We start from the raw sequence: 144,179 nt of genomic DNA on the forward strand, positions 1-144,179 counted from the left end.
AGTCGAGATCTCAGAACTCTGAAAGAAAAGGCCACCTTCCTTTCATGCATTGTTGTACATGCATTGGTGACCCAGATGCTCCTTCACAAGGACAGTGCTATGACATGGTATGATGACAGCAGCCCAATTACTAAGTGTACACCAGCGCTGGGCAGGGTTTTCCCACACCCAGTGTAAAACTGGTGCAACTTCATTCAATGCAGTTGGGTGGGACACAAACGTGGGCATCCGTACCATTGTGTTGTCTACCTTCTGAGTTTGAGATTGCGGGGATTGTCTCCAATGCAGTGCCTGGGCGTGAGAGATGCACGTGATGCCCTGTGGGCCACCAGCCTGGCATGTCTGAGCAGGATTTGGTTTCACCTGTCTCCTTTGCCCCTCCGCCAAGAAAAGAAAAGAAAAAAATAACTACTCCCTTGTTTTTCACAGGATCTACATGTGTTCTTCACACAGGGATTGCCCCTATATGGAAACTAATAGGCCTTCAGAAAAGAAGTAAAATACACAGCACATCTTAAAGATCTAACAATGCCTTCATCATAGGATGAAAGCTCCCAGCGAAAGCCCAAGATGAAATCAATTTAATAGCTCCTTCTCTCCTTCCTGACTCCTGGAGTGCCAGTTACGTGCTGAGACAACCTTGTTCTGATGAAAGCAATTTTGCTTGCTGCTGTGATGCTAATTTTTTCATCTGGAGAGTGGCTCCTTATGGTGGGCCTGATTCAATTAAGGATTACAGGTTCTACATCTCCCTTTCCTGGCAGTGTGTGCTAAGCAAGTGCAAATGAATTACAGACCAATTGTTTTCTCCTGATCCCTAATGATCCTGGGTGCGTTAATGCACCAAGATCTATGGGCGAACTTAAAAAGAATGAAAAACACAGCCGTGCTCCGCTTTTGGCATCTGTACCCGGTTTTTATACATGCAAAATCGAGTTTCCTGTTCGTGGAAAACAACCAAACAAAACACAATGTCGTGAACACAGCGCAGAGAAGGGCATTCGCGCTGTTCCTTCTCAGCGACCTGCTTTTCCAGAGGGCACCCAAGGGTGCTTGGAAAGCTTCTGCTAACAAGGATGGCGGGCAATTAGCAGAACGCGCTGCGGCACCGGGGCATCCTCTGAGTGGCTTTCCTGGTGCTGCAGCTTCGTCTTCACACGGGTAAAACGCAGCGGCAGGGGCCGGGCGCTGGCCTCTCCCTGCTCATGTCCCTCTTGTCCCTTCTCCCCGTGCCCCCGACTCTGTCTTCGGTGCCTTATCACCATTTCTCATCAACCGGACTTTTGGCACATTCATATGTTTGGCAATTTTGCCTTTCCCCCCCTGCTTCTTGCCTCCCTCTCTGCTTTACTGGCTCATTTTTTAAAAAGTGCAATTTATCTGTTTCAGAGATGCCGGTTCTGGTAAAGCCACCAGGGACTCGGGCTCTGCCCTCCCTTACCCCCCGAACTTCATTATTTATGACACATCAGGATCTCCCGGGCTCTCCTCAAGTGACTGGGACCTTTACCCATAGTTATCAACCCCCGAGGGCTTGAAACTTCAGAGGGAAAGGTCTGAAAAGAGGCAGAGGAAAAGTATTTCTCTGCCTCGCGGCTTGTCTGATCTTGTTCTGGATGCCAGTGGCTTTTCCAGTTTTGTGTCCTCTGTTGGCTCAAGCGGAGCATGCCATTTCACAAGGATTTGCCATCGTATTGCTGATTCCTGGGGATCCTTCTGTCTCTCAGTTTCTCTCTTGGATGCTCAGTGCTTGGAGAGCCTCTCCCCATCACACCAGAGAGAATTCAGCCTGGAAGCCAGAGCACCGGCGCGTCTTTGGTGAGCACTTGGTCAGCATGGAGATCTGGGTGCTGAAGTTGGTGCCGTTGCTGCCTAAGGAAGGGTGGTGATACTTCATGTCCGAGCCCAGGAACCGCTCCAGATGCCACCTCCGCCACTTTCGCTTGAGCTCAGCTTGGACCTAGGCAGTGGAAAGATAAGCAAATCAGCAGAGGAGAGTGTTTTCCATTGCTCTGAGTTGATTGTGTGAGCAGCAATGGGGGAGGCACCTACCAAGGGGCCAAGAATTATTTTATAAAGGTCACTAAAACTCAACCTGGCCAGAACTTTTAACCACACTCCAGCCAGTAAACTACTAGAGCAGAAATCCCCAAGCTTCAGCAGAAAGGTGAGCACAGGGGATTGCTTCTCTGATAGAGCGAAGGTGCCAGACTAATTAACTTTAATGGCAACATATTTTACGCTTTGTGGTTGTAATTAAGATTTTTTTTATCACTGCTCTGTTTTTGTCCAAATACAAATAATTTAACGATGGCTTGTTTGTAAAGCTGTCAATACAGCTGTGATTTTTTTTTTTTTTGGATAGAAGCTCCTTGTTCCTGCTCAGGGAGTTCACAGACATCATCTGGTTTACACTGCGCAGATTCAAACCCTGAACAAATCTGGAAATCTGGCCACCGTCCCCGTCCCCTCCTGCGAACTTCCAGGGCAAATTTTTAGACAACGGTATGAATTAGATAAAACAGCTGTGTCCGTGGGTCTCCGGGATCAGCAAGCACAGGAACGGTACAAAACCAGGATGCAAACGCCATAACTGGAAACGTGGGAAAGGCAAGATCAACGCCTGTAAGGCGGAAACATTTTCACCTGGTGCTGGTCTGTGCATGACAAGTCACATCAATACATGTATTGGTTTTGGATTGTTAATAATAATAATAATAATAATGATAATAATTGTGTGGTTTTGCCCTGCTCCGCGCAGGCTTACTGGCAAAGGTCTCCGCTGGAGCCAGGCTATCTGCCCTGCGTGCCACCGCGTGATGTCCGCATGGCATCAGTCCCGGCTGAAAGCAGCATCAGAGCTGCAGGAGAGCAAATTGTGATTCTGGACACTCTTCCTCTCCCCAGGAAGCTGGAACACAAACCCAGATCACAGCTGCTTCTTGCTTGCCCGTGCTCAGTTTATCAAGCTGAAAGTGCTCCAGCTGACAGCAGCTCCAAGTTTTTAGCTGCTCGCACCTACTTGGTAGCCTTCGCGATGCGGGTTTAATCAGTCTCCGCTGAATTTCTTGCAGGCAGATGGAGCACGGTACAAAAATATCACTGCACTAACGAGCCTCCATCCTGGTAGTGGGCCTGATTCTGTGGAGGGTTCATTGAGACGCTAAGCATGAGTAGGGCTTAGAAGGCAGGCTTTATCCCTCCCTGCTGAAGGTGGTCTCTTCAGATCAGGGTTTATGCAAGGTCATATGGGAGTTCTCCTGATGCTGTACCATGAGTAAAGGACGGACTCAGCAGCGGTAATACTACAGTGCGCACAAAAGTCCTAATATGTTCATTAATTACGCTGGAAACTGTCAGGCAAATGACTGAGTTGTTTTTCTGGAGTGAGCGATTTTACTTGGAAGCTTTCCCCCAGCACAGTAACATCAGGAACGGGACACTTCTCAATCCACTCTCCACAAGGTTTGCCTTAGCTGCAAACATTAACCAAACAACATTGCTGATCTTACCTCCCCATTGAGAAAACAGTACAGGACAGCCACCACAAATCCCTAGGGAAAAGGAGAGAACAGGCTTTTAGCACCTCATAGCTGATGTTGCCCTAAATCACAACCCAGGCTCACTGCAGCCTTGGAGAAAGGGCACACTGCTGGGGGACTGCTAAGGTGCCCCTTAGAAACCACTTAATTGCATTTTCCCTATAAAAGGAGCACAGGAAGATTGGTTAAGGTACCTTACGGCAGGTGTATGGGTACAGGTTCAAAGACTGCTCCAGACTGGTGTTTAAAGCCATCAGCAGTCAGCTCAGCTCTAAGAGGGGCACTTGGCCATTCCAGCTGGGGCATTAAGAGGCAGCTGGATGGGTTACTAGACCCAAGTTTCCTGCTTGGTCTTGTCAGCTGAACCTGGGGAGATCTAAACATGCTCACTAGTACATCATCAAGGTCAGAATGATCTTAGACATGGCATAGAGCTAAACTGTTCCTTTTTGAGAATCTCAGCTTTCACTGAAAAAGATAAACCAAACTTATCTCTAGCCCTTATGGTGGCAAACACTAAAGACAAGGAGTGAGTGTAGATCCATTTGTCTCTCAAAGGAGAGATGCCAGATGTGAAGTGATGATGATGTAGGCAGGGACGTTAACTCATTCACCACTGAACAAAGCATGCCACTGCCACATGTATGGCACACGGTGACAGACAGACCCCCCTGGCAGGCTGTGAGAAGACAAAGTGGCTAGATCTGATTAATGGATGGAAGCAATGGGATGAAATACATAAATAAGCGCTTCTTTTCATGCAACGGCAGGGCCAAGGTTAACAACCCAACATGGGAACTGACTGAAGCGAAATGCGTGGGAGGGTGTAAGAAGCAAACTTCATCAGGGCTTCCTAAAGACTAATGTGGAGGACAGCCCCATTATCTGTCCTCATGAGGAACCTGCCTCCTCCCCCAATGAACTGGAATCCTGCTTGAGCAGGATCTATAGGAGGAACTTGTCTTATTAACAGAGGAGAAAGTTCATGCAAGTCATGAAAGTTCATGGTTGAAGACAGACTAGGCTCCTGTTAATGGCCAGAAAGACACTCCTCCCAAAGGCGATTTAGCTCATCTTACACCATGCCAATAATATATAAAATGAACTGAGGTGCTCATCTTTCTCCCTTAAGTACAAAAAAAAAAAAAAAAACAAACCAAAAAAACCCAGGGCAACTAACTTAGGTAAATTTTCTTTTCAGGTGCCTAAAATGAGGAGAGAGAATCTCCTTCTGGAATTCCAGGAGACAAAATACAAAATTATCTTCCACCCTGACCAAGATGGAGTGAGTAGCTTTTCCCTAAAGGTATAAGAGCAGTACTGGGCATGTCCAGGAAAAAACCCAGCTCACTCGTTTGCTTATTCCCTTGTCAAGCTTGTTACGCTTCTCCCTGCCGACGGACCTGGTGACTGACTGGTGGCCCAAAGGGTGGCTTACCTGGAACGACCCAACCACGAGCTCAAAGACCAGCTTAACTTCTGCTTTGAAATTGTCAGGGAAGAAAGCAAACATGATGTAGTGAATGCCAAAGAGAGGGATCAGCAGCAAGGTGGACTTCGCCAGCCTCCTGTCGGAAAGACAAACGTGAGTCAGAAGGGGAGAGGGAAGAGGAGCGAAAGGGTAAGCTGATGAGAAATCTGGCAGCTGAGCCCTGTGCAACCCCGAAACTTTAATTTGCTGCAGTACATATTTGCTGATTACCTGGATCATGAGGGTGTAGCCTGTATCATGCATGTTAAGTGCCTTTGTTTGCCCTTAGGAGATGCGATGTGGGCCGCTTACCCTGAGGTCCTGGGAACATCCAGCCTTTCAACAGCAGCCTCGTGTGAGGCAGCATCAGGAGGCTGCCTTCGCCCAGAGGGAAGATGTGTCTGGGGTACATGGAAAGGGAGGGAGTTGAGATAGTTCCTCACAGCCTAACCTCCCCGGGATCCTTCTGATGAGCTGGGCTGGGATGCCATAACATGTGGAGCCAGACCCTCAGTTGGGCACAGTCAGTTCACGCTGACCAAAGGACCGTGCTGGGAGCATTTCCACAGGCTTGCTTTCCTCCTCGTTAACAGCTCTTATATAAATATATACGTGCCTCCAGCTGAGGCAGAGCGATCAGCCCTAGATTACTTCCCTTGGCCTGCAGTCTGCAGATGGCTGGTGATTTCAGATGTGGTGACAACATAAAATGTGACATCTTTATTCCCAGTAACTTCAATGGAGGTATTTCTTTCTCCCCTCTCTCTTCTTCCCCTCCCACCGGAGATCTTTTTTCATCTCTACAAGCTAAATCATCATCTAGCACTGTCTTTGTTTGCTTGAGATTTCTGAAAATTACAGCTTCTGGGAGAGAAATGGTATGTTTAGCTCAGAATAATGACAGGCTATCGCACAATGAGTGTCTCCAAAGGAGGGGGATGAACAGTATTAGTGCTTAATGGCATCAGGCTGGGTAATCAGAGGCCTAATTAGGAAGAGATGATAATTTATTAAATGCAATCATTATTAAAATATAACTGATGGAAATAAAATGAAATCAAGGGCCTAAGGATGCTTATGGGGGTTTTGGCTCCCTTGGTCACCCACATCCTCCCAGGTGCCCCTCTCCCAGAGGCTTCTGGGGGAATTCAAGGCTGGGATGTTGGAAATGCTTGTTCTTCCATCTGCAAACTCTTCACCTCCAAAGTCTCATCAGGCTCAGTCCCCTCAGACCATCTTCATTTACTTGCCATCTGCAAAAGCCCACTGGGAAGGCTGATGTGCCAGCTTTGTGCAGATGATGCTCATCACTGTATCTCCCAACAGACCTTTCCAGCTTTCCCTGGGCCTGGCCCAAAGGCAGCTTGACATTAAGGCTGTGGTTGGAGGCGGTGGCTCCAAAGGGAATATCTGGTTGCTGAAACTGGCTGCAACTCATTCCAAGCAAAACAAGTGCCTTTAGGAAGCTGAGGAACACTCCAGGAATTTGCCTTTCCCAGCACACCTCTCACTAGCAGGAACATCCCTGCTCATAGTGAACAGATCCAAAATCTGAGTCCTCTTGGATGTCTTGCTCTGCCAGAGGACCGTCACTGTCATTGGTGACCATCAAGGTACCATGTTCCTCCCTGTCAGAAGCAGCTCTGCCCAGTGTGACCCACACTAGTACGACTTAATTCCCCCAGCTCCAGACATAGGAGAAAGCAACTCATTTTCTAGGCAGATCCCAGTTCAGTGAATATCAATACTGGCTTTGCAGAGATGTCTCCTCTCTCCTCTGTCTTTCAGGAACAGTCACCTTAGAGAATTTTGGTGCAATGTACCATATTCATAGAGACACTCTTTGCAACCTCCAATGGATTAGAAAATTTTATTTTACCCTTGCAGAAAACATCGAGACAACATCTTCTCAATTACAGCTTTTTTCCTCCTGGCTGGACTGTGGCAATGAACACGGCACAAATGCCAAACCTTAGGAGCCCCCTCCTCCAGTTTGTACAACACTCCAAACCAGTCTCTTGCTCCCAGCACTGATATTCCCTAGAATATTGAGTGATGTTTTAGATGGCTTCAAGATGGCCTTATGGTCTAGTCCTGTGCTATTTAAAAGACTTTCCCCCTGAACACCTCAATGAAGAAAATCGTCTCCCCAGTCATGGTTTCTCCCAGGAAGCCAAAGCCTGGCTGTGCAATAGGCAGAAGTCCTTGGGAGATTGTCCAAAGCTGGTTAAAGCTACCTGCTGGAAGCCGTGGCTTCCCAAAAAACTCACGACTTCCACTCCCAGCACAGGGTGCGCTTCTTAGAACTACCCTCTCTGACAGATACACATGGTGACAGGTAATTTAGGGAAAACACGTCTCCACTAGCCCGCATCGAACCTACTCCTCTCCTCGGGAGCAGATAAGAGTGAACCGACATTTTAGTCATCCTCCTCGAATGCATAACAGAAAAGTTACCCAGAAAACTTTGATGATCATATTGATCTATGAACATGTACAGAATAGAAAGAGATGAATTTTGCTCAAGATTCCTGTTGCAGAAAACAACTTCTATTTGCCTGAAATGTTGCTGTCCCATTCTCACACATGTCTCTGTCATTTCCAGAAAACTGTTTTGGGAGACTTGTTTTCACAGTTTCCAATACATTAAAGGCCAGTTCACTGTCTGTAGCATTAATGAGTGAGTCAGCAGCGCACCTGAACTTCCAGCCTGCAGCTAAAATGAAACCGGTTGGAACTGAACAATATCGTCAACTTGTCAACATGTTATTTCTTTTTTTTTTTTCTAAAATAAACAATATAAAATAAACAAGAGAAGGAGGGAGAAATGCAAATGAGAGATCCCTGATGCTGTTAGTTTAAAACACGCTTATCTCAGATTTGGCAGGAGGAACCCACACATATCATTAGCAGCAGTTTTTAGCTCAGATCTCTTGGGTCCTGTAGGCCAAACCCCTGAAGCTATCAGCAGCATTTCAGGTACTAAGGGAATGACATGTAAAAGGATCCAGGTACCTACAATTTGCAGATCACATGCCTAATGGCATTTATAAGAGGGTCGGGACCCCAGATGTCTCTACAGATAGCTGTCTAAACATTAAAAGCTTAGGACCCCCTTGGTGGGATCCAGCCTTCAAGTTGGGACCTTTAATATTCATTTCCATAGGAAAGTGTGGTGTCTCATGTCCCACTGCCGTCAGTGCAGTCAACGGAGACTTCCAGATGCCCCAGAGAGTCTGGCTGGTGGCCAGCTGCTACTGTAAAAGGGTACAAGTCCCCCATAGGTCCTGGGTCCTATATGCCAGGTTCAGGCAAACATCCTAAAGCATCTCATATGGCTTGGACATGTACAAGTGGGCAACTGATTCATGCCCTAATGGAATGGAGATGTTTTCCCAGGTGGAGAAGGAAAGTGAGGAACTGTAGGTGCAAAGATTATTTGTACTTCAGCAGCACCTCTTGTTTGGCAGGCCAGTGTGGGGAAGTCCGTGTTACTTACTGCCCCGCCGCGCTACGTTTGTTTACAAGGCAAAGAGAGCTTTCCTGGCAGCTCCCACTTCATTGGAAAATGTGAAGTAAAAAGCCCTGAACCCAAAGCTCCGCATGACCTCCGAGGTAATCTGGGCATAACCCTTCCAACGCGTGTTGGCAGCACTTCTACTGAGATGAATGGGAGCCAACTGCTCCAGGCTGCTGCTTAGTACTAGAACATATTTCAATATGCTGATTTAATCTATGTACCTGGCCAAAGCTGTTGCAATCCTGGGGGTACAAAGACACAATGCCCAATTGGAAATACATAAAGGGAGGTGATAGAAAGCACAGGGTCCGGTAATGTCGGTGGGTTAAGGTGACAGACAAAGAGGTAATTGGCTTTGGCTGCCGCAGGGAGAAGTTAACGTCAAATACTGGAATTTCCTTTCATAAATTTGAGAATCTCTCGAAGCAGATGAAATGCATAATTTACCATCACAAGAGAGAAAGACTCAGTGTCATGGCTGGTCAGTATTTAAGGACCATATTGATATTCTCTTCCATCTCGCAGAAAGATGAACTAAGCTCAGATTCTTTAGGGTACCCAAGTGCACAGCTCCCTCCAAAGACAAAGATTTATGAGCAGTGACCATGTTGACACTGGACTTTTTCCTTTTCAGTTCTTTTCTAGGAATCATTTAATAAATATCCAGGATAGTTCAAATCCTGAGCCAGGACAGTGGCAAAATTAAAAAAATAAGCTGGTTTGAACTTTTATTTTATTTGCATTGAAGCCAGAATAAATCCATGCAGGTAGATAGATTTCTCGCACTCTTAAAATACTGCGACTAAGGCTATTCCTGGCCACCAAGACAGATGCTGATCTCGCTTGCATGCTGTTTGTTATAAAAAGCACCATTAAGGTCAACCTTATATCCCTGGAATAAAAGCATTACATCAAGCAAAACTCCTGAGACAGTGCTACTTCTCAACAGTGAAGAGAAATGCATTGAATTAATCCAATCTAGTTTAGGGGTCTGCTTCAGGATAAGGAAAAATTGTCATCGATTCTACTGAATGTTCTAGATCTCTCCTTTGAAAAAGGGAGCTGAGGGTAACTAGTTCAGAAAAAACAACCCGCATACTGTGGACTCTTTGTCCACATGCGGACTGTTTCTTCTCCATCAGGGTCCCTCTGCCTTCAGAATCCAATAAATATTGAATATACAGAGAAAGAGCCAATTTTTTTTTCATGATCATTACTGTTGCTCTCAGTTCTTCATTGTCACTCGCAGGAAAAAGCCTTCAAAAGCTTTCAAACTGACATATGACATGCCCAGCCGTTTTAGCAAATGCCCCATTTCCTGATTGCTGATCAGCTTTAATCAATTAACAAATACTTGATTCTGATCAATGCCGACAGATGCAATACTTGTTTTGCATCCAAACCAAACAGGTTTCCCAAAACCCATACAACACGGTTGAAAAAGTTTAGGACTTACGAATATTGGCTGGTTTCATTGTGTCCAACGTCTGGGGAATGCAACTTCTGGACTAAGATACGGATGATGCAAATGAAGAGAATGAAGTTCACCTGTCGGGAGGGGAAGAAAGGAAACAGAGAGAGAAACAAAAAATTAGTATTTTTGTCCAGTGAAAAGAGCCGATGGTTAGAGGACGATTCCTTTCACTGCAATTGTTTTTTGTGTTTTTTTTTTTGGCCATGGAGCAAGCTGTTGTTAAAAAGCCATGAGCAGAGAACCCCACTCTGGGAGCACACAGTAAACCGACACAGGATGGCAGCCATCTTGGGCCTGACATCAGCCTGCTTGGGACTTTGTGTCATACATCCCAAGTATGATGATGTCAAACCCATAGAGCACAGCTATGCACGACGTCCTGCTGCGCGGGGGAGTGCCGACGACAGGGTGGGAAAAGAGCCTTGGGAGTTAGCGGAGCGATGGACGTCAAAGCCCTCGGGAGACGGTGACATGGGACCGGCTGCTGAGCGCGTCAAAGACTGAGGCGGTGAGCCAAGGAAACCGAAACAAAACACAAAGCAGTATCCACTTCAGCGGCCTCTACTTAATGCTATGGGGCATGTCTTCTCTGGAGAGAAGCCAGAGACCTTGTATAGCAAGGCATAGACCTCACCGACACAGTGGAAAACATTCTCTCCTACAAGGTTAGACCCCAGGAGTCTAGCTAAAACCTAGATTTTAGATGGTGATTTTCACTCAAAAAACCTCCAAGCGCTCCACCAACATAATCAACGTTAACCTTATTTAACAGCAAAGGCGTAGAGCTAGGAATCGCAGTTCCCTAATGTCACGTAGTAGATGGCATGAATTGAATGCAAATCTACTTGCTTTTAAGGTCCTATCCATTGAATCACTCTGCTATTCATTCAACATATACAATAGAAAAGTGATGACAGATTTCTGTGGACTTAGTTTCATTTTAATTTGGCACACGGTCTCTTTCTTTATCCTTTCATGGTTAACGAATGCACAAACCATTCTGATTTTCAGAGGCTTAAAGGCTGGAAGGGATTGTGTTAACCAGACAATCTGATTTCCTGCAAAAACAGACTGTAAAATTTCCTCCAGCAATTCCTACATTTATCTCAACAACAGGTGAACAAAGTAGATTGAAGCACATCTCTCATTTAGACACTCACTCTTTTTTCAAAGGCTATGAGTGACTGGAAATTAATTGTATTTCTGGGTTATGATGCATTGCTTAATCACTTTTTATCTATCCCATGCCATTTATCATAGTTTCTGTTCATATTTATTTGCTTATAAAAAAATGGTTTGCGTCTGACTTGGTGGCAAGTAAAATCTATCAGTTCAAAGCAGTATTATCTAGTTCAATTACTCTAATGAGCATTGATAGCACACAAGCTGCAGCACTGAAGGTAAGATTGGAGCAGTTAAATACTGACTGTGTTGGCTTATAGTGGTCAAGAGCAAACGTGGACGCAGGGCAGTGGTGAGTCAGGTGGAGTGTGACTTATAGGCTTAGAACAGCCTTAGCATTGCATGGTAGAAGATAAGGCTATCAAGCTTCTGGAGAAGTTGTTTAGTATATTTTTCACACTAGAGTATAATCAAAGGCACTTTATCTGCTTCCAGTGCTTAATATCTTATATATCTTATACATATTATCTAACTTATACAACTTATACATCTTACATATCTTATACATCTTGTATATCTTACATATAAGATGTATGTATTTCTTCCTTCCATTGAGATCTATGCCTTTTTTCCACGGATATGGAGAAAATGTTGCATTCCTCCCTGAAGACACCCGCTGTTCGTCAGACAGCGGTTATCACGACATTCCTTTGTGACAGATTTATATGACATATGCAGAAGAAAAACCAGAAGTTGCTGGGTAAATTTTGATTGGTAATGAGGAAATGATTTAGCAGCCAGAAGAAAGTACAGACTCATTAATCTGAGGAGAATAGGGTGTATTTCTGGACCAAAAGGTTATCTCAGGAAAAGGAAAATACTATTTATAGCTTTCTATGACAATATAAATATTGTGAGATGCGTCGTCTACATATTGTATTTCTTTTTGATGACGTGAACAGAGTAAAATGTAATTATCCAAATTGTTTCAGTTTGGAATCCCTGCATGACAAATGCCACGGAAAAGAACTCTTCTTGTAAAGGTCATAATGTACGTGGAATACGAAGAATGTATGCCTAAGAAAAGATTTCTGTTTAAAAGAGAGCGATTTGGTTTGATTTCTGTTGCGTTCCTTTTCTTCCCTTCCCACATACTTGCCTTCCTTTAAGAAAACTCAAAGCTAAATTTAACTCAAGTTCATTTGATTTTAAGTTTTGGCTTGATACCTGACAGAGGAAACACGTAATGTTCTACAAGAACGGAAGGACTCGGAGTTCCTCAGAAGTGTCATGGTTTCTGTGGTCAGAATGGATCATATCCAGAGAGGTAAAGAAGTCAAGCACTTCTGCTGATTTATTTGGAAATTAGCCAAGCTTCTTAAGAATTTACTTAAAAAACACATAGCTGGAATCCAACTTTGTACTGGATGCTATAACAAGAGGCAAATATCTGGGGGAATTCATCTAACCTCTTTTTATCTAGGTAGAAATTTATGGTAGGACTCATCCCATTTTACTTTATAATGTTGACATCTACAACTGAACAAGTCACCCTGGGCTCTGCATATGGTCAGCTCAGAGAAACAAAAGCATTCATAGCACGATTCATCTGATCTAATTTAGACATCCACTGATTTATTAGACAAGATGAGCCTTTCCTGGATCTCTAACCACGTTCCTCAACCTCCTTTGGCTATGTGCACCCATGGCTACTGCACTAGAGTGCCCAGGGTGACTAATTGAGATGGAGGTGGTCCAGGTTAAATCAGATGAGCTCCACTTTGGTTGCCTGGTCACTCAAACTCTTCCTAACTTCGATGCTTAAAGTTTTATGCTAAATGTTTATCTGGAGGGTGCGTTTCCTCATCCTAAGACAGATATTCAATATACACTGGGATTTTTTCTGTCAATGCATTTTCTACGGACAGTTACAGAATACTTCTCAACACCCCTTCAACCCCCACACTTAATATCAAAGATGGCTTTGCAGCCAGCAGAATGTGCTGATACTTTACCAAAATAGACACCAAAATAGGAGTTTTAATGATCCACCAGAATGGGGATTCCACTACTTCCTCCCAGCACCTAAAAAGAAACAAAACCAGATTTAAAACATCAAGCAAGGCAAGCAAGCAGCTATGTAACCTTCTCAGGTACTTGGTTTCCCTAAATGCTAAAAATAGCTATGCCAGGTTATGTGAAGAGGACTAAACCTGGTGTGCATGAACTTGGAAGGGCTAAAGACGTGCTTTGCAGAGCACTGGTAGGCACCAGTTGCCTCAGATATAATGGTGTGAGCTCGTTTCCTCTCGGTAATGGAATGGGCTGGAGGTTGTCACGTCAGGGTGAATGTGGGGGAGGAGGGCGATTTGCTTAATTTCTCCTGCACTGAGGTCTGCTACAAGGAAACGCTATCAAAATCACTCATGCATGAGGCCTCTCCAATGCTATCTCCCACCATGGAGATGTTAAGCACAGGGAAATTGGCACCATCAGGAAAAAAACAACATGCCCTTCTGAAAAAGATGACGGACAGCCTATGGTGGGATTAGTCCAACTAAATCTACCTAGCTGCACCTGAGCTAAGGATATAGCGAGACAAGCCCGTAGTGATTTATTGTGTCCCGAAGTCAGAATTGCCCGTAAACCACACTGCTCACCTAGGTCACAGGGAAATGGCAGAACAGGAATGAAGTGGAAATGACCAACACTGCTTGGGACTCAGGTATCTGCAGGCCTCACAACAGTCGGGTGACCGAAGGTGCATTTTTAGGAGAGCATTAATGAAAATTGGCCTTCATTCATGTTTGAAACAGATTAGTGAGCCCGTCATAGACAATTTGGCCTGGATTCGGCTCATCTAATTCAAAACGTTGACAGCGCAAGGAACGGCAGACGAAGAGAGGCGCTTTTAGGGCACAGTTCCCGAGACCTATTTTAGGCATCAACTTAAGGATGAGAAGAATTGCACTCCGTGGACTACACTGACTAAACCTCCACTAGCTATAAAAGGAGACGAGAGCAAATTGCTCCCATACAGATGCTTATACTTGGTCAGGTGCATGCTGCCCTTTCATTTAGGATTAAAGTGGCCCTAATTACGTCTAGCGCTCTTCATTTTTAAAATAAATTCAGGCAGTCTGAATGAAGGTCACTTTGATTTGGAGTTAGAATGTTTAAATAGAGGCTTAATGTTGTTTAACCAATCTTACATAATTAGGTTTTATTTAATCTGGATTAATGTCCTGTAATTTTTCTCTGTAGGTTATTTTAGTATGCAAAAAAAAAATAATCTGTTAGGTATTAGCATATCCTATAAATTCACACTCTGTTTTACTTGGCACAAAAACATAGAGCTTTAAAGCCTCCAGAAAATGCAAAGGAGTCTGTATTTTTATTAAGAATTGCTGGAGCTGAGTGGGAATATATAGTAAGAAAAATTGGTATCCAGCCTGGTTAAATCCTTTGGTCTCCATCTCATTGTAGAGGCTATTTATTAACAGAGTAAATAATGTGAGTTTTATGCAGACAGAGTAAAACCATAAAAGAAGTCAGTAGCCCTCAGGAAATGTGTTAGCATGACTATAAATCAAAAACGCGATGAGAAATCTGAGCTGCTTCTCTTACGGAAATAAGGACAAACCAGGACACATTTGGAGAGAGAGAATGCACGGGAGAAAATGGAGTTAACCACATGCTGTAAATGCGAGCAGCGAGGGCATGCACAGTGACTACATAATAAGCACCCGATTCTGTAACTCTCGGGAGCGTTTTCTCACAAAAGTTTTTCCAAATACTATAGTTCGACTGCTGGAGTAAAGGCGTGAAGGAGCATTGCAGGATCAGATCCGATTTACTTGCATATATCCTTGGATAGCTCTAATATCGGCCTCGTTTACTTAGCTGTATTCTGTCTGCTGCTTACATAAAGTACCAAAGGCAGCTGTTAAGTTAAAGAGGATGAAAAACAGAACCTAAAATCTGCCTGGGGGTGGGGGGGAAAGAGTTTTTAGAGTTTTCCTGCAGGAAGGCTAATGGGTGTGTTTATTAAGTATATCTGCTGCACCAGCATATTTAGGGTCAATTCTGCAGGATGCAAAGCTGTGAGTGCGGGGCAGCTCCTCAGATGGCATCTTTGTTATAGACAGGATCACAGGGCCAAACGTGACCATCAGGGCCTGTTTGCAAATTCTCTGCAAATATCCTGACCAAGGGGTTGGGAAACTCTGCTCTGCCCTGGTGAGGCCGCATCTGGAGCACTGCTCCCTGGGTCAAGAGGGACAGGGAACTGCTGGAGAGGGTCCAGCAAAGGGCTACGGAGATGATGAGGGGATTGGAGCATCTTTCTTATGAGGAAAGGCTGAGGGACCTGGGGCTTTTTAGTCTGGAGAAGAGAAGGCTGAGAGGGGATCTTATCAATGCTTATAAACCCTTAAAGGGAGGGTGCCGGGGGGATGGGAACAGTCTTTTTTCAGTGGTGCCCAGTGATAGGACAAGAGGGAACGGGTACAAACTTGACCAGAGGAAGTTCCATCTAAACATGAGGAGGAACTTCTCTCCCATAAGGGTGGCAGAGCACTGGCACAGCTGCCCAGAGAGGTGGGGGAGTCTCCCACTCTGGAGCCATTCCAAACCTGCCTGGACATGTCCTGTGCCACTGCTGTAGGTGTCCCTGCTCTGGTGGGGGGTGGGACTGGGGGAACTCCAGAGGGCCCTTCCAACCTTCACCAGTCTGGGATTCTGTGATTCTGTAAAACAAAGAGCATGAGTGACCGGCCTAAGCTGACGTAAACTGTGTGTCTTCAGGGAGACCGCAGAGCGTTTCCTGGTCTGTGGTGGAAGGGGAAAGCTTCTGCTCTGCTCTGACCGCCGTTGGGCAGGATGGCTGAGTTACTAAAACTGCAGGGCTTTCCTTGGCCTTCCTTGGAGATAAAGGAAGGAAGAATTATAAAGGAAAGAGAATTGAGTCCATAGGCTTACCCAAAATCGAAAAAGTAAATCCTGACAATAGTCCAAGCAGTGATGAACAAGGAGGGGGCACCTGACAAGAGAAGAGATGGTGTTACTGTCAGAAATCATTATCAATGCTTTTAGGGCTGTTCTCCCCCCCTCTCCATCCCTCCTGAGTGACTGAGGTGGTGCCTGCCCTCAAGAGTGGCTGAATGCTTCACGTTTGCAATGCTCCCATGCCAAATGAGCAACATGTTGCTGAAATTTCTCTCCCACTGGCCATGCAACATGAGTGTCCTGTAACTGCTCCCTGGAAGATTTATCCTCCCGTTGCAATGCCTCCCAAAAAAACCTACTGATGGTGAAATGCAAGGAATAGGAATCGCTTTAGAGAACTACAGCGTGGACACCTCTCACTACAGGTCTCTATAGCATCAATGGGGAGAAATACGCACTTCTAACACACAGGTCGTCTGAGCTACTTTAGATGTTTGCTTTAGAACAAGAAATACGCCCTTGGACTGCCTTGACTGTATTGCCTGGATCTCCACCGACTATAAAGGGAGCCTGGAGCGACAAGTTCACATGTAGATGTCTGTAGCTGGCCAGATTAACCTGCTTCTGCTCCTTACTCCATGATCTTCTGCCTGATTAAGGTGGTCTTGTTCCACCCTTGCGTTGCCTCTTTTCTCTACGCCTCGTGTCTTTGATTAGATTTAGATTGGAAATACTCCAGGAAGGACATGTCACTTTGTTCTGGGTTAGTCACAGTATTGCGTATTGTTTACTACCAGCGATTTCCGTGTGCAGTGGGAATATAAACTGTCAGGACTGTAATGAGGGTGTCCAAATTATTAATTCCTGCATGATCCATTTCAGATCCACCACTGACGCTCTTGGAAATGATGGATGACTGTAAGGCCAAAAGATCCTTCAAGCACCTGTCATTTTCTTGAATTGCCCTTCCTCACCCAAGCAACCACAGAATACATTGCCAGTGCAAGGGATCTCCTTTGATTTAAAATAATTAGCCTCACACTTTTTTTTTCTTTAAACTCTCCCAGGTCTACAGTGCTGAAAGAAAGGGTATCTATGCACAAGGCAGGTTTAAAGAAGGTCTGACCTGATTAACTGCATCTGAAACAAGGCCTGCTAACATCAGCTCTTCTTATGCTTATAGCACGGAGAATCATCTCTCTTCCACAGTGTGAACCCAAGCGTAACTCCTGTCACTTTCGATGGAAGTTACTCTACAGCTAACTGGGCTAATCCGGAGCCCTGGCATACACCTGTACACGACACTAATTTATCTTTTCTTTTCTTTTCTTTTCTTTTCTTTTCTTTTCTTTTCTTTTCTTTTCTTTTCTTTTCTTTTCTTTTCTTTTCTTTTCTTTTCTTTTCTTTTCTTTTCTTTTCTTTTCTTTTCTTTTCTTTTCTTTTCTTTTCTTTTCTTTTCTTTTCTTTTCTTTTCTTTTCTTTTCTTTTTTCTTTTCTTTTCTAGATTCTTCCCCAGTCTAATAATTTATCAGTTGCATGGAGAGCATGCATAGAAAGCCATTTTGCTTACTTATACATAAATCTTCAGCTAAAAGACTTAAAGGGGAAAAGAGATCTCTGATCCCTCTTTGGAGAAAGAAGTGAAGTTGATGTGGTAGGATTGATTTGCGTAAGTTAGCAACTCAGATCTGAGTCGCTTTGTGAAGAGTTTAATTCTGTCTTTGTTGGCATTTTCTCACTAAATTTTACTTTATTTTATTTTATTTTATTTTATTTTATTTTATTTTATTTTATTTTATTTATGTGTTTGAGATTAGATTCATATTAAAGCTGGAGAAGCCGCAAATGCAGTAAGCAGAAGGTTATCAGTATTAGCACACAGGCAACGGGACCCAGGATAGCTAGCTGGCCTCAATTCAATAAGACAAGGACAGAGTGATGGACTGCAGTATCTGGTTCAGTCCAGGAGTCTTGCTTTGCTGGGATCCATCCTTACAATTTAAGGTCAATTCATGATGTCAACTTTGGGATCCCAATCAGGATCAAAGGACTAAATGACTACAAAGGTGATGAGGAGTTTCAGACCCACAGTCCTTGAAGACACTGAGGTGCTCAACTATCAATGAACCTTCCACAAGCTAAGTTCTTAAATACCTTTGAAGATTTTGGCTAATGCTGTTAAACTCCTTGATCTTGCTCCTGCTTGCAGTAACAATTCTTGGCAGCAAGGTTACATGTGTACTACATCTCTGCCCTGTCTGAGGCCTCAGGTTTGAGCATTAAATTGCTGTTAAAAATGCCTGCCAGGATCACCTCTTGGCATTCAGTTTTCAGAAGACGCGTACCCCAGCCAATCAGGATGTACCACCAAAAGTACTTCCTCTCTGAAAAGAAGGAGATGACCAACAAGGTGTGAAGATACAACCCTTCCACCAGGAGCCAGAAGAAGTTGGCCATGACACAGTACTGGAAGAAAACCATCATGGCTTTGCAGCCTACCTGGAAGAGAAGAAACGAACAGTGGTGAAGTGCAGCATGTTTCCATAACAAACACACTGAATTACCAGTCAACTCTGCTCTGTGTGCAACTTTGGGATTGCTTTTTGCAGCACCTGAAGCCCTTATGGAATGAGCTCCATGGTAAAAAGCCAAAAGCCCTACCAAGCTTGCTTCGGGTCAACAGTCTCAGGATGTGTTAACCCCTGCATGGAGTGCAGCCTGCATCCTTGAGCTCAGGTCTGGAGGCCATTTGGTTGTATGTGTGAGCCTGGAGACGTACTCAAGCTTGGAAAACCTGCTGGGCAGTGACAGGCTGATACGCTGGACCATGATCCCTACCAGCATGGTGCTGCTTTCTGTGGGTTCTGGACGTACGTCTGTGGGAAGTTGACTTAGTGGCAGAGAGGATGCCAGAAGGTCCTGCCCTGATGTGCAGTCACCAGCCTCTCTGCTCTGCCAGGGAGGGCTTGTGGGGCTGAGCTGTGAAGAAAACCATGCACTGGTTCAGAAGAACCCTCCAAAAAGACGATACTTTGACCTGAGACCAACTCAGTGCCTGGTTTATGGTGCAGCCCACAAACCCTTGGTTCAGCATGACCTAAGTAATCTGCACCAGAGAGTAAATGAGAATGTGTGGGAATTTCTTACGCTATTTTTGGCACTGATGTCAGTGTCTTGATGAACAACACCCTGAATGACTTGGGCATCATGGTCACGGAATCATGGAATCACGGAGTTTCAGAGTTGGAAGGGACCTCTAGAGATCATCTAGTCCAACTCCCCTGCTAAAGCAGGATTGCCCAGAGCACGTTACTCAGGACTGCATCCAGGCGGGTCTTGAAAATCTCCAGAGAAGGGGATCCCACCACCTCCCTGGGCAGCCTGTGCCAGTGCTCTGTCACCCTCACCGTAAAGAAGTGTTTCCGTGTATTTGAACGGAACTTGCTATGTTCTAACTTGTGCCCATTGCCCCTCGTCCTGTCGCTGGGAACCATTGAAAAGAGCCTGGCTCCACCCTCCTTCAACCCACCCTTTAGATACTTGTACGCCATAATAAGGTCTCCCCTCAGCCTTCTCTTCCTCCCCCATCATTCTTTAGTGGTGGTTTTGGTAGTGTTAAGTTAATGGTTGGACTTGATGATCTTAAAGTCCCCTTCCAACCTAGACGATTCTATGATTCTCAGTGGGGCTGCCTGATAGAATTACCCGGCTCCTTGGACCCAAAGAAATGAAGTCTCTAACTTGAACAGACTGACTCCTCGGGATAAAAAAAATAATTAAAAAAAAATATCTGTGTGAATTAGCCCGTGAAAGCAAAGTCCATTTCTAATCACGCCATGGCCTGGTAGATACACAAAAACTAAAGGGGTGTGAGACAGGGATTTGAAGAAAGCCAATTCTACAAATAATTATGAATACTCAGTTAAGAAAAGAAGGACTGGGGTACACATTTTTAAAATAAAGGGTAAGGAGGAGAAGTGGGGTAAACACTAATGAGCACGGACAGATTTGATTGCACTGGAAGGGGAGAGATTTGAAAAGGGAAGGAGGATTGCTTTTCTTCAGGAAATGAATAATTAAACAGAGCAACTTGCTGTGTGAAGATTTCACTGCAGCACAGGTAATGGGAACAGTCAACTTGCAAAAAGAAAAAAAAAAAAAAAAAAAAGGGAAATTTCTCTCTGAGACTCAGGGGCCAAGCCCACTGCAAACCACCTGAAGGGGGAAATCAGCTGCCCCAAGAAGTACATCGGCGCTGGCCATTGCCCCAGCACGGGAAGCAGCAGGTCCAGCCATCGCTTTACAGGAGATCATCGGCACCATCATTACACACACCCACGCTATCTGAGCATCCTTGAGATGCTGACTCAGCAATAGCCTCGTTGCCTTCAGTGAGTCTGCTTAGGTAATACCCTGCAATTATTGGGGCAAAGGCACGAGAATCTGGGTGCCAGCACTCTTTGGGCTGTCGCTCTTCTCTGGTGCTCTGCACGAGCAATATGTTGAATTTAGAGCAATAACTGATTTGCACCAGTGAGGAGCTCACACTTCCCCCCCTGCTCCCCTTTCCTGCTGAAAACAGTTGCTATGAAACACACTGGTTAAAAAGAGAAGTGTGGAAAGCGCTTTCTCGATGCCACATGCTTTGGAGAGGGACTTGTCCCCACTGATCGCTCAAAATTAATTCAACCCTCCCCTAGCACCTGCCAGGATGTCACACTGGGGACCCTCACGGGCTCCTGCTGATCAATTTCTATGCATGTCACCTCCCTCCTGTGAGGCAGATGGCATCGGCAGAGGCTTGCCGCAGGGTGGGGATGGGGGAAGGCGGAGGCAGAGCAGGCAGTTAACTCCCAGGGAGGGAAGGTGACACGGAGCTGAGCTGACAATGGCTGGGGATGCGGCACCCGCCTCCCGATGGCACCCCTATACTCTTTGTTTCTCCCTGCTGTTGTGTGCATATGGCTGTGCAACATCGACGCACCTCATTTCTGTTGCCCAAAGCCCGAGTGTGGGCTTGGCGCGTCCGCAGCCAGTGGGGATTTGCTGGTGTGAACGTACTCAGCCCTGTTGGGGCTACTGAATTCTTCTAGGTTTCACTCTATCAGTATTTGGCCCTAATTCAGCAGCTCACAGGTGAGATACGAGGTTTAAGAGAGCATCTCGACCACATGCTTCTCAAGCATGGATTAGCTTTGGGCATGGAACGTCGGGGAATCCTTTCTGGATGGCTGCATTGAAGCTGTGGCAGAGGCATGAGGCTGGAGCACATCACAAGGAACTGCAATATTTTCATAGAAACATAAAATCATAGAATGGTTTAGGTTGGAAAGGACCTTGAAGATCATCGAGTTCCAACCCCCCTGCCATGGGCAGGGACACCTCCCACCAGACCAGGTTGCCCAAGGCCACGTCCAGCCTGGCCTTGAACACCTCCAGGGATGGGGCCTCAACAACCTCTCTGGGCAACCTGTTTCAGTGCCTTACCACCCTCAGAGTGAAAAGCTTCTTCCTAATGTTTAATCTGAACCTGCCCTCTTCCAGTTTAAAGCCATTCCCCCTCCTCCTATCACTACATGCCCCAGTAAAAAGTCCTTCCCCAGCTCTCCTGTAGGCCCCCTTTAGGTACTGGAAGGCCACAATAAGATCTCCCTGGAGCCTTCTCTTCTCCAGGCTGAACAGCCCCAACTCTTTCAGCCTCTCCTCATAGGAGAGGTGCTCCAGCCCTCGGATCATCCTCGTGGCTCTCCTCTGGACATGTTCGAGCAGGTCCATGTCCTTCTTATGTTGGGGACTCCAGAGCTGGATGCAGTACTCCAGGTAGGGTCTCATGAGAGTGGAGTAGAGGGACAGAATCACCTCCTTTGACCTGCTGGCCACACTTCTGATGTAGCCCAGGATACGGTTGGCTTTCTGAAGGCTTTATAGCACCAGGGAAGGCTGCTCACAAAAACTGAGCCTGATTTCTGCCTCATGGAGAGTATTGGGCAGGGATCCCCAGCCTGAATTTGCAGAGTGACTGCTGTCACAGAGAAGAAGCTGTGCTGAGCTCTGGCAGCAGAAGCACCAGGTCTGGGTCCATCACCCTTTCTCCCAGTAGCGGCAACTATTGCTTTTGTGGTAGTCTCTGGCCCCACCTCCTTCCCTAGCATGGTGGTGGCTTGTTATGGCCCTGAGGTGGGTCACGCACATGGGCAGTGGCTGGTTTTTGGCAACTTCTCTGAGGGATCTGTAGCAGATCGATTCTTTGCTCCATGCTGAGGAATATTAGGTTATTTGAGCAGTTGCTACCACCGCAGGCATTTTTTTGGTTTACCTGGAGAAAAGATATTTTTATGCATCGTTTTGAGCACACGGCAATAACGCATTGCAGCCAGGGATCCCCTGTGACACAGGGATGTCCCGCACTGGAACAGATTTGGATCCACTGTCCTGTCTTACAAATTCAATCATGGTATTTTCTCATTGCCTGGGCTTCTTGCTACTATTGCCCAAGCTGGGTAAGTTGAAACCAGACCAGATATTTCTGAGACAAGTGCAGTTTCACTGTTGACTGCAGTGTTGTTCCATTGACAGACATTCTTTGACAGCCAACTCAGTGACATGTTTGGAAAACAACCCTTCCTGGCTTTTGGGAGATCTTATTACATGCAGCACGTGGTAATGGGTCTCTACCTTTCTGATCGATTGGATTCAGCCTCAGAATGGCTGTAATAATGCTAGGAAACAAAATCCACATTTATATAAGTTGCTTTACCCTTTGGATGACAGACACTAAGCAGAGATGAGTTATTGCGTCTCACAGAAGACTTTTTTTCATAAAGAGCAGACCTCATGATGCGTCAGTGTTGAAAGACTAATACAGGCTATGTTTAGAAAAGACATTTTCAGCAGGAAAAGCGGCATTACAGCACTGCTTTTTTCTATTCTCTCCCTTTCCAGTCTCTCATTTCCAACACCCTATTTCCCTGTCTTTCTTCAGGGATCTTGCCCTGCTCGTGTTCACACGAGATGTTGCAATGAGATGGTCTTCCTTGGCTTTGGGGATGGCACAGCTACCCAAGCGGCTCCTCTCTGCTTCCCCTTTTGGGACTGCATTAGACATGGGTCCCTTGCTTTTCCCATGAAGGTCCCCTCCCTTTCCACACGCGCTGATGGCGACTAACCGCTGAGATGCATTCTGCCTCCAGCCAGTGAGGGATGGAAACCTATTTGACCCAAACAAAGGCTTTTGTGCTTCTCCTTAACTTTTTCATAGTCAATAAGAAAATTTAATCTTGATTATTGTAGAAGTTTACTTGAGGATGAGATGAGGCATGACTTAGACCTACTGTATGGGCCAACCCTCCCTTGCCTCAGTGTGCCCAACCATCTCTGCTGTAAGCAACCACATTTATGACTGTTTAATCTGAAAAGAAGACACTAAAAAGAATCAACTGCTTAAAAGTAGACCACTAGTGTCATTTTAGACACTGTCAGGTATTGTGTTGTGCTTCCAGATGTTGCTCCAGAAGGATGGGGATTTCCTGTGCAGACCATTTGGGATACTCGCAGGCATTTTAAGGTGTATGAGATGCCCATGGTCAGATGCCAGAAGTATGCCCTTTATGGAGAATCCTTGCTGAGCTAGCAAGACATGCAAAAAAATGTACATACTGCACTGTACTAATGTCCTGAAAGGCTGGTTTCCTCAAATGTAGACAAATATTTGAAATATTTTCTATTATTTTGTACTTTAGATGGATATTCACACCTGTATGAAGTGGATGCAAAATACTGTCTTGCTGCTTATGGAGCATTTAGCATTCCCTGGATATAGGTGTGAATACCTACCTTCTGGATGGGAACCAGGACTACGGCTCTCAAAGAAATGACTTCATTTCAAAATGAGGGGCCTTTATTGCCCTCTGAGACAGAGCTGCCCTGAGCATACATCTATTTATTGCCTAACAAGGCAAAACAGAAGGCAGAAGATACCACATTTGCTTTGAAAGAGAAGGGGACTTCTTGCAGCCATTTTAGGGCAAATATTTAATGAGCCATTGATACTTAGGAATGTATGCTGTCCTTTCAAATCAGGGCAACGAAGCTGGTGAAGGGTCTTGAGAATAAGTCTTATGAGGAGTGGCTGAGGGACTTGGGGTTGTTTAGTCTGAAGAAAAGGAGGCTGAGGGGAGACCTCATCGCTCTCTACAACTACCTGAAAGGAGGGTGTAGAGAGGTGGGCATTGGTCTCTTCTCACAAGTTATGACCAATAGGACAAGAGGAAGTGGCCTCAAGCTGCACCAGGGGAGGTTTAGGTTAGATATTAGGAAAAACTTCTACACTAAAAGGGCTATCACATACCAGAACAAGCTGCCCAGGGAAGTGGTTGAATTGCCATCCTTGGATGTATTTAAAAGCCATCTAGATATGGTGCTCAGGGACATGGTTTAGAAGTGGGCCTCTCTCTTTGAAGAGGGATAGAGGGGAGCATCTGTCAGTCCTGTCTGGGGTCCCTCAGGTCCCCAGTAGTGGATTTTGGCCTAAACCACAACATAGAGTTAGACAACGGTTGGACTTGATGATCCTAAAGGTCTTTTCCAGCCATAAAGATTCTATGATTCTATGATTCCATGAAAAAAGGAGATGAGTGAGTAGGGATGAAGCACATAGCTCGTTAGAAAGCTGGTGTGATGTTGAAAAGTGCTTAGTTGAGAAGCTGGGCAAAAATTTTAGGGTATCAATAGTGGGTCAAGAGCTTTATGGAATGGTGGGAAAAGCAACAGAGCTACTCACAGCACAGCATACATGTGCAACAGCTGCTGTGAAAAGCACAGGGCACTTTGGCAGATCATAGGAATAATGCGCTCAAGATGCGGCCAGACTTTCTGAGAAAGAGCCAAAGAGAAGGGACATACAGCTGGGAAAAACAAGACTGAGCAATGACCCTACCAGGCGTCTGCCCTGTGCCTAGTACCACTTTATACTTTCAAATAACATTAGTCCTGACAAAAACATCTTTCTCATAACACTGATGCAGTGACCAGCTGACCCATCTAGAAAAATGCAGTTCACATGCTGGAGGCAGTAATTAACTCAGAGCTGAATCTGTCATTGCGTTAAATACACATATGTCATACTCCTCAGTGATAATAACTCTGCTCGAGCTATCCCTGCTCATTAATAATTGCTAAGGATTGTCAGTCTTGACCGGCTGCTGAATTTCTCTTGCTCAATATAAGCAGCTTAGTTGGACAGGAGTTGGTCTGAGGTTTTGAGGGGGGTACACACACAATCAACACGTGTGCGTGCAGCAGCCCCCTGTGCATGCAACAAAACTCTACAAAAAAAGGTCAATCAACTCCACAGAAATGCTGCGGTGCCTCACAGAGCATCACTGCACCAACACAAGTCTCCCTTGTCTTCTTTACTGGGGATATGGTGTGTTAACAGCTTTAGGACTTGGGTCAAAGAAGGATTTAGATCAAAGAAGTATGAAAGGGCACTCGAGCGATTGATCATACTCCCTCCCAACCCACCACAGCTGGCCTGGGAATACATTGTGATGCAAACAGTCTGCTCGAGTCTCACCACCCCAATCATGGGAATCCCTATCAGGAGACCTGACCTGTCCCTCCCTGTGTAAGACCTCTCCTGTACATGGATGCAACCCCTGTACAGACCCCATGTTCCCCCCTCATACCCTTAAATCTGTGGATTCCTGCGGCATAGAAGACATATTTAAGTCATCTTAAAGATATATTTCAGACACCATATGTAACCCTGGGCACTGCTGCAGCTCCTGGCATTATTTATGAAATTGGGACAGCACCTTCAGCCCAGTCTCCGCTGCCTTAGGCGAAAGAGTGGGCTCAGATTCACTTCAATCAATCATCAAACCTGGAGGCCTCAAAATCCCCTTTAAGGCACTTTTTACCTGGGCTACCGCTACTGATGCAGGAGGAAGAGATTTAGACAGAGATTTCTGAAGGCCTCTTCATCAGAAGACAGATGAAAACTCATTTTCTCAGTGACAGATTTATCCAGCACTTTTCTTTTATGTTGCCCAGAAGACATGACCTATCTGAAGGGCTAGTTGCTGAGTGACTCATGCTGAATTTGCCCATAGCAACAGCTGCTCTTCTCCCCAGCCCGGTCAGTGAGGCTTCCTCGATCATATTTAAAAGCTTTTTATAGATCCCACTCATGATTCTGTTGCTGGGGCACACCTGGAGGACGGGGCATCATCGAGCAAGTACCGCCTGCCTTGGAGATGCTGAAGTTAGGGTCTTCAGGCACAGGGACTGGCCTAACCCTACTTATACATAACTACAGTGTCATTTTAGACACTCACTTCATAATCATAACTAAATTCAGAAGTCTCAATCTTGAGCTGATTCCCACCCCGCAGGCCTAAATCAGATTGAATCCCATCTCAGCCTTTCTTCTGTTGAGATGTCCACCTCAGCCAAGGTATGATGTAATCTGTAATGAGAATGCAATAACGAAATAATTGCTCTGCTTGCAAGAGTAGATGGTGTGATTAATTCCCTATCTCACTATATTGGCACCGGAATTCATCCAACTGACAAATTCCGGATCATTTTATAATATAAATATTCGATAGCACTGTTCATAGCTCTGCATTGTCCATTAACTTCTGTGCATGTTGCACGGAAATGTCAGGGTAGACTTAGTTTCCAAATATATTTTTGTTTTTCATGGGGTACTTCTTTCTGCTTCTAGCTTTACTTTTATGTTATAAGGTTGGTTACTGTCTGAGAGAAAAATAATTTGATGAGTGGAGTGGATATACTCTATTAGCTTAGATATTACAGCCTCTGTAAAGAAAGGAAGGGTGAGGATGTTCAATGGGCTTTGCCTAAGATGATGTTGCTCAAGCCAGTATTGTTTACTGGAAACAAAAAGAAAATTCCTCTTGCCCAATCAAGTGGGGATTTTTGTTCCTGCTCGAGTGTAGAGCAACCCTGTTTCACAAGTCCCCTTCACAGATAGATCAGAGGTGGCTTTTCAGTAGCAACTGTCGATCCTGGCTTGGACCTTTCCTGAGGAGGTGGCTAAGATAAAATATTGTATCTTTATAGCTCCAGGCTATTTCTTGTCTCATTCCTGAGCTCAAGGCTATCGGCTTTTATATATTATCCTTTCACTACTTAGTTGGCTTTGACAGAAGAGTGGAAAAGCGTGCCACGCTCCTGCAAGAGAAACTGCAGTAGAGAAGACATTTCCAGAAGTGGACTCGGCAGACTGAAGATGTGAATATCAATTTGTTATCTCAGCCTTCTGCTACTATGTCTAGCCTTCTGCAGAGACAATATGGCTACACAGGGTAACGCTTTGACCCTACAGAGGCCAATGGCAAAGCCCCTGATGACTTCAACAGGGCTTCATTCTGGAGGCTTAATTTGCAGAAATTCGGCATGATGTCAATGGAAATTGTTGACAGAAATAAAACAGCTTCTTACTGGGCGATTCTTTTCCTCCAAAAATGAGCCCTCAGGTCAAACCAATTTGCTGAGCCACAAAAAAAAAACAAAAAAAAAAAAAAAAAAGAAAAGGAAAAGAAAAGAAAAGAGAGAGAAAGTGTTAACTTGCCCTTAGCACACTCAACCTTTTGTGTAACAACATAAAAAACAAATTAAAAACAAACAAGATTGACTGGCAAAAAGCCATCACTTTTATTTCTTCCCTCATTTTAATTGCAGTAATAGTCTAGATTCAAACAGGTTAGCAATAAAAAAGACCCACAAGGTTCTACTGTGAAAGGGAATCAAGGTCTATTCAAACAAGAAATCCCTTCCTAAATCAGTTGGGCGCCTTTGACTCCTTCCTTCCTTCCCTATCGTGGAGTCTGACAAGCAAGTAATTTTAAATGATAAATTGCTACATTGGTGCATAGCTCTTCTATGATTCTTCAAATTTTCCTGGGAGATGCCTGGAAACTTTGGGTGTTGAGGATTTAACACTATCTACGCATAAAGAAATTTGACTAAGGAAGTTCTTAAAATGCCATCTTGATAGAAACAAAGTGGCTTCTGATGGAGGCACGTAGCCTTCACTTTGTGAGGGCCTAAGATGTCAAGTTCAAAGCCTTGGTTAAAGCAATTTCTCATCTATCAGGAAATATAAGAAAGAAAAAAAAAACATCTTTGAAGACCTTCATGGGAATAATAATTTTATGTTTTGATGATGGACCCTTCAGCTCCTGCTGCCCTTAGTGGCTTCAACTGTAAGTCAGTTCTGGCAGATGGATCAACGTAACTGAATTCAGAGTCACCATCTATCTCAGGCAGAGGGATAAGAGGCCTCAAACACACATTTTCCCTGTTAACATGCTGCTCTGCATCAATGGTGCCCCAGAAACATTATGCAAGAGTGCTCTTAAGCCTTGGCAATGGCAAATTAATTCAATTTATCTTAACCCGCTTTCCTCTAGGTCACAATGCATTACATTTTCATGCGCCCATCATTGCCTAAGAGCACACACTGGAATACTTACTCCATGTCAGCCGTCACTGGGCAATTTATTAAGCCATTATAACCTGGATTTGTGTCTGAGCTTGTTGATTTGTTACCACTTTCATAAAGCAGAAATGCTATTTCTAGCCCGATGAGCTGTGCTGTACAGTCATACATATGTGCGTGCACACACACACACACTACTTCTGCAAGCTAAGTCTGGCCTGCTAAGTCAAGACTGTGGAAGGATGGAGACATTGGGAAGAACATACTGGGCTCAATCTCCATGACCACATCTCCTGTGCCACCACTTCCACATGCATCAAGGCTGGACCACTACCGAACCAGGACAGAATCATAGAATTGTTTTGGTTGGAAGAGACCTTTAAGATCATGAAGTCCAATCACTAACCTAGCACTGCCAAGATACCACTAAACCATGTCCCTCAGCACCACGTCTACCCGTCTTTTAAATACCCCCAGGGATGGCGACTCCATCACTTCCCTGGGCAGCCTGTTCCAATGCTTGACAACCCTTTCAGTGAAGAAATTTTTCCTACTATCCAATCTAAACCTCCCCTGGCATAACTTGAGGCCATTTCCTCTTGTTCTATCGCCTGTTACTTGGGAGAAGAGATTGATCCCCCCCTTGCTACAACCTCCTTTCAGGTAGTTGTAGAGAGTGATAAGGTCTCCCCTCAGCCCCCTTTTCTTAGATAGAGAAAAGAGTGTTAATAAGAGTAATTAAGAGTATCAATAATAGACTATTATTTCTCTGGCTAGAGTATCATTTCTCTAGCAATAGCTCAACCCATATGGACCTCAAAGTCCCATGAGATACCCTTGGCCTTTCTTTGTGCTCTCACCTCTTTAATGCCAGCTGAAAGCCAGTTGAAAATGGCAAGGCATTTAAAAGTCTCTCTCCGCTAATATGGAAGTTACATAAGACCTCTATTTTATTTGCTTGCAACACAGCAAAGCATGGCAGGGTCAGATCCTGATCCTGCACTTGCCGAAACCTTGTGAGCTCTAGTAAAATAAATGGAGCTGTACCAGTTTACGTCAACAAAAAATGTGGTCCACATGACTGCACTTTATGCCTTGCCCACTTCCCACGCAGGCTTCCTCAAATACAACACTGTTGAGTTCAGTAGGAAGCTCTAATGTCTGCTTTTCCTCACATAAGAAGCAAGTTTAAGCCCCGTGACTGTGATCCTCAAGGCGATTTAAGCATTTTGCTTCTGCTGATTTTAACAAGAGTTACGTAACTGTCAGTCTTTGAGGGACTCGGCCGTTCTATTTTGTCTCTTTGAAATACTTGTTTGATTTTTGGGGGCAGTCTTGTGAGTATTTCTAAGACAGTGATTAGCTGTAGCTGGCCTAGTCTCTGCGTCAGATGACTCAGAGTAGAGTTTAGACGTAAAAATAGAATTATCTCGGTAAATGGGGTAACTGTCCCTATTTCGTGCTCATCAGTCGCAAAGTAATGGCACTTCTGAACCTCAGTAATAAGGCAAGTCAGCAACTAATGGAAGAAGGTGATCAGAGTTTTAATAATGCCCTTCTCTGCACATGTCACATTTTCTCTCGTTATTTGCAATCCTGCACTGCTTTTAGGTGCCAGCCCATGGCTAAGGCATGGCTGTGTTGCAACAACTTATGCAACAAAAGTTCCCGCTCCAGAGCTCTTCCACAGTCTAACTTTCTGATTTCACTCCTGGGTTATCTCCAGCAGCAGAGGAGAAGGCAAGGGGATAACTCATCCAAGCAAAACTGTGTCAAAGCATGTTAGAGCTTGGTCTCCATGGTGCAGACCCTCTCAAAGGCTGCCTGATATGAACAGTCCAATGAGCACAAAGGGCATAACCCAGAATCTGGTACTTTCTCCTTGGAGGCAGGGATCAGAGACTAGACTCTGCCTGGATCACTTTATCCATCCTATGTGGGCCTGGCCTGGAGGGAGCCCAGAAAGAGGTCCCATCAAGCTCTCCCTCTGTCACTTCCCGTCGATCTGTTGTGGGACTAGTTGGTGAATACACTGTTTCTCTTCTGTGTAGGGATGCCCATGTTGGCCAACTTATAGCTGAAATCCAGCCTCTTCCCACTGCTCCTCCCACCTTCTACTGCAAACCCCATCTCTCTAAAGCAGAATCCCAATCCTGTGGCACGTGCCTTCCTCACTTGCTAGCCTGGCATGCCTCCAGCACCACACATCAAGCCCCGAGTTTCATCCTCCACTGCCGTTCATTGCCTCCCTGTCTCAAAATGAAGATGTTTCACCTTTAGTTTCTCTGACACTCAAGGTTCCCTTCACTCTCCGTCACTGCACGTTCCTTTCTTCCCAAACAGAGCTGAAGCCCATGTTTCCTTCTTCTGCCACATCCTTTTAGCAGAGCTTCAGCTCCCAACACCACAACTTTTCTTCCTGATCTCTTTTATTCTTTACTCGCTACTGCCAGCCCTGTGGTTGAGTCCCTGTGAAGGGTATGGTGCAGCAACCAAGGCTTCAAGTGTGGCAGCCATAAATTGCTGTCTCACCGATACAGAAGGAAGTTACCGTTTGCCATCTGCTCCACAGCAACTACCTGTGTTCAGGCCCTCTCCCTATGACACGTGCGAGATGACTTAGTAGCCTACTTCTTAAATGTCAGTGAGGGCTTAGGTAGGCAGAGACCTCTTCTGTTCTAGAAGAGATGATGAGATAACATGTTCCTGGGTTGGATATCTCTGGACAATTTCAAAATCCGAACAAGAACATCAAAACAGTCTAGGTGGACGGTCAGTCCATCTCACATGTTCATGGCTGCTAGTGGCCACAGGCAGCTAACATCCCAAACCTCTTATTTATAGCTTCTCATTTCTTCACACAGCCTTCATTCACTGAGCTTGTTGCTGCACCCTTAATTTAGCTCCGGCACTGATTTTTGAAAGCACATTGGAGGCTTTTTTTATTTTTACTTTTTGGTAATATTTTCACCATTAGGGCCTCTGCTAATTAAGGAACGTAGCTGTAGTCTCTTTGTCTCTTCTCTCCCACCTCATCTCCGTTTTGTGGTCCTTTCTAGAAGTGTCTTAATACCTTTGGAGAAGAGAAATTTAAAGTGCTGGTGTGAGACTTGAAAGAGAATTAACATACAATGCCTCCATTCCTTCTCCCTGCTTTCTTTCTGATGCTTTTTCTTTGTATCATTTACAGGAGCTTTCTCTAAGGTGTCTGTATTTTTTTGTTCTGTTTTTATTTTTTTTTCCCCTTCCACTCTGTCATTTGTTTTGCTGTAAAACTTAAGATTGTAGCAGTGATCAGCAGATATGGAGGTATAAGCAGATATCATCAGACTCAACTCCTTGACTTAAAGTCAAGGGAAATATTAACATTTTCTTCAGACAGAGTTCTGCCAGGCTCTTCCCCCAGCCACAGTTCAGACGTCCGTCTGTGATGCTAAAAAAGAGTTCACCCTCCTCTGTGTAGGCGGGAATAGATGTCTCTCCCAGAGGATGTAGCACAACAAAAGGGCTGAGGGTCTCATATTTGTTTCATTTTCACACAAGTGCCTAAAAAGCCTTATACTCTTCCATCTCTCCACCAGCCGGCATACCGGGGCACCCTCACGTGAGGCAGAGAATAGGGATCTGAGTAGCCTCAGATGGTGGTGTGCTGGAGAAGAAAATGTGTCTGTCTTCAACTTCTACATTTAAAGTCCATGTAGGGGCCTGCAGCTGTTATCAATTTGGGCCTCAGCAAGCTCATGTGAAACCCCCAGTTTTTCACACTGAAAATATGAGATATGTATATATGTTCACAATTGCTAGAAGCCCCACCCTCCTTTGCAAAGAAGATTTTTTTGTTGGAATTTGATTGTCTTACTGGATTGCAAAAAGAAAGAGATAAATGATCTAGTTTCCCTTGGCTGAATCCTCCGCAAAGGCCAATTTGCAGAGCTCCAAAAAAGACAGGCTAAATTCAGTCTGTAGAACCTGATCTTTCTTTATATCAAACTGTCGGTTTCTTTGTCTTCAGCTGGGCTGGAAATGTAAGTGGTTCATCATTATGCTATCCAGGTATTACAGTAATGAAACTATATCAAAACCTATCTATAAACACACACACACACACACAAAAATCAAATGAAATGACAATTGAAATGTTCAGTTCCATTTTTCTACCAGGTTTTCTGTTTTGGCTACTGTGTTTCACCGGGTATTCTCCAGGGAGAGAAGGAAAGGGGAAGACAAAGCGTGGGAATGCCAAGACGGAAGGTCACCAGGCCTAAGAAAACTAATGTGAAAAACCAAAACTAGTAAGGAGGCCTCTTGAGTCTGGCAGTGAAAAAAACCCAGAAGAACGCAGGCAAATACAGGCTGGAAAGTGGCACAATATTTCATGCAGTGTGAGTAATTGTTGGATGCAACGAAGTCACACGTGGAGAGTTTTCTATCAGAAATGATCGACTACCGAGACAGAACGTGTTCTGAATGAATCGAAACGAATAGTTATTGGAGAAGTCAGAGTGGGTGATTCCGCAGACCCCTCCTAGGCTGATCATCTCTACATCTGAGCGCTTAAAGCCCAGGTTGACTAACACGCTTGAGTATACGACTATTTTTAGGCAATATAAGCCAACAGGATGATTCAGTTGCACATAATTACAGACACACTTTATGACTGAAGGCATGACAGAGAAAGTGGTTTTGATCTAGTAATGACTGTTGGTACCTTGGGCAATATGCTGTGTGTACACGTGGCCATCAGACTCCTCTGCTCTTTCTAACCCTCTAAAAAATTCAAGGTCCCTGCAGTGCTTTGTTTCCCACTGGAAAACAGGCTGAATTTTTCACCCAAGCAGCAAGGCTTTTGTTTCTCCCAGGAGGGGGTTTATCAAGAAAGAAGGACCAAGGAATTCCAGGAGGCTATGGGTACCACATATTCCTCTGTAAACATCACCCAGTGCGTGGTGCATGTTCCAGCTCACCCGATGGCTCGGTGATGCTCATCAGATGTATTTTGGCTGCGTTGGCCCTGAGATGCTCTCTGCATTTCTGCTTACTGCATTACTGCTAGCCACATTCTCAGGCTCTGTGGCCCACAGAAATCATAGAATCATAGGGTTGGAAGGGACCTCTGGAGATCATCTAGTCCAACCCCCCTGCCAGAGCAGGGCCACCTTAGAGCAGGTTGCACGGGAACACGTCCAGGAGGGTTTTGAATGTCTCCAGAGATGGAGACTCCACCACCTCTCTGGGCACCCTGTTCCAGTGCTCTGCCACCCTCAAGGTAAAGAAGTTCCTCCTCATGTTTTTCAGGGTGTTCATGTTGAACTCAATGGTAATCCAAAACTATTTGAGTTTAAAATGGCATAGAGGTAACACTGTAACTGAGGTTTCCCAAACTGGGCAAAATGAAGTAAAAATGCTTTTGGGGCAAAGCCTGTGAACAAGTTTTTTTTTTTTTTTTTTTCGATTACACCTACACATAGTGGAGATCCTACTTGATTGGAGCACTGACACATTTGTTGGTGGAGAACTTAAAATATTTTTATGTGTCTGGCACGTAAAACATAATTTTAAGTTTTCTTGCTGCAAGAGGTTATGCCAAATTCAGGAATTTGGTCCCTTCATCAGAAATGCTGGGGGAAGTCTCTTTTCATTTGTATTTTATAGCCTTGAATCTGTTCTGGAAGGGGGATGCCTTTATCCTTTTTTCCTTAAAGGAACCAAGAGCAGTACTTTGTCTTCTAATAAAAGACTGTTATTGCTTTGGTTTTGTCCTCTTCTAAAACAGCACAGTGGTGAGAGCATTCAGTAAATTGCACTGTTTGTTCAAATCTCTCTTCAGCCTGAATGAGCTCAAGGCCATATCTCGCCATCACACGCAAAACCTTCAGCAAATTGTGTATTAGGCCCTGAGTATACGAACTAATACCCACGTCTCCCAAGTCAAAACTTTATCCTGCAAGCTCAAAGCACAAACAAACCAATTATTTAATCTAACTCAGCCAACGTAACCCCACCAAACCCATATAAACCCAATGGATTTTATAACTATTTCTGCAAACAGATGAATATTAGAAGAGGCATTTTGACTGGATTTCACGTACGTATTTTTTCCCTAAAGGGGAAATGACCTAAAAGGTTGTCCAAAAATGTTGGGTCAGGACGGGTGCAGATTTTGCAAGGTGTACGCTCAGCCTAGTGTGGTGGAGACCGATTTGTTCCATGTACTTTTATAAGCCTTGTGTATCATTCAGCTATTCAGCCTGAGCTGGCGTGTAACATGAAAATCCTCTGACGGGGAGAGACTCACGCAATGGTGGTAGCCATGGGTCTGCCTGAAAGCACACTGGCTTCCTGGAGCTGCAGATTCTGCAGGACAAAGTCCTGTATTTATACACAGAAGTGTTTCTGGATGGATGGTTGAAGCAAACACTTCTCACACAGCTTTCTGCAGTCGTGCCTCAGTCACGACCCAGCGCAAACTCCCGCAGGGGTGAGAGGTTAGTTCAAACTCCATGGCTCGTTGGGTTCTTGGCTCCTCTGCCAATTAACACGGGCAGTTGTCTGCGGCAGCAGACGCCGGGCAATTGTTTATTCCAGTTTATATGTCATTCTAAGCATTCATGGACCTTCACAATAAAACCCTATTGCTAAAGAATACAGATCCCAGTGAACCACAGAAAAATCCCCACAGAGGGTCAACTGCAACGGGAACGCGCCGTGCTGCAGGCAGTTCTCCAGGAAAAGGTGGGAGCAGGCTGCTACTCGGTACCAACTGAGAGGTGCTCAGGCAGAAAGGTCATTATAACAGCAGGGACAGGACTCGGGGTAAGGCTACAGAAAATTCAGAAAGAAAGGAAGAAGTTGGGTGGATGGAGGAGAAAAGACAATCTTTTTCTGTTGCTGTATGACATAAAAAAACAGGTCCAGAAGGGATCTGCTGGAGTACTGTTCCCAGTCCCCTGCTATTACCAGCAACATTATGAATTTATTATGGAGGGTTTCTTTTTCTTTTTTTGGGTGACTTCTGATCACATCTCTTTTATTTTGGTGATTTCAATTTCCTGCCTAAATTTATTCATGACTGGTGTCCTCTTACGTCAATACAGCCTTTAGATAAGCAGCTCTTCTCCCTCCTTAATGTTTGCTCCAGCTGATAACACTGAATTTGAAAGCAAAAAAATATCCCAACTCCTGTATTCCCCTCATTTATCATCCCAGTGGGGAAAATGCACAGTTGCAGACAGCTAGCGTGGGATACAGATCCAGACAAAAAATAAACAATGACGTCTCCACAAAGATTTCCCGCCGAGACTCCTGCAGAGATCCGATCACCACTATCAGTGGAGACCAGAGAGCCATCCAAATGCAGGTGACTTCTTCAACGCGAGGTGAACAGCTCTCCAGACTCCAGTGAATATATTAATTACAGCTCGACTGAGTGTGGTTGCACCCGTAGCTCATGTATAGGCACTAACCCTGTAGATACCTACAGTTAGTTATGTGAATCTGGACCTGACTCCCACCCTCACTGAAGGGAAAGGCTTAATTGTATCATAGAATCATAGAATTGTCTAGGTTGGAAGAGACCCTTGGGATCATCGAGTCCAACCATCTACCCTACTCTACAAAGTTCTTCCCTACACCGTATCCCCCAACACCACATCTAAACGTCTCTATGTGAATCTCTAAACACAGGACTGCAAATCTCCTTTGACCATGACATCCAAGAAATTACCACAGGACTGGGAGATGGACACAGGACTGACAGGAGTCCCATCTTGTAGAGGCCCAGTTGTAGGTTTGACCTCAGAAGGGACCAGATGCCTATAAACTTTTGACCCTGCTAATTTACTTTATGCCTTTTGAATACAAATTAAACTGCAGCAAACATGTTCTTGTTTCCTTCAAAGGTGAAAAAAAAAGAGAAATCTTCCCAAAGTACCATCTCGCATGCATTTGCAAGGTAATTTTTGGTGCCTTAAGAGTCAGAAACAGAGTAAGGCGGAAACTTCAATGTGCATGGCTACTTACTGAACTCACAAAGCAGTGTTCAGATTCTCCGCTTTCAAATAGGATGACATCTTTTATGAAGACTGCGATGGCTCTCATTATGAAGGACATGAAGAGATGCATATGAATATAATTTCGAGTACAGTGTAGTTTTCTGTTGGAAAGACATGAAATAACATTTCTGAATAGCAAGGCTTCTCAAAAGCATTATTTATCTATTTACATGTTTCTTCTGCCAAGATACAGACTTACAATTAAACATTAGAAACCCTGAGACAGACTATGTTCTGATGTAAATCACTGCAAATCCACTTAAGCCTTTTTAAAGCCACAAAAGATGTGTCAATCCATACATCTGCAGCAGTGTTGCTGCCTTTCCAATTCTCAGAAAAAAGGGTCAAAATACAGAATGACAGAAAACAGGTCCATCGCACTGCTCTCCACTGGAAAAGAAATGTTTTTGACTGAGCAAACTGTGCTCACAATAAAGGTTTGTTTTTCTGCAGAATGTTTGTACTGCAATAAAGCTTTTCAAAGTGAAATGTTTCTTCAGGAAGAGAAATAAATTCTTAGCAGCTGCTGCCAAAATTAACACATATTACAGGCTTTCTGGAGCAACACAAACTACATTTTCACTTAAAAACGACTAGGTATTAATGATATTGAGAACACCACCAGAGTTTTTCTGTCCCTTGCCCACTAATATTTTGAAGGCCAATTTTGATGAAGTAGGTCTTTTTTTTTTTTTTTTTTTTTTTTTTTTTTTTTTTCACATCAGCCAAAGCGAAAGCCCTAATACTCTGGAAATGGGTATTTCGTACAGTCATCAGAACCACAACAGACCTCACTCAGCAACATGATCAAATTACCACCTCTTAATGAGTCACTGTGCATTGGCAGAGTTTATGCGCCTAATCTCTGACAGCGGCAAGACAGTGTGACCGAGTGGAGTCCTCTGTACTTGCAGGTGATGGCAAGTCAAATTACGCTGTTTCCCACAAATGAAGAGCGTGAACCCCGGCAGTTTCACCAGCTTGGCTGGCACCTTGCACCTTGTGGAGATGAGACAATTGACATTCACTCGTCCCTTGTGAGAGGAGTGGAGAGCACATGTGCGCTGAGAAGTGCAAAGATCTTGAAGGGTGAGTCCACTCTTGGTATAAGGGTGAGAGTTACCGTAGAACGTTTCCTACAGCTTTCTTTGGGGGTGATGTCTGGACCAGACTGTCATAAATTGGACAACCATATAACACGTTTCAGAGAAACCCCTGGAGAGTGGCAGGAGGAGATGGAATCACATCTAGAAGGTTCTTCCATTTCACAGAGGTCTGCTTTTTGCTGTTCTCCTTACACATAACATTACAATAGAAGACTACCTTTTATGCAGACTTCTTCACTGGAAGCACCAAAATTTAGATGCCTGAATCTATTATAAATAACAGAGTCTGAGGATTGATTAATTAATTTGCTGCAATCCAGGCATCTAATGCCATTTGATATGCTGTAGAGTATCTTTCTGCCTATCAATCCATAAGGGCCTGGGTCTCCTGAAGGTCCTGCATTATATCCGCTACCCGTGTGCACATCTCAGAGGCGCCAGCATGTTTAAAATGGCTCTGGGTGTCTATGTCTTGCCACAAAGCTATAGCGGGAAGCGCTTCTGAAATAGACTTTGGGAGGTAGTTTTGGGGTGTGATTCACCTGTCCTATTTACAACATCTACTTCAGTGGAAATGAGTCATTCTATAGTATCCATATACACCCCGCTGACTAGGTCTTTGTGGACTGTAACAAGATTAAGGGATAATGGCCTCTAATACAGAGATCGATCGCGTAACAACCTACGTTTAGTGAGATGAATCCCACCTAAACAAATGGATTGGGGTTATAACTCTTACACCAAGGCCACAAATCACACACCAGAAAACAATGGTACTGAAAGATGAAGGAACTTCCCTTCCTTTTCCAACTGAGTTTTGACAGAAGTCTTTTGCATCCATCTGTTACACTCATAGCCTACAACTTATACAGCCACTATGTCCTTTGAGTCACCCCCTTACCTATGGCTTTTTTTATGGTCTTACCTGAAGAGACATAGAATGATCATAGCAGCCGTGAGAGCAATGAGCGATAAGGTATGTCCAATGGTGTAGCCGGTCTTGACTGTGCCATAGAACGCAGTTTGCTAATGTGAAGGAAAGAAACAAAACAGGTCTTTCACAGAGCTGCCAACATGTGTTTCTAAATATACCATCACTGAGCTTTTACTGACTTTCTTGGTGAGACAAAGAAATCATCCTACTCCATCCACACATCAAAAGAAGCGTGGTGGCCAGCAGGTTGAGTGAGGTAATTTTCTCCCTTGACTTCACTCTGGTAAGATCCCACTTGCAGTACTGCGTCCAGCTCTGGAGCCCCCGACAGAAGAAGGATACGGACCTGCTGGAGCGGGTCCAAAGCAGGGCCATAAAGATGATCCGAGGGCTGGAGCACCTCTGCTATGAGGATAGGCTGAGACAGTTGGAGTTGTTCAGCCTGGAGAAGAGAAGGCTCTGGGGAGACCTTATAGCGGCCTTCCAGTACCTAAAGGGGTCCTATAGGAAAGATAGGGAAGGACTCTTATCAGGGAGTGTAGCGATAAGACGAGGGGTAATGTTTTTAAACTGAAAGAGGGGAGACTGACGTTAGCTATTAGGAAGAAATTCTTTACTGTGAGGGTGATGAGGCACTGGAACAGGTTGCCCAGAGAAGCTGTGGCTGCCTCATCCGTGGAGGTGTTCAAGGCCAGGTTGGACGGGGCTGTGAGCGACCTGGTCTGGTGGGAGGTGTCTCTTGCCCAGGGCAGGGGGGTTGGAACTTGATGATCTTTAAGGTCCCTGACAACTCTAACCATTCTATGATTCTATGATTCTCTTAAAAAAACTCCAACTCCTTCACCCTTTAAAATCAGTAGAGTACATGACTCAAATACCACTTGAGTGAATAAGAAGAATGTGTCCAGTTGCAGCAGAGTTTGGATCACTCCAAAACCAGGTTACATTTACACAAGGGAAAAGTTCATGCAGGAAAGAGTCTGATTTGACACTTGCAGAGACAGCTACATGGTTATAATCGTGTGGAACAAGAATGACTAATGTTCAGTTAAACAGCGCACTGACACATCAGCTCTGAGGTGGTGAGTATGATGAGCTTCATCTTATTAAGGAAGTTTGAGGACAGAACTGCTCTGGAAATTGGTTTGATTTTTGTGTAAGCTAGATATTGTGTTTCAGCAAGTAAAAACTTAAAATGTTCTCATCGATATCACAGCTATGTTAATTCAGAAATATATGTTAAGTCGGAAATTAGTTCATGGCTTTTCTCTTTGACAGCATACAGAGGCAATCTCTGAGCACGGGGCACCATGGGACTTAAATCCAGCAGGGAATCCTGGTCTAAATAAAACAGGGAAGTAAGGCAACAAAGCTCCAGCTCTCCTAGGGCTTTCCAGCAACATTCTAAATCAATATATTTTGATTTTCAGCTTAAAAAAAGGACATAAGATCAGTTGGTATTTGGAAATTTGTTTTATCAATGAAAAATACAAGTTTTTATGAGAATCTGACTCAGTTGGTGGAAAATCTTATTCTTCCAGCCCTTGATTGACCCTTCTCTGCCCTCCTTTCCATCAATTCTGACCAAAAAAAACCCCAAAAAATCAAAACCGCAAAGAGCAGTTTAGACAGAAAATCTAAAAACAACCTTGTTTGGGAAAAAGCTCTTTAATAACAGTGAGGGTTGACATTTTTATACGCTATTTTCATAGGTCTTGACAAGTACTAGGTACTTTACAGAACCTGTGAGTCTGAGATGAGTAGTAATCCTCTAGCATTTGCACAAGCCAGCTTGGAGAGGTGTTAAGACACAACTTTCAGAGAGTGCAAAGGTTACACTGGTCATATCTATATTGCTTCTTAGACCACAGATCTCAGAGATGGCTAAAAACATGGTGTCTTTGCAGCCTCCTTCAATGAATCCACATCGCTTTGGGTCAGTAACTTTGAATAACTCATAGCAAGGGTTTCAGGCCAATTTATCTACCTGATCTCGCCCATACGATGCCAGGAGGCTGCTATTATGGTGATGGGGTCACCCAGTATGGTATGGTCACACCTAAGCCTTGCTCATCTGCACTGCATGGAGGGACTTATACACTGCAGTAAGGAACAATGGACGTTCTACCTTTCTACCCCACTGTCTTGCAGATCCCACCCAAAAGTAACAAAATATAGTCTTGTTTCCAGTCTTGTTTGAGTTTGGGCTCCCAAAGGCAGCTGTGACTTTTCCAATACAAGCAGTCGACTTCCTTCATGCTGACTTTTTCTTTCTCTCATTATCTAGTCTCCTTCTTGATGACACCAAAGCAGAAATGTTCCAGGAAAGACCTGGCCAGCAGAAGGACGAAGCTTGTGGTAGGGGACCGAGTTTGAGAAAGAGAATGTCCCACACTATATTTAGGAGAGCAGAGAAATGAGGGAAAGGAAATTAAGAGATATCATAGAAGATATCAGTAGTGGGGTGGTGGATGGAAACTCTCCAGTGTGAATACAGCTATAGACCTTTTGCTCCTTAGAGTTTTTCACAGGAGGAAGTCCTGCACAGAAAGATCTTGGTGTTATTCAACAAGCAATTCCCTGCCTTTATATTTTAGGATGACCAGTCCTTCTTGTGCACAGAGATGGCTCTGCGTTCAGCTTTAATGTAGCATGTGGGGTCATCTCTGTTCTGGAAACAGCACATAATGACTTCTCACTCTTCATTTACACTTGCTAATGACAACCGTTTCCTATTTTACAGATATCAAAGCAGAGAATTTGACCCAAGATCATAAATGGAATTGGAATTTCACTCAGGGCTCGGTTTACTAAAATATTCTTATTAGAAAAAACAGAGATTTAAACAAGTGAAGGAAATGCATGCCAGGATGCCTGGGTTCTCGCTGTAGATCTAGACTGATTTACAGATGAAATTAGGCAATTTCATCATTCTCTCTCTGCCTTCTAAAAGCCTTTGCTTAATTTCACAGGAACGTGATAAGAATGTACAGTTAAGGTAGATGCTAAACTGAGATTAACTGAGAATTAGCTTCCTTGGTTTCTGCTCAGTAACCTCTACATTTGTCCCTCGGTAACTAAGATCAGAATGTGAAACATTTACGCTTGCAAGAGAAAAAGAATGGAAATAGTGCTATCAAGTCTTTCATGTTTTGGGTTCATGGTTTTATTCTAGGCTGCGCCTAGAATAAAAACGAAGAGGTCTCTTTGGAGAGAAATATGGGGTGAACTGACCTCTGGAGGAGTCTATTTTCTTCACTATCTTCAGATAGAGCCTATGGGGACACAGGTGTTCCCTCTTTGGCAGAGACACACAAGACCCCTGATGGAGGCACACAAGGGAGAAGCTCTGCATAACGCCTGACAACAGGATAGCAAAACAACCCCCTCCATTTGCTAATACGTGGTTTTTAAAAGTCAGGTTGGAGAAGGAATCATTATCATTGCAAAGATCATAAATGCACTATGTACATGATCTTCTTCTTAGGGACTGCCAGAATTCACAACTAAATCTTATACACAGTCCTTAGTTATTTTTCATATTTTTCTTGTTTCAGACTTGAGACCAGTGGGCGTTAAAAGTGCATGAAGTGTTTTAAGCATGGAAGGTTATCGCTCTGTTCTGGACCTCATCTCCCATCGAGCCTGCTGTTCTCCTGTTTTTCTATTCCCTTTACTTCTTCCTCCCCAAATTGACAGCCAACTCAACAACAACAAAAATCTATTCTTCTTCACAGGCAAGTACTGCATGTTCACCCCCCTCAGCCACCTTTCACACAAATTAGACTTAAACAGCATGACAAAACTGCGGAAATAGAGAGAAAATAATTAAGAAAGAATTAAAAGAACACAATACGTGTTCTCTTGGTAACGCGGTACTCTGGCAACGCTGCAATCCATTGGGTCGCCAAAGCATGTCCCAGGAATTCCCAAATCCCCTTGGCGGCTGGAACATAAGCCAGAGCTCTCGATGGAGGACCTTCCCAGAGCAGACCCGTGACAATGGCTTTTGCAATGCGCAACTGGTGCCACACAGCTCGATCTGAGAAACGGGACACTTGAGGATGTGAAGTGGTGGCTGACCTCGAAGGCAGACTAAGGCTCTCTTCAGTAAAGCCCTGACATTCTTTGTGCAACCTTCCCTTTGCTATTTTCTGTATTCTTTCACTATTAAGGCTGGCTCAGTTCTGTTCAGATTCTCCGTTAACTCTTTGAGCGCCTTGGTGTGCTCATGTGTGACCATACACAGAGACCTCTCACTGTATATATTTATTTATGATTGAGACTCCTACATCCAACATTCACAAACACTGACGTATGTCACACAACAGAAAAAAAGCAGGGCATGGGTTTGATATAAATATATGGTGGAAGTGAAATATAATTCTTTTCTAGCATAAGCTTTTTCTTGTTGACTATGGGACAGATATAGGTGACTAGTTTATATTAAATGTTGCACTTTGAGCCAGGTGAGGTGAACCTTGCTTCTAAAAACATTTGTCATCCTCTTTAGGGTTCACCCTTCATGCAGCAAACCAATAATAAACTCCTTCTTGTGTAATGACAATACTTTATAAAGCTAATTGTACCTAGGCCAGTGATTACTCATTTCTACACTGGCAGTACCCCAGAGGGCTTGCAGATTTCCTTACAAAATTCAGTAAAATTGCATGAAAATTTGTGTGTTCCCTACAGTTTTCTAGGTCTTTAGCTGGATGAGACCAGCAGAGCAGCACTGATGGCAAGTGCGTTATATCCTTCTATCCCTTTTGATCTTTTGATGCTTACATTAGCCTAGAAATACTGGAATCCCCATATCTACTTAAGGATAAAGGTAAATGTGGAGGGCTTGTTTCAAAGTTGAACAAGGAAAATCAAGCACCTGAAGTTAGGTGTGGGCATCGCAGAGGCACTGGTCAGATCTCCTCAGGTGCTGCTTGCCTGCCACCCCCCTGGAAATCAAAGGGAGGATCGTCTCTTTGACCAGACATTTGATCTCTGCTTCCAGTGATCCTCAAGAGGATCCTTCCTTCTTGAGGAATCAGAGTGGGAATGGAAAAAAAAATTGGGCATGGGAAGTTCATGTGATTCTGAAATCGATCCCCGGTAAATCTTGATGTCTACTCATCCAGGTTTACAAACCTCTTCCCCTGGTGTGCTGTTGGAATCATATCCACAGGCTACAGTATACGGCGCAGGGTACACATCCGTCCAGCCCTGGCTTGTACAATTCCTGGTCACGTTCCCTGGAATAAAAGACAAAAGAACGAATTAAAAAGAAACGTTCAGCTTGCTGTTAAACAAATGTCTGCCCTTTGTTGATTCAAATGCCAGAGCGCATTTCTTGTAACACTTACAGTAAAATTCTCATCCTTTTTCTCTGTTACGAAGTGATCATATTAATCAGAACACGTAAATGGGAGGGACCTATTGGGTCATAAAGTTCAGACCTCAAAACCAAGTACATTTTAATACTGAGGTGCGCATAAAACATCTCTTCTAATGCTACCATAATGCCAGTTGTACCCGGACTTTTGGTTGTTGGCACTGCACCAATACTGTCTGAGACCGTTATTGTCATACTGCCTTTGTTCCTGGGAAATTTTTCATCTAAACAGAGCAGTGAAGTATTTATGTCTTTCACTTTGCACGCGAGAAGCCAAGACACGTCTAGGTGAAGTGCTCGTTTCACATTACGCAGGTAAGGCCAGAGGTCTGGGAACTGAACGCAGGCCTCAAAACCCAGACCTTGACCGCAAGATGAGCCCTGAGCAAATGCGATTCCTGGGAAATGTACTGCACTCTTGTTTGAGAACCAAACACTTCAAAATTTGGCTACGAGGAGAGAAAAACCACATACTGACAACCTGCACTGCCTGTTTTAACATGTATACTCACAGGCAGGAAGATTTCCTGGACTCTTAAGCAAGTTGAGTGCCTAGGGCCTCCAACCGGCTAAAACCAGCCTTAATTAACATAAGGACATCTCTTTCCTTCTGCCAAAACTGACAAAACTGTGAAGTTCACATCCCTCTCCGGTACTCTGCATTTCCTGGCCCACGTGGGATCGTAACGGGGACCTCCAGTGCGAAGCATTTCTCACTTTGTAAGACATCTCTGCTTCCTGGACCTCAAACCCACATCATTTAGGGGCTGTGCAGACATTTATCAATCAAAAGAAGCAAAACCCAATAATCTGACCAGGATAGGTCTTACACTGAAAAGTTCGTAGTCTAAAAGGCCAAGATAGAAGTTTGTCAGGCAGAAATAACAAAGAAGCAATACATCCAACAGCACACTGCAAATTCCCCCGGCACCCACTCTGACCTGTCACCGGTCCCTACCCTGTCCATCTCATGCGAATCACATTGTGGTGGCATTTAAGGGTGGTGAGGCACTGGAACAGGTTGCCCAGAGAGGTTGTTGAGGCCCCATCCCTGGAGGTATTCAAGGCCAGGCTGGACGTGGCCTTGGGCAACCTGGTCTAGTGGGAGGTGTCCCTGCCTATGGCAGGGGGGTTGGAACTCGATGATCTTCAAGGTCCTTTCCAACCTAAACCATTCTATGATTCTATGATTCCTGTGCTGTCATTTACCATACAAAACTGCCGGCCATCCCCACTGGAATGCTGGTACAGTAGACCAGAATGAACAAACAGTAGTCAAAACTCACTAATTAGACAAAGAATGACAGCAGTGAACTCAAGAGCTTTGCAAACGTTCCCAACAATGGGGTTCTTTGCACACAGGAATAACAAAACTTCTGCATACAGGAAGAAAGCAATTATGCAGCTACGAGTCATGAAAGTATTCAAGCGTCACCTCCAGGAATTTCTGACAATTGAGTCACCTGAGTATCTTCCTATACATAGACCTGTTTGGCACTGAAATCCGCAGCAGCCTATCCCCTGGCTTAACTCACTTCCCGAATCCCTGTGACGGGTAGATTTTGACACTAAAACTCGCCCCTGTCGTTTGTCTCTACAACGGATCTAAACTTCTGGTGCTATTGTACATTTTAACAGCTGCTCCAGAAGTCGTTAACTTTAGCACAGTTTGGTGGGTTCCTGTTCCCCAGGCTTTTTCTGCACGGTCATTGTTTGCCTTTCTTTTTACCAGGGTTCATATCAGGATCATAAGAGATCTTGTGCAAACAAATCAAGGACATGACTGTTCAGTACTTTGTTGTTTTTTTTTTTTCTTTTTTTTTTTTTTTTATTTTGTAGTGTGTGTGTTATGTAATTTCTGCTATTTCTCCTTCATTACAATGGATCCCATTATCTGAAGTTTTCTGATTCCTTTTTCCTGCTCAAGACTCCTCCCCTCTGTTTGGGGATGCCTTTAACTTTCACAGTGGTTTTGGTTCTTTGCTTCTTATTCTCAGTGAACTAAGGGGTGCTTGTTTCAGCTTAATTTCCTCATATTGCTCCTATTTCTTCTTTTTAAGCGCACTTCTCCACTAGTTGATTCTTTTGTAATTCTTCTCACTGCTCTCAAGAATACTTTTCAAAGTAGTATTATTGCTTTAACAGATGTGGAAACTAAGGTAGAGGCAAGCACAATGATACAGTATCACTGAGATTAAAAAAAAAAAATAAAATTGTCTCTGATTTTAGGGAAACTCACTTCCCAGAGAAGCATTTCCACCACCCTTTGCTGCTCATGTCACTTTTTGATGCGCAATTTCACACACATGGTCAACAAACCTCTCTAATAACGTTCATGTTACAGAATCACAGAATGACAGCATGGTCAGGGTTGGAAGGGACCTCTGGAGATTATCTAGTCCAACTTCCCCGCCAGAGCAGGGTCACCTACAGCATGTTCTTTACTAGATGCCTGGGAGGTGAAAAATGCACAAGCTTAGAGGATAAAGATTTTACCACACCACAATTCAGGCTCAAATGATGGATGATGTCTCCCCTCAGAGAAAACAACGTTTCTAATTACTACTACTTACCAGACTACTTTCTGTACTGCAGATGAACATAAAAGTACCTGGAAAAGTGCCTCATAAGATTAGTTCTCACTCTGAGGTTACCTAATGGACAAGCTGCAAACTTTAGTCTGAAGTATTAAACTGAGATTTTCATGTTATAGGGTCAAACCCCAGCTCTGTCGCAGACCTCCAGTGAAACAGCAGCCAGTTCTTGTGCTCTCCCTGGGTCTCAGTTTCCTCACCAACAGCAGGGCTGTGGTAATAAAGTCTGATCTTCTGTCAATGGGAAGGCAAAGTGTTCAAAGAACCCGAAGTTTTACATACTGTTTTCCAGGACAGCTTCCCATTAACTTGTCTTTCTCACTACTTTGTGTAACACAAATTCTCCCTAGAATGATGCGCTAATGAAGTACATTGAAGCCGCAAAATGTAAGTGGCAGTATCAGAAAAGACAGAGCTTCTGGACTTGGAAATGGTGCCTCCAGCCTTTGAAAGTTCACAATGTTTCCAAAACTTTCCCATTTCCTATTTATTGAAGCTAAAACTTTCCAAACTGCATTCCTGGAGAATTAAGAGAATGGAGACCAGGGATTTATAACTCAGTAACACATAATTAGCAGTGCACAGCAGAGGAGATTCACAGTGAGAGCTGGAAAGCATCCCACTGCCCGTAGGTTTGTGCTCCAGGCTCTCCTCGGCGTTGTAGAAACAGGAGGTTCACGTCCCTGGTGTGAACAGAGTCCCCTCGGTAGGGTGGTATTGCTTAACAGCCATGAAATAATCTGCTTTTTGTGGGGTTTGTACTTCAGTTTGATCAGAAATGTTACAACTGTCAAACCGGTGCATCTACTCCTAAAAGCCACATCCATTTCAATGAGATAAGGTTTTCCACTTCAAAAAGAAGAAATGCAAAGTTTCATTTGAAAAAGCCACAGCTAACTCTCATCTACAATAACAATAACCTCACAACATGTCTTACCAGAATGCAGCCTCCTGCTTCCACAGAATCACAGAATGGTTGAGGTTGGAAGGGACCTCTGGAGGTCATCTGATCCAACCCCCTTGATCAAGCAGGGCCACCTAGAGCTGGTTGCTCAGGAGCATGTCCAGATGGCTTTTGGCTATCCTTGGAAACCTCCAAGGATGGAGTCTGCACAAGCTCTCTGGACAACCTGCTCCAGTGCTTGGTCACCCACACAGTAACCAAGTGTTTCCTTATGTTCAGATGGAGCCTCCTGCGTTTCAGTTTGGCCACGGTTAGAAAATGCAAAGGCAATTAAAAAGTGCAAGAGGGTCTCATTACTTCAGAAGTGCATTTGTGAACGGGAGCCTTGTGTGTAACAGAAGTTCTCTTCTGGGTGCTGTCAGGAGCACAGAACAAAATCCCTGGTTCCCATTTCAGGGGTGCACAATCTCTGTGGAAGCACCAGGCGTATGGTCGCAGGAGGATGGGATATCGTTTATGAGATGCTGCCACTGATGCTGCAGTGATATACTGCTCTCCAGCTCATCCACAGCGACTCCGCCTGTGTCAAAGAGGAGGTAAGGCAACCAGGCTAAACCGTTTTCATTGTAGTGTAAATTCAGTGAAATCTCTCTACGGCTGCCAGAGGTGTAAATCCTGCATGTGGGGAACTATCCTGGCTCGGTAGACACACTATAACCGCTAAGGTGCAATAACTTGGTTGTGTATCTGAGTCCCGAGCAAAGCATCATGGGGAGACAATTATGGGGATCTCAGCACCTCAGTCTTTCACTGCTGTCTTCTCTCTTGGCAGATATCAGGACAAATCATGGAATCACGGAATCACGGAGTTTCAGAGTTGGAAGGGACCTCTGGAGATCATCTAGTCCAACTCCCCTGCCAAAGCAGGATTGCCCAGAGCACATTACTCAGGACTGCATCCAGGTGGGTCTTGAAAATCTCCAGAGAAGGGGACTCCACCACCTCCCTGGGCAGCCTGTGCCAGTGCTCTGTCACCCTCACCGTAAAGAAGTGTTTCCGTGTATTTGAACGGAACTTCCTATGTTCTAACTTGTGCCCATTGCCCCTCGTCCTGTCACTGGGAACCATTGAAAAGAGCCTGGCTCCATCCTCCTTCAACCCACCCTTTAGATACTTGTATGCCATAATAAGGTCTCCCCTCAGCCTTCTCTTCTCCAGGCTAAAGAGTCCCAGCTCTCTCAGCCTTTCCTCATACGGGAGATCCTCCAATCCCTTCATCATCTTAGTTGCCCTTCGCTGGACTCGCTGCAGCAGTTCCCTGTCCCTCTTGAACTGGGGAGCCCAAAACTGGACACAGTATTCCAGTTGTGGCCTCACCAGTGCAGACTAGAGTGGGAGAATGACCTCCTTCGACCTATGTAGCCCAGGATCCCATGGGCCTTTTTGGCAACAAGGGCACATTGCTGGGTCACGGATCATTTACTGTCTACCAGGACCCCCAGATCCTTCTCCTCAGAGCTACTTCCCAGCAGGTCTGCCCCTAACCTATACTGGTGCTTTGCGTTCTTCCTCCCCAGGTGCAGGACCTTGCACTTGCTTTTGTTGAACCTCATTAGGTTCTTCTCTGCCCAGCTCTCCAGCCTGTCCAGGTCACACTGGATGGCAGCGCGGCCCTCTGGGGTGTCAGCCCCAAGGAGTTTAAAAATGAGGTTTTAAAGGCAACAAGGTGATGACCTTTTCATAAGGCTCCTGGCCAGGTAGGAGGGGATGGATGCACAAAGGGAGCAAAAGAATAGTGCCGAAATGAAAGAAAAAAAATGAAGTTAGCTCTCTAGAGGTGGCAAATATAATGTGCAGAGGTAATCCTTATACCAGCTAAAGAAACTATAGCTACTGCCGGAGAACCAGGATGGGAAACTAAGCAGTTGGCTTTCCAAAAGTATGCTGTGGTATAAAAGCCACTGCTTACAGAAGGGAATTACAAGTGTAAATATGAGGCTAGACCTTTGGCTCATTTATATCAATGTTTATGACAGCGAAGGCATAAAACACTATTGAAAGGCAAGGGGCGAAGCAGCAGCCCTGAATAACCAGTTTTCAGAAATTTTTACAGTAACAGTGTCTTAAAGCCACTGAGTAGCATCACTGGCCACAATTGTTTAATCAAATCTGCACATTTCTTGGTCCAGCCCGAGATATGAGCTCTGCTTCTTTGCAGGTGTTTTGACCACAGAAGTGCAAATGTGTTAGTGGCTTCAGGTCAAGCCCCAGCGAGACCAGCAGGGTCTCTCCTGATCTCAACACCGGCTAGTCTGCAGCACGCGAAACGCTACCCAACTGCAAAGTTAAGCAGACAGGATGCACCATCCAAGTCAATTCAAACTGCTGTATATATAATATATAGAATCATAGAATCGTCTAGGTTGGATGGGACCTTTAAGATCATTGAGTCCAAACATCAACCGAATGCTGCCAAAACCACCACTAAACCATGTCCCTCATCAGCACCATGTCTACCCATCTTTTAAATACCCCCAGGGATGGCGACCCCACCACTCCCCTGGGCAGCCTGTTCCAGTGCTTGATAACCCTTTCTGTGATGAAATTTTTCCTAATATCCAATCTAAACCTCCCCTGGCGTATCTTGAGGCCGTTTCCTCTTGTCCTATTGCCTGTTACTTGGGAGAAGAGACCGATATATGTATATATAATAAAGCACGGCTCTTCCTCATGTGCTACCTCTCCATGTATTCCTTGAAAACCTGCTTGCTTCTGATTATCCACACAAAGCATGAGGAGAGACCGCACTTCCTCTGAACGCTTTTGCATCTTTCTAGTATCATGTCTGCTGTAGGACAGGACTTTGCCATCTGGCCCAGCAGCTGCTCCTGGTTTAAGTAAATGCTTCTTTAGAGTTCACAAAGCCCTCCCTAATTTCCTAATCTTCATGGTTTGATGTCGTGCCTGTTATGAAAATGGGATTGATGGTTGTAAGCAATTAGCTGAATGCTCCCATATTTCCTTCTGATTAGCTCATGCAGTTGTATAAAACCTGGTACATGGCTCACACCTACCCCAAGCGGCTTTTTCTCGCTTGCAGGGTGATTCAGAAACTCTCTGCTCTGGGTAGAGAAGGCAGAGGGAAGGAAACCCCTCTCAATGAAAACAAGGAGGACTGGCTAAATTCTAAGATTTTTTTAGTTAAGAAAATCCACACATTTCTTTTTAGCATTTAAAACCCCCAGTAAGTAAAAAAAAAACAAACAAAACAACCAACCCCAAACCTGTAAACTCATGATTGAAATGTTGACGTATTCCTGTTTTTAATTCAGTTTTTGGATATTCAGATTTTTCTAACTTTTTAAATTCAGTTTCTTCTGAAGAAAGAAGCACTTTCCCCTTCTCTTCCTCTCCTGCACCACTCATATTTTTTAGTTGGATTGACAGATAACAATGAATTGACAGTACTGATACTGATCTGGAGACAAGGAGGACATTTGTGTCTTTATCCCTTGCCTGTTTTTTTTTTTTTTTTTCCCAATTGGGTGAAGAGCTGTTGTAGCTTCCTATGAAGCGGGGCAGGTTTAGCAACTAAATGACTTTATGGAATTGCATCTTGCATATGCTGGTGATGGTGGAAATGTCTTCTCAACTCCCTCAAATGAAGGTTGCATATAAGCTAGTGTTCCACACACCTAACCAGTGAATTTATCTTATTCCCATACTCTGAAATTCTTACGTCTTTCTAATAATTCTTATGGCTCTTTATACTTTTGGCTTTCACTTGTACCTTCCAGCTCTACCGCCCCTACCATTTCTTTATATGTTGCATGAAAACATACCCCCATATGCTTATTTTAGACCTGCTGATGGACAATTTCGTTTAGTACCCCTTCGCTCACACACCATGGAACAACCATTCCCCACCTACTTTGCCACAACATTCATGACTGCATTTACCTCCGACTTATAGCCTTTGACTCCACATTTTTCCACATGGAAGGGCATCAATCTAGCTACTCTACTTTCCCCGTGTCTGTCCATACATTTATTCATACGCCGTTCCAATGATGGTGACCCTGTTCTCCTTTGGATGTGAACGTCCCACTGTCACCTGACAGACCTGCTCAGCTCCACCTTTCATGAGGTCTTCTGGTCTTGAATTTGGTCCCTCCACTGCCCACACAAACAGCCCAGAGGGTTCACTCCAAGTCTTCTTCCTCTGCCTCCAGGATCCTCAAAGCCTTATACAAGGGGTCTAACTCTGCTCTGTAGTGAATAGGTATGTTCATCACTGGTCCTTGGGAAAAATGGACAGATGTTCTTCTACAGCAGAACACTGCACACCCAATTTATTAACCAGGATAGGCTTTCTGGAATAGGAATAAACACATACAAACCTTCTAATTCAATTTCCTGATTTATAAAAATATTTGGGAATGATGTGGAGAAGATTATTAATCAAAATGTCTTTGCAGATTGAGTTATACCAACCAGTGAAGTGCCTGGTAGAGGAATGACATGAATTATTCATGGTGTAGAGGAAGAGAAGTGAGGAGTTAGTGGAACCCAGATAAAACCAGAACATTTTCTTTATAAAAGGTGTTTGATCTGGGTAGGAGTTAAACACTGAACAGGTGAACTGAATAAATGCAGAGAGATAACTGTATTCCAAGCAATTTGTTGCCTAACTCTAGCTCTCATAAGGTTTTTATCTTTCTTAATTTCTTTTTGCCTCTCATCTGTTTCTAATACACACTTCAGGCTCAGAAATATGTCTGAAAGTTTGTGTCATAGGTGAGGTTTTAGCTCTTTGATCTTAGTGGAAGAAAACCTCTTATTGGCTTTTAACGGGAGCCTGAATTCATACGAGATATAAGGTCATTCATTTCTAAGGGGTGTTCGCTTTTGTCTCTCTCTTGCTTCTCTAGCCCTTTCCTCTAATAGCTAAAGGAGAGGGGAAGGTCTGCTTTGAGTAGCAATCTGTCCTGCTTCTCTGTCATCATATTCCATGGTCAGAAATCAATTTTTTCAAGCAGAAGCTATTAAAGCAATAGCGGTTCTTATCCTTTACTCTTCTTGAGATGGTGCTGAGCCCACTGGAACATCTCTAGTTCCATTTTTATTATTGATCTGTCCAACTGTTATGGGAAACACCTGAGACTTTCAGACGTGTATAGCTTGCGCTAAACCGGGTGCTGAAGTGGTTATATCTGGGAGAAAGTTGTGGGGTAAGTCATGACAAGATATTTTCCAAACTTGCCTTATCTGCCTCAGTCATGATCTCACAAGATCGTTCTTTCAGTGCAATTTCTGCTTTGTGTTTCATGCTATTTCATATTTTCAGCATTTCATAATTTCGTGCCATAGTACAACCTGTGGCAGTGTCAGAATGTCACACAACAGACGCAGCCTTCGGTTTCTTCATTTGTTCTTTTTCACATCACTTGGCCTGTAGTTATTACCGCCACATCTCTGGTGCCCTGAAGCTTACTGCACCTTGGATTTTGGGAAATCCTCCATTTTCCCTTCTCTTCCTTCCCCCTGCCTGCACATCACATTTCTAAGTGTGAAGATCTCGATCCTTAATAAATACAGATAATTCCTCCCTTCTTAACATCACATGTTCCCCTTAATCAGGCACCTTTTGTAAACTCTGTTTGTTTTCCCACACTGAAAGCAGAGCTGTCAAACTCTAGGACAAATTTCTCAACAGAGCTTTTGATATTGCAACCGTAGTATACTAGGAAATAATTACGAGAAAAAAGATGCACATTTCTGGGCAGGTGGAGGTATAGGAACTACACACGCCATGGGCTGGCAGTGGGCTTTCAACCTGAGGACCTCAACACAGCGTTCACCGCTCTCACTGGACGTACATGACTTGGGGTGCCCCTCAGTGCGGTGGGAAGGTTCAGCTACTGCTTACAGAAACCTCTCAGCACCAATCCTTCAGAGCAGCAGTGCAAACGCATCGTGACAACGCAGTCGCAATCAAAATCTCAAAGGTCTAAAGCAAAACCAAGCTGCAAATAAGCCATATATCCAGAAGTCCACCTGTGTCTTCAATTATCCCCCTGCACATTGCCACGGCCAGCTAACGGGAAGGGTGTACTTTTAAATGCTAATGTAAAGTCAACACTGATTTGTGGAAATGGGATGAACTAGCGCTGGTTTCTGCCTTGGGCCTCCTGTTGTCCAAGACAAATAAGGAAAAATTAACATCAAACAGGGCTGGAGGTGGCCCTGATGGGCATAGGGAGGAGGAGCGTTGGCTGACTTCTCCCCTTTTCTCTGACTTCAGGGGGAGCTGTGCAAATAATTGGCACGGTTTCACGTAAATGAGAAGGTTTCCTGGAAATTCTGCCTTTGTGATAAGAAGGTACATTTGCACTGAGCACCCGAGCAGGTCGAGGGTCCTCAGTGAACAAACCTCCGTAGCAGATGTGCTCAACTTCTTGCCTTTTAAACGAGCATTGTAGTAAATAAATAGCGGGTCTGGTTCATTTTGGGGTTCTCGATGGTAGTGATAATGTCTTCTTCTTATGTCCTGCCATCTGCTCATATCTCTCCTCATTTTATCCTGTTTTTGTTCCAGTTTCAAAAGCGATATAGAAAAAGGAGAAAAGAAATTGAGGAAAAGAACGCTGGCTCAAGAGAGAGAGATTAAGATGCTTTTTGAGCAAATGAGAATAATTTTTGGAGGGTGCAAAATGAACATGACTCTTCATTTTTGTTTATTTTTGTCCGCTTATTATAGATCTCCTTTCCATGAGCAAAAGGTTGGGATTTATCTCACCTAAGTTTTAGCATGGAAATGTAGGGAGTCTAGTCTAAAGCAGACCATCAGGTTCCCTGTAGAGGCCATATCAGACAACCAAAGGTCATCTCATCCCTTCCTAAGAAATGCCATGGGATGACCCATGTCCTCAAAGTGCTGGAGGGAGAAATTAGACAAGGAGTTTAGATTAGATGCTTAATGTTAGGTGCCTATGGTTCAGTGGAAGGAGTTTCATCCATATGTTTAACCAACCAAAAAGAAAGGCAGCAGAATACCAGCTCCTTGGAGCCCTTATCCATGTCCTACTTACAAATTTCATTTGACTACCCCAGGACATGGCTATACTCTACTCCAAGACTCACTCTGAGCCAACAGGGACTCAAGTGTGCTTGGAGGGCTCCATACAGAGCATGTGAGGACCCTGCAAGCTTGCAGGTGGCATCAGTGGGGCTACCTGAAGTAGTCTATTTAACTGCTTGCTTCAATGAGGGGCTTATTCTCATGTTATTTCATGGGGAGCTCTTCCCTTTGCTCTGTGCGGTTGTGTAGAATCGTGTGTGTGTGCCAGAACTGGAAGGGGTGGGGAGCAGTGACAGCTGGGTATTGCTTCAGTCTGAACCATTAGGACCTGGGTATTAACAGTAAATGACATACATCCAATGAATTTGGCTCAATTGCCTCTGTCCTATTGAAGTTAGAGAATGCTACAAAGGATTAGTCAATGCCATTCAAAGTGAAGGTACGGAGAGCGGGTGTCATTTCCAAATCTCTCTATTGATGAATCAGGAAAAAACATGAGATGACAGAATTAGACCTTTGCTGTCCATCATACTGAATTTGCCAAAAGGCCATCAGTCAGAGGCCGGGCATGACATGAACCACGTTTTGTGTATAAATGCTCACAACAACTGAGATGTACATAGGATCAAATGGTACTTAAAATAACTTTGGTCATAATATCAAAAAAGAGAATGACAAAAGACAACAAAAAAAGCTCTTGATTTATATTTGTTGAATTGAAATGTACCACAGAGAAAAAGATAAGTTTTAAATTCAAATGAAAAAGCTATCTGACGGAAGTGTATGAAGTGTATGCAAGTTCAAAATTATAAGAGGATGTAAGACAAATAAATAAATAAAAAGATGTAGTCATCTTTCTCACGCAGCTTAGAACTCTTAGATCCCAATCGCCATGTAGAAGATGAAAAGCTTGCTGTTTTCATGAATCAATGCTGATATATATCTGTGTCATTCAAAATTCCCCTTTCAGAGGAAAGACTGCAAGCTTAAACACTTATTGTTGCTCTGCACAAAAACGTACCTTAGAGGTGACATGCAATACAACTGCCAACGTTTGTAGCTGGTGTTAACCACAGGAGTCTGGTTACATGAGATTCATCCCACCCTAGTTCTTGCCTGAAGAACCACACGAAACCTTCTGAATGAGCACCACGGAAACCAGCCTAACAAACTCTGTGCGCACCTAAAAGCTGTCAACAATAAGCACAGACATCTTCATGCTTGTTCTAAGACTCCAGGTAGCCAGTAAAAGCATCGCTTCCATGGAGATCCAAAGCCAGATATCACGTGGAGGATTTGCTTCTCAGCATGTAGGATTTGGGACTCCTACTCAGGACAAAGAGCAGCAGCTTGAAGCCAGGAAATGTCCTGAGCCAGATGGACAGCATTCTTAGCAATGACATTCAAAGGAGGGGAGATAATTTTGCTGACACAACTCAGGATTCACCTGAGACCAACACTTACAGTCTTGGCTTGCCTTTATGCACAAATCATATCTGACTATTCCGAGAACAGGTGCAGAACTGAGTCCCTCACCCTCAGTGAGTGACACGGTCCAGTCTCTTTCCCTCTCTGTATCTTTGGCTCACCGCATATGAAATGCTGTGGGTCCATCAGAAGAACACAAAGCAGCAGCCCTGGAGATGTCCTGGATCATTAACATCATCTAATCACTTTAAAAGCTCATCCAACCTATCTCCAAAGTTAGTCTTCCCACATAAATCCCCACTGGAACCATCCTCCAGTTTCTACCGTGATTCTATTCATGGCAGTTTGAATATTCTCCTTTTGCTGGATTTTGACTTAAACTGCTCTTTCCCTTCCTTGTGTTCACTCATGCAACAGGGACTCTCACCTTTTGTTTTTGTAAACGAAGCAAGTGTCACTAAGCCACATTATTCCAGTACCTTCTAGTATGACGGGCTTTTCATTTACCAGAATATCAATCTTCCACAGCTTCAGTTTATCTTTGTCATTTACATGCAACAAGGGGAGACTAAAAAGTCATGGCAACATTTTTGGAAACCACTGTGAAATGAGGAAAATCAGCTCCTACCCTTTTGTACTCTAGAGGAACAAGAATAGTCTTGAAGAAGCCACTTACTCCACTGGCTCACAGTTTATCTCAGGAGCCTTCCAAGTACAAACCCTGGCCCAAGGACAGAGGAATGATGATGTCCAGTATTTAAGAGGACATGAAGAAATTTAACAAATGCTTCAGGTGGTCAATCATAGAATCATAGAATGGTTTAGGTTGGAAAGGACCTTGAAGATTATCGAGTTCCCACCCCCCTGCCATAGGCAGGGACACCTCCCACTAGACCAGGTTGCCCAAGGCCACGTCCAGCCTGGCCTTGAACACCTCCAAGGATGGGGCCTCAACAACCTCTCTGGGCAACGATCAAAGTGGTATTCTCATAATCTGTGATCTGTGATATATTGGGCAAATTTCCATTATCAGTTTCCTGACTGCTTTCTTGCATCATCTCTTTTTCTTTATTTGTTCATGAGTGTCACAGTAGTTCTCTGAGAATTTCTGTTGTCTCCTTGTGATATGGTTTTAGAATTTCAGTCTGTCGGAGCAGGTTATATCTAAATGCAATAGGAGGATGGCAGTGTACTTCTAACACCAGGGAAGAGTTGGTGTTTGGTGCAAAAATGATGAAGAGCAACAGAACAAGTAAAGGGGTGATGATGTTCTGTATTGGAGAACGGGCGGATATTAGGAACTTGTGGAAGGGGGGAAGGAAGATAAAGCTGAAGCTGCAGCAATATCTGATAACAGTGCTGGTATTCTTTCAATGGACTTAACTAATGCCAACGGATTTTGAGTTGAACGATGCAAACGCATGTATGTTGGCATGCTTGACTCCACACAGGGAAGCTGCCATGCCTGGGTGACTCTGAAAGTGGCACTACCCACCTACAGAGAGGCAGGATCCAGACAGCTCTGTTCTAGATGGCTTGAAAAGACCAGAATTAATGATGAATTGCAGTCCTTGCAGTCCGTAGGCCAATTAAGCACAAGGAGGGAAGTGGAGCAGGAAAGAGAAGTAAAACGCATTCATGAGGAAGGGGAAAGGAGAGCAGAAGTAAATTTAGAGCACCAGAGGAAAAAAGGTGTTTGGCAGTCCTGAAACCCAGAAGGACCTCACCCTTGTTGAATGTGATTCCAGAACTTGGTTATTCCCATCCCCGTCCCGTTAAGCTAATTAATCTCATAGTTGAAGCTTAAAAACTGTCTGTGTTAATTTTTACTGTTTCACTTGTGCATGATGGACAATTTGCTTTTGGATAAACTGTGGGAAATGAATCCCTATTACAAATGTCATCTTCTATGTATTGAACGAAAGCTGGAATGCTCTGGTCAAGTGCTAGCAAGTAATGCACTTTAATAAAGAAAGGTGCCAAAAATATTTTCATCCACCTCCTTCACATGGTACTGACGAACGTCATGAAATTATGACAATCTTATGAATTTGTGAATGGCATAAAAATTTAATGTCAAATGACATCAGGACTATGCTAGGCATTTTAAGGTTTCTAAATGCCACGAGATATTTTATCCTTTATTTACCATGAGATAGGATATTAGTCATTTGAAGAGCATATCCTCCATTAGGCAGGAAAAATCGCATTAACACTTTGTTTCCCAGTGTTTCACCCTTTTCCTGCTATAAATATAGAAAAGATTTTCTCTTGCTCACCACTTTGGGATAAGCTTTCATGTTTCTGCTAAGGGATCAAAGAGTAAGACATAAACGTTAGCCAGATGATTGATTTCCTTGAAAGCTATTCAATGACACTCGCTTCTACAAAGGAAGAACCACTTCACAAACTTTAATGGCATTAATTTTGCAACAAATCCTATAAAACACGAGGCAATCTTACCCTCCCTTATTTAAGGCCATATCTGCTTTCCACATTTGTATATGACTATACAAACTGCATAGCTCAAAGAAAATCAAAGCTGTTGTTTCTGCTTTGGAAATGGCATCAGTTTCTCTGTTTACAGAGCAGACGCTGGCATGTATGCTCTGCAAAGGTGGGATTCACCCATATTTTAAGACATTAACATCTGCCAGAGCCACTCTACAATAATTTGGTTGTAAATGGAGAGAAATATGTGGTTTATCAATGTTATTCGACTAATCTTGAAACTGAAGTTTAAAGGTCAGCTGAACTGCCCCTCCGAAGACCCTATTTCTATATTCTGTGAGACCCCACCTGGAGTACTGCATCCTGATCTGGAGCCCCAAACATAGGAAAGACATGGAGCTGTTGAAGCAGGTTCAGAGGAGGGCCACAAAGATGATCAGAGGGCTGGAGCACCTCTGCTATGAGGACAATCTGTGGCAGTTGGGATTGTTCAGCCTGGAGAGGAGAAGGCTCTGGGAAGACCCTTCCAGTACCTAAAGGGACCCTACAGGAAAGCTGGAGAGGGACTTTTTGCAAGGGCATTAGGTTGGAAGGGACCAGGAAGATCATCGAGTTCCCACCCCCCTGCCAGAGGCAGGGACACCTCCCACCAGACCAGGTTGCCCAAGGCCACGTCCAGCCTGGCCTTGAACACCTCCAGGGATGGGGCCTCAACAACCTCTCTGGGCAACCTGGGCCAGCGTCTCACCACCCTCAAAGTGAAAACCTTCTTCCTAATGTTTAATCTGAACCTGCCCTCTTCCAGTTTAAAGCCATTCCCCTTCGTCCTATCGCTACATGCCTGAGTAAAAAGTCCTTCCCCAGCTCTCCTGGAGCCCCTTTAGGTACTGGAAGGCCGCAATAAGATCTCCCTGGAGCCTTCTCCAGGCTGAACAGCCCCAACTCCTTCAGCCTCTCCTCATAGGAGAGGTGCTCCAGCCCTCGGATCATCCTCGTGGCTCTCCTCTGGATACGCTCCAGCAGGTCCATGTCCTTCTTATGTTGGGGACTCCAGATCAGGATGCAGTACTCCAGGTGGGGTCTCACGAGAGTGGAGTAGAGGGGCAGAATCACCTCCTTTGACCTGCTGGCCACACTTCTGATGCAGCCAAGGATATGGTTGGCCTTCTGGGCTGCCATTGCACACTGCTGGCTCATGTCGAGCTTCTCGTCAATCAGCACCCCCAGGTCCTTCTCAGGGCTGCTCTCCAGCCATTCCCCACTGAGCCTGTATTTGTGCTTGGGATTGCCCTGACTCAGATGTAAGGCCTTGTTGAACTGCATGAGGTTGGCTTGGGCCCACTTCTGCAGCCTGTCCAGGTCCCTCTGGATGGCATATGACATCTAAAGAGCTGTTCAGGTTCCTATGATACAGTTGTCTATTGATTGCACTGTCTAGATTGCTGTTGATGTTAACGGGATGCCAGACACCTATCTCATACAGACACATCTGCATTAGAAACAGCAGAAATTAAGAGCGCTGAATCCGCTTTCTCCAAGAAAGAACTCACTCTGTGCTTTAGCATGCTAAACGGGGAGAGATAGGTATTTTCACAGTGCTGCTCATCTGATCTCTTTAAGTGATTAATCTATGACGAGCTGAATCACACCCTAGCCACCACTGACCAAACCAGCCAGGTCTCCAGTGACTGGAAACCGTGGATGACAGTCCGATGCAGAAAACTACATTTAACCAGAGGAAACTCATCCAAAGCAATGTGAAATCCCCCTAGAAGGCTGCTGGCATTGCCAGCTGCAAGGCTAGATGACATTTGCTGAGCTCACTGCTCACAGAGCACCACAAATGCCAGCAGCCACGCTACAAAACGGGTATGCAGGGAAGGGTCACGGATTGGCTTGTGTTTGAGACTCTTTCTTAGCTGGGCACATTGAAATAAGTGCACAGAGAGCCCAAGTGATGCCCTAACTGCTCTCGGTGGGGTCTGGACTTCGTCCAGAATAGTAACCATTTGCTTGCCTAAATGTAGGTTTTTTGAGATACCCTTAAGTACCTGAGACATCCCATGACACGTGAACTATGGGAGAACTGCACCTTTCTGCAGGGGAATCTGGAGACCACCTGAGATGTCCCAGGACATCTAAGAGAGCAGTAGATGCTCCTGAGTGGGCAACTTCATTGAATCTCGTAACTCTGTCCTCAAGCACAATTAAAGGCGTCCCACTTTAATTAGCTTAAGTTCAACACAGCCACCATGACAGATACATATATATGAACATATATATATATACACAATATTATATATATATATTATACTTTTGTCATTGCTCTGTGCTGGTGGGATGAAGTATTAGAAAATCTTCTCAGGGAGTTTTTTTTTTTCTTCCCATTTAACTAATTCTGCTGGGTCTCTAAAGCCCAGTGAGTGAATGCTGTACTCGGGCGAGGAGAGGGCACAAAGCAGTAACAGCCGGCAATTATTCCACACGGCTGGACCAATGCGCAGGGGTCTCATCCTGCAAGATGTGATATTACAGCAGCTTCTGCCTGCTTTCCCTGGGTGTTGATGCAGCAGCAATGAACTGCTGGGAAGTTTGGGAAACAGAGAAGTTATGGCGCTAGGACAGGACCCTGGGGATTTTGAATGTCCCTTCCGGGTCTGCAAAGACTTTTGGTGGAGCCTTGGGCAAGTCATGTAATCAGCACGTGGTGGTTAATCATTGTGGTGTCCTGGTCTGTTAAACAGGGATGATATTGTATCCTCACGCCCATTCATTACCTATCATATGCGTTTGGACTGTAATGCTGTAAAAGTGGAGACTTATCAGCTTGGTGCATAATCCCCAGTGCAAAAGAGCTTAATTCTCTGTGGAGGTCTGCAGGGCTACTATAATAAAAATAGTAAATAATGACTATGAACTACCAGAAGACAAAGAGTCCTGTTGCTGCACGGCCCTTGAGACCTGAGTTTTAAATTAAAGCTTCCCAGAACATGCCGAACAGTGAGTTAAGCCACTTTCTCCATTAACCTTCCCTGCCCATTATTTGTCAGCTTAATTTCTTGGCCTGTGGCCAAATCTGTCGTCTCAGCAGAAAAAATACTTTATTGCATACAGTTTCAGCTTGTTTATTTTATGTCAGAGACTTAATTAATTACAGTGCTTAACTGTTCATTTTGCACAACAAACATACTATTACATGGGTTGACTCAATTTTCACTGCACGATGTCTGTATTACTGGATTGCACCAGGAGCCATTTTTGCATCCCTGTGATCCAGAGCAGTTTGTGGTGTTGCAAGAAGGATGGGGAGGATGCTCTAATGGTTTGGAGACATTCATGTATGGCTTGGAAACCTCCTTCACCTTGCGCAAAGGTCTTGTTTCTCCCTCTGATTATACCAAGAAGCTTCCCCTGTGATGTGATGTGAAACCCCACAGGCAGTGAAGCCACAAAACCATTTCACTGAGACGAGCTGTCTGGTTTTGCTTACCCAGAAAAGTGGTGAGGAATCTGAAGTACTTTGGGCACGGCCGTACCACAACTTCTCCCACCTCGGCTTCAGGCCAGCACGTGATGTTGTCCCATTGCCTTCTGCAACCTGGAGAAAAGAGAAAAGCAGATGGTAGAACAAGCACGAGTGGTATCTGCTGGAGGGAGCAGAGGAACCGGGGCAGAGAAGAGCATCTGTGCAAAGGTGTGTGAAGCCTACCACCTCAATGCAGGCACCTTTTCGAACGAAAGGCACGGAAATATTTTCTTTAAACGTGCAGCTTTCAGCTTCCCCAGTCCCTGAAATTCTGCACTGGTGGTGTCTGTAATTTTCCAGAAATCAGCACAGAAAGAACAGCAGATTGGTGCAAGAACCAGGCAAATGCCTGGAGAAGAGAAGGCTCCGAGGAGATCTTATTGCGGCCTTCCAGTACCTAAAGGGGGCCTACAGGAGAGCTGGGGAAGGACTTTTTACTCGGGCATGTAGTGATAAGATGAGGGGGGATGACTTCAAACTGGAAGAGGGCAGGTTGAGATTGAACATTAGGAAGAAGTTTTTCACTTTGAGGGTGGTAAGGGACTGGGACAGGTTGCCCAGAGAGGTTGTTGAGGCCCCATCCCTGGATGTGTTCAAGGCCAGGCTGGACGTGGCCTTGGGCGACCTGGTCAAGTGGGAGGTGTCCCTTCCTCTGGCAGGGGGGTGGGAACTCGATGATCTTCAAGGTCCTTTCCAACCTAAACCATTCTATGATTCTATGATTCTAAATCAGAGTGAATAGAGAACAGTGCCCTTTTTGAGATGAAAAAAGGAGAAATGCCTAATTAAACATCTCTCTTCCTTGCCCTTATCTCTCCCTGTTGCATTAAAACACCTGGTCTGAACGTGTGAGACATGCTCCCCTCCCTTCTCCGCTTCCCCCAAACTTCTACCACCAGCTTTCTCTTCCCCTTGAAATGAGATGGTTGTGCAGGAGATGTGCACAGCAGGAAGGGGACACCGATGACAATCAAGGGATCAGGAGTCAAATCCCTTCTCAAGAAGCAGTTTTGCTCCTTAAAGATGGAGACGGCACAAAACACTCCTGGAGGCTGAGGAGGCACAGTGCTGTCTCCAGGAGAAGGAAGGGTGGTGCAAGGTGTTACGCTCCTAGCGATTCAAGCTAGGAATGAAGGTATAACCGATGGAGCTAACTCCAGGAGGAAAACTTAGGATTTTGTTAAAATTAAGCATTTCCGAAGATTTTTTAAAATAGTACAAAAACTTTCAGAGAGAAAAAAATCATCAGGTACGTCCTTCCTACAGAGTTATAATATATGGTTCTGATTTTGTCCTTTTATTTCTGCTTTCTCAAAAGATATCACATACATGCTGCACTGTTGAATAATGTAACGCTAGCACTGATGCCAAAAGGAGCTGGCAGACCTGAATTAAAAAAAAAATTCTGATGTGTTTTTGCCTCAACATGGTACATATATTACAGTCCTTACTAGAATTTCGAAAACTATTTCCCCCCCCCCCCCCCCCCCCCCCCCTTTAAATTTCCAACAGACAGGCACTTCAATTGCTGCCTGGGTTAGATAGATGGGTTGTCAACAGACCTCACTTTTTTATAGCACCTCTGCTCTCGGTTATTTGTCATGCCCCATTAGATTGCAACACTTCCCCAAATGTGACTAATGTGTTGCTGTTAAGGTCAACAGCCTAACAAGAGAAACTAGAATATGAAGAAGAAAGCTTTGAAAAAATACTCTTCACATGCAAGGAAAAGGAACTATGAAAACCACTGTCAAGCTGCATTTCTCAGTAATTATATCCCGATCTGAAATTCCTCCTTTAAATCATCTTTTACTACTTGGGCTAAGAAAAAGGCTGGTGTCATCATCAGTCTGTGGCAGCATGCTGTCTCAGATCAATAAAGAGAGCAGACAAAATTGCTTTGAAGATGAAAAAAAAAAAAAACCCTCAGCTCTCTTTCAAAGTTATTTTACAGGTTTTTCCTTCCTTCTTTCATGAGCAAACAGAACTTTTCAAATGAAATCCTGAGGTGAGTTTACCGGAGCCTGAGAAAAACTGAATAACTGACGGTATCTTCTTCGTGCATGCTCTTCTGTAGCGTTCATTAAAATTCAGTTTTCAGGTTTCTAATATCAGGTGTAATGCTCAATTTCCACAGCGTCATACTTATCTGCCGCCAAACAGCCAGCAGCTCCAAAAGTATTAAGATATTAGATATTCTGCCCATGGAAAATAAATGATTTCATAACAGGATCTTTCATGTTCTTCAATCTTTACTTTCATCAACCTCAATAACTCATAGTGCACCCGTTACCTCAGGACAGCTTATAATGCAAAATAAAATACCAGGTGGCTTTTTAAATGTCCTGGATTACGCACTTTAGTAATTTTTGTGATCTGTATCTTTTCCTGGGTTAAAATTTTTCACAGCCACCTGTGATGCATGAAAAAAGCTTTTAGGAGTCCACTTTTGCAACAAAAGCTCTTTCTGATTAAAATAAAGTGAAGACACAAAAGGCGGGCCTTGCAAAACACTCAAAGTGGATCTTTAAAAATTATTGCCCTTGTGAAGACCTCTCGTATCAGCCGATGAGCTCTTCCAACATCATCCTTCCCTATATGCTGACACTATTTGTGCAGCTGCTGGAAGGTCCAGGTTTTAAAGGCAGGATTCATATCCCTAAATTTATGCATCTAAAAGTCAGACGTGTAAACCCGAAGAAGCTAATGGAAACCAGCACCCTGGCTGGCACTTCGTGTCTCTGTGGGATGGTTATCTAAAGTTCAGCAAATGAATCATTCTTTGGAGGTGTTGTCTTCTCTCCAATGACTAGAAGAGGGCCTGCATGAGTAACTCTGGAACAATACAAAGATTGATACCTGCAAGAAGCTTTGCATTTGTTGTCTAACGCTTGGCACTCACCCTGTAATCAGCCCATTGCAACATCAGACAAAAGTTTGTGTCCATCCAAACCAGGACAGAGACAACCTTTATCAAATAACATTCCAGAAAATGGTTTTCTTTCTCCAAAACCAATAGACCTTACTCTGGCAAACTGCTGGAATCAGGGGATTGGCTGGCAATATTCAGTCATAGAATCATGGAATAGTTTTGGTTGGAAGAGACCTTTAAGATCAAGTCCAACCACTAACCTAACACTGCCAAGATGCCACTAAACCGTGTCCCTCAGCACCACGCCTACCTCTCTTTTAAATATCTCCAGGGGTGGTGAATCAGCCACTTCCCCGTGCAGCCTGTTCCAATGCTTATAACGCTTTTGGTGAAGAAATTTTTCCTAGTATCCAATCTAAACCTCCCCTGGTGCAACTTGAGGCCTTTTCCTCTTATCCTGTCACCTGTTACTTGGGAGAGGAGACCGACCCCCCCCATTACACCCTCCTTTCAGGGAGCTGTAGAGAGCGAGAAGGTCTCCCTTCAGTCTCCTTTTCTCCAGGCTGAACACCCCCAGTTCCCTCAGCCGCTCCTCACAGGACTTGTGCTCCAGACCCCTCACCAGCTCCATTGCCCTTCTCTGGACACTCTTGAAAACCTCAATGTCTTTCTTGTCATGAGAGGCCCAAAACTGAACACAGTACTTGAGATGGGACCTCCAGTCATGTCACCATGACAGACCAGTACCTGAGTAAACTATTTGAGGGTAGAAACAGCTGCGATGTGCCTTAGAAAAGGGAAACCCCTGTCATCCCTGTGGCATCACTTGGCCTTCATGGATGTAATAAAGATAACATTTTGCCTGATCAAATCATGTTTGGTGATTGCTAAGTGCTTCTCCCTTAATTAATTGTAAATGTTGTCTTGTCCCTTGTGCTCAGCATCTGCGGGGAGGATACAAAGGTATTTATTAAGCCCTACTCACGGCAGCAGGTAGAAATGAGCCATGAATACAAGTACCATTCAGCTCCATTTCAATCCAAAGAACTCCTCTGCCCATTTGCCTGTTACGGAAAGCCAAGGAGTACGCACTGCCGAGGGCTGTGCTCTGTTTCGGAAAGGATCACACGTGAGTCAGGAGAAGCAGCGTAAAAACAAGCGAGTGACTTTTTCAAGACAGTAGCATTTACCATGTCCCTGGGTAATCAGGTACACTCTTTAAACTTGCGTCATTATAAATATATATAAAAGAGAGTTTTATCCTTTTCGGTTATTTTAACTCTGACTTCCAGAGACTCAGCTTTGTCCTGCCGTTGCCTGGTAGATCGTGAAGTGCTCTCTGGAGCCAAATATCTTCTTCTGGAGGGCTACGGGGAGAAATCCTTCATGACTCTAACAAAGCTGCCTTTTAACCTTGCTTCAAATAAGCAGAGCAAACCACTCGTCATTGCACTGTAAGGCACGCAATTAGTGTAATTACGAGCAGCCACCTCTCTCCCTCTTGAAGTGGGCTCCTGAAGTCTTGCTCAAGGAGGACCATCAGTGAACGGGCTGAAGGCTGTTGGCCGCATGCTGGAGCTCAGATCTTTACATCCAACACCTCAGCCTCCCTCTTTGCAAGACAAGTGCCCCAAGTGCAAGCTAAGGGCTGCACCCGCCTCAGCTGGGCTTTGCAGAGCCCTCCTCTAAGAGGCTCTGACTCAGAAGAAGTGGCTGAAGACCACTGATGCAGTCCTGGCTGCAGTGGGTTAGGAAACCCCACAAGAGCTGCCGAAGGTGGTAACCTTTTCCACTGTCTCCGCTAAATGTGAATCAAAGCTCAGGCCCTCATTTCCTCTCCCTTTAAAAGGTTAATAAACAGAAAACAGGTCAATTGACATGAGGCACAGGTATACAGTGGTTTGCAGAACCGGCAGACTGGAGCGCAAAAAAACCATTTATTTGAGTCATATCTACACTTACAGCAAATCTATGGTCAAAGCTTATCGAGGAAGCAGCAGAGAATAACCCTCCTTCATGAATAAACATGAATTCCAGAGCTCTGGCATGGCTCTGAGATGTAACTAGGTTTGGCTGAGGAAAGACATGAATGGCAGTAGGCTGATGCCAGGCATTCCTGTAACCCAGGTGAACTCCCACTTCAGAAAAAAAACCTTAAAGGACATCTCCCATTCACACCAAATTCTCCCTAATCAATGGGGTCTCTCCTGGTCTCTTCCGAAGCACATTCACCTACAAAACTTTTGCTCTCCGAATCCATGTTCAGATGCAGAGATGTCCATTTGATGGCTGGGGTATCTCGGGATCTCTGCATGCCTCTCACTACCCACAGGTAGATCACAGCAAGGCAAAGGCGCGGCTGGATTAAGCCAGGCTGAGCTATCACTGGGTACCATCAACAGGCTGGTGTGCTTGCAATGGAGACTCATTTTCACTCCAATTTGATAGCAGCAGGCAGTTTCCAACCTCTCTGGAGTCGGGACTGGAAACAGCTGCTGGGTGACATTTATTCTCCCACTGAGAAGCTCACGCAGAAGTGCAGCCTAGGTGCTCACCCGTGGTTTGCCCAGTTTGGTCTCATTACAACCAATTAGCATTGCATCAACCTTCTTGTCCCAGTCGAGCACTAAGCTTTTGCCTGACTAAGAAAGACAGACCCCAAAAGATGGTCCCTGCAACAATCTACTAGTTTGGTTCCGGAGAGGCAGCTTGAATTCAGTCGCCGTAGAGGCTGGGAAAACCCATCGTGACCTTGGGTTACTGCTGCTGCCCCAGACTCCAATGAGCAGAGACTTCTTGAACCAGGGATAATCTATTTTACTCTTCAAATTTTTATGTAACAAAAAAATTTACCTTACACAGATTCTTTTTCTTCCATATATTTTTTTTTTCAGTTAAATGCAATCTGATTTTGCTTCTGAACCCGTGGAAATTTTTAAAATTCAGAACCTCCTGAGCCAAGGAGTCACACAGTTTAAGTGTCCACTGAAAGAAAAAATACATCCCTTTCTGAATTCACTTTGAACCTGCTCGTTGCTTTCATTAGGAACTGCCTAGTTCTTTTACAAAGACAGAAATATTCATAACCTAACCACAATATGCCTTTCCCTGGGGAGAAAAAACATAAAGTCCTCTTTTATATCCCTCCTCAGGCATCTCTTTTTCAAGCTGAAGTGTCTGAGCCTATTTAGTTGCTTCTCCCATGGAAGCAGTTCCTTATCATTTCTCCTTTGTACCTTTTGTGCTTTTAATTCTACCCCACCCTGCCCTGCCCTGGCCTTGCAGAATAGGGTTTTACCTTCTTTTTCTGTGACAGATTGGGTTTGATCGGGGCTAGCTTGGCTCCAAGGTTTCACTAAACGAATCCTTCCACCCCTCCCTGTAAAATTCAACCCTTTCCCTCTGTATCCACTGCCGTGCTCTCCTCCCCCACAGCCCCACTCAAGCATCCCACGGGCATCTCTCCTCCCCCAGCTCCATCTCATCACCTTTTTATTTTTATCAACGCTGACAGTCTGCTCTGAAGCTAACCCATCCCCTCAGAGCTCCCCTTTCAACTTTCCATGGCTTTGCATTTAATTTGGATATTTTTTTTGCCTCTCGTGCTGCCTGCTATCACTCCAGCACTGCAGGCAGGATGTGACAGAGAAACCACTTAACTGAAGGAAATCCACAATCCTGCCAGGGCATGCAAAACCCCGCCGCCGGAGCGTTTCCTTCCCACCACTGACATGGTCTTCGTGGTGCACTGATGCTCCTTTATTCATCCCTCAGTGAGGGATTTGCAGTGCCAATTCAGCAGAAAATGGACTCGGGCAATCTCAGAAAGCAAAAAAAGGATCCACAGATTGAAGGTAAGTGAAAAGAGTTTACCTTGGACTTTGCCTCAATAAATGTCGCAAGACAGAGATATTGATTTTATTTTTCCCACTCTGTGTACAAGCTGGAGAGCAACAAGAACACCGTTGCTTGCTATAAAAACTGGTTTGCACTTCTGCAGTGAATTCCAGCAGAAGCTGTCCAAGCACTCAACAGGAAATGTTAAAAGACATTTTTCTTCCTAAATGTTTGCAGAAATTTGACTCAAAGACATATGAAGGAAACCTCACCTTAAGCCCCCAGACTGAGTCATTCTAAACAGCGTGAAAGAAATCACCAGAGACTATTTCTGAAGGATTATTTTTAAGCACAAAAATCCCATGAGTTTTTCCATCATCAACATCTACTAGGAAACAAGTTAAAAAAAAAATAGTTTCTAATCTTTCAGCCTTTCTTTAACCAACAAACTAAATAAACACTTAACGTTTTTCATCCCTCCAGATCACTCCTTTGATAAATCAAATTTGTGAGCTGAGCCCTTCTGCCTAATTCCAGAACATGTAAACTGAAACGGAAGATCCAAGACCTAAGACAAAGACTTATAAAGTAGGTTGCCAAAAACATAATTTATCTCCTCACCAGAATCTAAACAAGAGAGAGATCTCTCATGCTCTGACACGGTACACGCTTAAAGGATTATTCCAGGGCTTCTTCATTCTTCACTCAAAGTCCCCTGCTCTTGTAGAGAACTGGATTTATAGAGAACCAGACTTTGAATTTAGGTATCTACTCTTCCTATAGGGCTTTCCCCATGTTGGCACCTCCAGACAGCAATTCATAGCCAAGACGCCTAGGCTCAACCTCTACCAATGCTTTTTTGACTGACAATGTAAGATCTAAAATGGGACTCACCCAGGCTGTAGCTCCTCTGTACCTCACTGTCTTGCCTACCAGAAGGAGACAGGGATGCTGTGAGGAGGAAAGCATTAGAGATTTTGTGGGTCTTCCTAATAAAATGGGCCAAGCAAGGACAGGACACGAGTGCAGCGGCTCTCACTGATGGTTCAAGTGCTGTGAGAGTCAGGAGACTTTTCCTCAACTTTTCAAAGTTGAACAGTAGCAACAATCTGAGAGCTCAGGAGACCTGGTCACTCCAACGGAGTTCAAAGCCTCCCACTGACCGTCTCAGCTTGACTAGCTCATTGAAGGCAAACAGGCAAGTGACAGCGCCTCTTGGCAATGTGCTCATGGCTTACCAATCTGGAACAAGATGTGGAGAGGTCTCTCCTATAGCAATTATGGCATGATTAAGAGGACTCTTACCCTGTTGCTACTTTAAAGGATCATTCTGTACCTTCAAGACCAAGTCACGTGCTTTGCAATGGAGGAGATTTTCAGCCAATGCTGTGTCGCTCTTCTTCACGGTAAATATTGGGCTAAGACATGACATCCCACTGAAAAAAGGAAGGGTAAAATGGAATTTTCTTCTACCAACTGTAAGCCACAGACTGCCTGTCCTGTGACTAGAAAGATATGGCAGTCCTTACAAAAAGCTGGAGAGAGCTTCACCATGTAAAATCTTCATGATCTGGCTCTTGCTTATTAAATGTGATGGATGTTTTGCTGGAAATGTGCTTCTCGCCCATAAAAATAGAGGGGCATATGCAGAAGCAGGAAAAGTTGTGTGGAAGCCCTCTACCTTAGCTCTGTAGAAAGGGACAAGAGGGACCAGAAAGCTTTGGTTTCGCATGGAGGCATATTTAATAGTTAGAAGACAAGCAAAAAGAAGAGTTAAATTTGTGAGACACTAATAATATAGAGGTTTTCCATTTAGAGAGCCTGCTGAGGCTGGTGGATGTAAAGCGTGGTGCCTCTGACTTAAGCTTCTCATGTTCTCCACAATTCCACTCTCCTACGTTAAAAGGTCTGGATATCAAGAAATAAAGGCACTGAGGTCACAGAAAGTCCAGTGCATAGTAAAATCAGCGGAAAAATCTCCACCAGCTGCAGCAGGTTTTGGATCTCAGCCATATATTGTAACGGGAGTTTGACATAATTTATGGCATATGCAACATCTTCCAATGTACTTATCCCACGTAAAAAAGGTGGATACCGTCATGAAAGTGCTCCAATACAATCAGCAGGAAAAGAAAAATAAAAAAGATGAGGAAGGAGAGATTTCTTAACCAGAAATCTGACGGGATGTGAGCAGGACAAATACAAGCCGTTGTCAGAAACAAAAGCTCTGCATAGATGGATTTCATCTGAGCTTTGAAAATGTTTTGAATTTGCTTTCCATTGATCTATAGCAATGGCATTTTCTCCTTGTTTTTATAACCTTCACATAACTAAGGCTGTGTGCATTCATATATTATCCCATGCTAAAAGAAAATTAACCAAAAAAGTCGGATGGCATTTAAAAGCGTTACATATTCTCCAAACGAAAAATGCCTTTTTCAGTTCAAGACTTATGTCGACTAAATGGCTGTTAACCCCGACAAGCCACAAGACAGCTGTTCCCAAGTCAAATAAACACTGCTGTTTGTTAAAAAGCTTGCAGCCAGGACATGTCAGCAGCAGGCAAAACAAAAGCAAAGCCTCCACCCCTACAGCACATTAAGGCAGAAAACAGATATTGTGACGTCTTATCTAGTGATTGTGCCTGTAGAAAGGTGAGGTCAAGGCAAAAATCAGCTCTTAGCTCTACGGGGAAGAACGATGAGGTGCTGTGGAGAACTGTGTTTGAATTTCATGCTGTCGCTGGTAGGTGTCTGGACTTCAGGTGATGGGGTAACAGCCCAGCAAGACAGCAACAAGCAACTGAGGAGGCACCACTATTCAACTGCGAATGAGCAGTCCTGAGCAGAGAGCTGCTTCCTCCTTGAGCAGTGGGTTACCAAGCAAGGATGGACCTTCAGATAACACCTGTGTAGGGAAAACACCTTTGGGTACTATTTCCTCAGAAAGAGACTCATGGCCTGGAAGAATGGCCATCAGCTTCAGACTGGATCATAACTGCCAACACAGAAGTCTGGGGGCTGCTCACATCTAAGTGTGGAAGCTGGGTTTACCACCACGGCAACACATGCTTCCTTCTCATGTTCCAGATGCCACCTTTCCTAGTGTGGTCAAGGGAAGGTTATCCTCTGAAAAATAAAGGGCAGGTTTCTTTCTCTTGAATTCCCAGAGAGCAGGCTCCACCTCTGTAAGAGCTGCAGCTTGAAGTGTTGGTGGCTGGGAAGAGTCCCAGAGCAGATGAGGAAAGCGTTAATGAAAGAAGACCATTTGGAGGTACCATGCAGTGGCCTGTCCCAACTGAGTATCATGGCTGCTGTCCAATAACTGGAAGAAAAAATTCTGCTAAATAAAAGGCACCTTCACTCTGGTACTGATCCTCTAAGAGAGATAAATGAGAGTCTGGGGTTTAAAGTCTTGATGCCACATGGCTGAACTTTCTGCTGTTGTAGGAGAGGCCACATTGTCCAGGGGTGGGGAGGACTGATGCCATATCTGGAAGTTGCCCCATGCTGCTGGTGAGAGCAAGACTGAAACCAAGAGGCCCTTTGTATCACCTAGACCAGAGTAATAAAGTACAGTAAATGCAAAACTAAGGAAAGACAAGATGAAAAAAGTTCTGCAGGTCCCTTTGCCTTTAAGGAGATCATTTCGATCAAATGTAGGTATCAAGTTCAGACTGAGCTAAGTTGTTCTTCAGGCTTCATCAAATATGTTGACTTAGATGCTCAGGGCTTGGTTTAGCTGAGCAGCAGTAGTTATTTAATGCCATCCCTGATGTCCCAGGATATATGAGATTTATATCCCAGGATATATGACATTTTTGGAAGGGCTGGTGGATATGGTACAAGACTTATGAGAGCCCTAGACAATTCTGAAATGGCAACTGGAGGTCACACTGATTAACCAAGAGCATCTGCTAGGAACTTTGACGTGTGGCTAAGGGCTCACAAGAGTCAACCCCTGTCCAAAGGTCTGACTATTTCTCTTGACTTTTTTCCTTGACTGCTCCTGAACCATAGGGACAAATCTGTCTGCTTTCACTGCAACCAATGCCCTTCTGCAGACCTTCTCAGCCTGGGGACAGGTGTCTCCTCTGGCTGCACCAGTGCCACCCTACATCATTACCTGGAGACCCCCTCAGACGTCTGTCAAGATGTGTATTTCTCCTGGAAGCTACCACCCTTCAAATCTGCCAGTTCAGTGGCTCATCTGAACGCTCCCTCTGCTACTGTGTTTAAAACAGTGGCTTTTTTCTAATAAAACCATCCATCCTCATGTATGTGAAGGTGTAAGGAGCACCCACGTGAGCACTCGGTAGGTCTCAGGGATGTACCACCACCTTGACATAGCCAGAAGCAGCAGCATCTCCCCAGCCTGGGGTTAGTGGTCCTTCCACCCCCTTCTCCACCCTGCTGTGTGCACCACCTCGAGTGCTTCAGCTGCCATCAGCCACGTAGTACCTCTTCTAGCAATGGAGCACCTGGAGAGCTGCTGATAACATACAAATCCGACCGACACATCACCTATCCCAGGAGGTCTTATGCAACTGGAAGGTGAGAATTCACTTGAACTTTTGCAAGCAAGGAACTATTAATTATTTCTTATCTTACTGCACTGTAAACAGATGGTGATGAATAAACAGACTCCTAATTTAAACTTCATTAACGTTTTTCCAGCTTGACTTTTAATTTCCATATGTTCATTGCTTCTTCTCCCATCAAACACGCCTTGACTTCTTCAAGGGAGTCTGACAAAGAACTCCAAACTCCAAATTTGGCTTACCAAGACAGCCTCTGCTCTAGGCCTGCGGAGCAGTAAAAGCAGTTTACAGGGAACAAACAAAATGGGCTATTTCCCACCCGGATTTCTTTGCATGTGACTATGCTGGTGATGAGCTTGCAGGACTCAGCTCTATTGCTCACAAGTGTGAAGTATGTACAAGTTAAGCAGATACGAACAGGCATTGGGAAGGGGATTGGCACTATTTTTTTTTAATGTTTTCCACTTTTCTGACTTTTTGATCGAGGTTTCAAATCCTGCTTGCAAGGCAGACAGGCCTAGGTTGCAAATATAAAGTGCAGTGAGGAAGTACTTTAGGTATCAGAAGCAGCTCAACTGTAGCGGCTCCTTGATGGCTATTGGCAATTTTCACCGACACTTAGAAAATCATCTCAGCTATCTCCATGCTACTCAACTGTGGGGAACAGATAGACTAAATGCTAGTCCGACTCTGTGAGATGCTGACAGCCCCCAGCTGTGAAGTTCTGAACTCGTTTCACTTACACTTAACTTCTGCAAGAATTTAGGATCGAAATCAAGCTGAAATTCTTCCCTTTCAGAGAAAAAAAAAAAAAAAGTCCTGAGAAACCATAAAGTGACAGAAGTTCAACAAAGGGAAATGCAAAATCTTACACTTGGGAAGCAATAATGCCATGCACCCATGCAGGATGGAGCCCAGCTTTGCAGAGAAGGACCTGGTGGTCCTGGTGGACACTAAGTTGAACACAAGCCAGCAATGTGTCCTTGCCACAAAGAACGTGAATGGTATCCTGGGCTGAATTAGGAGGTGTGTTGGTAGTAAGTTGAGGGAGGTCATCCTTCCCCTCTGCTCAGAGCTGCTGAGACTCGTGTGGGGTTCTGGGTCCAGGTGTGGGCTCCCCACTACACAAGAGACATGGACATCCTGGAGAGAGTCCAGCAAAGGGCTGCAAAGAAGATTAAGGGACTGGAGCATCTCACGGATCAGGAAAGGCTGAGAGCGCGGGGACTGTTCAGCCTAGAGAAGAGAAAGCTCAGGTGGGATCTTATCGATGTGTATAAATACCCGATGGCATTCAGGGGAAAGCAAAGAATGCAGAGAGGCAATGGGCACACACTGAGAACCAGGAAATTCCATTTAAACATAAGATTCTTTTCACCTGTTAATATACTTCAACAGTAGAACAGGTTGTCTAAAGAGGTTGTGGAGTCTCCTGGATACTTTGAATATTCCTGGAGATATTCAAAACCCAACTGGACGTGGCCCTGAGCAACCTGTTTTGGTTGACTGTGCTTTAATCAGGGGTTGGGACTAGCTGACATCAGGAGGTCCCTTCCAACCTCAGTGATTTTGTAATACTAAGCCGAGGAACTACGTTAACGCAGAAAACTGCACCCCAACTGCTCAGGCCATCAGGCTCTGGTGTCAGGAGTCTTCTGCGGTTTAAAGGTCTCCTCTATGTTCTTGAATAGAGACACTGAAACTCCCATGCCATTAAAGTTATCTCCAAATCTGGGCCAAGATTCGTGTGCTCAAGTGCTGCCTGACATTCCCACCGCTTTCCACAAAAGCTGTTTAGCATACAATGCCATGCTTCCTGCACAGCCACACGGTCTCCAGAGCTGCTTGTCCCACCCAACCACGAGACACAGTACCTCGTTCAACTGCCATCCCTAAATGACTCTGCTGCTTCTGAAAGAATGTCTGATTGCAGAGGGAATTGATTAGTAACAATGGGATAAAGAGATAATGAGCTGAGCCAACCGACCTAGACCTGATTGATTTTCTTGGATTTTTAACAAAAGAGAGATGGTTACTTGGTTACTTTTTTTTTTTTTTTTTAAATTTTATTTGAGTGCTTCAGGTTAAGTTGAACTGTTCATAAACTGCCGCCATGCAGAGGGGAAAATAAAAAAAAACAACCCTTTTTGCTCAGGGATCATTGCACAGAAAAAGCAAGTGGAAGTCAGCAAGAAGCAACGCAGCAGTGAGACCTGCCTTGCAGCACACCTTGAGGGGCTCAGCCACGCTTCACACAGAGAGAGATTTGCCACCATCTGTGGGCCTGGAAAGCAAAACCCCCTTCAGCCATCCTCTCCTCCTAACCCTTGGGAGAGCTTCCCTACTGCTGCTAACTGTGTTATCAGCTGAGCAGTCACCGTATTGCATACAGATGTCCTGGCTGAAAAAGGATCTGGAGTAAAAGCCTGGTTTTCAGTGCTGGGATTGCATTCCTCACTTCTGGAACATGTTTGTAAGCGTTGTCAAAGTAAAACCCGCCCGGATGTGTTCCTGTCTAACCTGCTCTGGGTGAACCTGCTTTGGCAGGGAGGTTGGACTAGATGATCTCTGAAGGTCCCTTCCAACCCCTACCCATTCTATGATTCTGTGGTTCTGTAATGCAGAGGACAGGGGAATTCTATTTATTATAAGCTCCTAAAACTAAGTGCCTTGGAGAATCCCAGGCTGTGGAATTGCCTTATTTATTTGTTTTACATTGCAGTGGTGGGAGATGCCACCAGAGAAGCAGCCCTGTACAGCGACAGAGCAAAGAAAGGGAAAGTAGACAGCCAGAGAACAAAGAAAGGGAAAGAAGACAGCCCAGGCTGCTGCTATCGCCACGGCTGCTGGCCGAGTGGCAAGCTACTTTCTGCAAAGCAATTCTCAAGAACTTCTCATCACGCTTGTCCGGCAGAGCAGCAGAGAGAGTTCTCACTGAAGGCATTCAAATCATGGGACTGACTAGGCTGAACTGATCCCGCAGTTGCCCAGGCAGGACTCCTACACTGGCTGCTGGAAATTTGGGATGACCTGGGAACCCTTTGAATGATGCAGCTGAACCGCCAGACCTGACCTACCAGTTGCTTACAGCACACTGACCTTGCAGAAAGCAGCACTGCAGATTCACTGGTGGTGTAACTGCATTGAGACAGAATCATAGAATCATAGAACGGTTTGGGTTGGAAGGGACCTCAAAGATCATTTCCAACCCCCTGCCATGGGCAGGGACACCTCACACCAGCCCAGGTTGCTCAAAGCCCCGTGCAACCTGGCCTTGAACACCTCCAGGGGTGAAGCTTCCATAACTGCTCTGGGCAACCTGTTCCTGTATCTCACCACCCTCACAGCAAGGAATTTCTTCCTGATATCTAATTTAAATCTCCCCTCCTTCACTTTAAAACTGTTACCCCTTGTCCTATCACTATGCTCCCTGATGAAGAGTCCCTCTCCATCTTTCCTGGAGCCCCTTTAGGTACTGGAAGGGCCTATAAGGTCTCCCTGGAGCCTTCTCTTCTCCAGGCTGAACAACCCCAACTCTCTCAGCCTGTCTCACCAGTCCAACACCCAGGGGCGTCTGTGAGATGCAGTCCAGCAGCACTTTCTCCTTAGCTGTGTGATGAGGGAAGGAATAATCAAAACTCCTTTTCCAACATGTCAAAACCCAGCAAAAAAGTCTGCTATATCACTTCGTAGAAATGGTGCGGGCAATCTCACTGAGCTGAGTTTTAGGTCCTTTAGGAACACAGTCTGCACTGAGATTGAGACAGGGCATTTTGTACACCATCTCCTGCCTTGAGCAGGGAAGAATCCTGCCACTTGAACAGTAACAGGTTTTTCAAAAGATTAAATAATGCCTCAAATTATATTTGCGAGCACTCTTTGGGGGCCAAAGGGCTGGAAAGATCATCCGGCAAATACCCAAGGGAAAGTTTAGCTTCCTGAAATGCAATTCCGTACGGGACTGAACAGATTCATCACTCCTCATCATGGAATTGGGACTTCACCTCATTTGGCCAAATCCCCTCCAAGTCAGTGAACGCCAGGACAGGAGTCATATGTGAAGTGTGGTTATTTCCAACCCGGCCGAGCTGTTCACTGAGAATCCCCTCATAGTAAAGGGAGATCTCGTCAACAGTCAAGACAATCTGAACATGATTCATCACATCCCAAAAGAGATGCCTACACTTGGCCAGAAAACACGAGAGCTACCTAAAAACCTAGTGAAAGAAATCCCCCACCAAAAGTCATTCCCATGCAATGGCTATTTGCCCGTGTGAAACAAACCGGCCTCAGCCTACTTAGTCTTGATTTTAAGCTCTGTATTGAATCGCACGTGTCCCTTTACGTCTATACTAGTTATTTCAGCACGGGGGTAAAAGGATAACAGGGCGGAGGACTGCAAGGGCAGCCCTGCTCACGAAATCAGCCCTGTGCTGCAATACGCAACGGCATCCTACGCGCCCTTTCATAAACCGGGCAAGCTCTGCCACGAAGTCAATAAAACAATCCTTCCTGCAGACCTCCAGAAAGGCTGTTCGGTATCCTCTGATGGTTACAAACTTCCTTTAAAATCCAGACTTTGATCTCACAGCCTTTTTATTCTCCTGTGTACATGCCAGCTTAAACTGGTCTTCCCTGCTGTTTTCTCCCCAGCTGCAGCCTTTCCCGTGCTGAAAAGCTAACTTCTCATCAGAGGTGGTCACACTTTTGTGACCCCTGTGTTTCTCCCGTGTCCCTGCTAAAGTCTCCTCAAATATGGGTAACTTCATGGATACTGAATCGCGCTCCGAACTGGGAATCGCGAGACTCCCATCCTGCTAATAACAAACAGCGGTCCTGTGGTCCAGGGCTGCGGACACCAGGAACAGCGATTGTCATCTACTACCCGCACTGAAAACACAGGGGTTTAATTTGAAAAGAAACCATCAATTTCACCCATGCGTACACACCCACTGTAAGGAATGGGTGTTTGAAGACAAAACAGCGTTCAGACAGACGTTATCGTTTATTGGTGGAAATCCACCTGCTTATCCCGAGCTGGTGATCAATCTCATCAGGTGTTCTTAATAAGTGACTAATCTATCTGACACATCAAATTACATCTGTGATTAAGCCCCTCTGATCAATAAAATTGATAATGGCTTCCAAACAAAGCTTTATTTCCAGACTGTACTGAAACAGTGTGTTTCCTTATTTCCACTCATTTAATTAGAAAGGATAACAAATCGGTTGTTAAACCTCAAGCGATTTTCTTTTTGCTGAAAGGACATGGAATGCACAGAAGGCAACACACCTTCCCGGTCATAAATCAAGGTACTAAATTACGGATGGCAGGGAATCTCCATCGCTTTCCATTCTCCTTCTCTGGGGGACTGAACTGTGTTAAAATTACATTTTTCCTGGGAGTTTTACGAGGATTTTTTCTTTCCAGCAACACTCAGACTAAACAGTCATCACCTTCGTATGATCTCATATCACCACCTTCACAAGATTTCTCCCCAACAAACTTCCCCCTCACCCCCAACCGTCAAAGTTCAAAGTTCTATTTTGCAGCTACGCTCAGCTACATTTATGGAGTTACGGAGCCCCACTCCAGAAAAACATCTTTTTTTGACCTACTTGTGCTCACACGGTGTACCTTAAACACTCCAAGGGGGAAACACATTTCATTTAGGCACTTTGAAGTTACCTGTGTGCACCACTTTCAAAGCAGACTTCTCCATAAGTCACCCGTTTGAGAGGCAACACTCTAGAGATGCTGGTTTATTTCTGTTGATTGCAAGGGCAGCCACGAGTGTCTAGATAAGAGTCAGGTATTGAGCTCTTAAATGTCTGCTGATTTTGGGGGGCACGTGGATGCCAACTGCCTTCCACACAAATTGCACTGTAAAATTTGGTTGGATGCGCACTATGTTCCTACACACACTTGTTCCACCCTGATGTCATAGAATTATAGAATGGTTTGGGTTGGAAGGGATCTTGAAGATCATTCAGTTCCAACCCCTCTGCCATGGGCAGGGACACCTCCCACCAGCCCAGGTTGCTCCAAGTCCCGTCCAACCTGGCCTTGAACACCTCCAGGGATGGGGCAGCCACAGCTGCTCTGGGCAACCTGGGCCAGGGGCTCACCACCCTCACAGTGAAAAATTTCTTCCTGATATCTAACCTAAATCTACCCTTTTCTAGTCTGAAGGCATTCCCCCTCGTCCTATCACTACATGCCCTTGTAAAAAGTCCCTCCCCAGCTTTCTTGTAGGCGCCCTTCAGATACTGGAAGGCTGCTGTAAGGTCTTCCCAGAGCCTTCTCTACTCCAGGTTCTTCTCCATGACCATTTCTACCAAGGACATGCAGACATTCACAAACGACATCTGACACTAACTCAGGAGTAGCAGGTACTGTCTTCGTGACCAAAAAACATTTTATAGTGCTCACAACTGCGATTTCTGAATCAGCCCCATATAATGACTATGGGTGGTGAGTGGTGGAAATGCAGAATTATCCCAGTCTAATATTTCAGAATTACATTATGAAAAACAAACTCCAAAGGATTTTTATATACTTGCTAGTGCTTGGGCATTCAGGGCTTGCAACGTGACTGAGTGTGTTTTTACATCAGAATCAGGAAAAAATATTTTCAACGGTTTAATTCAGTGGAGAGAAAAAAAAGCTGGTTTGGATTAAACTTTCCAATGAGAAAAATCATTTTGAAAAAGCAGAAAAAAATATTAACACTTCAAGTATTTATTCTTCTTTTTTGAATGTTCTGTATTTAATTGAATTTCTTTAAATGTCCATGAAAATGAAATGAAGCATTTAGTTGGCTTTCAGATGAATGTTTTAAACTACCCTGACTTTTCCCTTTACTGGATTCCAGGAGAACATTTCTTCAAACAGCTCCATTTAACTGTACAGGGACACTTGAAATAGTTTCCGAATCAAAGAAAAGCATATCTTAGTAGATAAAAGCAGGGGCCAAAAGCCATCCTCGCATTCAGTAAAGCTCCTCCAGGGACCAGCTTGTCCCCAGGATGCTATTCTACCATTAATGAGCATTGTGCAGAACAGTCCTTCAGCCTGTAGCCTAACTGCAAGCAATGCCAAGTGAAAGAGGATGAGAAGACTTCTTCCAGGATATGGGATGCAAATATCAAGCAGGTTACCATCTTCCCACCCCCTCCTCCAGCAATGTGATCCTTTGTTTTTGGAGTCTGACAGCCTACCACTGGTCCCTACACCTCCTTCACTTGCAAAACCAGGACCTGTAACTTGAGGGAGGCACTTGCAGGGGGAGAGAGGTCCCACTCGATGCCTCAACTTGGGGCTTTGACAGCACTGCTGCGGGATGGGATGGGATGGGATGGGATGGGATGGGATGGGATGGGATGGGATGGGATGGGATGGGACGGGATGGGACGGGACAGCACCAAAACCAAAAGCTTGCTTTCTCTGCCACACTGATCTCTACAATTTAAGACTGAGCATGGGTGGCTGTGTCAAAATTTCCCAAGCTCTCTGCAGGCTGCCCACTGGGGAACTGTGTTAGCATAGACCCTTTCACCATCACCCCACCCATGTTGTGTCTCACAGGTTGCTCTGCAGCTTCTCTGTTCACAACAACATTGCACAGCCGTCCTCCTGGTCTCAAACCCCACGTGCCCAACACATGGTGTGCCATGCCTGCTCCTCAAGGGTGGCACAGCTCCATGGCTGCTGCCTGAGGCTGGGATGGAGAAACTTTGGGAGGCTGGAGAGAAAAGGTGGCATCACTGACTTGGCCTTCCTCTCCTGATCACTGAAGCAGGGAGTGGGTTAAGGGGATGGGAGACCCTTCCAGGAGGACTGTACAACGTGGTGTGTGCTCCATGTCATGCAAACAAGGAGAAGATCTCAGCTGCCTGGCCCAACTTCATAGATACCTTGCAGCCTCGGAGCACACCCTTCCTGCCTCTGCTTTGCCACCAGGGCAGAAGCGGTTTTGGCATGGGGATGGGAGGGCAGTTCAACAGAAGGAGAAGGTTGCCATGACTTCCCTCGAAGCAAACCAAGGCCTATGAGAACTTCAAGCCTTCAGATCCCAGGGAAAAAGTGGTTAAGGCATTTCCAGTTCAGAAAGATGGATGACTGACTGTGATTAAACACACTGGGACACCTAAACTAGGCTTCCGCAGCAGGGAGGCAGTGAGTGATCCCCAGTGAGCTATTCAAACTCTTGTTTGATTGAATCGTACTTTGGAAGTCCCTATTTCTCACCCTCCTAATGTAAGAGCTCAACATCATCTGGAGTGACCGCCTTGCTCCAGCGGCAGAAGAGGTGAGAAATGGCACAGGCAAGGCAGATGTGAGGCTGGGTGATGTTGGCTTGCAGGCCAGGGACGGAAGAGAGAGGCCCCATACCTGAAGTCTGATTATCCCCGACAAGCTCTGCCAAGCATTGGCTGCGCTCCTCTTCAATCTCCTGCATGATGCTGCACTCCGGACGTATGCTGGATGCCTGCAGAAAGGATTGAGAAGAGAGTGAGCAAAACCCATCTATCCTCAGGGATGCGTTCTTGGGGATTGATGGTCATCTAAGGTCTCCTGGGCCATTGCACAATGGGGATATGCATGCAGCCTTATTTTATGTTTGCTTGAGAGACAGGATTGTAACCAAGAGCCTGCTCAATAAACAGCATTTCCCTCCATGCCTTCCTTAAAAAAAACCTCCACTTATTTTTTTTTTTTCCAAAGATCAGGAGCTATTCTGTTTTTTTATGCACTGGGAACCCCACCTGACTAACCTAACACCAACAGCTATCTAGGGCAGGAAGATGGCAGTTTTAATATTCATGCCAAGAGCAGCGGGACCTGTGCTTACATGGTTTATTCCCTCCGTTCTCACATGGCCTGCCTCCTGGCTCACGCTAATTCAAAGCAAAACAAAACCCAAATCAAATAAGAATGAAATCTCTGATGCAGATTAGGAGATCAAGGAGCTAAAAAGCAGGAAATTCCCAATGACAAGACTTTTTCCCCCAAGTGGTTTCTCCTCAGTCAGACCTAATTATATTGTGTTTGTAACAACACAACCGCGGCTATAAATGTTCAGGTAATTAATCTTGGACTCCTTACAACATGTAATTCATAAACTGCCTCAACCATAAAATGTGCAAATAACCATCTGCACTCAAAAAAAGGAACCAGGAGCTGGACAACCGGTCACGTAACACAGTGTCCCCTTGTCAACAGCACACTCTCAACTTGGAGGGAACACCTTGCTTCACTGTTATCGCAACTGCAAGCAGAAATCGAGGTCCCGTTACACGGGGCGCTGCGGAAAACCCCATCTCTTTCAAACGATTGGAAACAGCATTCAGCAGAGAGACCTATTCAGAAGCTCAGTGGCAAAGAGATGGTGAGGGGCGAATGATGTGAAGAGGGCGGAAGTCTTGTCTTGAGCTTATACCATCACTCTTAAATGTGACGCAGGAAAACCCACGAGTCGGGTGAGCTTCAGGGTCAGATTTTGAGGACAGGGGATGAGCCTGTGCCTGTAAGAAGTCATTGACTCAGTGTTCACTCGTGATGGATTTTGGAAAAAGCATACGTTTTCATCAGAAATAGGCAGAGAAAGGGAAAAAAAGAAAAGATCTCTTTCGTGTCTCCGTTTGAAAATATGTGAGCTACTTCTCTATCCACATATTTGCCAGACAATTTTGTAAGACAGAAGGCCCAGAAATCCTTTGAAGGAGCAATTGTTTGATGTAAATTGCCCTTCGGATTAAAATTATAAAATAATTTAGCACATTAAATTTATTCTCACCATTGCTTATTAACCCAACCTGCTCTCTTCCCTGTTCCACCCCATGTCTTGTTCAGACTGTAATTTCCTTTAGGTTGGGAATTGGCCTTGATTAGCAGAATACAAACAATCAATTATGTGGTTTTCTAGTCAAATTAAAAATAAAAAACAAAACAAACAAACATGAGAAGGGGGGGAATTATTTGGAGTTGTCTTCGTTCTCAAATGTTTCTTTTTCCCAAAGGGAAAAAGATCTTAGGAAATTTTGTCTTGGCTCATCTAAAATACCATAGATTCATTTTGTTTTGATTTTCAGTGCTTCTTGCCTTTTTATTTTAACCTTAAAAAAGCATGAGGGGAAGCGTGAGAGATTTGCAGAACCCTTGCTGCAAAAGTAAAGACTGAAATGTTTTCCAAACATTCTGATTTTTTCAAAGGAAAGTTTTAACTCTCTGGACTTAAACTATTGCCAAATTCATCTCACATCTATAAATAACTCAAGTTTTCACTTTATAAATTAATTCATACAGCTCTAACTTTGATCAGGGTTGGCAAAGCACTGTGTACTTCTACAACATATTTTAATAATTTTTTTTATGCAGTAAATTTTCTACCAACCTATTAGCGAGTACTTCACTGCCGCATCTTCCCTTCACTAAAAATGCATGCCTAAATTGGATGATGGCATATTTACCTCAATTGCCCGATATTTACTTTTGTGTAGATGTTTTATCACCTTTCAAAAAAAAAAAAGATGTTGATTCATTGTTAGTATTCTGAAAAGTGCGCTTGTGATAGATTCAGGTAAACTTGATTACAGATGTAATTTAAAAAAATCTCATCTTTTTTTTCATCCAGTCCAAGAGGAAAGACATCTATGTTAGGGAAACCACTGGAAAAAGCGTGTCCAACAGCTAAAACACCAAAATACGGGTGATCTTGGCTTTTGTAGTGCTGGTGCTGACTTGCTGTGAGCTTTTAAGCATGGTGGGGGCTTCCATTGACTGAAGGATTATTTAGGTGCCCAATGCCCACTGATTTCAAGCAGAGCCAGATGCTGAGGTGGGATTTAGACTCCTGAACAGAGGTATCTAGGCCCAGTTGAGATGTTCTAGGGTATCCCTCTTGGCCAACAGCTTTCACTCCAGGGAGCACGGGTCAATGTAAATCGTATGTTGGATCGGCCAACCCCAAAACATCTACCTCATATACACTGAGCTCTCTACAACAGTACTAGGTACTTGTTTAAGTACAGGAACAGGCTGCCCAGGGAAGTGGTGGAGTCACCATCCCTAGAGGTATTTAAAAGACATGTAGACATGGTGCTGAGGGACATGGTTTAGTGGCGGACTTGGCACTGCTGGGTTAACGGTTGGACTTGATCTTAAAGGTCCTTTCCAACCTAAATGATTCTATGATTCTATAAACAAACAAACAAAGGGTGGGATGTATCACACCTTCTCTCTTAGTGGGACACATCTTCCTTCATTTTAGCTGTGTAAAAGCTATATATTTAGTCTGAACTGATTTTTACCATTCCTTCTAGTCCACAGAGAGTTAGCAATCAATGGCCCTGAAGGCTTTCATCCCACTTCACTGACTATAGTTGGACCAGTTCAAACTAAAATACCTACTATTCAGCTGGAGAAGGTCAGTGATGTGTGAATTTAATGTCTAAAGACCTTTAACTGAATCATCAAGGTCAACAAACAGCCTCACATTGGAGGCCGCCTAGTTTATGGCTCATTTTCCACATTAACTAAACAAGCAAATAAATAACCCAAACAATCACAGCAATCCTCCTTCTACCTTCTCAGTGATAACGCTAATAACCCTCACATATCATAGCTGTCACTGCTACAGACTAACAAAGGCAGCTGGAATAAAATAAATAAATAAATAAAAAAAATCAAAGTTTTGGGCATTATTAGGAAACAGAAAATTGCGGTTTTGACAGAAAAGTCTTTTTTTTTGTTGGCAGCTCATCAGTTCAGCTGGCATGACGGTGAGCAGGGCAACAAATTCAGTTGCCTTAATCCAACTCCCAGTTGATAAAATACTCATGGCTGAAAAGACCCCTCAAGAGCTGCGAGTCTTGCCTGCCAAGGGGGATCTTCCCTGGGATGAGAGGCTAAATAACTCTCCTTCCTTGGCGTATTCCTCCTGGAAAAGTTTGAAGTAGACTTTACACACAGCTTGGTACAAACTCACTTCTTCCCCAGCTCTGCTTTTTTTTTTTTTTTTCTGTGTTGTTTTGTTTTATTTGTTTGTTTGTTTTTTCCTGTGGAAAAGGCAGAGATTTGGGGCTTTGGCATCTTTCGCTGCAGCCGGCAACTGGCCATGCAGACATGTGGCTGAGGACCACACTAATTCACATTTCCTATCCATAAAGCGTAGATAAAGGAAAAGCATTAAAATCACATTAACATCAGCTAGTGAACAGTAATCCAGTTTCCTGGGCGTATCCACTGTGGCTGAAGCTGAAACTCAGTAAACCCTCCTTCGCTAAGCCCTCCTGGCACGGCCAAGATACCACGTAAAAATTGCGGTGGGTTTGTCGGGGGTCGTTTTTCCCGTACACACTCTGAAGCCCTCAGCAGAAAGACGAAGGGAATGTTTTTCTGGATGTGATTTCCTGCAGCTCTGAATTCTGCAGCCACTCTCATGTGGATTTATCCCCAAAGTCTTTATTAATGAGAGTTTTCCTTCCCACCAGACCCCAACAATTGTTAGAGGATTACTGCACAGTCTGCTACTGCAAAGAAAGCCATTGTGCACACTCTTTAATTAAATACAATTCAAAGGATTGTCACAGACTGAAGGAGCCGCAGAAATGTTCGGTCTCATCTATGCTGTTGGCTAACTCCTTTGCTCGCACAGCAACTCCTCAAAGGCAGGTGGGATTCACAGCGAAGCCACGGCTGTGGGTAAGGAGGACTATGGGCTCACAAGAAGCCGTGTGAACCTCAGCACCTCCCTTTCTTGCGATCCCAACGCGTTCCCAGGTTCAGCTGGAGCTCACCGTATGGAGAGAGCAGAAGAAATGGGGACTAGGGTGACCACAGTGACAATAGGATTTGGAGTCAAACAAGGAAGGAGTAGATTTGAAAAGCCTACAGATGATGAAATCACATCCCTCGTCCATTTCTGTTCACCTCCCACAGCCTACACAGCAGTGACACGTGGGTACACTTCGAGTTATCTGAACAAAGACCTTTTATACCGTTCCTATCTTCCCATAACTTCTGTGCAGGTAGTAAGCATATAAGGTAAGAACATCAGTTGCCTTCCTACAGTTTCTGTAACATGACTTGTCACTGCTTTTGGTGGAGATGAAGCTTCTAAACCCTTTTTCATGTGGACAGCAAAGGAAAAGAAAATTTTAGCAGGTAGGTCTTATTTCAAGCTTCAGTAGCCCAGTCCGAAGGAGCTACTTCTGGCTAATTTTCAGAAGATCTCACCATTCGTTTCAGTCCAGGGGCTTTTCATTTATGCTTATTCTTTGTAGGAACCCAGGACTGAAGGAACTTCTTATGCAACAACTTTGGCTTTGATTTCTTCCATAACTTCATTCAGCTCCATCTTAAAACTAGATTTTCAGTTTCTTTTTAGTTTCTTCCTTTTGAACTTCCTCAGGAAAATGCAGTTTTATTCCTAAAAACCCTTTTCCTAAAAATAATGTATACAAGTGCAAGAAAGAGCAAGGAGAGCGAACCAAAGGAAGACACCGAAACAGGATTTTTATCTATACTGATGGGTAACACAATTTCCAACAATAACACTGTTAAACTTAAAAGCTGCAAAAGCTCTGGTGGTCTTGAGGGGGGGAAAAAAAAGTATTTATGGAGTATTATAATTATTTGTCCTTCTAAAGGACCTTTGTCTACGAATCCAAAACCATATTACAAATATGTCATGACATCATGGGGAAGTGAATGTTAGACACCAGTAACACAGACGTAAACTGAGAGATAAGACCAAGTTCAAAACATACCAAACACCCTGTGTGGCCTTTGTAGGATCAATAACGAAGGACTTGCAAAAACGATGTTTTTAAGCAGAGGCAAGCTATATTCTGCTATGACCTCTGCTCGTGTTGTAAATACACTACTCCGCAACCAGGCATCCGTAGGGGACGCTCGGAGCACGGGTAGCAGCACGCGTCCCTAGGAGACTCTTCCAAATAAAAGCGGTCCAGGCAAACACCCAAGTATCCTGACTCTCACTTTGCTGTTCAAGCCACTCCATTTTATGCTCCTGCCAAATATAATCATGCCAATAACAGATCTATCATTTGACAAGGAAAGCAGATGTTTTTTTCCCCGACTCATCTAAGCAGGCCCCGTTAAACAAAGGCAACTTGGCCAAATCAATCCAGCAGCTTGGAGGCACGGAGACTTCATTTAGTCTGATTGTCCCCTTTCTGTGTGAGGGGTTGGAAGATCGAGGAAACATGTGCAGAGCGTTCTGCAAAGAGCTTGGAGAACCAGAAGGAAAGGGAAGCTGAGCAGCTGCGCTGCTTAACTCCTTAGTGACAAGCTTGTATATGCGCCTCTTGGAAAGCCGAGCTGAATTAGGGTCTTAAGGAAGAAGTGACACCCTGGCACCGGAGTAATGACGCATAGAGATTAAAAGAGAGGCAGCGTTTACTTTAAATTACCACCTGGAGTAGGTAAGTATGAATTTCCTTCGTAGGAAGCTCAGATGGAGGATTTCAATTCAGGCCATTGCAGAAATAGAGGGATACTGCAACACTGAGATCAGTGGTGTTTAGATCTACAATTCAGCGCAGAGAAAATAGAGGGATACTGCAACACTGAGATCAGTGGTGTTTAGATCTACAATTCGGCGCAGAGAGCAAAGCGTTAGAATAACTCTGTTATGATTGAGAAAAAATAAGCAAGGAACAATAGTGATTAACCCAAGAGTACACGGGGGCAGCAAAGGAAGGAAAGAAGTGGACTCCACTACCTGACTTCTGTAGAAACTGGAGGGCAGCAAAGTAACTTGCAGTTTTCCCTGAACTATTGGTCGTTGACTGCTTTTAATTTCCTTTGACCTTCGGGCCTAAGGAGCAGAGCCTGGTTGGGGAAAATTCTGTTCCTTTTCTTAAAGATTTTTCAGAATCTTAACTACTAAACTGCTCAAACCTTCTGCAGGAAATTCAACTCCAAAGCTTCTGCTCAGCCAATTAGAAGAACAGCAGAAATACAAAGGAAAAGCAGATCCAGAGCTGCCTGACCCCCAGGACTCAGAAACATGATTTGGGGATCCATGGGCAAAAAGTATGTGTCTCTAATGTAAAGGTCTACATCTATCTACTTCGCATCGATCATCCTTCCGCACCTGAAGAGAGAAGTAGGCACATTTTGGGCACGAGTCACTTCAAACTAAAGGAACTGTCTAAAATAGGTCAGAGGAAACCTACCCTATACTGCTCCATCCAGGGAGCCTTAGGCAACCGGCTGAGGGGTGGATGTCTACACTGCAAATATCTGAAGTTAAATGAGATAAAACCTACAGACCTGGGCTCATGTATAAATGGAATAATTGCCCTCCAGACAGCCCCATTCTCCCCCAGCATACTCCAAGAGCAGATGTGAGATAGTACCTGGCAGGACCCCTATAGAGAAGTTGAGCGAAAGACTAGTAAGTGCTCTAATTTCTTTACAGGTTGCCTTGTTTTCAAGATATATCAACTTTGAAATGCTGCTGTTCAAAAAAGCTACGTGGCTTCGCAGAATGTGAATAACCTGTTAATACTGTCCTGAATTGCTGCTTATCCAGCACTGAGTCACCTCCTGAGTAGCCACCTCTTGACTGCTGTGCACAGAAGAAATGATCCCTAATTCAGTTGCAGGCTCAGAAGGGACTAGAAAGCCCTGAGTGGATGTCTCAGCAAAACCCGCATGCTGCTTGTGCTCAATCCTGCCTCCAGGACCCTAACTGCTGACAAAGCCTCCATCCATCCAGCTCTGATTCTCGGCTTGGTCAACCACAGGGGCCCCCGCTCAGTTCTGCCCGCTCTTGACTGCATCTCCTGTTGCTTCAGTTCACTCCAACTGTGACATGAGTCTTGTTTTCCTCCTGAAACCAACCCAGGTGTTACCAGCCACCAGGTTCACCTACCACAATGTTGAAGAAGATTTGGGCTGAACTCAGATCTGCTCATATGTCCCCAGAAAGTTGTAAGGCTTTGGGTGGGGTGGAGAGCAGAAGGGGTTCCCAAATCCAGAGCAATGGAAACCAGAGGTTTTACCAATGCCCTGGGCAACCCAGAGGCACGTAATAAGTGGGCAGTTCAGTGTCACGGGAGGCTGTGACAAAATAAGATCAAAAGTCCCTGTGGCTTCTTCCCTGTACTTCATGTTCTCAGTCATCCCCTGGACGTCTCCCACTGCCTGGGAGCTGCGTACACACATTGTGTACACAAAACCTTTGGCAAACAAGACCCCACCAGCCTCCTGCAAGGCTGGCTATTGGATAGTGTGTATAATCAGGGAGCCGGAGGAAGAAAGCTGGATGTTCCCTAGTTCTCAGAAATACTGCAGTGGTCTGGTTTGAGGAACAATAGTTTTGGTTAGCAGCATGGGCGGCGCCTGTTAACTTTTAGGGGAACTGAAAGCTCTGAGAATGTCTAGAAACCCCACGTTAATCCAGCGCTACTGCACCACTTATAAAGCAAGGGCTGGAGCGACGGACACCAGGCTTGCCCACCGTTCATGCTGGGAACCCTCACAACTGCAATGAGCAGCAGCTTCACCTGCAGCCCTGCTGCTGTCTGGAGAGGACGTGTTTCCTATGCCCAGCTTCTCATTGCAAACTCAGGATTAGTTTTTTGTTGTGTTTTTTTTTTTTTTTTATTATTATTATTTTATTTTATTTTATTTTATTTTTTAATGCACTCAGGGAAGGACTGAACAGCAAAGTGGCAATGTTACAGCAGCCAGCGTCCCAAGCATGGCTTTTCCCAGGCAGAACAGGCACTCTGAAGCTCAGTGGCAGCGAGCAATGTGGTCAAAAGAAGGGGTTTGGCATTTACTGGGTGCCCTCTCCTCGGTTTAGCATAGCAGCGTTAGCATCTCCAGCTGAGCAATCAAAACCGGACACATTCAGCATCTGAAGCACTTGGAGCTTGAAACTTTCCTGAGCTCACTAAACAGTAAATGACTTTAGGACATGGATCTTCCAATCTTCTAGCACAGTAACCATAAGAAAAAGGCAATTGGGTCAGAGCACAGGTTTGTCAAAGTCAGTACCCACTTCCCCAAGGAGATAAAGGAACAAGAAACATAGAAAATGTAAGAAACAAGACATGCATATTATAATCCTTCCTAAGGTGTATGTCTTCCAGCAGTCACCAGTGCCCTATCTTGGTGATAAGGTTTTAACCCTCTTGGCTATCAATACCTTCAACATCTTTTATTAAATCAAATTAGTACCAATTCCAGGATGATTTTACTATTCATACATCACTTCCCAAGCTGAAAAAGTGCCCCTAACAGGGCTTGTTTGTGCCACTATTCAAAGCTTTCTATTAAAATCCAGGTACGTGACTGGAACAATCTATAAGTGCGTCTCATTTCAAAGAGCTCACTTCAAAAGACTGATTACCTACAAGGCAGAGAGCAAAAACCACAAAGACGTTGGCAAAAGATTAATTTGGTTCATTCAGAGATCAGGAAGAAATTAGTCTTCCCTCTTTCAAATGAAGCAGGAGTGATTCAGTCAACAAGGCTCTGGGTGAGGATGTTACTTATGGATTTATAAAGCATCCTTTGTAAAGCATCAGAGCTCCCTATAGAAAGATCCTTCACGGACAGTCTGAAGCATCCAGGTGTGTCTTCCAGGAAGAAGAGCCTACTGGGACAAGTTCCCTGCCTAGGCTGTGTTTCAGAACAAAGGATCAAGTCATTGTTCTTAATCATGAGGGAGTCAAGAGTACCCCAGTGATTTGGAGCCACTCCAAGCACAAGAGTCACCACCTCTGACAAAATCAGGACAGGGCCATTCTTCCCTTTTTTTTTTGGCTGAGGATGGAAGAAAGCAAAAGGGCAAGTTACTTGCTAAAACGTGTGATGGAGAGCAAGGTTAAGAAAACCACAAGGAGCATTGCTGCCATGAAGAACAAAGATTCACAAGAATGGGGAAAACCATGCAGAGAGCAAGATATCCTTTCCTAAGAGAGCTCAGGATGGACACACACACAGACACAGCCTTGATTCAGAAGAACAGAACATGCTGGACATCACTGTCCCATTGTCCAGAGCTCTCCTAGAGGAAAGCTGCTAATTACAGTTATGTTTGGGAGCTTTGCATTCAGCAATTGTTTTTGATAACCCTCACTGCGCCCAATGGTTAGTCTACAGAGAGAACATAGTATACCTGAGCAATTGATAAACAGGAACATATTCTCACCAGGACTTGGTGGACTGACTAAAGATGAAGATTTTAGGAGGCACTTACATTCCTGGAGGAGACAGTAAACAAGAGCTGAAGCTATCAGCATTCACCCTGCACAATTTTGACAGGTCTCTGTGAAGAATCACTATGAAAACATTGGAATTACTCAAAGCATGGGTCCACTCTTCCTGGCTGAAAAGAAGGACTGAAAGCTACAGGTTAAACCGGTTGTAACGTGAGCCTAAAAGTCTTAGACACACATGAAAATTTAACAAATACGACATGACACGCACTCACACACATTGTTTAAACCAGGAATGCATGCAGCACTTCCACCTGAAGACACCGTCGATGTTTTTCCAGTAGCCTGAGGGCCACATCTAATATCTCTGGCAGCCCCAACCACCCTCCTCTTAATAACGCCCAGAAAGGACTGAAGATCACAGAATGGAAGGATGCTGTGATGGGGCTGTGTCTCAGCTATTGTCACTCCTGCTTGAGTACACACTTGAATATCAGGTGAAACAGATGAACAAAGGGAAGTGTCAGGTGCTAGAAATATCTGCACTGCAAATCAAAGCAACACAGTGGCAATTTCCATGGGTTGAACATGGCAAGGCTTGGCCAGGAAAGAGTTTACCAACGGCTTTAAGGAAACAAGGATCTCACCCTCACTTGCTGCATGGCCTCAGTGTCCCAGCTTGGCTGTTAGCTACAGCTTTGCTTCCCAGCGGTCCTTGAAGCAAAGTCAACTTGCAGCTGCTTTCGACCGTGCAACTAGATTGTGATGAACCAGCCACTCAAGCAGATAATTAATTCTACTTTATTGCACTGGGCATTTTCTTTTGTCATTCCTTACCTGCTAACAACATGGATGGGGGGAAAAGCTCAGAGGGAAGATGCTTTTGCTTTGTCTATTTACAAGGGAAATTATACAAGGGCACGAGTGACAAAGAAAATTATGGGAGTGCTTAAATGGCAAAGCCAAATCTTAGTGGTACAGTATCACCAAACCTCTGGCTGTACATCTAAAAATGTTCTACAAAAGTAGTATCTCTAGCCTCTTCCGGCAGATGGAGAAACCAAGGCAGAAAGACCAAGATCATTCAGCAAACTGGTAGGAAAAAAAAAAAAAAAGAAAAACAAGAAAAAAACATGAAAAAAAAAAGAAAAAAAAGAAAAAAAGAAAAAAAGAAAAAAGAAAAGAAAGAAAAAAGGAGAAGGGAAAAGGGAAAAAAAAAAAGAAAACAACGCCCAAAAAAACCCCCCACAACAAAAATGTCAGGTTTGTCTGGCTGCCTCCCAAAACTCCTTCCATATACCAAAGATTATCAAAAGCAGTCGCAACCCCCCCTAAATACTTCACACTTTGTGTTATCAGCATTTACATGTCTTTAAAACCTTCCCATATGCCAGTGTACCCTGATGTCATAGAATCACTGAGGTTGGAAGGGACCTTTAAGATCATCAAGTCCAACCATTAACCTACCCTGACAAAACCACTTCTAAACCATGTCCCCAAGTACCACCTCTACCCTGTTTTTAAACACCTCCAGGGATGGCAATTCCACCCCCTCCCTGGGCAGCCTGTTCCAATGTTTAATAACCCTTTCCGTGAAAAAATGTTTCCTAATATCCAATCTGAACCTGCCCTGACATAACTTGAACCCGTTTCCTCTTGTCCTATCACTTGTCACCAGGGAGAAGAGGTCAGCCCCCACCTCTCTACAACCTCCTTTCAGGTAGTTGTAGAGAGTGATAAGGTCTCCCCTCAGCCTCCTCTTCTCCAGGCTAAACAACCCCAGTTCCCTCAGTCGCTACTCATAAGATTTGTACTCCAGACCCCTCACCAGCTTTGTAGCCCTTCTCTGTCAGAGGTGTCCTGCTTGGTATGAAATATTTACATGTTCTCCTCAAAATGTGCTGGTCAACCAGCAAAGAGCCAACAGAGAAAAAGAGAATTCGGATGGAAACAAGAGCAGGAAATGAGTCTGCCCTTGTTCCACGAGAACAAAATAAAGACTTCAAATCTCACTTGAGGAACATTCAATACGAGGAAAATAATAGATTAGATAGTTAGGGAGATAAAACCTGAGCTGGAGTGATCAGAACACCTGGGCAGAGCAGCTGATGGCTCTGGAAAGAAAACGATGTTTAGTAACGAAGAAAACGATGCTCTTTTAGTATGAAGAGCAGCAAACCTCTGAGCACTGATGGAAGTGGTGGTTTTGGCAGTGTTAGATTGATAGTTGGACTCGATGATCTTAAAGGTCCCTTCCAACCTAGATGATACGATTCTATGATTCTAAGTCTAGCCTTTGCTGTCAAGACCAACTCAGCTAGGAAGAAAAAGTATTTCAGTGATACGAATAAAAAAAAGAGAACAACAAAAGGAAAAAAAAAAAGTGAGATTGCTATGCAAAGTGCTGAAATTAAAGATAAAACTAAACATAGACCCAGAAAAGGAGAACTCACATGCAGCCCCTCCCCCCCCCCCTTCTGTTCACTGGCATCTCCAACGAATCAGAAGTAAAAATATAATTTTAGTAATACAAAGTGAAATAGTTACACTCGGTGAAAATGACCTAGCTTGAATAATTGAGAACAACAACAGGGCTGACTGTGAAGGCAAACAAGGCTATGGAAACTGTTGTATATGAGGCAAAAGCTACTCAAAAGAGAACAACATGCTCAGATTGGATAGTGGGAGTGGTACCATCTGGCTGAAAGTCAACAAATGTAATGCTTTTTCATATGTAGGAAGTGGGGAGGGGGGAAAGATCCATACAGCTATCAGCAAGTTAATCTGAGCACAAAAGTACACAAGACTTTTGAACACCACTTGAAGGAAAGAGTGATTGAAACCATGGCAGCAAACGGAGATTCGGATAAAATACAAAAAGTGGTTTATCAAAAGCAAATCGTGGCAATGTAACAGATAGCTTTTTTTTGATAAGGTTCCTGGGTTGTTTTGTTTTGTTTTGGTTTTTTTTTTTTGAGAGAGGAAAATCAGTGGATCTAATCTTTCCTAACTTCAGTAAATAGTCTGATGGCATGCCAAAAGGAAATGACTGCCTCAGCAATAGACACGGGGATCAACACAACTGGAAGGAAACTGAGGAAGTGGCTAAGCGTGAAGACACCGGCTGGGATGAAGGCAGAAATACAGAGCTACAGGAAGGTCTGCAATGATATTAGTTAAGGATCCATCGGCTTTATAGTATAAAGGGTGGAATGAAGTGCAATGATAGAAAGAGATGAGGAAAGAGGGAACCAACAAAAAGGTCCATGAGAATCTAAAACCTCTGCTGGAACCGACAGAGCAGAAGGACCTGTTAGCTGCCTGAACTCGAGGGATGCTGGACCACACACAACAAAGCTAACCAGCTGTGGCAACATACTCTTCTCCACATGGTCTCTGTCTCCAGCAAACTCCTCTTGGCGCATTTTCGGAACATCCCCATTGAGAGCAATGCTCCTTGGTGAGCCCAGTGGTGCACGCATGCCTGCCAATGGCTGATGCAGATCTGCCTACAACTGGAGACGGGGTCAAAGACCCTTAAAAAGGGACAGAGAGAGATAATTTAAAGGATAATGATGGTGCCTATGGATGAATCAGGATTAATTAGCCCTTCACAGCCACTTCCCCCATACCTTAGCAGCCCCTACCCGCATATTAACTACATTAATGCTGGAAAGCCAGGAGGATGAAAAAAAAAAAAAAAGAGAAGAAAAGGAAAGAAAGAGAAGAGAGAGAGAAAAAAAAAAAGACAGTAACTAAACCCAACTTTGGTTCTGGGGAAGAAAGTATGAAACCAAGGCAAAAAACATTTTGCTGACTCCCCGAAACTCCTTCATGTATGTAAACTGAATTAGTTGAGAGACAAGCAGTAACATGCTGAGTACCAGCGAGGAGCACAGGGAACATCTACTTCCCCTTCATTCACTTCCAGAAGGGTGAAAGTGGGGGAGGAAAGGAAAACTACTGTTAAGAAATCAATCCTACCTGTTGCTTATTCCTCCTTTGTCTTGTATGCCTTTCAAACACTGAATATAATATGGGATAACAGAAGAGGAGGGTTTCAGGTATCCCTTTGATTTCATTGGGATTTCAGTTCTCAAATGACCTTATGAAGTGGGGTGATTTCAGACTGACACTCCGCTCTTCTGTGCATGCATAAAGAACCGCGGCTCTGCACAAAGCCAGTAACAAGAGCGGTCATTTTTGCTAATATAGCCTAGGTTTCTACTGATACTCTCTCAGTGGTACGGAGCAATGCTTTCTGGTTTTGACAGAACAGATCTGAGACGGTCAGATGCTCTGGCAAGCTGAATGCAAGAGCCTGAGCCCCAGAAACAGCTCAATCCTGCATTAGTGACACTGGTATTATGCCTCCAGATAATAGCATAATCGTGGCCTGATTAACTAATTCTCTCCACTCGTAAACTGGTGGAAGTTCATCCAACATTATAGCAAAGTAACACAGGTGTGAGTTATGCCTTATAATTGTTTTAAGAACCTTTTCGGTAGTAAATTTGGCTGAAGGAATATCCCACCATTGCTCAACGCAAGGATGCAGCAGAGGCATCCTGGTGACTACAGGAGATCAGGTAGAGCCAAGTGTTATGACACTGAATTACAGAAACGTTGGCTGGAAGGGATTTCTGGAGCGCACTGGTCCAGCCTTCAGCTTGAAGCCAGATTAGCACCAGCACTGCTCTTGCTCAGCCACAAATTTCTCTAGCCAAGTCTTAAAAAGCTCCAAGCATGGAGACTGCACAACTTTTCTGGGTGAGTTTCATTGCTGCACAGCCCTCGTAGTGTAGAAATCTTTCCTATTTCTAAGAGCTCTTTAAGTCTCATTTGAATACAACCTTGAGGACAACACAACTTGAGCTCAAAGAACAGCCATACCACCACCTCTTATACAGGAAAAGGTCATCTACAGAGTTAGGTGTCCACTTCTTCACCTTTAAAAATAATAACCAGTAAATTTGCAGTGGGAGGCAGTAGCCTTTTTGCAGAGTGAATTGTAAGACACAAAGTTCAAAGAGGTTTCTATTGGCTTGGAAACAGCCAGGATTTCACCCAGTTTCCAGGTTAGTTGGCACAACGTACACCCTGGCTAACCGACTCGGCAAACATTGAGAATGGTATTAAAAGAATAATTAAAGGTCTGGAAAACTTGTTAGTGCCAAAACAAAACATCCCAGCTCAACTTGGAGAGGGGGGGGGGGGAAGTCTAATCAATCACAACCAGCAAGTGCCTAAAGCATAAGAAGATTTCCTACCAAGGATAACTATTTAATGTGAAAAAAAAAAAAAAAAAAAGGCTTAACAAATTCCTGTGACTGAATTCTCTAATGAGACAGATGTGGATTAGAAGTAAAGCACTGCTTGGGAATGGTTTAACACTGACTGGCATGACTTACCGGAAGAGTCTCTTCATATCATTCCAGTCCAAAGCAGGAACTAACATTTGGGGGTATGCAGACAGTCAGACTAAATTTCACAGAGTCCAACAGATGACCTCCTGAGGTCCCTTCCACCCGCACCCAGCCTGCGATTCCGTGTGAAAATGATTTCAAGTTGGCCAAGAGAAAAGGGAGCAGGTGCAATTCTTGGGATTCTTCTTTTAACAATCTAGCCATCGTATTCACAGATCGAAGGCAAAGAAAGAACAACAAAGATTAAGAAGGTCCATAAGGGAGCAACTATTCTATCCCCGTGTGATATGTAAGGAGTCCCAGTAACAGTTTCTGACAAGCTTTTGTCCCATTGTTTCTCAAGTGTCCCCAGTGACCGAGACTCCACAGTGTCCTTATAGTCCCTGATCAATTCCTAGGCTTCTCTCTGCTGACCATCAGAAAGGTTTTGTCTGGTTTGTGAAACACTAAATTTCCATGACTTCAATTTAAGGTGCAAATTTCTAGTTCTAGTTCTACCCAGACTGGTTGTAGAGAACAGATTTTTTTCCCCCGCTTCTTACTTGCAGTAGTCTTTTCACGTACTTAAACACAAGCTGAGAATTCTCCTTTCTTTGTTTTGTTTTTTAAGAATAAACACCCCCAGCTCTTTCAATCCCCCTCCCCCAGCATTTTTCAGACCTTTCATCATTCTTCTGGCCACGCCTGGGCTCTTTCCAGCTTCTTCAAGGACTTTTACCCCCAAAGAGACACATCTGCTCCAGTTAAAAGTCCATCAGGGATCACTTGCCCCCTTTTCCGTTAACCAAAACAAAAATTTGGTTCCAGTTTATTGTTTATGTTACTTGCAGCCTAACATAATCAGCAGCCAAATGTAAGAGGGGTTGCCCACGTGTTCAGCCCCTCCTCTGAACTCTCAGCACGAAAAAAATAAACCAAGAGAGGCAAAAAAAGACTGAGAAATTCTGATTTTGCAGGCAGAGAAGAGAAGCTCACAAAGTTGAGGAGGACAAGACATTTCATCAGGAGCAGGAACCAAGAGGAACTCTTCCAGATCCCTTATCTAAGTCTTAGTAACAAAATCACCTTTCAGCAAATTCCAGTAATATCAGTGCAGCAGGTGAATGCCACACTCCAATGAACTTTGTGTTGCAGAGTCACTTACAGCTGAACAGGACAATTAAACCACAAGCAATAACATCGTCCCCGAGGAGAAGCAGAAAAGCTATCTAAAAAGGGCTTGTATCTGAAGGTACAAAGGTACCCTTTGTACCTTCCAGCTCCCTACAGTGCCACAACAGGTTCCATTATCTCCTGGACATACACTTTCACTTTGAAATAGAAAGGTAAAAATATAGCTTTACCCTGCAAAAGCAACGGTAATTGATTAAAAAGTTTCTTAAAAAAAAACCCACAGTATTTCCTCATTTTAGTTCCTCTCCGTTTATAAAGCCCAGCAGCTCCAATGCATGAACCTCACTGAGAGCTCCCCAGGCATGTGGGCTCCACAGCAGACCCGGGACTTTTTTGTAGAATCACAGAATGGTAAGAGTTGGAAGGGACCTTGAAGATCATAAAATCATAGAACCGTAGAACTGTTTAGGCTGGAAGAGACCTTAAAGATTATCTAGTCCAACCACCTGCCATGGGCAGGGACACCTCCCACCAGCCCAGGTTGCTCAAAGCCCCGTCTGACCTGGCCTTGAATACCTCCAGGGATGGGGCAGCCACAGTTTTTCTGGGCAACCTGCACCAGGGGCTCACCACCCGCAGAGTGAAAAATTTCTTCCTGATATCTAATCTAAATCTCCCTTCTTTCATTTTAAAACCATTACCCCTCGTCCAGTTGCTACACTCCCTAATAAAGAGTCCATCTCCATCTTTCCCATAGCCCCTTTAGGTACTGGAAGAGGCTATAAGGTCTCCCCAGAGCCTTCTCTTCTCCAGGCTGAACAACCCCAACTCTCTCAGCCTGTCCTCATAGCAGAGGTGCTCCAGCTCTTGGATCATCCTCGTGGCCTCCTCTGGACCTGCTCCATGGACCTGGTCCATGTCCTTATGTTGGGGGTTCACGAGCTGGATGCAGTACTGCAGGTGGGGTCTCACCAGAGCAGAGTAGAGGGACAGAATCCCCTCCCTCGCCCTGCTGGCCACGCTGCTGGGGATGCAGCCCAGGATGTGGTTGGCTTTCTGGGCTGTGTGCGCACATTGCCGACGCATGTCCAGCTTTTCTTCCACCAAAGCACCTGAAGGCAATTAAAGTGCATCATTAAAAAATAAAAATAATAATAATAATAAAAAAAAAATGCCTCTTCCGTCTGAAGTTTTATCTTGAGCAGAGGTTTCTTGGCCACATTACAAACTCCTGGAAGTCACAGGTTTCCCGCAGAGGCATTCACCACAGTAACAATTCAAGCATGGACACACAACAAACGTATTCCAAGAATTTTCTAAAAACATTAACTGACAAAACCCAGCCAAGTTTTTAAGCCTGCCATCCAAGTCACATGAATAGCAATATATTCTATAAACACAGACATATCTCTAGAAACAATGATACCAAACAGGAGATCCCCATTTGCGTGTATTCTACCTACTGAAAGCTGAGTTTAATAGGCACGTTTCTTTCTCTTCTCTGGTATCATTAATCATACTAACCATAACATTATTAATGAAACAGCGCTTAACTTGTTCATAACAACGTTAAAGCTATCTCCCCGTGAAATGAATAAAGTTCCCCTCTCAGATCCTCTCTGTGAACTGTGGGAAATTTCACTGCACTGATTATAATGTTTATTAAAAGTTGATTTTTTGAGTCAACAATTGTTGTAGCAAATCGATCGCTGCACTTATGTGCTCTTCTCTGTTGTTCCTTCACACCTTTCCAGGGAACGTATGCCTACACTTTCAGAATGATGCCATTAAGATGATGTTACCTTTTTCCCACCTCCACCTTCTGATCTATATCTTCCAGAAAGCAACTCCAGCATGTTGTGGTACCCCGCGAAAGTATCTCCACTGCCCCTCAAATTACGATTCTGTAACCAAGACTGTCTTCACTCCATTTGTGAACTGTGTGTCCTACCTGACACATAACCTTCTCCTGATGGTCAGGCACCAGCCTGATGATGGTGTACCTCCTTCACCACCTGCCCCTGGTTGCCCTATTTGCCCACAGTGCTGTGAGACGGGTCACGGCTCTTCTGGAAGGTCAGGCCATGTGGCCAAAAAGATAGCAAACCAAGCCAAGCATGGTTTCCCAATCCAAATTATTAACTTTGAGTAAAACCTAATCTCCATTCAAGTATGAATTAAAAAGAGGAATTGGAAGTGAAAACAAATAAGTAAACCAACAACCCAAACCCAGCAATATTTACTAAAGGGAAGAGAAATACAGATGAAGAAATATAAATGATGTCTCATGAAGCTCGGAAGCATTATATGGGAACCTCAAGACATCAGGAAAAATCCGCAGCTGGTAAGAATAAGAGATTAATGAGAAGTTATTATTTTCAGGTGGTTCTTTGGTTGGTTGGTTGGTTTGAGGTTTTGTTTTATTGGCGTTTTTTTTTTGTTGTTGTTGTTGTTGTTGTTGTTTTTTAAAAAAAAAGCATTACAACAAATCTTACAGATGGTACAGTCCAGTCGAGGAAAGTTCAACGTGTGAATTTGATCTGTATTTGGAAAGCAGCAGGGCAACGTGCATGTCTCTCATGATGATGAAGAAGCTTTTTCCAGTCCATTAGTAACAAAGGCAGATGTTAAACAACATGTACGAGAGATAAACATTTAAAATCAGCAGGCCTGGATAACTTGCACCTAGGAGCACTTATAATAGCTGGCGGAGGTGGTCTGTTTGAATACAGCCAAATGCAAAAGCCGCACTCAAGAAAGAACAGATTGAGCGCAGACCTCCAGTATGGCAGCCTGAATTCTGGAAAAGAGGTAAAGTGGCGGAGGATTTGGGGATTAAAAGAGGCAAACGATTCAGTGGGAACTCCCAGTATGTGCTGCTGCGAAAAGGCTAACACAACTGTTTGCTGCATAAACCGAACAGCAAGGAAGAACGAGAAGATAATATTCCTTTTCTACATGGTATTGGGAAGACCTGTGCTGTGACGCTAACGTCAGGCATTTTAAAAGGGTTATAAAGACCAAGGGAGGGTGTAGAAAGGAAGCATAAAAGAAATTAGAGGAGGTCCGCATTCTTCTGGAGCAAGACCTGGATGCCCTCACTATAAGGTTATCTCAGCAGACAGTGGACACCTACGTTTAGGCAACTCAATCAGGTGTTGAATGTATTCAGAGGTACTGTACTGTGAGACAGTTCAATCTAACAGAGAAAGGCATAATTAAATGCGAAGTGGAAACCTTTGCAAATTCATAGGTCTCTCCAGGGTGTCTAGATTACCAGCCAGGGCAAGGGGAAATAGATGTGCTGAGTTGCCCGTCTCAGCTCCTAAAAGAAGAGTTCAGCAAAGTGTGAGTTATGCTTTATCAGAAACAGGTTGTTGGACTCAACCTACTGGAGGTAACTGGTGAAAATTAGTTGCTTTCAATAACTAGCCAAATAAAATAATCTACCCTTCTCATCAGGGATTAATCTAATCTTAATATAGCTACAACTGCACAGACTTCCTGGGTTTCTGATGTCAGATCTTGGCCCACGCACTGAGACATTACATTCCACTTGGATTTTCTGAAATAGCTGCTGGCCTCTAATCATGGAAGCCCACATGCTCTTGCTGCTGTATGTTTGGAAAAAAAAAAAAAAAGACACTCCAATAATGAAGTTTCAACAATGTTCTGAACTTCAAGAGGAGAAAATGCTGCACAGAAGTCCTTACAAACTCCACTTTACGGGCACTCCTGTTTGATTAATGCCTTTTTGTTAGAAAAAGCCTGGTCAAGGTCTAAATATTGACGTCATGAAGCAAGAAGAGACAAAGCAAAGTCGTACTGATAATGCTGGAGCCACTGGATGCTGCCAATCCCCAAGGTTTCATCAGGAAACTTGCAGTATTTTCCCTTTGCCCTGGCATGGTTAGTGCATCCCACCCAACGGAGGAGCAGCAGCAGCAGACTTCTAGTCATCCCGATTGCACAGAAAAGAAAGATACCAAACATCCGTAATCCAGGAGACAAATAAATGAGAAATTCAACCTTTTCAGAATCGTTTCATGATTTTTTGCTGCTGGTTTCGCTTCTTTAGCTTTCGGAGTGGACAAAAGTGACCAGCAGATATTGGGTGTTTCACCAGTGCAGACCGGTGGTGTGGGGCTGGTCTTTGTACACACATGAATAGACACAGACATATCGCAACTCAAGGCAGGATTAATTTGTGTGACGTTTGCTGTCCAGTCCCACATGAAATACTCGAGCAGAGCTGGGACAGCACGTGGGCTGGCTGGTACAAGAAAGGGCACATGGGAGACCTGTGCCCTCTGCACAGGCACCTGGGAGCCCTGAGCTATCAGAAAAGGTGCGAGGCCCTACCCGTGGGCAGCTAAATCAAACCTCAAAGCTCCAGTGACCATAATTAAATGACCATAATTAAATAAATTAAACGCCTTAATCTGCAAGCACGTCCAACCTTGGGGACGTTTTTACAGGACAAAAGGAGGGTCTTCATCCAGTTCTTATTAATGGATGAAGGATGCTGTCAGTCTAGCTGTCCTTTGCATAACGTCTTCCTCTGTTTCAGTGTATGGGAGAAAGAAATCCATCTTGAACGAAGGAGAGACACCATTCTTACTTTTCTTTGCCGTCTTCTGGTCTTCAAAGCAAGAGCATCCATGTCATCAGTTCTGGGTTTGCTGGACTCTACAAGCTTGCAGTACTGAGCCAGGGACATGGTGAACTCTGGCTGCATCTGCCAATTATGAACTATTTGGACGTACTTCACCTAATGAAAATAAATGGATTGTGCAATTCATTCCTGTGACTGCAGATGTGACGTGGGACAGCGTTTCAACCCACCTGCTATCTTAGGTGCCCCATCCGTATAAAGGCGGGTTGTGCTGTACGTGGCTTATCAGACTCATCTGGGTGTTAATCTGGGAACATGGACCCAGAACACATCTGCAGCGCTGGGATTTCACAACCCAATTGTTTCACTCTTCCTGTGAAGAGTTTAACCTTTTCCCTGAGGCTTATCTATGCTCAGAGCTGAAAACGCATCTCGGTGGCACAAGCTCACACTGCCACAGCAGAGGTTGCTCCAGCTAGGGAAGATCTTCCAGACAAGGTAGTGCAGGCTATTGCCAACAGGCATCATGTTTGAGGACAGGAGTCCTTAAAAAGCTCTTCCCAGCCTAGACAAGTGAAAAATGAGGATATTCTGTTCAGCAGTCCATGCCTGCCCACCGCAATGAAAAATTGTGTTCACCATCATCTGGTTCTTCCCCATTAACTTCCCTTAACTGGGTTTCCTGCCTCAAAGGGTTGCTTCCTGCCCAGAACAGCCCATTGCCAGCCCTGCACACATTACCGAGGACTGCTATTTGTAGACGAGAATTTATGGCACTTTGACATACAGCAAAGCTGGAATGCTTTTAAATCACAACGAAACTGGCACCGGGATACGGCTGTGCCTTGTGCGTCCCTCACAGGTTTATCGAGCTACGAGTATTTCTGGGAGAAAGAGGCTTCTCTAAGTATGGAAATGTGGCTTTGTCTCTTCATTTCATTCCTGAATTCCCACGCTAGGGATCAAGGGAATCACACAGAAGACACAGCAGTGGCACAGGGTGAGGAAAGAGAAGGAGCAACAAAGCCTACAATCAAATTTTAGTACCTTATTATGAGGCATATATTTTAATATAAAGCCTATTATTTCAATAACGACAGCGGCAGCTACTGTCAGCTGTAGCTGATGCGCTGTACATGCTCACGAGACCGCAGGCGAGGAGGGAGCGCTCTTCCTCCACAGCTTCCCCAACCTGGGCACGGAGCCATCCACCGCCGCGCGCTCCCAGCACGCCCGTCCAGCGACACCGCCGAAACCGAGCCTTGCAAAGCGCTTTAGGAAAACGAAACCCAACCATCCTGCCCCACTTACTTACAGCGACACTCCAGGCTATAATTGTGATTATGTGGTCTGGAAATACTCTCGTGGGGGAATAAATGAAATAATAATAATAATAATAATAATAATAATAATAATAATAATAATAAAAACAACTTAAAGGAATAAATCTGCAAAACCTTCGAGAGTTCTGGACGGCATTTGCTGCATTTCTGGTCCAGCTGTTCTTTTTGTACATCAGCCTTCGGGAAAGATACGTGTCATTCACATCCTCAGTGATACAAGCTGCTATCAGACAGCTGTTACTAGAGTTATTTGACAGAAGCATCTCATACCACAGCTAAACACCACGACCAGATAAGACCAAACAATGTAAGTGTACAGGAGAACATCTTTATTTTCTTCTAAGTGCACACCCAGTTTCTACAAACATGGCTAAACGTCCCCTAGATTTAGCCCAGCACCAGCTCCAGGCTTTGCTCCACAAAATTAAATGCAGCATACGAAAGGGATAGAAAATAGAGGGAAGTGCTTTCCTCAGTGTCAGAGTACATCAAAACGTACAGCTCTTCTCTGAAAAGCCATTGTTTAAAAGGCAACAAAGGTGGTGGTTGGCTCCCAGAGTGCAGCAGCCCCCTGGGATGGCACAATTAACTCCTAAATATGTGGAGTCAAAGAAGGGATATCTTACTGGTTCTTCTGCCGAAGGGATGTGAGAAAAAAAAATCCCAATGCTTCTTCCGAGTAGGGAAATTACCCCTGACCTGGGATCCAAGCCACTGTGGATTAAAGCTCTTTGGAACGAGAAGACCATTATTTTTTTTTTTTTTTCTCTTTATATCCACAGTAATTTGCCTCTTCAATGGCATACAAATTAAATCCAGCTGGAATGGCTTTTTAATTAAAATCATACTTTGCTTATCAGAGTGAGAACGCTTAACTGATTACAAAAGAAACGTGGAAACCTCTGGCATCCTGTTCCCCGTTCTCCGGCCAGGCTGTGCAGCAAACTCACTCTGCTAAACCATGTGTAACCCTTTGGAGACTTGCCCACAGGAGCTCTCCTCATCCCATTTATAGACCAGAAAAAGTCAGATAGGACATAGAGAGTCTCTACAAAAGCGCTCTCTTTCTCTGGTTGAACCTGCTGGAGTTCACTCTTGTTTTAATTTGCTGACTCCTGGCAATTCCCTATGGAAGCAAAGAATCTCTATACATTTAATTTCAATTCCTCGGCTGAGCTGCTATTTAACTCCGTAGGCAACTGAAACATTTCCCACTGTCTTGAAAGTGCCCTCAGGCCAAAGGCTGAAGTCAGATCTGACCCATTGCTAGCAGATATACCCCACCACCCCACTCCAATGGTTAAGGACCTCTTTTTTCCACAAGCACTATCATCCAGGCTTGTTGCCAGAGTCGGGTTATTTTGCTGGAGGCCTCTCCATATGGTGACAACAAAATTGATGGGTCACACTAGGGGCAAGGCTGGGTCACACACAAGTTATGCCACCCACCCACCTTGAGGTGTTCCCTGAGGAACATCTCGTCTGCCACAGGCTCTGGGTCACGGCGAGAGCTGCTGCTGCCTGTGCTACATTTGGGTTTCAACCTTCCCGGGTTGCTGCCGTAACAACTTTCACGAGCATTAAACTCACAGTGAGACCCTCAGACGGCACGGCACAGCAAGGTTAACGTCAGCGACGCCAAGCTGATTTATTCTGGCTGAGGATGGTAACTGCAGGGTAGGATTTTCCCAAGCACAACTATTAGTTAAATTCCGAGGGCTGAATGAATATGTGACGGAGTGCCTGCATGCTTTTATCTTTCTGTTTTCAGTGCCAGCTCCTGCTAGGGAAAGGGATGTCGAGGCAGATGCCAGAACTGAGGTCTTGAACCCACGCTGTTTGCAACGATCCTATGGGACCTTCCATCAGAATAGCACTGTCACAAGAACTCAGCTGCATTTTCCTTACAGACAGAAAGGAGATCAGATACTACTTCAGTTGGGAAAGTTACTCTATTTTTAGCTCCGGTAAGACCCTTGCAGCCACAAGGTGCTGGATTCCAGAGGCTGAAATAACCATCTCCCAGACAAACCCAAGAACAGACACGTTGTTCTCCAACCGTCTCCTATATAATGAGGAAAATGCAATTTTACTCTTCCGCTCCTCCTGCCCTCTCCCTCCTGACACCCAGATGTGCTGCCTTCAGTTCACACCATTTAAAAGCCACCCGTTTGCAAGAAAACATAACCTTGGGATACCCCTGATATACTCCACAGGAGACACCAAACTCCTGATCTCATTGATCAGGATTTTCTTAGATTCTTAAATACCTTTAAACTCTACATTTAGTCCAATATTCTATTTCCAGGCCTGTAAATTGTCTTCCCCAATTAAATCTTCTGCTGTTGAAGACAGTTGGAGATCCCCAGACTCTAATACTGAACATGCTTCAAACCAATAATTGTGACCGAGCAGCTTTCAAAACTGAAACTCTTCCACTATCTGATCTGTGATGTAAAATACAGGTCATTATCTTTGTGGTATTTCCCTCCTTCCCAGAAATGGTTGTGCTGTCATTTAAAGGTGGGGCATGTTCTGGCCATTTTCTGGCCTGAAAAAGAAAGTTTAAAAACAATCCATAAAAAGGAATTATCTTTTTTTCTCTATTCACTCTTCCATCAAGAAAAATAACTCTGAACTTGTTAACTTTTCCGGTTTCTTGATGTGAAGAAAAAAGGGAAAAGCTACTCTGTTTGTCCTCCCTCATCAATCAAGAATTAAAATCCCCAAGGATAAATATCGCCCTCACCCCCTGCGACTTTGCAAGTGAAAAGACTCTCACCTTCCTGCAAATATTCCTCAAGTATAAGGTTAGGTTTTTTGTTAAGGAAAATAGATTTGGAAGACAAATGGTCAGCGAGGTCTAATGTGAAGAGCTCAGTCAAGGTTCTTTATATCTTGGCCTTAAGATTAATTAAATCTCATTTCATAGCAACCATGTACACCACACTCCAAGGTCAGCTGCAGCCTCTAATTGGGAGAGCTGTGCAGAAGTATCACGGTTTCCCCACTGTAGACCTCACTGTCGGTGTACGATATCGGTTTTAAACTTCTCTCCCTCTCACCCAATTGCTCACCCCTTGTATGCAGTTGGAGATGGTTGACCGCATCTCTTCTGGAGAGAAGCCCCATTTTTAAACTTGCCATTGTTAGTTTGGTATGGTGTGAAGGATCCAGGAACTCCCTGTTGCTCGTATGAGAACAATCGAAAATATTAATCCCCCTCTCCCTCGCCTCTGAAACAAAAGATTTACAAGAAACAGAGCGCATCTGCTCTGTGGAACACCATGCCGGGACTGTCAGCCCAACCCCTGGCTGGACACTGAGCCTATGGCCAGGATCATCCTGTCTCTCCTCCCTAACAAAATGCTTCTTTCCCGTCACAACCATGACCCCCATGAGAGCCTGAAGGATGACACTGTTGGTTGGCACAGGAAAGCCCAAGTCCACTGTGGATGCATCCCTCAAAAGAAGAGGTGAGAATGGGAGAGAGCAGTGACCCCTGTCACACACAGAGCGAAGCCCTCCGGTTGGTTTTGAGTTTCCTGCGACAGGAACGCGTCCTGCAGCGTGCCCAAAGGTACTCACACATGCCTTCAAAACACAAGAGACCATGGGGAAGGTTGCCAAGAGAGGCATCATTGGTGGGACCTTCCCACTGGAGAACTGGCAAAGCTGCCATACTGGGGGGGTAAAGAACTGGCAAAGCTGCCCGTCTCTCAAGAAACCAGTAGCTTTCCAAGATGATCCGTTGCCATCTCCTACTCTCACCAGTCTCAAAGCCAAGCATGGATGTGTCTCCAAGCCTGGTGACCCTTCCATTCCTGCACTGGCAGGTAGATCCACACTGTGATAATGCCTTGCTCCTGCTAAAAGTGGTTTTGCCCTGCTAAGTTTATCCATAAGCAGGAGGGCGAGCGCTGCACTGCGCGCAGTATCACACACCAATCGCTCCCCCCACACAGCAGCTGAATAACACACACATCATAGAGGTGGGCTCCTTCTGCGGCAGTCCCTGTGACAGACCACACATCCCTTTCAGAAACGGGCCAACCTCCATCGCGAGAGAAGCCGGCTTTCTGGCTCTCAGTGCTGCTCTTGGTAAGGCTGTTCACACATCTCGCTCCCCTCCCTGCTACAAACCACCCCACGCCCAGCCACCTTCCACCCCATGGAGCGTACAAACACTCCTGCACCGGCACGAGCCCTTTACTTCACAAGATCCTTCCATTCCCCAACGTTGTCACGAGTGCACACGTAGGGGGTAACCGCACCGTCCCCACGACACCAATCTGCAAGGCTAATCTAGCCAAACGCTAACTATGAAGTCTTTATGATGTTGGCAGACAAAAGCAATAAGTGAAGGGCAAGTGAAGGAAGTATATTTTTTCCTCATTCCCAGATTGGATTTTAGGCATTCAGACCACCGCTAGCAGAACGTCCATGTACAGCGCCTGGAACTGACCTAAGAAGCTCCTCAGCTTCATCCTGTGCCTGAACCGCTGCCCCTCTCCGGCTGCAGCTGAATTTATTGGTTCATCTCCTTCCACTCGCGGTTACCCCAGCGGATGCTGTTCCTTGCCTGTACTTCTCCCCAGGCTACTCTGCAAGGGAAATAAGCATTTATTTTTAGGTGCATTGTACTCTGACTGGTTGGGCTCTCCTCCCAGGGCTGCAATATATATTTAATACTCGTTTCCAGAACTGACAGCCCAGGAAGCTTGAGTGGCGAACTGGCAGAGAAGAAAGAATTATGAAGCAGAGGGGCATCAACCTGCCAAGCGTTTTAATACCCCGTCTAGCAACAGAGACTTGACTTTTCAGCAGTCGCGTAGTGGGGAAGAAAGCGAGCCCGAATCAAAGGCACAGTTGCCGTTTTATGATGATGGTGATTTCAACTGTGCGGTAACAAATCCTGTCAGATCTGCAGGAGAGAGGAACAGGAGGGGAATTACGCCATTAGAGCAATACGCAGAGAGAAAATGTACTGGGAAAAGGCAGTAGAGGAGAGACAACTGCCCCTGGGCTGCTCGGCGTTCCCCGCACGGGCTGTCCCTGGGGGTGCTGCAGCTCTGGGATGCTTCTAGATGGTGGCGGTCCAAGTGGGATCAGCAGACCTGGTGATCAACCTGCGCAAGAGGTTCAGCCCAAATGTGGGACAGTTCCACAACTGATCTACCTAAAGGCTTCGGCTCCTCAGCTCTTTGCAGCTGGAGTTCATGACTGCTGCCCTCATGCTTCTCTTGCCCGTTGCTCCCAGCTGCCGCTCCACATGATACTATAACCTCCTCATCTCCCTCATCCCACCCCTCACCATACCCCCAGGCAAACACCATGCTGGGACCGCAGGTCCCGGACAGTCCTCGAGGCCTCCGTCACAGCTTGCAACAGCCGCTTGGACTCTTTTCCCTTCTGCATCTCTTTTTCCAAAAAGTAAATACAGTGCTGTCGAGCACATTAGGTGGTTTTCCTTCAGAAAATCGCAACCTTTACTCAGCCCTTCACTTTGGTATTCTTCCACAACTGAACTCCGTGTTACTGGAAGATGCCCCTTCAATAAATCCCGGCTCTGTTTTATCTCCCTGCAACAATACATAGCAAAAAAAATTGAACAGACAACCAAAGCTTCAGCTTTATAGCTAGGTTTAAAAATATTTCCAGATGCTTATTGGTCCCTTAAGACATCTCTGAGGCCCAGGTCAAGTAGACCCAAGGCAGCAAGCTCCAATTTTTAATTTCCTCTCCACCTACAAAGCCATCAGGGCTCGGCTAACACAGTTTAACCACCAGAGATGTTCGGCTCTGGGAACGGCCTCCCAGTCAAAGGAGCACAACAACAAAGTGAACTTTAAGAAGCGGAAGGTAAATAACAGTATGAATACAATAGGAGCCCTATGTCGGCAAGGACCTCAAGGAGACAGAAAGGTTGCTCCTGCCTCATATCCCCAAGCTTGTAAGATCCAAATTAAAACAACAGCTAAGGTGGAAGGCCAAAATACACACACCAACATTATGAGTCTCTTCCTCACGGCACGTAAATTGAATTATAGTGTAGATCACGCACTTCCAGCTCAACTTCAGCCACTGACAGACATTGAACCTAGCGCCTCCGAAAGATCAAGGTACCAAGATTGATGGATCTCTAAAAGTAACATCTGACACCACAGTTTTATTAAGTGCTATTATAGCCATGATCAACTACTGATATATGGAACATAATATTTTTTTTTTTTATTAGACCAACTACTACAGCTAGAGGAAAAAAAAAAAGAGCTTTTGAAGCTCTTTAACTCTGAAACACACTCAGGAAACTTCAGGATACGCATAGGTCTGAAATAACTGTTCTGAGTTTTGTCAATTTAATTAATTACAGAAAAAAGGAGCAATTAGCACCTGCAGAGCAGATGAATCACTTAGCTGGGGAGGAGCTGGTAGGACCATCAGCCCTTGTAGGACTGCAGGGGTGGGCAAGAGTTATCACCTCTGGGACAGCAAGAAACTAGCAGGTGGCGAGACTTGAAGAAAACCGCGGCACGTCATAAAAATCAATGTCTCCACTGACTTCGAGGTTTTTAATGCCCAGCGGAACCTTGAAGGTTAATTTGTGGGCTTGGCTTTCGGAGATGCGCTGTAGGTCTATAAGACAGAAGGATGGTAGCCATGGTTTTGCAACGAGCCGCTCTCTCCAACCAGCATCCTTTCCTTTCATCTCGTCCCACTCACAAACATCTTCAGGCTAAATTCACAGCAATTACGACTCAGCTTTGTTTCTCTTTTAGACCTCAGGAAGCATTGCCATGCCTGAAAGTATTTTTATATTTTTATATATATAAGTATATATAAAAATATATATAAAAATACATATAAATATATATATATATAAAAATACATATTTCATTTGTTCCAATATAAGCTGTTCTTTCTCTTGACAAACCTTGCCTCATCTGCATCGTACGCAAACAGCCTCAAGACAAACCCCTGGCATACTGTTTGCCGAAACGTGTATGACTTCCCAGGGGAGGGAGGAGAGAGCGGGGCAAGGAGGAACAGAGGCTCATTTTGCCAAAAACAGTGCTGCAGAAGAAATTTTGCGGAGAGGACGGAAGAGCACGAATTCCTGCGCCCAAAAAACGCAGCCCATGCCCCAATGGCAAAGCACCGGCTCCAGAAGGTGAAAAAAGCTTTGCGCAGAGGAACTGTGCAAAAAGAGAACTGTACGAGAGTCAGAGAGCGGAGCAAAACAGAAGGGGCCGGAGAATTCTTTGAGAGGAATTATTGCAGCACTGGAATTAAGCGCACGGCGTAGCTGAGAACCATACAGCTCCACAGCCGTGTTTAATGTCATCCCCCCCCCTCCCAAAAAAAAAAAAAAAAAGCAGCCCAGCAGTCGAGACTTGAGCGTGTCAGTAATTCTTCATGTAGCGTTTGGCCTCCTTTCGCTGCCCTGTGATGCTGGGATCCGTCTCAGCAGCAGCGCTTCTCTCCCCGTTTGAGTACGTCAAGCAAAAAAGAAAACCTGGTCCCATTGTGAAAAAAAAAAAAAAAAAGCTGGAAAAAGCCTCGTTGCTCTTAAGAGCCAGGGCGAAAATGAAAAATAAGCACATAAATGGATGCAGACGTTGCAGGAAACAAGCAGCTTGTTTCAATCCAGGCGCTTTCGTGCTTGCACCGTGCTTCGAAAGGACCCCGGGGCAATAGGAAAGCCCTGTGTCCTCCCCAGGGAGGGAGTCCCAAGGGGGTCCTCAGCCCACAGAGCGGCTCCATCACCCCTCCGTGCAGCTCCCGGTGCGCGGCAGGACTCGGCAAAGGGAAGAAAGCATTCCTTGCCGCGTCCCCCCAAATCACCAGTCTTCCTTCGAGGGAGGGTCCCAATGGTCCTGGGGAATGTCTCGCTCCCTCCCTCCCTCTGCAAGAAAGCACATCTGGCAGGGCAGGGGTTGGGGGTTGGGGGGGGTGGGTGGGGAAGTTTTAATCTCTGCTGAGCAAAATTGTGAGGGCTGTGAAAGGTGACTTTAAAAAAAAAAAAAAAAAAAGCAATAAAAATTAAAAAGCGAGTGCACCTGTCCCGCGTAGCCATGAATGGGATGAACTTTCGAAAGGGGTTCACCCCGCCCCTGATAAACAGCTAGGGGTCTGTCATGGGAAAGATGCCATAAAAAATAATCACTGCGTTCGCTTCGAATTAGAGTTGAATTTGGCTGCAGCAGAATGAAGGTGGAAGAGGTAAAATCTCCAGCAGGATTTGGATTCTGGCTGTTTCTAAGCTGAGTACATGAAAATGCTGAGTGTCATTGTTGAAGCAGCTTTTCATTTTGTTGCAACTGTACAGAGTTGTTACAGATTTTTATTTTTTTTTTTTTTGGGGGGGGGGGGTAATGTGGACCACATTTGGTATATTTCATTTTCTTTCCTTTTTGCCTTGCAAAGGGATACCTTCCTTAAAGTTCGATCTGCAGCAGCCTGGCCACTTCGGAAAGATGAAGTCAAAGCTGCTTTTCAGTAACGAATAAAGCAGGCTGCAGGGAAAAGCTCAGCGTGAGCGGGTTTTCTTCTTTTTTCATTCTTACACAACACAAGAGAAACCCGGGGAGGGATTCAGCTCAGAGCTTAAGATCTCTAAATGTAGGTGTCTACCTGAGGGTGACTGAACTGCCGCTGCAGTCAACGAGGCTTCAAAAAGGTCCATAACGGAGGCGCGTGGTGCCATTTGAGATAACTTTATCTTCCGTGTTCGTAGCATCCACGCGGGGCTGGCGGACAACACAGCATCTACAGGGGCTTCGCTCTCCAGAAAGAGATGATGTGGGTCAACGGGATCTTTCCCTGCATCTCAAATGGCCCGAGAGCAGACAGCTGATATGAACCTGACAACACTGCTGGCCACAACGGGAGCTCAGAGCATCTGGGTCACACGTAGACACCTACACAGAAACGCCGAAACGTAGGTGTCCTAATCTGCACGGTGAATCCCACCCCGAGGTCACCCGCAAGGAAGCTCACAGAACGATTAGCTGTGATAGACAATGACATTTATAAGGGCCCTGGAGACACTGGCTGCTCAGATGTTGGTTGTGATGTTACAGATCACCAGGTATTAATTGAAACATCTGTTAAACACAGAATCAAGGCTGCACTTCCGAAGAAACTTCTTTTAAAAAGACACCCAATAGATTTCAGCTTTACAAAGCAGACACAAAGTATTAATACTTTCCCCTCCAGACAAGAATTACATTTAAATGGATTTATTTTTTTCCCCTTCCCTCTTGAGATGTAGTTTCACAGGGATGAAGATTAAAAAAAATGCGGAGCTCATACCCAGCTTCCCAACTGCCTGTCAGGGGTAGGAACATCCCTGAACCTGCTGCAAAAGCAGGAAGGGGATCATGAGGATGGTGGCTCAGCAGATGGAGTTGGGGTCTCCGTATTCAGCTCCTTTGGTCTCTTCTTGACTTTAAATCACTGCAAATCAATGAAGCCAAGGCGTGACATGCAGAAGAGCCAACCCACTAGAGAAATGCATCGGAAAATAATTCTGATTTGGTTCTGAATTAGAAAATAATCCCAACTCAGTTGTAATAGTTGAATTTAAAGGCAAAGGACAGAAGTGTAAGTCTCCATCTCCCGGCAGTGCAAACAGGGAAATGGATGGTTAGTGGCTGCCCTGGGGGTGAGAAATCTACCTAATGTGACTAACGGAGGAGTTTAAGGCTGTTAGCAAACACTGTTCCAGTTGACTGGAAAAGTGACTTTGTTAATGTGAAGTACATCAGGGTCTCTAAAATTCACGTCCAGCTCAGAAGCTAAAACAGGTCTTTACGTCCTGGAAATACTATCTATATGTATTTATATATAAAAGTTAGTGCTGTAGATAAAATCTGGCACAATAAACCGCCAGTGAAGCAACGCTAATGTGTGTTTTCCAGCCTTAAGCAACCCACAACACATACCCCTGCGCACAAAAACGTCCCTAAATCCCCTCTGTAAACCAACCACCTAAAAATTACCGAACCGAGTTCCGATGTCACCTACGCTAACTCCATACCAGGGCTGCGCCGACTACAGGGCACCGCATCTGCCTTGCGTCCGCACCACTGCCGGATGAGTGGGGGACGGAATATCGGAGGCAAGGACCGTCACAGCAAAGAAATATCGCACCCGCTTCCGCCTCTTAACCTTACCTGCTCGCTTCCAGCAGGTCAAGCCGTGTTCACGTAGGCTATTTATATTTGTGCAGATTGGCAATTATTAAACATAAGTGCTCTTGCTATTATAGCTCTTCCCTCATTAGGCTTTATGCACGAGGCTAAGCAGTTTACAAGTGATTTGTTGCAGAGCCAATAGCCAGGAGATGCTTCTAACAAAGCTGAAATTTCAGGACAGAAAATGTTGGTACTTTATTAACAACAGCCTTATCAGAAAGAAACTTTGCACGTTTATTTACATCTCCAGAAGCTTTTAGGTTCTCTAAAAAGCCAGTGCTCAAGAAGTCCGGTATCGCCCCACTCAACAACTAAAAGGGCTGTATCGTGATGCAAGGAGCATCCAGCAACGGGTGGCTTCAGGGAGCCCATCTTCTTCTCAAACCTTCCCCAAGGCACTTCCTAAATACTAATGAATGAACTCTCCCTGCGTTACGAGTCTCGTAATGCGAAAGGTGAAGCTCGTGCCCGGGGAAATGAATCATCCCATTGAAATCCCTAGTGGTCAGGCATGAAGCCAAGCGAGCTGCAGGTTGCTCCAAAAGGCAACGGTGACAAGAAGACTGCTCAGCTGGCGAAGAACCTTCCCCAGCCACACACAGGACCTCCTGGCCATGGTGTTAGCTGTGGGTGGAGGCCACTCTGATGGCTGGCATCACTTCCCTGCTCATCTCGTACCTCCAAACAAAGGCTCTGATTTTTCTTCCACTGCGGTCCTCTGGGATCTCATTTCCAGAGGCAAAGACATCTCCACTCTTTCCTTGGTTCCCACCCAAATGAAGCTGTGAGAGCTCATGACTTCTGGAAAACATCTGGGAGCGTGGAAGGGAGGGAGCAGTGAAAGCGCAAGCCCTCAGCACTCATTGAGGGAAACTTTGCCCGGCTGCATGGGGCAGGAGGACAAATCAGTGGTGTGCCACAGGCAGGCTTGGCAAGTCTCATGGAGGGAGCAGGAGCTTTGGACCTCCCTGTCTGTCCATCCATGCTCTCCATCCCACCTGTTGGGCCTGAACTCCAGCCCCTCCTGCTTATGGGGTCTCCAGGCATCTCCAACCCATTTTGTCTATGTTTTTGGCCCACAACTGAGGTTTTTTCTTGGCTGCATTTCTTAGATTTTGGTTCTTACAGAGGACTTCCTCTTCTTTCCAATACGGAAGAGAGAAAGTTGATGAGACCAGAGAATGGAGCTATATTTAATCACACAACCTTTCCCAGGCATTGGGAAACCACATATCCATTTCCACCAAGGCAGCGTGATGCAGCAGTGATCGCATTCTCAGCAGTGAAATGACACTGCCACATTTGTGCTGACCTGGTCTGAGGGCAGGAGGTGACCTACCCTGTTCACAGAACCAAGCAAAGTCCCACTCCTCATCAAAACTTGAGTAACAGTTTTTATTCCACACAGATAATTTGGCTCCTTTCCTGAATTTGAGCCACAGATGCCATACAGAGCATGACAAATCTCTTCCAAGTGCACTCAGGTCTGATTTTATTAAAAAAAAAAAAAAAGAAAAAAAATCATCTTGTCTTGGGTCTCATTGATCTACAGAGTGTCTGGTGCCCTTCCTCAGACTGCCAATAAACGGGACACTTGATGCTGGACAGGGAGATATTATTCCTGTCCCTTTTCCCTCTCTTCTCCATCTCCAACAAAGATTTGTGTTTATGAGCTAGCCCAAATACCACATAACTTCCCAGTCCTACCAGACTCTAAGCCAGCACATGATGTGGCAAGTGGAAGATTGGTTTCCACGAGATACCAGTCTTTCCAGTTGTTTCTGCTGAAGACTATCTGGTAAAGAGAAAAAGCTTTTTTTTTTTTTTTTTTTTGTAATTTTTCCCCCTGAAAAATAACAGAAACTCTGTATGTTTCCCATTTCCAAGGCCTTGCAGTCGGTCCCTCGGGACAGCTGAAACACCTCTTCATGACACTGGTCCCATCACTTAGAGTCATAGAATCGTCTAGGTTGGAAGGGACCTCGAAGATCATCGAGTCCAACCTTCAACCTAACACTGCCAAGTCCACCACTAAACCATGTCCCTCAGCACCACGTCTGCCTGTCTTTTAAATACCTCCAGGGGTGGTGACTCCACCACTTCCCTGGGCAGCCTGTTCCAATGCTTGATAACCATTTCAGTGAAGAAATTTTTCCTAATATCCATCCTAAAGCTCCCCTGGCACAATTTGAGGCCATTTCCTTTTGTCCTATCGCCTGTTACCTGGGAGGAGAGACCAACCCCCACCTGGATATACCCTCCTTTCAGGGAGCTGTAGAGAGCGAGAAGGTCTCCCCTCAGCCTCCTTTTCTCCAGGCTGAACCACCCCAGTTCCCTCAGCCGCTCCTCACAGGACTTGTGCTCCAGACCCCTCACCAGCTCCGTTACTCATGAACCCAGTTACTTACTCACGCCCCAGTCGCCCACTTGCAAAACGTGTTGAGCACCTCCCTGCTTTGCATCCACCAAATACCGCGGCCCCTCCTGGGATATTCAGGTGAGAAGAGACAAACACCGCTCAGAAAAGTCGCGCCGCTACGAAACAACGAAGACAAGAACAAAATGTAACGGCAGCCCCACCAGTCAGCACCGCTCGGACCCAGCACGAAACACAGCAGCGCACCCTACTTTGCATTTTTATCTGGTTCAGCCCTCTGGCTGTCACACCACTGCTGATATCACAACGGGAAGGGATTTGAAGCAGAGTATATTTAAAGCACTGTAAAAAGGGGGGAAAAGAAATAAGATGTATGTACCCCCTCCTTCCCCCCAGATTCCCAAGCCGGGCAGTTTTCTCTGTCCATGGTCCCACCTGCCTCCTGATGCTGAATATTTGGCGACTATCCCACTTTTTAAAAAACAGCCTGGGGGACTCATCTCCTTCTATGACACATCATGATTCCCACCCTGCCCGGTTCTCCGGAGTTTTCCTGCTGGAGACAGACCTCTCGGCTGCGGGGAGGGTGCGATAATTACGGTGTGAATCCCCCCTGCCGACACGTTGGTGGGCCGGAGCAACACACCGTTGGAAACAGCCTTAAATATTCCACATATTAATTATTTTTTTTTCCCCTCAGATACTGTGTTTTTGCCTATTTTGCTCTTTTGCCTTGTTATGTCCTAAATAAGACTTTCCAAAATATATGTACTACTGAAAATATGTACTCTGAAAACTTTCAGTGTTATAGAGAGGCAATGAGACTTTCAGAGCTACCCAGATACGGGGTTGGGCAACTGGTTCTTCTGGATGGCTTTAAATAAAGTCAGTCATGCATTTATACATATATAAATTTAATAAAGCGTACACCCAGAAATACACTGGGGTTTTGTGGCAAGGCCTTTGTTAAACACAAGTTGTCATCGCCAACAGATCTTTGTGTTGGACGCAGGAATTCAGCTACAGGATTCTAGCGAGGACCTGGCCTCTTCGCCGAAAACATTGATTTTTTTCATTTTAAATGTATTTGTCTCACTTCTCAAATTCTCAGTCAATGACAGGGTGAAAGAGATGCAGATACGGCTGAAGCGGATGTCCTGTGAGCTTAAATTTAACTGAATTTTTACAATGAACCTATTTCCAGCTGCTCAGACTGCTAAAGGATCCGATCGGAGTTTTTTATTCCTTTCCATCACATATCTACTTCGTGGCTGGGGCAGAATAAAACTCCGAAGAAAAGCACGAATTACACCAGCTGGACAGATTTGGCTAATTCAACGAGCCTGCAGTCTGAAGGCACGTGGAATCCACCAACTGCTTTGAATTATCCACATCTCATTTACAAGACACGCACTGAAAAGAAAATAATAGTCCAACCTGTAGCTCTCCAGGCCACATTATCTCAGTTACACCCTGGAAAAGGTAAAACTGACCTAAAAGGGTCACTAGTACCTAAAAGGGATTATTCTGGATTTACACCATGCCCCCACCACCCCCAACTTCAGCACTTTTCTCCAAAACCTTAAAAGCCGATCCTTGCAGGAGGCAGGTCTCTGGTGAGCGTGGTCTGATGAACGACAGCAAATGAGATCTGCCTAATTCCCTTTTTTTTCCCCCGCATTTGTACATCACGAGAGGCCGAGGTGAAAGTTTATGACAGCAATTAGAAACCACACGGCTGCAACAGTTTTATAGCACTGAACTTCTCGGTCAGCCAGTCGTTCTCGTTCAAAGTTTTTCCAAGGACACACCAATAAAAATTATCACAATAAATTGTAAGAAAAAAAAAAACAAAACTCCACTGAGCCATCATAGGTCCCCAGAGCCAGGTTGTTACAGTTGCAGAGTTACTTCTGCTTTAAAAATGAGCACCGAAGCCCAGGTTTAAACTGAGAAACAAAAACAAGGGGGATTTTCTCTAGCATTGAGGCACTTCAGCATTAGTCACCTTGCAGATCAGCACTGATAAGGAGCATGTGAATCTCTTTAACCCACTAGTATGAACCAGGTCCCGGGAACATTAACACAACGAAAGAATGAGAAAGCAACCCAGGGTTGCACGAAACCGAGGGCAAGGAAGTGAGATAAAGTACGAAACAACCAGATAATAAAAGGGTTGAAAAGGAACCAGTACAGGATTGCACCTAGGCTGTGCCTTGCCATAGTCCCAAAGCTTTAGGGGTTTGTGCTCACTGAATGCAGCGCTCAACCCAAGAACGCCAGCGTAAGGGCCCGATCCTGCCACCACTTGCATGTTGAACTCCAGCAGACTACGTGACTTAACTCTCTGCAGCATCTGGCCCCACAGGACCTCTTCATACCAACAATGTTTGAAGAAATGGGATTTTTGTGTGTTTTTTTTTTTTTGCCATGGGCTTCAGTGGAAGTGAGAGTTGGAGCAGCTCCAGCAGCGGACGGGAGCGCTGCCCCCTTCTCATTTCCCCAGCTCCAGTCCCAAACGTGAGCTATTTTGGATCTTCCCTAAAGCAAAGTCTGTAGAATTCCAGGAACTCATTGCCTGGTCATTTGTTCTTTTAATATTTTAATCCATTTTCCCAGCCTGTTCTTCCTCAAATAAAGTCTTTGACGACGCAGATGGCTGGGTGGCTTATGGTGGCAGCCAAAATAACTGAAATAAGGCCATTTGCCTCATTTCTTAAGGGACAAGGGGAGAGGAAAGGAGAGATGAGGGATGCAGTGACAAATCTGGGTTACCTTCCCCTCTCTGAGGCTCGCCTTGGTTAATCTGATTCTGCTTGCTGGAGATCGGAGTGGCTTTGCGTGAACCACTGTCACTGTCTGAGCAGAGCAAGAGAAGCGACTCACACCCAAGTACAGATGGCTTAACCTAGTTCCTGTGGGCAACCTCACCCAACCCAACAGGATGCTGGTGAGGCTGTCTCACCTTTTGAAGCGAGGAAACAAGTGTGGGAGAAGATCAGAAGCAAGAGGGAAACTCAGCCCCAGACAGCACCCGGTCCCGTCATCCCCCCCCCCCGTCCCCCCTCCCCCCCGGCTACTGAATCAAAAGGAGAGGTCTCGATAGAAATCATATGGCGTAAGGAAAGAAGCCGCAAGAACAAAGCTTCAGCGAAATGTGCAGAACCCCATGTCTGCACTGTTTGCACAGAGAATTAGCTTTTGCGTGCACACGGGGGTGTGTGTGTGTGTGTGTGCGCACACAGACACATCGCCAGGAGAAACAATTCCATTTTCTAATTCTACGCCGTGCTACGAGCCATCTGCGGCGGGGGAGGAAACGGCACTGCCCCAATCAGGGACCTGCAAGCATGGAAATTATAAGCAGAAGGGACACAGTGGCCAGAAAACACATCGTTTGCTCCCAGCTTCTGCTCTTTCCTCAAACAGTGCATCCACGTGAGGTCTCGGTGTCAGAGAGCAGCACTTTGCTGAACTTCTCATGGGCGGCTGTTCTTCAACCAGAGGACGGTCCTGTCCGAGAGCCCCCTGCTCTGCCGCTGAATCGCCTCTTGGAAATTTCATCCTGTTATCCCCAGTTTGTTGTTTTGTTTTTGGGTTGTTTTGGTTGGATTTTTTTTTTTGGGGGGGTGGGTGGGGTGGGGGAGGGGAGGAGGGCGAAGCTTTGCACGAAACAGCCAAACTCCTGAACAGAAACCAAAGCAAAGCGAAAGCCGGGCTGCAAACGGGGATTGACATGCGAAATCAAGAGCCAGCGCAGAATTAAAATGCTACAACCCCAAAGTGAATTCCTCTAGCTGAGGAGAACCTCTCGCTCTTGAAGAGGAACCATTACCTTGAACAAAAAGGCAACTAAAAGACTGCTCTTTTCTATGTTATCCGGTGTGGGGGGAAAGAAAGCCGACAAAGACACACCTGCCTTAAACCGACAGCGCTCTCAAAGTTGCCCAAAGTTTGCCCGGAGCGAAACCGATAAACCCCAAAAAGGAGCGGTCGCCCCGGGAAAGGGGACACGACGCGCAGCGGCACCGCGGGCGCGGAGCTCAGCCCCGCCGCGTCCCGCCGGCAGCACTCACCGGGGAGAGGAGGCAAGCGAGCAGCGGCACCACGACACCCAGGACCGCGCACTCCATGCTGCCCACGCCGCAGCGGAGGACACCCCAAACTCCCGGAGCTGCTGCGGCGGCGGTGGCGGCTGATGGGCAGCGCCGAGCTCCGCTCCCGGCGCCGGCTTGAGCGCATCCAGGGAGGGAAGGAGGGAGGGAGGGAGGGAGGAGGGACAGAGGGAGGGAGGGAGGTGACAGCAGCAGCACCACCACCACCCTCCCGGCTCCGCACGGCTCCGCACAGCTCCGCCGGAGCCGACGGCGACACCGCCTCCCCGAGCGGGGCGGGTCGGTACCGCCCCCCGCCCGCCCCCCGCCCCAGGTACGGCCGCGTCCCGGGGCCGCCCCTCCGTCCCTCTCCCGCCCCCCTTCCTTCTCTCCTTTTGCCCCTCCACTATTTTCTCCCTCCCCCTTCCTTTTGCCCCTTCTTCTTTCCCCCTTCATTCGTTTGCAGTTCTTTTGCCTCTCCCTCCTTTTTCCGCCTCTCTTTTTCACCCGTTTTTCTTTCTTTTGCGTTCCTTTCTCCTTTTTTCCTCCCTTTCCCTTTTCCTTCCCCCCCTTTTTTTCGCCCTTTTCATTTTTTCCTTCCTCTTTTCCTATTCTTTCCCTTTTTCTTTCTTTTTCTTTTCCTTTTTTTTCCCCCACTCTTCCCCCTTTCTTCCCTCTTTCTCTCTGATTTCCCATTTTCCCTTTTCACTGTTTTCCACTTTTCTTCCCTCTTCCCTTTTTTCTTTGTTTCCCTTTTCCCATCTTTCTGTTGTCTTTTCCCCTTCTACACCCTTTCACTCCTTTTCTTTTTTTGTCCCCCTTTTCCTTCTTTCCCCCCATTCTCACCATTTTCCCCTTTTTACCCCTGGCCCACTTTTTACATCTTTTCACTCTTCCCCTCCCTTTTCTGCTTCCCCCTTCCCGCTTTTTTATTTTCCCTTTTTCTGTTGTTTCTTTTCCTTTCCTTTGTCCTTCCTTCATTAATTTCTCTCCTTTTCACCTTTCTTTTCTTTTTTTCCTCCTTCTCCCCCCCCTCCCCCCCCCCCCTTCCCCCGCATTTTATTTAATTTTTTTAAAGCATTGCAATGGGCTGGAAAGAAACTGAGGCTGAGGAAAGCAGCAAAGATGGATTTTCAGTTTTCACCCACCAGCCGAGGCAACCACCATGGGATTCCTCCAGCTCCAGAGAGAGAAGCTTGCAGAACCACAGAGATTCCAAAAGCATCTCACCTCTTTGCAGAGCCTGGGGCTCCCTGCTGGGTTCAGCCCTGAGAGACATGGAGGTGGGAGGTGGTCTTGTTAGTAGGGGTAGTAGTCAGAGGCACAGGAGAAGTCCCAGTATTGCCCTGAGCTCTACAAGAGAGTTGAATTGTGCTGGGAAAGTGACCCAGCGCTGCTGGGAAAGGAGAGGAACGGTTGGTTGGGGCATTTTGGCTTCCTCTGAAGTAGCTGCTTGGTTGGAAGGGGTTCGGTGGACCAAAGTTTGCAAATCCCAAACTGATTCAGTGAATCTGTGTGTCCTCTCTCGGTCCTTCTCCCCAGAAAAAGAGAGAAGTGTTCCAAGGTGCAGGTCAGTGACATGACATTTCTGGGTTTCTCATTTCAGAAGAACAGCTCAGGACCAGCTTGGCCTGCATTTTTGATGCAAACGTGGCAATCCCTCCTTTCTCCAGCATGATGTGAAGCATTTCATTTCATATCAAGGGTGATGCTCTTTTCAACTGAAGAGAAACCACGGGTACAGTCTTGCTTTAGTGCGAAAATCCAAACAAGTCCCATAAATAAAGGTAACAATAAGGAAAATAATATCCTTCTCCTTTTTCTTTTCTCCCCAATCCTGCTAGATTTTCAAACTCAAACAGATGGACAGATTGGTTGTCTTTTAAACCACCTGCCAAGGAGAGAAAACAAAATCCTCGCGTTTGGAAGGCCCTGGAGACAGCTCCCTAATTCCGGGCTGTTCAACTTCTTCACATGACCAGGAAACACTCCATTTTTAGGGAAAAGGCTCAAGAGTTTAAAATCCTAAAGTTGTATCCAGTCTCTAGCTCTCTTTAACAAATTGCTAAAACATCCACTTTTCAAAGACAACGTGCAAAGGGTGAGAAAAAACAGTTTAGTATCTTTTTGCTCCTTTTACCATTTAAGGGAAGACCTGTACTTTTGTGAGTGTCTGAAGGACTTTTCTCCCCCTTTTTCTTTTGCACTTGATATAAAAAATCCCAGTCCTATCTCTTGTTTCTCATCGTAGGCCTGATGGTGGCTTGTAATTGCCAGTGTAAAAAGAGGGACAAGATGTTAATTACATCAATTAGTTGTAGAACGATTTGAACACGCAACAAAGCTATATAAAGCTCCGTTCGGATCGTAAAATGACCGGGGAATGGCCGATTAGCTGGTCACTGCATCTCGCAGCTAATAATAGCCAATTTGTGTTTGCTTATTTCATTTATTCATGAAGCCTGAACGCTTTCGAGTAGCCTGTTAAAGACAGGTTTCCCTGGGGAGGAGAGGTGAAGGTACTGGCAGATGTTGCTCTTTAGTTTCTTTGCAGAGAGCAGATCTGAAGGTTTTGTGTCTTGCGACAGTGATTTTACAGGAGAAGTCTCAACCACTTTCGAAAGGTACGTTTTGCCCTGCGGACCATGCTGGATGGCTATCCCGATGTCCTGTAGGCATCAAGTCAACTCCATGGTGCAAGGACCAGCCCTTGTGTTTGGTTTGAACCCACCTCCTGCTCATTTCATCCCGTGCCTCCAAATCTCACACTACCAGTGACCACATATTCCCTTCTCCATGTGGCTCAAGATTTTGGATCAGTCCCACTTTTGCAGGCTGAAAAGCCCCACGCTCCCTGGCCTGGAGACTATGCCATACCTTTGGCAGCCTTTTTGCCCTCTTCTGTACCTGTTCTTGACCCTGCGTCTCCCCTCTGGGACAAGGATGGGAGCCAGAAGGATTCACAACAATGGTGCACTGTGGTTTTACAGAGTGAAAAAATTGTGATGGTCGTGGTTTAAACCATGGAAAGTGATAGCCATGGTTTAAACCTTTATTTTTTGCCTTAGGTGAGCGGGGACAGGAGCATTTCTAAGTACTAAGTTGACTTATTGATGTATTATAATACCAAGATGTGTTTCCCCCAAAGAATGGTTCTGTTTTGAGCTTCTCTCTGCCTAAATCCATTACATATGTTGAGGAGATTTTGCTCATTCACTTCACTTTCTGTTAAACTACGCTGAAGTTCAGCTGCCGTTTCTCTGTGCTGCTGGGAGGGTGGCCCTTGTCCCGCTGGGTTTCCACCCAACACATCTCTGCAAAAGATTCTGTGATGCTTCAGGACTGTGATGGGAGGTTGGGAGCGTAGCGGCTGCTTGATATTGAATGGGCTCTTTGCTAATAGATTGATAGAGCAGACTAGAAGGCATTTTCAGCCTGGAGAAGAGAAGGCTCCAGGGAGATCTTATTGCGGCCTTCCAGTACCTAACGGGGGCCTACAGGAGAGTTGGGGAAGGACTTTTTACTGGGACATGTAGTGATAGGAAGAGGGAGAACAGCTTTAAATTGGAAGAGGATAAGTTTAGAACAAACATGAGGAAGAAATTTTTCACTGTGAGGGTGGTGAGGCACTGGCACAGGTTGCCCAGAGAGGTTGTTGAGGCCCCATCCCTGGAGGTGTTCAGGGCCACGCTGTACATGGCCTTGGGCAACGTGGTCTAGTGGGAGGTGTCCCTGCCTGGCAGGGGAGGTGGAACTCAATGATCTTCAAGGTCCCTTCCAACCTAAACCGTTCTATGATTATTTTTTTTTTTCATCTGAGTCATGAACAATTCAAGAAACAATTCAAGATCTAATTCTTCTTCACTTCAGTAGCAGCACAGTTATTTCAGTCATCACTGTCTTGGGCTTGCGCATCTTCTCTGTGGCTGCCTTACCTCATTTCTTAAAGGTAATTAACATCTGAGCTGAGGCATCCATCATAAAATGGCTTATCTTTCTGGACATTGCTTGGGATGATATATAAATACATGAAATTTTGGTGAAGACTAATAGTAGTAGTAAATAAAAGCAACTGGGGTGTTTCCTGCCTGCTTTTTTTTTCTTCTCTGCCCCTGGCAATCAGGAATACAAAGAATATTAACAGTAGTGTCTAGAATGACAATATTTAAAAGCTGGTTCATGCGGCAGTTCGCTGAAGGATGGATTTGCTGTTCTGTGCCCTTGGGGTTACGTTCCCCATTTGGTTTTCTCTCCAAACCCAATACAGTGCATCTGTTCTGCTTTCCACTTGGTGACTTTATTCAAATAAAGTAATAGCATCACATTCCATAAACAAACTGTGAAATGTATTTCCCCATATTCTTTGCATTGGGATTAGAAACAAGAAAACATTCACAGTGTTGTTTTGCAAACACAGCAATTACATCCACCTACAGGACTTCATTATTTGCAAAATGTAGTATAAATAGTTGGTGGTTTCCTGTGTTTTAAGACTCCCTGTTTATCAATCAGTAGAGGAAGACTTTCAGGTTTGGTGGATCTAAGGTATTTTTTTATTCTAGATCTCCCCCTGGATTTCTTTTTGTAGGTCTCCCCTAATTTATTGTCGATGCATTGGACCAGGCCTTGAGCGGGTTTATCCAGCGTCACTCCACTGCTATGCAGAGAGAGCTCTCAAAGCTCTGAATTTACTCCAAATATTTATCCAGTGGAGTCTCCTACTCCAATGTCATTATGAATAAATGAATTTAGCGGCCTTAATTCTCAAAATTAAGTTCTGTTGATCTGCGCATCCATTTCTGCCAAGAAGTACAGGTGTCCGCAGATACGACGGACTGATCAGATTCAGTAGGACATCTTGTCTCTAAACCTGCTGGGACACTTAGCCAAAGTTACTTTCCAAGTCTTTAATTGCAACATGAGAGATCTTAATACCTTTCTTAATTCAGAGCAAAATCCAGTCCACAGAGCAACAGCAGGAATGGAAAATGTGAAATATTTCATTCTCCGATTTATTAATGAGATTTGGCAGGTGAGTTATTTAAATTTAAGCAGATGGGTAAGATGTTGGGTACTGAATGACACTCCAGTAGGAAAAAAAAGAAAAAAGAGGATAGCGTAAGGTAATGGCTGTTAGTTGAAAGCAGGAAAATTTGAAAGAGGAATGAGACCTCCCACCTCCTCAAATTAATAGAGGTGATTAATGATCCTAGATAACTCCACTCAGTTTAGTGTTCTCTGTCTCTCTGCGGTTTTGCATAATGACTGGATACCTTTTAAGAACGATGGGCTCAGGTCAGGGGAGCTGAAAGAAATATGATGACCTGAGACGTGCACGAGGATGGGCTTTCTCAGTCGCTGCTAGGCTGAACGAATGGGTGCAATTTATTTAATTGTGGATGTTTAGAATTTAAATATTGCCACCTGAGCACATTTTATCTAATCTACCTTGCATCCTTTGGGCTGAAGTGACTTGTGCCCTGGACTCTATTGACTACATTGACTAGATCTCTACTGACTAAAGGGATTTCTTATGACAAGCATGAAATGTAGGTGTTCGTAGGTGGACATCTACAGGCACCGCTTGAAGTCAGCCCATATCCCTACAACCTCTTTGCCGAATGCTTTTCTTGGCAGATATAAAAAGCTGATGAGGTCGTTCAGTGCAGTGAACACTTCAAACATCCAACCGAACCTGACGTATCTCTGTCCTCACCATTCACAATCCAGATTACTCTGTACCAAGCCCAGCAAAAGCAGTTAAGAATCAAGGCCATGGCACTTCAATAAAAAATATTTTGTGTGTGTACTGGGAGATATTATGTTATGGTGAAAAAGCTTTCAAAAGTGAAGAAAGATAAACAAGGTGCTAAAACTGGAACGAGCTGTCTAATGTAATTGTATACAGTTGTCAGCTTTATGAACAGTCCATAAAATATATATTGTGAGCCCCTTTTATAGCTTACATATAACTATCAAAACCAGAGAAGTTAAAACAACTGAGACGCTAACCAGTTGTTTCAGTGAATGAATGATGAGACTGAACATAGGAAAACCACATTTGATTTGAAGGTTCCACGAGAGCAATTGCACAAGCCAAAAGTACTGGGAAGGGCCAGATTTTCAGCTGGTATAATTCAGCCGTGGCATATCATATTGTATCGTATCATATCATATCATATCATATCATATCATATCATATCATACCATATCCACAGAATTTTCGTCATTTTTTTACCATCTGAAGGTCTAATCCTCTGAATATAGATCATACTTACCTTTCACTAAAGCAGCGTTGCACTATGAGGTTATTAACAATTATTATTAATGTTTCTATCTGTATTTTTTTAGTGCCTGCAGCCTCCAGTTTTGGGTGAGAATTACACTCTGCTGTACTAATGTTGAAGAAAAAGGTTTTACCCTGTCAAGCTTATGTCATTAGTAAAATGCGAGATTCAGAAGGTGGGCTCAGACTCAGTGTGGCAGCACCGTCAGTGTGATAGGTTATAAGTTACAACGTTATTTTCTCATTTTTTCTGACTGAAGAATATAAAATCAGGCCATTGTCCTTTTAAAAGTTATGAGCTTTGGGTGGTACTAACCACACTTTGGCTAGAAGCACTGTGGGCATAACCATAGGCGCAGTTAAGTCCTCTAATCTGTTGTATAAATGTTTATTGAATTCTTCAACGTGTCACTGGGATTTATTCACTTTTTTTTGTGAACAGAGCAGAGGAGAAAACCCTCAGGATCTCAGCAAATGAGGCCATTAAGGAGACGGACACAGAGAAATATTACAAGCTTTGATTAAGACAGAGGATCTAATAATCACACTACATTTTTTTTATGCACAAATCCAGCAAACGTCATTTGCCATGCCTGAGTTTGACCACCAGGAAAGGCTGGGTTTTTTTTGAGAATGTGTACTCTCCGTTCTCCTACCGTAATTGTGATCCTAATTCCAAATGCCTCCTCTGTAAAGCATCTTTCCTCCACTTATTATCTGCTTTGAGTTCTCTCCAAGCACCAACCCCTTGCTCCATAAGTAGATGTCATCCACAAAGTCTCCTTGAAGGTGAACCTTCAACCATGAAGACCACTGGCCTTGGAGCAGAAATGTTATTCCTGGCTGTGAGAGCAACCATCCAGAGCGCTGCCATGGCATTGCAAATGGTTCAAATCAGAGCTGTGAAAGCAAGGAAGTATTGGAAGACTCCTTTCTTCTTCCAACGAATTATGATCTCCATCTGCTTGGTTTTATATCTAGGAGGTGAATGGAGCCTGAAGTCAATGGAGCCTCAAGCGAGATTCAGCAAACCAAATGTCTGTGCAAGATGAGCTGGACTGCTCTCCAGGCTCCACTGACTGGACTGACCAGGTCTCCACTGGCTGCTATGGGACTTGACAGTTATGTGTCAACACTGATATTCAGGTGCCTGGATATGCAGCTGAATCCCACCCAAGGAGTTCAGTGACTGTGGTTATTCTGAGAGTTAGAGGAGCAGCTCTTCATGGCCCCTATTTACCTCCTAACTATGCCTCTGCTGTTCAGTGGAGCACAGAGAGTTCTGAACCAGCTACCTGGTGAGCACAGCAGCTCAGTTCAGTGTAGCGTAGCCTTGCGTGAAGATACTAGTGTGGCCCTAGATATAAAGAGAGTTGACCGCCATCCAGCAGGGCTAAAAGCTCAGACCTTCTTCCCTTTCTGTCCCCAACTGTCCCCAACAATTACCCAGTGGAGAAGTTCTAGAAATCTTCACCTGTCCAATGACATAGCCTCATAAAGCTATGAGAACAGCAGAGGTGGATACGTCAGAGCAGAATGTGAAACATCTGAAGAGCATGAGTGGAATATCACAATTAAAAGGATCTACTTGATACAAGCAGACTACAATCCCTGGTCTCCAGGGCAAGGGCAAATTATCCAGCTCCCGTTGCTCACCTCACTCTGTAGGCTAAAGATAGTAATAATTACCTGCCAAACCTCCAGGAGAGTTACGTATTAATTGCTTCATAGTACTCAACATTTATTTTCACACAATCAATGCCACTGGGAGCAAAAAAATAAGCTTTGCAATTACTATTATATATCCACAGGGGACCATTCACTCATGAAGCACTTGGATAAAACAGTTTTCTTCAAAATAATTGAAAAAAAAAATCTTATTTCTGTTTGGACAGAAAAAGAGAAAGTCTTTGGGCTCAGGAAAAACAAACAAACAAAAAAAGCCCTATGCAAACAAACAAGCAAGAACTTTCTCTGAACTCAAGATGGCAGTCTGCTGGAAACAGAATGAATTAAGGTGAGTAGAGAAGCATGCATTATTAAACCAGCGCTATTTACACTGGGAACATAGTAAAACCTCTCCAGGGTACATGATGTGCTAAAGACAGAGGAAAAAAGGTGTCGTCCTCTCCCTCCCTACTTTCTCCTTAGAGCTTTGCAGAGCAAAGGATGAGGGAGGAGGCAGTAATGGCAGTGGTATGTGTGCAGAGAGCTGATAAGCAGAGTACCTAGCATCACTACAGCCATATTTCTTCAGATAAACCGTGTCCAGGGGAGGTAGGTTTCCTCCCAAGCTGTGGCCACCATGAAGAAGCGTTTTGCTCTCACAAAGGAGAGTCTGGCAGCAGAAGCCCTGTGAAGCAGGGCAACCAACTCCTCGATCGACACCAGAGGTTATACAAGCTAAAAGCTTGGGCTCAAACATGGCGCTCTAGAGGCTGAGATAAAGGCTCCACCTTATCACTAGAGGATGTGAGACAGCTGATGTTTTTGTGGAGGAGGCAGGAAATGGAACATTTTACACAGCCTGGTTGAATGCATCACAGAGCTGCTCTGTACAGAGACTATTTGCTGCTGGTGTCCATAGACCAAACCCCACTTTCCGACTGGGCGATGAGAACCTTTGTGGCTTATACGATGAACTGTGTTTAAGACTTCACCAGCTGAAAACAGGAATTTCTACACTGTAACTGATTTCTGCCATAAATGTTGGTTTGTGTTGAAAATAAATTTTTCGAGTCATGGTGTAAACTGACAAGTGCAATACGTGGTGAATAATAGGACTCTTCCAAGCTGTCTGCTTGTACTGGTTCTCCAAGGTCCCAGCTTTCACCCACCTCTGGCTTTACCAACTGTGGATGAAATCTCCAAAACCTGTGAGACTGGACATGTCTGGGTTTGCTGGGAGCCCGAAAGCAGTTTTGAGAAGTTTGAACTGTCGTATTTGTCTCAGCAGGAATTAAAGTGGAAAAAGGTGACATTTCGAAAGGGAGCTTTGCTTATTGCCTTCATGCTATTAATGAATATCTGCGTGGTCCATCCATCTGGTTGGGGCACTGAGAGTGCTGGAGCCCTGACGGGTCTGGCAGAGCCCTGGGGGGACACTGGACTCTGGTTTATGGGTAGTCAGACCCCAGGAGGGAGGTGGAGAGTGGGAGTCAGTGCCCAGCAGACCCTTTGTGGCCACACTGTAGAGCACTACCCTATTTTTTAACACCTGTTGGGCTGAGTTACCTTCTTCTCTTTTCCAGGTCCTACCCCAGCATAGGGAAAGGTCCAGCTGGCATCCAAATACACGGGGATGCTCATTGGGATTTGTCTGTCACAAGAGCTCCTGTGATTTGTTTTGGCTTTTTTTTTTTATTATTTATTTCCACTCCTCTTGCAAAATGAACAGCAAACTCAGCCTGCCTTCATTCCCCTGTTTTGCGTGCAGAGAGGGAGCTCTCTCATCTCAGCAGACAGCGGCCTCGGTCTTTTCAACTGTGTTGGAGTCAATCGCTTGCGCAGGAGCGGTACGCTCGGTTGGGGGCTGGTCGGCCGTGAGGTATGCCTGGGACACGTGGGCTCATCCCCAGCAGGCATCGGTCGGGCAAATGGTGCAGGGTCTCGCTGGAGCCTGGGGCTCAGCGATGGAGAACGGGGAGAGGGAAATACAGCCCCTTCTTCCCTCCAAACTGAGGTTTTGGCTTTTTTTTGCAGCTCAGTAGGATACCACCTGAGTCTGAAACTTGCTGGTTCTCTAGCATACATCTTGGAAATCTGGGTGTTTCCAAAGAAAAAAATCAAATCAGAGACTCTCTGAGCAGTTAGCATGAAGGTATCTGCCCGCTTGGAGGGCCCTCCTGTGAACTTACTGTCTCACACCCCAAAAAGCCCAATGCCACTCTCATATACGTGAAGAATGAATTTCTGCATCCCCCTGGTTTTATTTTTGGGAGCTGATGAACACCCTGTCTAAGACTATTGATTTTTCTTCTGTTTGTTTAGCTGGGATACCCCTTGTTTCCAACTCAAACCTGCTACTCAAAATCCTTCTTGCGGCAAAGGGAAGAGAACAGCTCTGCTTGTCCCTTTTTGCTCAGAGTTATATTCTCTTGGAGAGGAAGAGCCCAACCAGGCATTACGGCTGGGAGCTCTTCCTCCACCCCTTCTTACTATGAATCATATCTTAAAGAAAGACTCACTGTCTGCTGCAGTTCAGGTCTCTTGGCTGAGCTGCTGAATATCGCAGTTAAAGGTTTCTGCTGCTTGCCTGATTCCCTCCTCTGATGCATTTCTTATATATCTGCTGCCTCCAGGATATGTTTGCGCAAGCAAATTAAGCATCCTTTTACTATATGTTTAGCAAAACATTACATCTACTAATGGAGAGAAGTGTTATGTTCTAAGTCCCCTCAACGCACATGAAAAATAAAACTCACTTTCTAGGGGGAATAAGGAATGTCAGTTCATTCTCTTGAATGAGTGCTGTCTGGGAAGAATTTGTCTGACATAAATGTAATTTTCCAGACCATTTTTCTGTGTTGTTTTTTTTTTTGTTTTTTTTTTTTTTTTTCTTTTCTAGACAACTCTTCTTTCCTTGTAAGCAGAAAATAGTTCCATGCCCCAAACCTTCCTGACTGACTACACAAAGCAGGGAAACCCTCTTCTAATCCAGGGATATTTGCAGACTAAATCGTGTTAGATTTAACTGGATTGACAACAACAGGCGTTCCACGGTTCCTGTCATTTTTTGACAGTGTAAATGCCAATGACATAATGTTATTCCAGAAGCAATCATGTCCCCAGAGACGTCCCCTTCTCATTTTCTGTAGCAAGAGATGAATGACAGTGAAGGAGTTAAAGTGTATGGCGTTACTTTGGTGCCTGTGAATTACATCCATCTCTGGGAGGTTTGGCACCGGCTTTTTCAGGGAAAAAAGATTTTCAAACTGTGGGTGCTGCTGTAGTCATATCAAAAATATCAGGCAAATAAAGACGTGCTTCCCAGGGAGAGCTAAACATTATCCAAGGAGATGACATGATATATGTCGAGGGAAGCGAAACATCAGGCACCAGTCCTTTTGCATTAAGATAATGGCATTGAATTTATTAAGCTTTCCTGATGTGTGGGCTCCATGCTGATGTCTCCTGTATTATCTGGTGACTCTGAACGGGATATCACAGAGAGGTGACTGGCCTTTCTGCAGGGCAGAAGAGTTTGGTACTGGGTTTTTCCTCCAAGGTGCTACACTGCCGTGCCTTGGACCCGCTCCTCATGTATTAAAGGCTTGGCAAAGCCCCAGTGAGATTCACCAGGGTTGAACGAAGTTTTATTTGCTTCAACAGACAATATGACCCTTGGCATTTATAACATCAATCTTCTCCCGAAACGCTACCTTATCTCTCTATTTACACTCAGAGCTCTGTGTTTTTACAGTGTCTTCTTTTCTGTGTCCACCTCTTGGACCATAAACCCTTCAGAGCAGAGCAGTTTTTCATATTTGTGTTCCGTGCTGCATCACGCACATTTTGGTCAGCAAACAAGTACTTGGGCTAGGAACAGCAAAGAGCTCATGCTGCACAGTTTCATGCAGGGTGGGAGTGCCATCTATGTACTGGTTCATCCCGGGCTGGAGATAGCCTGAAAACTGGGCTGTGTGCAGTTGGTAAAGGAACAAATATTCTAATGCAAGCACTGAGGACATCATCAAGCATTCGTGCATAGGCTCATGGGAAATTCTGATCTCGGCTACCCAAGTTTTTGGTCACAGGTAAGACAGGGGACTGACATTTTAAAATAAATACCTCTGCTGACCCCACGGAGATCCTGCTGTCTTCAGGCATTCGCAGCAGGCAAGATTCCCGGGAGAAACTGGGGGCGATGGATGTGTTTTGCACATAAACCAACCCATTGACAAGAGCAGCTGGGCTAGAAAACTTACAATATCTTTTCCCTCTTTAATGCCACCAGTTCTCTGAGGGTGAATTCAAAGGCAGCTGTGCCATATCTCACAGTGTTTGGGGAGGTGAGTGGGTTGTACTCACTTTGCAGTGAGTCATCCCCATCTTGTTTAACTGCAGCTTACCAATTTTCGTTTGTTTATGTGTGTGTTCCAGGCATATCTGATCGATGATGCATGCGGCTCTGGAAACTTACTGCATCGTGTCTCCACGCTTTCCATCAAAGTTTTTCAGCCGTATGGGTGGAGACCACAGGACACAGCATCAGATACGCAGATACAATTTGCAGTTCTAAAGATGTTCTGCTTTACCCGTTTATCCATGTCCAGGTCAAACTAAGGTTTTCTGCTACACTGTATACTAAGGATGACTATAAAATGTGAGAAAGTAATCAACTCCAAAATTAAATCCAGTCTTCCAATTTGCTTACAAGTGAGAAAATACTAATTTTAAACAATGTAAAGCTAAAAAGGAATTTCTTAATTGGGTGTTATAATCAGCTGAGTATTTTAAGAAATCATCCACAATCAGGGAAAAAACCCCGCAGACTTGTTCTAAATTTCAGTTACTCAAATCCTATTGAACTGGTGGGGTCACAGTAAGTGATTAAAGCTAAACGTCTACTCAAATCGTTTCCTGTTTGGGGACTTACTCAGGGCTTTTCTGAGCTGGGTCAAGAGTGTCCCGGATCAGATAAGTAATAGCAACCAGTCAGGCCCAGACGAGAGTCAAACATCATATAAAAAGTTAGATATCAATAGTGGCTGTTTCCTATCTTCTCGCTGCTGCCAGTGCACGCCACACTCTTGAACCACAGGCTAAAGATGCGCTCTGCAAGGGAAACGGCTGGTTTTAACTCTTCAGTGCCAGCAGCCTGAAACCTGTTTCACCTCAAAGAGGAGCGATGGCATTTACGCCTCCCCTGATAACCTCCTTTCCTCCCTGCGGGGACTGTCTTTGTCAAGGCGATAGAGCTTGAGCCTTTGCTGAGACAGTCCCGAGCAGAATGCGTTTCACTGCACAGAAATCCCAGTGCCAATCACTACATTAATTCCCGGTGGGTCTTTCCACGGTGGAGATCCTCGGGGTGGTCGGGATAGCAAAACTCAGCATTCTGCACGCTCCACACCACCTGTGCTTTTCGTGCTGTGCAAGGCTCGGTCTATTCCTGGACAGCAAAAGGGCCCTGTAATAAAAGTCAGTATTTACATGTGTTTCTTTAATTGTGGCCACAAAAGCAAGCACACTCCCTGTCAAGAGCCAGCCTGTAAATAGTGAAGTGTTATCACAGTGCACCGCAGTTTGCATCTTTAGATAATCTTCCGGCTTTACTGGAGCCACTGTGTCTTTTGTACATAAAAAAAAGAGCATTGCTCCCTTATACAACCTCTTTGTTGGGCTTTCTGGGTGGAATTTGTTTGCTTAAACACAGGCAGGCAATGTCATTTGAGTTACCCCATCATAGCTATGCGAGCGTAGCAAACACGATACAGGATCTACAGGATTTGCAATACATCTACGCGTTTCTGGAGAGGCAACGAAGGCTGGGCAAGACAGGGGTATTGTGTCAGAAGAAGTGTTGCTCTTTCAGACTGTGGTTGTGGCTCTTAAGCTGTGGAGCATCATATTACAGGCGTTCATATGTCTCCCCAGGCTTTTAACAATCACTGGAAGTTTAATTACTTGAACCCAGGGGATGATGTAGCTCATCCTGATGCAGACATCTGAAAAAAGTCAGATGAATCCCCATCGAAAAAAACCTATCTCCGTCCTTCAACAGTAACGCAGCTTGGGGCTGACTTGATCAGGTGTAGGAGCCTAGACCATGGGTGTCTAAAGCTAGGTCACGTAGATTTCACTGGAATTCAGGGTTTTGTTGTCTTCAGCTGTGACTAGCTGAACAGAAAACATGTGTGAGACCCACTCATCTTGACCACAGTCTAGACCTTTCTCCTTGGCAATGCTCACACCTAGAAGCGCTTGGTCGCGGCTAGTGATATCTCCTCCAGATGTGCCCTGTGCTCTGGTTTCGGCCATGTAGTAGGTCACTTCAGGCGTTAAAATTGTGGACCGAATGGAAATCTTTATGCTGAAATGCTCCCGAACACTGTGTTGTTGACTGTTTAATTCAGAGAGATGGCACAGGCTGAGAACCAGGACCCTCAATTCAAATCTGGTACAGTTCTTCAGCTTTTTCAGCAAGTTGACAATTCTCCTTTTTATCCCTTCAATTTGCTTAGATTTTAGGCTTACTTGTCCAATCCATAAAGCTGATTAAGTGCAATGATTATACAAATTGTAATAATCTGAGCTGAAATTATTTGCTTAGGCTGACTTTTGCTTTGACTTGGGAAACAGGGAAACAGTTACCTGTAGGCTCCTTCAAAGGATTGTCATCAGCTTGAAATCCATTTCTACGAGAATGACACTTTGGGTTTGGTACATAATTGAACATGATAAATTGTCTTAAAAGCTGTAGATACATTAGTGCAACCCTTTATATTCCATTCATTTCCAAAGCCCATCAAGACTTCTCCATTTCTCTATTGTTTAAAGAGAGGGGGGAAATAGAGGCAGATAGCTAAAAAATCCATGATTGTCATTAGAAGGATTGAAAAAAAAATCCTTTTCTTACCTAGTCAGAAGTGGATTAATAATCACCTTGTGGAAGGAATCTGAAGAATATTTATAGAGGGTGAGCCGTAAAACCTTGACATACTATGTACTTAAGATCCTCTTTCACGTGTATCTCATAACAGTGATAATATTTGCAGAGATATGCCACGGTGATCTTGAGACAGCTTTTATTTTCAGGCATATGAACTTCGCATGCACTGCAGTGAGCTCTGTGTGGCAAAATACTTCGACTGCCTGTGCGACTTCCAGGTCTGCTGCTCAACATCGTCACAAGGTGTGTCTGCTCAGCGCTCTATTTCTGGCTATCGGGCTGATTCACGTGGCATGGCAGGGAGTGCCAGGACTCTGCTCTCCCACGCTGGCCAGGCAATCCCACCGGGCTGGGCTCCAGCGCTGCAGAAAATGTTCAAGTCCTCCGTATTTGCACAGAAGGTGGTTTAAGAAAAGCACTATCTGGAGTTCAAGAGGTGGCTAGGCTGTCATGTAGACATAGCCCGCATTCAAACGCCGGGTCTAATCAGCACACTATTTATATTCTCAGGCAATTATTCATGAGTATGCCACACTGATAAGCTAGATCAACAGACAAAAACATTGATTACATTAGAGGTACCAGGGAAACCTCACACCAACGTGATGAGAAACGAATCCAAAGCAGAACCCACCTTCCAAATCTGTCCAGACGTAAGGGAACACAGATTGCCTCCTCAGAAGTGATCATCTTTCTCCACAATGACATGAATCAGATCCTGGAGCATGATCCTCTTTTGATCTGAGCATGATAGAACATGATTTCCCTTGACTGACAAACACCCCCAAGGTGGTTCTCTCCTAAGAAGTGCAGTCTTAGGTACACTCTCGAAAGATACTTTGGGAGGTGATAAATAGATCAGGCCTTTAGAGTAAAATGAAAACATGAGGAAAGCATAATGCTCCTGATAATTAATTAATTAATTAACTCATTGGCTGATTAACTTGGGCACATCACCACAATGATGTGATTGGTTTACTTCTTATACCATACCTGGCTGGTCCGCCAATGCTTTGAAGATCTCCATTCAGGTTTGAGGTGTGTTTTGTTGCCATTTCAAAACAGCTACGATAGCTGTCTTGTGGTTGTGAGCAGAGGAGGCCATCTGCAAAGTCAGCACTCTAATAGCATGTCGGTGATGATATCCTCTAATAGCGATCTGGCACGCTGCAATATCTGTAGTTGTTCCACCAGTGGGCCACTGGTCCTGTAGCTGTGCAGAACCATTTACCGTATGGGTATCTGGAAATTTGTGAGGCACCACCAGACATATTTAATTCACATTAATCTCCAGTGAAGTCATTGGAATTATAAGGGGGATGAATCTCACTCAGACGTGGTACAGATATGGAAACAATTTTGAAAATATAGCCAGTTTTTCATCAAAACTCCTATGAAATCAATCTTCCACTTCAGAATATAGCCCAAAGGCTTAAAACTCACAGAAATTACTGAAATGCAAAAAGAATGTTTAATTACATGCTCATTTGGGAGGAGAAATGTAAGACTGTGTCCCTAGATTAATTTTTTCAGGCTAATTTAGCAGTATTGAACATTCTCTTTTGATGCTGGAATTTAAAAAAAATATCCAACATGGAAATCCGCCTTGTGAAGAAGGCTTCATTTCAATTATAGCTGTCTAAGCGAAATTTAAATAAGATGTTACTATACTGGATCAAATCATAGTCTCTCTGGTCCCATGGGCTGTCTTTGATAGCGACAAGCATGTGACAGACCTTTCAAATTACTCGAAACCTGATGCAAGATATACACTGGGCTGTCTCATGGAGACAGCTGTTCATATCATGAATACACACTTTCTGTGTCGAGTCACTTGATGGACGCAGGTTCAGGTCCCACAGTAAGGATAAACCCATAACCGTAGGCCACTATTGGGGAATGAGCTTTTTAATGTCACGTTCCTTGCCATGTAGCAAATCACCATGGTCTCCTTAATCCATTGAGACCTCAAAAGCAAGAAACAGTTGGCTGATCTTCTGATATCGGTGCCTAATGTGTGGGATCCTCCAGTGGGAGCAGAGCAGTTTTACTGCATCGCAAACCCATGACATCCTGGGACAAAGTGAGTGGGTCAAACACAGGACGTTTAAGAGTGTGTCTTATGGTTACAGCACAAAACGCGACATATCTGGTTTGTTTGCGAGTAGAAAGAGTCATGAAGCAGTCAGCTCTGGGAGCTCTGGGACAATTTAGCCACATGAGTAGTTTCTTCCTAATCTCCATTTCTTGGTTGTTTTATCTCTGAAGCAGAGACTGTAAATCCTTTCCCCAAAACTCTCCAGTATTTTTAAATCACAGTATTTAATTCTGCATATGCTTTTTAAAATCTTGGCTGGCTTCAGTTTCTTGCAGAAATTGGTTACGTTGCTGACTGTGTGGGAAAGCTCATATTTCAGTGATTTTCATGGATTTAAGGGCCAGATGGGATCACTAGCTCATCCACCCTGATGTCTTACATAGTATTAGGGATGGGAGATTCACCTCACCGTTATTTAAACAGCGAAGTTAGAGATAGACCACCTGCTCTAAAATGAGCTGGTTTCCCTCTGCTCTTTTTATGATCAACAGTAAAGAATCGGATTGAGGCAATCCCAAAGACAAATCCAGGCTCAGCGGGGAGTGGCTGGAGAGCAGCCCTGAGGAGAAGGACCTGGGGGTGCTGATTGACGAGAAGCTGAACATGAGCCAGCAGTGTGTGATCACAGCCCAGAAGGCCAACCATATCTTGGGCTGCATCAGAAGAAGTGTGGCCAGCAGGTCAAAGGAGGTGATTCTGCCCCTCTACTCCACTCTCGTGAGACCCCACCTGGAGTACTGCATCCAGCTCTGGAGTCCCCAACATAAGAAGGACATGGACCTGCTGGAGCATGTCCAGAGGAGAGCCACGAGGATGATCCGAGGGCTGGAGCACCTCTCCTATGAGGAGAGGTTGAAAGAGTTGGGGCTGTTCAGCCTGAAGAAGAGAAGGCTCTGAGATCTTATTGTGGGCTTCCAGTACCTAAAGGGGGCCTACAGGAGAGCTGGGGAAGGACTTCTTACTCGGGCATGTAGTGATAAGATGAGGGGGAATGGCTTTAAACTGGAAAAGGGCAGGTTTAGATTGAACATTAGGAAGAAGTTTTTCACTGTGAGGGTGGTGAGGCGCTGGCACAGGTTGCCCAGAGAGGTTGTTGAGGCCCCATCCCTGGAGGTGTTCAAGGCCAGGCTGGACGTGGCCTTGGGCAACGTGGTCTAGTGGGAGGTGTCCCTGCCTGTGGCAGTGGGGTTGGAACTCGATGATCTTCAAGGTCCTTTCCAACCTAAACCATTCTATGATTCTATGATGTTGATATGTCCCTTTCTATCTCTGAGCAGTTGTCCTGCTAACAGCGTCTGGGTGTTACGGAGGACATCACTCTGAATATAAACCAACAGTGCGCTCCAACTGAGACTAAGTTAAAGCCCATATCAGCATTCGTGAGGGTCAGCGTGGCCTGCAGATCGAGTCAAGCTGTTGTCCTTCCTCTGTTCAGCACTGTTGAGGTCACTCCTGAAACCTTGCAGAGAGTTCTGCTCTTCCACACCCCTTCGAGCTTGAGAGGGATGTGAAGAAACTAAAAGGGATTGAGAAAAAGGGGTACCAAAATTGTCAGGGACCCAGAGCACATGTCTCATGCAAAGATGCTGAGGGACACCCCATAACACCCAGGCCCCCTTCAGCAGGGTGGCTGACAGCCAGACAGTTCCCAGCCTGTACTGTCCTGCGGGATTCTCCCACACCCACCCACAGAGCTTTGTACTTCCCCATGTTGATGCACCCTCTGTAGACACAACGCGTGGGTGAAAAAAAAAACCAAAACAGAGAGATTGTGGTTATATTCCCAATCAGTTCATATTGGTTGTATGGTTATACTGAGTTTATATGAGTTGTATTCAGTATCTTTAGAGTGTGGAATGATGATCGCTGCACAGGTTAAAGAAACCTTTCTCAGGCCTGGGATTGGCTAAGCATGGAGAGGGAATAAGTTAAATCACTTCTTGGGGTCCTTTCTAGGCTTGTTTTGTACGATCCTACATCCTGAGCACTTGCCTTGACATTTTTGATTTAGCTTGGGTGCATAGGCAGCAATCCTCCAGCTGCCACAGCATGCGCTATTGATTTATTAAGCTAAAGTAAATACAATTGAAACATGAGGATTCATTAAGAGCGACCATTTCTGCCTGTGGACTCAATATGTTTTCAAAACAACGCTCTACAACCTCATTAGGGTCTTGTTCACATTCATGGATTCACCTGTCGAGTGGCAAGAGAAGAAATGATGAGTGCACAAAATCGATCCTCAGCACTGATGTCTGATTACTTGGGAATTCAGCATTTGCTTCATCATGCTGGGATTCCAATTTGACACAGGCGAATTACATGACTGTGGTGCAGCTCTACAGTAGAAGTATTGATGGGTAAAACACCGAGGAAGGAGGTTAAAAGATACAGCATTCCTTCAGTCCCTTTCTTAAAAGTACAGCTTCTAGCTTTGGGTCATTCCTCGTATGCTCTTACTCAGGTAAAAAAAAAAAAAAAAAAAAAAATAAACCAAAAACAGAACCATATTCTGATTATTTGTAGTAGTGTTCTGGTCTCTTGTGATCCCTTGAACAGCCTCCCAGGAATTTTCTAAAAGGTAATCACAAAGAGATTTTTTATTTCTTTTTAAGAAATGTATTTGCTTCTGGATACATGAGTAATCCTCTCTGATGTCTGCCTTAGATCTCTTTTAGCATTGCAACATGACAAAAAGGTAAATTAAGTGTATCCATTTGGATGCTTTTAGTTGGCAGTCAACTCCAACAGTTCCCATGAGAAACTTTGGACTGAATTTAACCAAAGGGAATTGCTATAAGGTTTATGGGGAGAACTGGTATCTTTATTTAAATGCCTCTTTCTGCTCTTTTCCTGGACAGTGGTTGTAAGAACTCAGTCAGTCATTTCCATATCCATAGCTGTTCTCACGGTGGTGAATCTCTCTGTTTCTTCCCTGTCCTGTGCATTGTGATCTGCCTGTGATCTCCCTCAAATGTGCTTTAGCAACACTCTCCCCAGGACTGAGATTTTCATTGTTTTGGGGAAAAACGTTCAACTGTGATTAAAGGTGGTGTGAGCAGAAAGCCAAACGGGGGTTATGCTCCCAAACCATCAGGTGTAGGTGGGAGTGGACTCCTCTGCATAGCGGGTGCAGAGATGCACACACTACCAAGATGTAAGCAGGAATTTTTGTGCTCGTCAGTGTGAGAATGGAGGGTTGACGAAACAACAGTAGAGCCACAGAGAAGATTAAATATGGAAACAGTCAGCCTAAAGACAAGATTCATTCTACATAACTCTAGACACCAACGTTTGACTTGGTTTCCCTAGAGACCTCTTAGGCTTTGGTTCAATTAATCCTGAAATATGCCAGATGAGTCACACTCCAGTAGCGTCACACCTTATCTGGCATGAAGGATTTTTCTTGATGACAGTCTCGGATAAGAAGTGAAGGGGAGATGTAGTCTAAACAATTTACGAGTTAGGGCCACAGTAAAAAGAACCTGAGTTGTGTCCCTTTGAGTGACCTGCGAAGTTTTCAGCAGTGCCCACCGCATTGTACGTTTTGGAAGGCGGCAGTGCAGTGCTGTAGTTACACGTCACGGTCCTGTGCGTGGTGAGTAGATAGTTGCAGGATGGATGCGGGATAGGATTGATGCAATAGCTGCGGGATGGGTGCAACAGGTGCAGGATGTGGCCTTTTTGGGTCCATGTGGCTTTCCAGGATGGCATGAAAAGGGCAAGCGACAGTGCTTCAGTCTCTCTTGACTACTCCGCATCCAGGGCCGGGTTTGTCCCTGCTGCCTTGGTGGCACTTATGGACCGCACAGCAGAACATTCTGTGTGCACACGCTTGAGGTGCTCAGGTATTGGAAAGTGCTTAAGCCCAGCTCCTGAACTTCAGCCCAAAGTGATTTATGAGAGCTCATACCCTCATTTCCACCAGCTTGGCTGAGGAGATAATCGCCAGCAGTGACAGAGCAGGCAGCCTGGCTGGTAAATGCTCGAACCTCAGTTAAGAGCTTGGCTGAACCGGCGACTCAGGCTTTCCCATCTGCAGAGCGCTTGTCGCGGTTTAGGCCAAATCAGCTAATGGGAACGTGGGGGACCCCAGATGGGACCAACAGATGCTCCCCTCCACCCCTCTTCAAAGAGAGAGGCAGAGGAGGGAAAAAGAGACTTATGAGTTTAGAAGGAACTAAACTACTATAATGAAATATTAATAATAAAATAAAAAAGGAAATAATGAAATATATACAAAACTGTATCACGCTCCCGAGATGACAATCACGACACCGGCTGGCACTGGGGCAGTCCCAGGCTGGACTCAGTGACTGACGGGAACTGGATTCCGGATCTGCATCCAGGATCGGGATCACAGGCAGACGAACAAAGTCCTTGTCAGACATCGACCATTGATGAAAAGAGAGCTGACCCTTTGATCCCTCAGCTTTTATACTGAGCATGAGGCAGATGGGATGGAATACCCTGTTGGTCAGTTTTGGGTCACCTGTTCTGTCCGCTCCTCCCCGCAGGTGGGACCCCGATGTGCTTTTCCGCTTCCGACCCTCCAACGTGGCAAATAACAAAGCTGGCTGCCCTTGGGGGTTAGAGCAATGAGTATAGGCAGGAGCCTCTCCGCACCCCATGCCTGGGCATCAGCTATGAACATTGGTCTTATCACTCCGAGAGTGAACACTGTCTGCACAATATGCAGTTAATTTCAGTAGTTAGAAGAGGCCCAGCTAAGAAGAAAAGTTACTGAATAAAATCAGTCCTGTTTTACCTCAAACCAGGACAGTGGTGCTGATAGTCCTCTCTCTTTTGCAAAGCATTTTGTGCTCCCCAGAGGAAAGCGCAAGGTAGGAGCTAATGGTGATGATGACCTGAGTGAGATGTTTTGCAGACATATTAATATCAGTGGTGAGGGCTGGCTTGTTGCAAAACGCAGTCAGAGATGCTGTTTGAAGTCTGTGCCAGCTCCCCTCTGGGAAGAAGAAGGAGGACAATGCACGTCATTGAGTGTCATCTTTACAGAGAAATGACTCCAAAAAGAGAAGTCCACAGGGTGGAAGGAGGCACTACCGGCAGAAGAAATTCACATTCTCAACTAGTTGGAAGGGAAAGCACTCTGCCTAATAAACCCTTTGGAGAAACGTATATAGCAACAAAGAACCAGGATACCAGTAAGCTGTGGCAGAGAGACACTTGCTTTTTATTAGCTCCAGTGTGTTCCCATCTTGAATGGAAATTTAAACCCCTCCAAAAAAACCCAACCCCTAGGCAATGTAATTGCAGGGACACAGTATCGGTGAGCTTTAATAAGGGAGCTGATCATGAAAAGCACTACTCCGGGAGGAGGAAGCTCAGGGCTCAGCTGAAGGTGTTTAGCAGATGGGTAGGATTATTGCAATCCCTATCCAAAATAGCATACATTTTACTTCACTATAACCAGGGCCCCAAGTAGAGTGGTCAGCCTGAAAGTGTAAATTACAGTAATATTATGATTATGGAAGAGAGAAGGGGTGAGAAAAACTTGGGAGCTGCTGGGTTAGAGATTTTGGATGACTGCATAGAACCGTTGCTCTAGTTGCTTGAAAAAGCTAAAAACTTGAGGCTAGACCTGGTGGAGCATCCAGACAAGCAAACCAGAACCAGGAAGGGTTGGGTGGTGAAAGGACTATAGTCTTTAAGATATACATTGGAAATAGTAACTATTTATGCTGCAGTGGGTGACATTCATCTGGTGCCTCTCACTGAGCGGACAAACCTCAGCTCCCTCTCTGGAGAAGAGAGATGCAGAGTGAGGTCTGTGGAGTTCACGGAATGACCTGTTTCTCTTTCAAGTAGCTGTTCAAATCTGGGCAGATGGACAATACCTCAAAATGACTATTTCTCTCCATGAACTGTAAAGGAAAGCAGGGTAACTCTTGCAGAATGTACCCTTGCAGGGGATATATAGCCTTAGGTGAGATGCATCCCAAACAAAAGGCTCCTTCCGTGTCTTTAGGGGGAGCAGATGCCTTGGGATTGTAACGGGCTCTTTTAGATGTCAGCTGGGTCGACTTATCTAAAGGTGCATATCTAAGCTAGTGTTTCTAAAGGGTACAAGGACCATCATTCCCATTGAAATTGGTTACTTAAGTACCCTTAACATACTTGCCTTCTGGGACGAGATTCAGAGAAATCAGAGAAGTCCCACTTATACCCTACCGTCAATGTTACAGTATGTTTACTGCATGAAACGAGAAGTCTCTCGTTTAAACTCTTAGTCCTCTCATTCTGAGAGCTGTAACTTTTTGCCTGGAATGCTGCTTCAAGCTTTAATTCTTTTTTTTTTTTTTTTTTTTTTTTTAATACCTTTGGCTTTGCACATGCTGAAATGTACTGACATCGGACAGGAGCCAATGTACATAAGGTTTTGTCTAACACTGGGCATAACCCACAGTTGACCTTAATGCCATTCAGTAGGAGGATGACATCAAATTTAGAGGAAGAGGGACTTTTTTATTTGTTCTCCTGAAACCAACTAGGGGAAAGAAATCATCTACTAAACAGCTATGGAAACTCTGA

The 144,179-nt window shown here is 44.8% G+C and overlaps 1 protein-coding gene across 1 annotated transcript; it reads right to left on the bottom strand.

Moving 5' to 3' along the window:
- Positions 1–1,768: 1,768 nt before the first annotated feature.
- VIPR1 (vasoactive intestinal peptide receptor 1) lies at positions 1,769–120,665 on the bottom strand (the record flags this gene model as incomplete). Its single annotated transcript, XM_082479925.1, has 13 exons — positions 1,769–1,960; positions 3,513–3,554; positions 4,981–5,110; positions 9,990–10,081; positions 13,145–13,214; positions 16,110–16,170; positions 18,422–18,575; positions 36,565–36,697; positions 38,628–38,728; positions 43,779–43,882; positions 61,971–62,078; positions 81,651–81,747; positions 120,609–120,665. 13 exons carry the CDS (start codon positions 120,663–120,665, stop codon positions 1,769–1,771), a joined length of 1,341 nt encoding a protein of 446 aa, XP_082336051.1.
- Between the last annotated feature and the right edge of the window lie 23,514 nt (positions 120,666–144,179).

Source organism: Vanellus vanellus, assembly GCF_965231255.1.
Source record: "Vanellus vanellus genome assembly, chromosome: 2".
Lineage (NCBI taxonomy): Eukaryota > Metazoa > Chordata > Aves > Charadriiformes > Charadriidae > Vanellus > Vanellus vanellus.